General features: G+C 36.7%; 1 protein-coding gene across 7 annotated transcripts; it reads left to right on the top strand.

Annotated features, from left to right (window-relative positions):
- Positions 1 to 23,188: 23,188 nt before the first annotated feature.
- On the top strand, positions 23,189 to 89,049 carry LOC131036590 (protein CHROMATIN REMODELING 4). Of its 7 annotated transcripts, XM_059213834.1 has the most exons (18): positions 23,457 to 23,702; positions 31,719 to 31,795; positions 35,672 to 35,924; positions 36,035 to 36,072; positions 36,159 to 36,227; positions 36,471 to 36,534; positions 47,248 to 47,616; positions 54,483 to 54,584; positions 54,726 to 55,196; positions 59,237 to 59,311; positions 59,475 to 62,459; positions 71,913 to 72,073; positions 72,909 to 73,023; positions 84,889 to 84,959; positions 85,105 to 85,214; positions 85,293 to 85,346; positions 85,419 to 86,008; positions 86,249 to 89,049. In XM_059213834.1, exons 3-18 carry the CDS (start codon positions 35,694 to 35,696, stop codon positions 88,790 to 88,792), a joined length of 8,049 nt encoding a protein of 2,682 aa, XP_059069817.1. In that variant the 5' UTR covers positions 23,457 to 23,702; positions 31,719 to 31,795; positions 35,672 to 35,693; the 3' UTR covers positions 88,793 to 89,049. The 7 variants fall into 7 exon arrangements, with proteins under 7 accessions (XP_059069815.1, XP_057824469.2, XP_059069817.1 ...); XM_059213832.1 differs by adding an exon at positions 23,189 to 23,430 and having other exon boundaries at positions 23,610 to 23,702; positions 85,105 to 86,008; XM_057968486.2 differs by adding an exon at positions 23,189 to 23,418 and having other exon boundaries at positions 23,610 to 23,702; positions 85,105 to 86,008.
- Positions 89,050 to 144,179: the final 55,130 nt, after the last annotated feature.

The following is a 144,179-nucleotide window of genomic DNA, read 5'->3' on the forward strand; positions in this document are numbered from 1 at the left end:
GTTGATTGGTTTGAAATCCTAACTAGGATTGTTTGTAGATTAGATAAATTACATAATATTTTTTGTTTATCCCTATCTATTGAGATTCTTTGGTTTATTTGGAAGGAAAGGAATGGTGAGAATTTAAGTGGGAAATAGAGGGCATTTATTGAGTCATTTAAGAGACCCACTTTCTTCACTATTGTTGTGCAAGTAATCATGTCAAGTAACAGTAACTATGGAGATATCAAATGCCAAACTTCTAAAATTGTTTGGAGGGAACTGTTAGAGTGAATAAAGAAGAAATCAAGTATGCCCATACATGGTCATACGACCAATTTGAAAATCCCACCTTCCACAAAGAGACGATGGATTTTCAAAACAAGTACAATGAGAAACTAGTGGTCAATGAAGACACCAATAGGAGAGTGCATGGGGTAAGGGAACATGCCAATTGTGAAGATATGCCAATAATTGAAGCAATGAGGTCCAATAAAGAAATTTTAGTTGTGTCTGTATGCCAGAAATGTGGTCTTCCACCTACAAGAGGGAAAACACTTCAAACACACCAATGAAGCATTGCATTAGATTTTAGAAATCAAAACACATGAATAGATTAAAAAATCTAAAATTGCCTCATTGTCCTCTATCTCTAAAGATCTCTAAGATTCAAGGTGGCCCTCACTTGGAAGAGAACTTGATCCTCAAGATGACAACCTAGAGAATGAGTTATATGAAAAATGCTACTAGAATTGAAATGGATGCAACTAGGATTCTAGTGAGTGGTAAGAGATGAAGATGAAGATGAAGGATGAAAGCTAGGTAATTAGGAGGAAAAGTATATTCCAAATTGAAAGATAAGTATGTTATGTGAGTTAATTGAACTAAGATGAGAATGAAAAACTTATTAAAGAAGTGAAATTAAGCTAGGATGGAAGATTAAAATGCAACTAAATGAAGCTAAACTATATGCTATGGATGCTTGAGGATGATGTTGATTCTTGGTGATAACAAAGAGAGCTCCTTAACCTGCAATGTGACTATAATTTTGATGCACAAAAGACTTGATGAATTGAAGAAGGAATGGGTTCTATTTATAGGGAAAATAGAGAAATGGATGGTTGAGATTGAGTAATCTCAACAAGGGCTAGGATTGAAAGTTATCAATCCATAGAATAGATTCAATCCCATCCCAGGTTGACAAATGTTACCTTGAGAGGGCTTGAGGGGACGCTAAATAAGCATCAGATGCTAATCAAGCAATCAGGGATAACCTCAAGGAGTGACATCATGGATAATGTCATTAACCAAGGAGGCATGTTATTACCCAAGAGGTAAACTCTTGTGCAACATGGGTAAATGGTCAATGGACAACCATCGTGGCTAAGGGGTGTGGGTTTGTAAGAGGCATTAAATGCCTTATAAGACTTTTGGGGCTAATTTGTAAGGCTCTTACAAATTTGAGAAACTCAACAAGTTAGCTTGTTGAATAAGGTAGAGTCTTCAACACATTTTGAAGACTTTCCCCAAATTTGGAGAAGTGACTCCCCCAATTTTAGGGATGGGACATGATTAGGAGAATAGGGCATGATTGGGATAGGATTAGAAGTCTTATAGAAGAATAATTAAGCGAATGTAGGATTTTACAAGTGGGTAAGGAAAAATAGGTAATTTTGGTAAATTAAAATGTTTTAATTTAGCCACAAAGGGGATGTAATTTGTATTTGTAGGATTTTGCAAGTGGGGGGACTATTCACAAATAAATAATAATTTTTTTATTTGCAAAGGGGATTTTCAATTAAATGTGAATTTAATCAAAAGGGGGAAAAGGGATTTTAATCAAATAAATAAGATTCATTTAATCAAATGGCTAAGGGTACTTAATCAAACCTTAGTTTAATTAATAGGTTAGGCTAGAAGAAGGAGATTTAATCAAATTTTTAATTTGATTGAAAGGTCAATTAGAAGAATAGGGGTATTAATTAAATCTTAATTTAACTAATTGGAAAAATTAGGGATAATTAAATGAATAAGATTCACTTAATTCATTGTGCAACTTTTAGGTGTCTACATTTTGCCCCTCTTTGAGTCAATGTGTGACCGCATGTTGATTCAAAGAAAAATGCTCAATTTGTCCCCAAAATTTTTCGATATGATGTTATCGCCAAAATTGTTGATATGAAGCCCTGGATATGAAGAATTGATTTTGATATGATATTTTAATGTGATTTTGTCGATATGAAGCTGATAAAAGACTGATATGGAGATTTGATATGATAATATTATCGTCAAAATTGTCGATATGATGCCCCAGATATGAATAGTTGATTCAATATGAAAAGACGATATGATTTTGTCAATATGAAGCTGATATGAGACTGATATGGAGATTTGATTTGATAATGCCCCCTTGGGAGATCATTCGTGCACTAAAGGCATGAATGATCTCTCAAAAGAAGAAGAATCTTATTTGAAAGATATAAGAGTGGATAGTTGTTGACATGCATGGGTTTGATAAGATTGATCAAATCGATTGGATTGATAAGATTGATCAGATTGACAAGAATGAGATCAAGTCTGGTTTTAGGAATGACACCTCATGTATAAGACAAAGATGATCAAAATGTCTGGTTTCAAGAACGATATATCCTGTATAAGACATGATCAAAACATCTGGTTTCAGGAAAAATACATCTTATATAAGACATGATAGAATGGATCAGATGAAATGGATTGATAGAATTGATAAGATTGAGATCAAGCCTGGTTTCAGGAATGACACCTCCTATATAAGACAAAGATGACCAAAACGTCTAGTTTCAGAAACGATATATCCTATATAAGACCTGATCAAAACATCTCGTTTCAGGAAAGATACATCCTATATAAGACATGATAGATGAGAGATGGACGAATGATGAAGATATGAAAGTGAAGAAAGATTCGATGATGATGCAATAGATATGCATGTGATGGATGCAATGATGAATGTGACTAGATGATGATGATGATATGCAACTAAATGCCATGATATGATAATGCAACTAAATGCAAATTTTAATATGATAATGATAATGAAATGATACTAATGCAAGATTAAAATGATATGCAACCTAATGCAAGATTAAGATGATAATGACAATGAAATGATACTAATGCAAGATTAAAATGATATGCAACCTAATGCAATATTAAGATGACAATGATAATGAAATGATAGTAATGCAAGATTCAAATGATATGCAACCTAATGCAAGATTAAGATGATAGTGATAATGAAATGATACTAATGCAAGATTAAAATGATATGCAACCTAATGCAAGATTAAGATGATATGGTAATGATAGTGATAATGATAATGATAGTAATACATTCTTGTTCCCATATGTTGCCATTTGTTGTGATCAAAGTGTTAATGCTTCCTTTGTTTTCATCATTAGGCCTTGATTTGTTGAAAGTTGATACAAGCGTCATGGTATAATTGAACTATAACGACCTGAGTATAACTTGCATGGATTTTGATATTGCAAGATGACACAAGCATCGAGGTATAATTGAACCAAGACGACCTGTGTGTTGCTTGCGTAAAACAGACAAGAGTTAACATTTATCCTATACAAATCCAAAATGTCTTCATTGATATGTTACCTGATCATGTTGTAAGATAAATTTGCATAGTAGAAGGCTTCACTCCCAAATAGCAAACAAAGAAAACATCACATTCCTTCCTTGCTTCTCTAGTCGTTGAGACGTCCTCGAGTCACTTAGGAGATATGATAAGAAAAAATTAACAACCAAGAGTAAGCATGCATGTTATCTGAAATATATTATTATCAAGTAAAACATCTTGCAAATAGATCTTTTGTTCAGTTCAAATTAGTTTAATTCCTTGATGTCTAGCCTCTTGTATCGCTATTGTGGTCACTGTTTGTTGTTCTCATACTTGTTGTCTTGCTACATGTTTGGTATGATATCTAAAACCCTCAAGGTGAAATTCCCCCAGCGAGGTCAAGATTTTTCCCCTTGCCATTGATACTACCTCGATATGGATATTTACACTGATCACCAAGCCATGGTGGGATATGAGTCAGATAATCGATTCAGATAATCAATGATAGTGACTACGCTAAGTATGTCCGGGATAATGTTGCATGTATAAGTGTTCTGTGATGGCTATTGACTTAAATCAGATGGAGCCAAAGATATGATGCGAGTACTGATAGATAGAGGAGTTGGTCTCTCACAAATGACACTTGTTGCCAGGTTTTCACCACTTGTTTTTATTGCACTTTTTTATTTGTTTTTCATTTATTTTTCTCGATTTGTTTTTAATTTTCTTTGTGTCAAAGGGCGCCTATTTGCCAGGTTTTCACCCTAGTGATGACTTTTTATACTTTTTTTTTTTTTGCTTTTTTGCTTGATTTGTGCATTGGACGATTCAAGTATAGAACTTCTTCAGACGGATGTTGTTGGTTGTCTCATCAAGCACGTCCCCTTCTAAAGTTGATAACCGATATGCTCCTGATCCATAAGTTGATATGATGACAAAGGGCCCTAACCAATTAGATTCAAATTTCCCCTTATTTTCTCGGTCTTGTTGTTTCTAGGGGTTTTCCTTTAGGACTAGGTCACCAATTTTGAAATCCCTTGGGATGACTTTGTGATTGTAGCTTCAACACACTCTTTTTTGATGTTCCTTGAGATGATAAAAGGCACGTTGGAGACGTTCATCAAGCATCTTTAGCTCTTGCAACCAATTGACTTGATATTCCTCATCTGGAATGAGGCCTTTCAAGGATACCCAGAGTGATGAAATCTCTACCTCAATAGGTAGGATAGCTTATGATCCATACACCAATGAGTATGGTGTAGCTCCTTAGGTGTGTGGATACTCATTCTATAGGCCCAAAGTGCGGGGTTAAGCTACACATGCCAGTCTTTACCAACATCATTCACTGTCTTTTGAGGATTTTCAAGATTATCTTGTTTGAGGCCTCTGCTTGGCCATTCCCTTGTGTATAATAAGGTGTCGAAAATTGATGTTGCATATGGAATTTCTCACAAAGCTCTTGGACATCTTGATTTTTGAAATTTCTTCCGTTATCTGTGATAATGGAGCTAGGGATGTCGTACCGACAGATGAGGTAATTTAGAATCAAGGAAGCTATCTGTTTGTCGGTCATTGTAGTCAATGGAACTGCCTCAATCCATTTGGTAAATTATTCGATGGTCGTGATGATGAACGTGTGTCCATTCGACAATTAAGGTTAATCTTTCCCACTAGGTTGAGTCCCCATTGACAGAAAGGCCAAGATGTAGTGAATGGTTGCAACTTTTGCGCTGGTGCATGTACAAGGTTACCATGAATTTGGCACTTAGGAAATTTCCTAGCAAATTGATAGGACTCTTTCTCCATTTTTGGCCAGTAATATCCCATCCTTAGTAGTTTCTTGGCAAGAGTAGGACCACTTGAATGCGTACCACAAATACCTTCATGAAGCTCATGTAAGGTGAAGTCAAATTCATTGCGATCGAGGCATCGAAGAAGAGTACCATCAAGACCTCGTTGATAAAGTGTATCAGCGGTTAAGGTATAATGGGCTACTTGTCGAATAAAGCTTTGTTTTTTGTTACGAGATAGGTCTATTGGGAGGGTATTGTCTTTGAGATAGGCATAGATCTTCCCGTATAGGGGTGAATCAGAACCGTTTAGGGCATAGATGACTTGGGATTCCAAATTATCATAGGCGGGGGAAAACAATTGCTCCACCAGGAATTCATAGTGATTCTATTTATTTGGAATTTGTAGAAGTGAGGTGATAGTGGTCATTGTGTCCGCAGCTCTGTTGTTTATCCTTGAAATCTGTTTAAATTTTATGTCCACAAAGTATTTGTTAAAATCATCCAGCATGCGCTTGTATGGGATCATCTTGTCATCCTTTGTTTGATAATCATCATTAACTTGATTAATGACTAATTTAGAGTCCCCATAGATTCTCAACTCTGTGATTCTCTAGGCCACGACTACCTTGATTCTTGTCACTAGGGCTTCGTACTCAGCAATGTTGTTGGTGCATGGGAACATCAATTTGTAGGATCTTAGAATTGTATGTCCTTCTGGAGTGACAAACAAGATGCTGACACATGATCCATGTTGTGTATAGGATCCATCAAAGTATAGGGTCAATTGCTTGGGTGTGATAGTGAGCACATTCATATTTGGGAATTCCACTGTAGTGGGTTTTTGTTTGGTAAAGGTGCTTCTGCCAGTTGATCTATAATTTCTTGTCCTTTGATGGCCCATCGTTTTGTGCATTGAATGTCGAACTCACTTAGGATCATAACCCATTTTGCTAACCTCCCTGTAAAAGCAGCTTTGTTGAGTAGATATTTTAGTGGGTCGATTTTTGCTACTAGCTTGATTGTGCGGGCTAGCATGTAGTGGCGAAACTTTTGAGAAGCGAACACTACTGCTAAACAAGCCTTTTCAATGAAAGTGTAATTGAGTTCATAGCTATTGAGCGTCTTGCTAATGTAATAGATGGCTCTTTCCTTTCCTATTGAGTCCTCTTGTGCCAATAATGCCCCCAGTGATACTTTTGTTACTAATATGTAGAGGATGAGTAGTTTTCTTGCTATTGGTGGTACTAAAATAGGTGGATTCATGAGATGTTGCTTCAGTTGATGGAATGATTATGTACACTTGTCCTCCCATATGAAAGGTACATTTTTATGAAGTAGATGGTTGAGTGGGAGATATTTATCCTCTAATTGAGCGATGAACCTTTTGATAGATTGTAGCCTACCTTGAAGAGATCGTAGCTGATTAATGTTCCTGGGAGGTGGCATTTCCATGTTAGCTTGAACCTTTGTTGGATCCACCTCGATGAGCCTTTTTCTGATACAATGTAGCCCAAGAGTTTTCTGGATGTGACCCTAAAAACACACTTTTTAGGATTCAATCTAACATTGAATTGCTCTAGTCATTGAAAGATTTTCTCTAGGATGTCTAGGTGTTCTGCTCTTGTGAATGTTTTAGATATCAATTCATCCATATAATCTTCCATAAAAGTATGCATCATGTCGTGGAAGATAGTTGTCATTGCTCTCTGATAGGTAGGTTGCACCAACATTTTTCAAGCCAAAAGGCATGACATTCCAACATTATGTACTCCACGGACATGTGATTGCAATTTTATCTTGATCATCTTGAGCTATCTTAATTTGGTTGTAGCCAAAAAAACCATCTATAAGGGATAGCATTGTGTGCCCTGTCGTTAGATCAACAATGGTGTCAATGCTTGGTAAAGGAAAGTCATCCTTCAGGCAAGCCTTGTTGAGATCCCTGAATTTTGTATAAATCCTAATGCTTTTATCCGGTTTAGAGACTGGCACAATGTTAGAAATCCATTCCGCATAATCAATGGGTCAGATGAATCCTACATCAAGAAACTTCTTCAGCTATGCTTTGACCAATACGACGACATGTGGGTTCATCTTCCTTAAAAACTGTTTGACAGGTTTAGCTCCAGGAGCAATGGACAAGTGATGCATGATGAAATTTGGATCTATCCCTAGCATGTCTGCATAAGACCAAGCAAAGTTGATTTGCTTCTCCTTAAAGAATTTGACAAAGTCAGGTTTTTCTTTTTCCATTAGTGATTCTGCCAGATGTATGGTTCTTGTTGCCGCTTCAATGCTGATATTTATTGATTGAGTTGGCTCGATCAAAATGGGTGATCTCTCCTGGTAATGTTCAGGAAGAGTGTCAAGTCCCTCATCTTCAGGTGCCTCAAAGAGGTTTTCACCATCATATACATCCTTTGTTTTTACTTTTTTGTGATCTAATACTGCCATTAGATGGTTTTCACCATTAGATCGATTCTTGATTTTGTTCATTTTGTGATTGCGAGACTTGAAACTCCCCTGATTGCAGATATAATTGTGTGGTTTGTTGGTGGAGCATGTTTTAGGGTTGACTGAGAAAAGGTATTGAACAATGGCCTCATTATTTTGGAATATTGGTATATCATTGTGCTCAAGATCTTCCCACTCTATAAGGTTAGGATATATGAGAGGTAGGGAGTCATTTGGCGGGTTAAGATATGTTGTTGTAAGAATCATGATAGAGATATTGTCATAGTTGTCTATAGCATGGGTGAGGTCTATAACAATCTCAAAGTTTTCGATGGTACTCTCATCGATATTGCCTCTTTCGTATTGAAGTTGTTTGTTCTCACTAGCCTCATAGATATGTTGTGGGCCGAATTCAAACGAGCTAGAGCTCGAGCCTTGTCCCTCATAAGGAATGGGTGTGTATGTGTGGATTGTATCCACCTCAATATCCTCAGTAATATTAGAACAAGTGTCCCATTCATACTCATTGGAATCTGTTTCAAAATCGTTGTCCAAGGTTACCCCACTGAACTGGACATGAATGTTGTATGGCGAAAAGAGCTCACTAATAATCGATACCAATTGGGTGGCTTGTTCTGATTCAGGATTTGTACTTTTTTGTTCTCTTTGGATTTTCTCATACACAGTTTCCCTTATTTGAGTAGCAATCTCCTCTGGTTATGGCTCACATTCAGTTTGATCGGGTGCTTGTACATGATGTACTTTTTTATAAGAAGCCTCCTCTCTTTGGATAGCGATTTCTTCTTTTTGCTTCTCATTTTCTTCATGCTCTTGTTCTTTTCTTATATTTTCCGCTAGTTGGTGTAGCACCTCTTGCCATGAGTCGTTGTTATGTGTTATATTTTCTCTCCATTGGGGTTTTTGACGGTGATCTCGCTTTTGCACAGGTTGAACATGTTGGCCATACCCAAGTCTTGTTTTGTCTTTTGCAGGTTGTGAATGGGGTTGTATGGGTTCTAGGATGCCCTCTTGACGTTTGCCAATAGGTCATTTTCCTTTGTATCCCATTCTTTTCATGATTTTGAACTCATTTCCATATTGTTTTGTGGGAACGACTACTTCTAAGGCAACAACTATTATTTCTTCCTCATCCTTGTATAGCCAACTGAGGATGTCCTTGTCATCTGATTCTTCAGCCAGTGTGCCCATTTGGATAAATTTACCATCAAACTTCTTGATGGGTTGTGCTTATTGATGTCTTAATGTGGAAGGTTATCTGTGATATTTTGGTGAAGTTGGCAACTTAGATAGACACAGGGGTTCAAAAGAGTACTCCCCCATACCTTGGTCCTTTATCTCTGTCTTTTGCTCAAAGTTCATGGACAACGACTTGAGTTTTTCTTGATTTTTGGATGATGAGGAAGCTTGGGCCTCCCTGTTGTGTGGAACCATAGCATCTTGTGTTTCCCCCATAGCGTTGCAGTACTGAAAGGGGTTAGTGTTTGTTGATATTGAAATCTCTTGTTCGTTGTAGGGGAATTTGAGACATTTATGGTACGTGGAAGGCACTGCTTGCATTTCATGGATTCAAGGACAACCCAAGAGTATGTTGTAAGTCAAGTCTATGTCCAAGACTTGGAACATTGTGTCTCTTTGCACAGAACCTATCTGAATGGGTGGTACCACTGTTCCTTCAGATGACCTTTCTTCATCATCATATGCTTCTATAGTGATCTTCTTTTTAGGGTCAATAGCTTGCTCGGAGAAGCCCAATGCACAGATAAGCTTCAAGGTACATATATTGAGACTAACTCCTCCATCTATTAGCACTCTTTTCACCCGATGTTTGTAGACTAGGACTTTGATATGGAGCGGGGTGTTGTGTGGATGACTTAAGGAGACGTCATCATGTTTTGAGAAAGATATGTTATGTGGCACCGTCATATGTGCCACCATGGCTTTGAACCGATTGATATCCAGATTGTTTGGAATTGTTGTTTCTACAAGGGCTTGCTCCAAGATATCCTTATGCTTTGGTGAAAGTTTGAGCAACTCAAGTCTTGATATCTAAGCGGGTGTCCTTTGTAGTTGATCGACCAAGTTATATCGAGTCTTGGGGATAGTTGTTGCTTTAGATGTGTTCCCCTTCAAGACATTTACTGATGTATGTTCTTGTTTATCTTTGATCTTTATGACATTTACTTGATTGTCACATGTTAATATGTGATTTATAATATTTTCATATATGTGATTGATGCGGGCTCCTTTGTTGTTGTTTGATGTTGATGCTCCTCCCTTGTCGTAATTAGGAAGAGGATTTTTGAAAGCCTCATGATCACCATTGGTTTTATGACCATCGACCGTTATGTCTCCTTTATCTATCATATCTTGAACTAGGTTTTTCAACCTTATGCAATCGTTTGTTCTATGCCCCTTGTTTCAATGATAATCACAATAATGCGAGTCATTCCACCATGGTGTTTTGACTTGGGGTTCAAAGTTCCTTATGACTGGCAATGTGATAACCTTGTTTGCCAATAGTTCTTGAAATGCAGATTCTAGGGTTTGTCCCAATGGTGTATATGTTCTTCGATATGGGGGAGGTGGAGTGTTAGAGTTACCCCCTTGGTTGTTGTTGTTCCCCTGATTGTTGTTGTTATTCCCTCGATAGTTATTGTTTCATTGGTTGTTGTTGTTATTCCTTTGATAGTTATTGTTTCGTTGGTTGTTGTTGTTGTTGTTGTTGTTGTTGTTTCCTTGGTTGGGAGTGCGTTGATAATTGTTGGTGCCTTGATTGAAACCTTATCATCTGAAATAAGATGTATGTATGCCATAAATGTGGTCTTCCACCCGCAAGAGGGAAAACACTTCAAACACACCAATTAAGGGCACCAATTAATAATGGACCCAATTAAGGGAGCCAATTAATGTATGCCATAAATGTGGTCTTCCACTCGCAAGAGGGAAAGCATTCAAACACACCAATCAAGCATTGCATTAGATGTTAGAAATCAAAACACATTAATAGATTAAAAACTCTAAACTATAAAAACAAATTTTTGGCAACTCTGCTGGGGAGTCGAACATCAAGAATAGTCTCCCAATCACAAGATATATAAGGTTGTCTTGTGATTTATCTTTGTTTTGATCTGCTTTGCAAATATTAAAAAATTGTGAACAGATTGGAGCAAAGAAGATACACTAGGTCTTAGAGGCGTGAGGGGATATCTGACCCAGTCTTCCAAGAACTGCAAAATCTGAACTTTCAAGCTTCCTTTACACCTAGAAGACAAGCCAAAAGTAGACCTCCTTCCCCTTTCGCTCCATCTCCTATATCTCCTATTTGTCAAGACCTAATATTAGATGGTGTTGCTTTACCCAGTGTAATTAACCCCACACCTCTTAATATCATTCTTCCAATGGTCATTAACAATCCTTGGGGACCTGTAGTAGGACAACTAAATCTTGGTCTTAATTTGAATGCTTTACCTAAAGGAGCAAGGGATCATTTGTCCAAGTTTAGTGGTGATGGTAAGGTCTCTGTTGATGAGCATTTAAATGCATTTAATGTTGCATGTGGTGTGATAGTTTTCCAGCATGAAGATGTGGTAGTGAGACTGTTTGTGCAAACATTAACCCAGACATCAGCGGATTAGTTCTACCACTTACCAAATAGTGTAATCACAATTTGGCAAGATTTAAAAACTAGGTTTGAGGCTAGGTTTAAGGTGGTTGAAGATGAACATTCCCTTTTAGCCCAGTTGGCCCAATTAAAGAAATAAATTTTTGAGTCTATGAGAGATTTTGTGGCTAGGTTTGATAAAATTGTCCATAAAATTCTTGCAAAACAAAAGCCTTCAGATGACAATCTGAAATGTTTCTTCATAAATTCCATGCCTTAAGAAATAAGTTTTTTAATTCAAAGAGTAGCAACTCCAACCAATGTCAAAACACTGGTTGTTGAGTTAGAAGATGACTTAATTACTGCTTGAAAATGGAAGAGAGAAGTTCAAGTAGCTGGTACACAACCCTCTACTTCTTCAGACCCCGTAGTACAAATATTAATGAATGATGTCATATCTCTCAAAAGACAATTGCCAAAGGCTAGTACTTTCTATCCACAACATTATCAAGACATTCCAAGAAGAATTACTAATCAAAATAAGGCCTTACAATTGCCTCCAGCTTAGCAGAGATTGGCAATTGAAGCTCCACCACCTAAAGGTTACATGTGTGTTTTCGACCTAACTGATGATCATGATGGTAATTCCTATCCATAAATGGTGTGACATGCACAAATGATGAATACAAGAGGAGTAATAAGTGAGATTGGTCAATAAGAAGAGATCTTCGGGCAACCTGGCGACTCTGAAATACACTTCCTGGAGTACGAGTCAGATTCAAAAAGAGGAGGAGATATATTGGTGACCCTTGAAGATCCTTCTTGTGTAATCCTTACTAGGAATCAACGTCAACCTAAAAACACAGGTAATTCAACATTTCCTAAAACCTTAGCCAAAGGTAAAGAATTCGTGAACCGGAACTTTGAAAGCGGTTCAAGAGTTCAAGAGGTTTAGATACTAAAGCGCCCTAATCCTGAAACTTCTTTTGATATAGTTGAATTTTGTAAGACTTCTAAAATTCAGATATCCCCTATTGAATACCTTAGGAGGAACCCTAAAGAGCTGGATAGATTATTTAAATATGTATAGGGGGAAACATCTCATTTGCAACCTAATCAATCATTGTTGGCCAATCTTGAGTCCTCATAGGTTAGGAAGTGTATTGAACCTGCAGAATCATCTGAAACTATTCCAGAGGTATTAGCTAATGAACTAGATGAACCACCTTTAGCATTGTACCAAAAGACTGAACCTTTCTATATATCTTTATTTATTAATAGTTATAAACTCAACGATTGTATCATTGATCCAAGAGCATCAAATAACATTATGTCTTCCTCAGTTGCCAAAGCATTAGGTATTTCCCTCACTAAAACCTTTAGAAAAAGTTATTAAATGGACTCAAAGCAGATCCCTTTGTTAGGCCAAATCAAAGATGCTCAAGTTGCCCTAGCGGTACATCCTAGTAAAAGAATGAAATTGATTATTCTAGTAGCCGATATTCCTGCAAGTTATGGTATGCTGCTAAGTAGAACTTTTTGTAAAGACTGGGAGGAGAAATCAAGATGGATTGGTCTCAAGCATTAATTCCCATTGGTAAACAAAAAATTGCCCTTCAACCAGAGCGAAAATGCAAACATACATTTTTTCCTTCTGATGACCCAAAATCCCAAATATTGTATCAAGAATGTGATTTTGGCAATTATTTGCTTTTCTCTGACGACATGAAGAAAACACCAAAGTATGTGTTAGAGCCTACTACTGGCCTATGGGTGATGGAATTTGATGGAAGTTCTGCATTGGCTAGATCTAATGTTGGAGTGGTGCTCATTTCTCCAAAAGGTGAAAATATTCCTTTTCAATTTAAGTTGGAATTCAAAAACACTAATAATATTGAAAAATGCGAGGCCCTATTATTGTGACTCGAATAGGCTAAGAAAAGAGGAATCAAGTTGTTGAGCGTCAAAGGTGATGCATAATTAATTGTCAAGCAGGTGCAAAATCTCTTCTCAATAAAGAATGAAAGGCTTAGACATTATAGGAATAGGGTTTGGGATGAGATGGAATATTTTGATGCTTTCTCAATTGAGGCAATTCCCATAAATCAAAATTCCTGTGCAGACTCCTTGGTAGTTTCAGCTTCTTTATTACTCCCACATCTAGACTTTGGTGCCGATGTTTATAGGATTGAAGTGGTATATCGTCCTAATCTTTCAGATAATTTTGATTTCTGGCAGGTGTTCGAGAGTGAAACATATCAATAATTTCCTGCAAAATGCTGAGATGTTTGCCTCATCCTTCTTTGAAGGGACTGAGAATGAATGTAATGAATTTTTCCTGGATTCAGAAGAAGGTTCTAAAAAGGAAGTTATTCAGTTAAAGGGAAATCGAATTCCAAAAGGTCTGGTATCCCTAGAAAGCCTCTTTGATCGCAAAGACAAGCATGTTAAAAAAAATAGTTCTCAAAGTACCAGTAACTCAGGAGAGTATGAAAAGGTAAATATACTGGATGAAACTAACCCAAAGTTGGTTAATTTAGGCAAGTGTTGTACCCTAAAGGAAAGACATTTGTTCATTAAATTGTTACAGAAATTCCTAGTTGTTTTTGAGTGGTCTTATGAGGATTTGAATTTTTTTAAAAGTGTCCAATTTCAACATCATATTCCTCTCAAACCTGGGGCAACTTTCCAAAGGGCAATGAGCCTCTCATTTGGTCATCTCATTGGTAAGACTATAGTTATCTATCTAGATGATTTGACAATATTTTCTAAGAGGAGGAGAAACCACCCAAGAGATTTGGAGACTGTGCTGCAAAAGCGTAGAGATCATGGTATCTCTTTATATACAAAGAAATCAGTTTTCTGTGTTACAAAGGGGAAGCTATTGGGGAATATAGTCTCACAAGATGGAATTAAAATTGATCCTGATTGGGTAAAATCTATTCAGTAGTTGAGTTTTCCATCAAGTAGAAGCGGTGTCAAATCATTCTTTGGACAAGTGAGTTTTCTCAAGAGATTTGTGCCAGATTTTGCCGAAGTCACCAAACACATTGTAGGTATGAAGAGTGAAAAGAAGATTTTAAAATGGAAGGAAGAAGCAAAGAAAGCCTTTGAGGAGGTAAAGGAGGAAATTTCTCAGGCTCCAACTCTAATTAACCCTGATTTCAAAAAGGATTTCATCATGTATTGCTATGCCTCAGAATACACAATGTTTGGCATTCTTTTGCAAAAGATCGAGTTGAATGAAGAAGTCCCTATCGCGTTCATGAGTGTCCCATTCAAAAAGAATGAATTGAATTATTCATTAATTGAGAAGCAGGCCTTTGCGGTCATTAAAGTTGTCAAGCACTTTAGGTATTATATTCTACATTCTCATTCAGTTGTTTTTGTGCCAAATCCTATGGTGAAAAGTATCTTGACCCAGCAGGAGGTGGGGATAAACAATAAACTAGCCTGGGTTTCAAAAGTTCAAAAATTTGACTTGGATATTAAGCCAACCAAATTAGTCCCAGGGCAAGGATTATGTCATTTGATAGTTGAAAATAAAGATAAAAAGAAGAAATGCCATTGACTTTATTTGTCAGTTTGCAAGATGAATGGTTCACGGATGCGGCTCATTTCCTGACATATGGAAAATACCCAGATCATTTAACTCCTAAAGAAAATACAAATCTTAGACTAAAGGCAGCCAAATATGTGATTGTTGATGATATCTTGTATAACAAAGGCCTGGATGGAGCATTCGTCAGGCGTGTTGACAAGGAGTAACATGAAAAACTTCTAAAAGCTTTTCATAGTGAAGTGTGTGGGGGACATTATTCATCAACAGTAACATCTTTTGAGATTCTCAAAAGTTGTTACTACTAGCCAGGAATGTTTAAAGATGCATACAGATGGGTTGCAGGCTGCGAAAAATGTAAGTTGTTCTCAGGGAAGCCCCAACTAGCCACGTTACCGTTAAGGCCGGTGGTCATAGATGAATCGTTTAAGCAATGGGGTTTAGATTTTATTGGCCCATTGAACCCCCCGTCAAGTGCTAGTCACACTCATATTCTCACAACTACAGATTATTTTACCAAGTGGGTGGAAGCAGTTCTAGTTAAGAAGACTACTTCATAAATTGTTTGTAACTTCCTTAAAGAGAATATCCTCACTAGGTTTGGTATTCCCCAGAAAATTGTAATTGTTAATGCCACATTTTTTTCCTCAGAAGAACTGAGCATGTTTTATTATGATCATGGTATTCTTTTGTCCCATTCTTCATATTACTATCCACAGGGAAATGGCTAGGCCAAAACTAGCAATAAGAATTTGATCTCTATAATGCGGAAATTGGTGACACACAATGTGAAGGATTGACATAAAAGGCTATATGAAGCATTATGGGAAGATAAGACCTCGCCAAAAAGGGCCATAGGTATGACGCCATTTGAATTGGTGTACGGGGTTGAAGCTCAGTTGTCTTTGCCTCTGGAATTAACAACAACTAGATTGCAGAAGGTGATTGAAGATGAATTCTTTGAAAGTACTTTGGACAAGCGAATTATTTAACTTTCAAAAATTGAGGAAGAGAGGTAGGAGTTGGTTGACCATATCATTGCACATCAAGCTAGGGTAAATAAAAATTTTGATCGCAGAGGTAGACCATAAAAGTTCATGCTAGGGGATTAGGTCTCGCTATAGGACAGACATAGAGAACCAAAGGGGGCGCACGAGAAGTTTGATTCTCTTTGGAAGGGACCATTCATGATTAATCAAGTATTAGGCCCTAACTCGTTTAAACTTGAATATCCCAATGGAACTGCCTTGCCCCTGTTGTATAATGGGCAGGATTTAAAGATTTATCAGTTGTAAGCAGGCGTCTGCCTGCTTTGTACATAAGTCTTTGGTGTGTTGTCTATTTTGTCATGGTTTGTTGTGGTTGGACTTTTGGTTTTGTTAGCTTGTGTGCATAACCAGAGATTCTAGATTCATTTCCTGCTCCTTTTCAGTCCCGGTCCCCAGTTAGAGCCGATGTTACTTTATTATTTTGTCAATAGTCAAAATCCTATCTTTAGTAAAATAAAGCATAATTAATGTTGCCTCCCCAAATTCGGCACACTTCATTCTTAATTATGAAGCAGTCTTACTTGTCTTGTTTCAGTGAACCTATATGTTGAACCCGCGTCTTAGTTCAGAGTTCAAAGTTCACCTGGCGCCTTTATGTGTCCCATGACTTTGTTTGTTGTTAAGGGGCGAACGTAAGTATGTTAGGTTAGTTTTGAACTTGAACCATTGAACCCTTCTTGTCCGGTTCAAGGTTCGAGGTTCATCTTTGTGTTCGTCTCAAAGTTTTCGCTTGTTCCTAGTTCAGTTTTGTGTTGAGCCGTGAGGTGCACTTCAAGGCCCCTTCATTATTGTTCTCTCATGTTGAACTTGAACCCTTGAAATTTTTGTTAAATGGTTCATGGTTCAAAATTCATTGTAAGTTAGCTCTATAAATATAACAAGGCGAGGCAAGTTAATGAAAGGTGGCGCAGAAAAAGGAATATTCTGAGCATGTCAAGTTTAAAAATTCTAGTTATGGAAAGTAATCATGGAAGTTTGAGACGCTTGTGTGGAAGTGATCTATAATAAAAGCGGTTGTCAGAATCCCATCAAATCAGGAGTTCCTTCACATGATTGTATGAGTTGTTAAGAAGCATGCGTAAGTTTTGTATAGATTTTCTTACCTTTTATATGCAAACCCTTCAATTGTAATTTAGTAGCTGCTTATTGTTGGAGAAGCGAAGTGCGTTGAAGGTAATTATAGCTCCATACTTCTGAGGGTTGCAGAGATTTCATGACAGTAACAGGTGAGTTTTGATTATCCCTTTCCCACTGTGTTACTTGCTCGGAAGCCACTGTAGTGAAATCTTTGTTTTGGGTAGAATTTTGTCCTAGTTTTGAAATTGTTTGATGAATGTAAGAGCAGTTGTCATGAGGCCAACCTTGCCAAAAATTGGTTGTACATCATGTTTAGTGAGTACAGTTCCAGAGTTGGGAGATACTTCTTTGGCTCAGGCTGACTTGGGAGACTTTCTGGAGAGAGTGGGAAACCCAGATGGTAATTCAATGATGGGAAAGATTGTTAAGAGTTGGTTGATTGAAGCTGCTACATTCCCTACTGCTACCCCTTGCCCCGAACTGGTTATGAAATGCATGAGTAGATATGATGCAGACAACAGGTGTATTAGAACTAGTAGTGGTGAGGTGCTGGTCAAAATTGACAAGGAAACAATGATGACCTCCATGGGCATTCCCCATAAGGATCCATATGAGGACTGGTCTATTGGTAATTCATATGCATTATTCTCTAAGAAAAAGGGCACCCACAAGAGCGTCATTGCCAGGAATTGGCTCCTCAAGTTGCAAAAAGGAGGTTCTAGGTTACCCATACCTCTCACAAGAGAGCATTTCATAACAAAGGTGCGAGATATTGTAGTTCTGTTGAATAGACTTAAAGGGAATGCACATGCCTTGTACTAGGAAGATTGGATGTATTTTTGCATTTAAGTCTTGGTGGCTGGTGAAAAATATCTAGACTGGGCACAGGTTATCACCGACAGACTTCGTGAGGGTTTGCATAATTTTGTCGGTATGACCAGTTTCTATATGTCTTCTTATCTATTTTATATTCTTGCTTGTACCAAAGAATGGCAAGGGTTGCATCATGAACCCTAGGTCAATGGCATGAAAGTTTATGAGTATTACCCACACTTGCAACAACAAAAGTATACTGAGAATTTCACGAGATGGAATGATGTCTTTGCAGGAAGGCTTGTCTTTGAGTTGTAGGGAAATGTGAATAAGAGGATGTCAATTGAATCCATGGAATCAGCCAACATATATGGAAGCTACTACATCCAAATCTCCATATCTACCTACATTAGAGTGGGGGGCTTTGAGGGTGAACCATTTAAATTGCCCAAGTATGCCCTAGACAGCTATGTGCTTATTGAATTATGTAGACAACTTGCCCACATAGATAAGAAATTAAAGGAAAAAGGTAAGTCTGGGGTAGTTTTTCCAGTTGAACTTGGCCATTACAGTTGTAATTCTATTTCTAATGCTTTGAACCTAGAACTAGAATTCAAGAAATTGAACTTGCAGCCCTACATTGCCAGACATAAGTTTGACAATAAAGGATATGCAATTGAACATTTGAATGTTGATGCAGATTTTTGACATGAACACCAATTAGAAGACTATTGGGAGAATTGTTTTGATGAATTAGAGGTCAGAAGAAGACTGTGGTCAAGGTTCACCTTGCAAGAAATAGTAACAATGGGTTTGTCAATAAATATTTCGGGAGTACGAGAGGAAGAGAGTGAAATTATGTTGGATCTCGAGTTCAATGAGAGAGTTTAAGGGCAACCAATTCCTGAAATCAATTGGGACAGAAGAGAGGAAGAAAGTATTCAGACTAAATCCTTTAATTTCATTAGGATAACAAAGAAGTGGTTGAGGGACCATAGATTTGCTCCTAAAGTGGAAACAATTGGTCAAATTCATGCTGCTACTCAGTTTCCCACTTCTTCATCCAATGTGATTGTTGATATTGCAGGTGCCACAAGACGAAAGGCAAAAGAAGTTGGGAGTAAAAGGTCAAATAAATCTCCATTGAATCCCTCATTGGTTCGAGTCACACACTCAAAGAGAAAAAAGGAAAGTAGGAAACCTAGGCGGACCAGATTGTTGTTGACCTAGACTCAGACAAAGAGACTCAGGTAACCATGGATGAACAAGTACCGAATGATCCCCTAGTTCAAGATATGGACAAGGAAAAAGAACATGAAGAAGACCAGAACCCGATCGGCACCATGACCATTGTTGTTCCTCCAAGCTATCAGATGCCTTCACCCAAAGTTTCCTCCAGTGCTCCCAGATGGCTAGAGACTTCTATTAGCAAAAAATGCAGTGCGGTTCCCATCACCATTCCTATTGAATACATGGTTAGCAAATGCCTTGGGAAAACATCTAAGTCCAAAAATCTTAAAACAGAGGCTATGATAAATATTGATGATAACACAGGGCACTGGGTAGCAGAAGTGGCTAGGCCCATCTCAGATAAAGATGTAGAAAATGCCACTGAAAAAGATCATGTTGTTGAAAAGGTTGATCTAGGAGTCGCTTCACGGTATGCGGATGCTAAGAATTTGGAGTCCTCTACCAAGAGGATGATATCCAAAACTTGGAAGGATGAAAGGGATAAACAAGAGTTGAAGCAGATTGTCAGACAAATGGCAGAATATAATAATGTCATACATAGCCCGAATCCCCAACCTATGTGACAAATGTCACTATCCTTTGATTCGAAATCACCAGTGAACCTGAGGCTACTAGATCAAGTTCAAAGGAACTACATGATAGCTGAAATTTTTGACAAAATGGCTTGAGTCCATAGCACATCAAGGAGCATATTACATTGATAATCTGATAAAAGTATTTGGGGATGTCATGGCTGTAAGTAAGGACCTGGAATTGGAAGCCTTAGCATGGGAGAAAGAAAAGAACAAATGGGTAGCAGTATTGACACAAATGAATGATGTGCAAAGGTTTGGAGTTATGAAATTTCTTGCCGAGAGGCCTGTGGATGGTTTTAATGATAACGTGTTGTACGTGGCAAAGAAAAATATTGAATAGAGGAACTCAATCATCAAACAGGTCCATGAAGAATCCATCAAATTACTTAAGGAGTTAAAAGAACTCGTTAAAATAATGCAAAAAGATATGAAGTGCATTGATATACAACTTTTGAAGGAAGATGGATAAACTGTCGAAGATGCTGCAGAAATGATCAAAGCCTTCAAGGAAAGAGTGCAGCTTGTCAAAGAGACGAAATCCCTAACTACTGATGATTTCTCTCAAACAACAAGGATTGAGTCCATGTTGACAGTTTGATTTGATCATCTGGAAGCACATAAGATAAAAGTCTTGCAGGTAAGTAAGGACAAAGAGGTCTGGAAACAACGCATTATACATATTGGGCTTCCTTATTATCAGCTTGTCCTCAACTTCTCGACAGCACATTTGGAGTGGCGGAACATATGTGGCACCTCAGCAAAGCAGGATAAACAAGCAGATTCTTCGGTTGTGTCAAAATATTGATCATGTCACCAAAGACTTGTCACCCTATTCACGACTCTTGGCTGGTTATCTTTTTTTTAGTTATGTTAGTTATAGGCAGGACAGTTTCTTTAACTCTGATATAGAGTTAAAACTTAATTCTGGTTACTTTTCAAAAAACTATAAGCCTGGAGGCTATTTATGTAACTAAGGAAGCTATTTCAAAAGCCCGAAAAACTTCGAGTGAAGTTAGCAGACTTTGTTTCTTTTTAGCATGTTGTGGATTTTCAGTGAAGACATTTTTATCTGTGAATGAAATGATACATTTTCGACAACTTTCAAATCTGTGTGTTTGAATATGGAAAACACATCTCTGTTGGGATATATGTGTATGTGCAAAATATATTACTTCTTTGATTATCCACTTTTCATAAGTCTATGAATGAATTTGATAAATAAATCCACTGTTAACTTTTGTTTGGATATTCTGATGCCCCTTTTCCTTTGAGGCATGAGAGAGGCTCGATCAGAGTCCATGATATTTTGATTTCATTAATAAGGGTAGTTCCATGAAATGAAATTGATCTGATTGTAAGTCCGTGGGCTTTGCATATAAAGTATTTATCTTTGCAACATTCATGTGATGTTGACTAATGAATGTGGAATGCCTTTTCTCACTTTCTGGTTAAAAGTGAAGTTAATGTTCGTTTATGTTTAAAAATTCATTGAATATCATACAGGAAGCTGGACCCTTATGCGGAGGGTAAATCAATGATCGGTTCACCCAACTGTTGGTTTTATTTGCCTTTAAAAAAAAAAGGGCATACATTAGTCATTCACCGTGCAATTAAGAAAGGGCAAATCTGTTAACCAATAGGCTAGAAGAAGGAGATTTAATCAAATCTTTAATTTGATTAAAAGGTCAATTAGAAGAATAGGGATACTTAATTTAATTAATTAAAAGAATTAGGGATAATTAAATGAATAAGATTCACTTAATTCATTGTGCAACTTTTAGATGTCTACAATGTCCACCCCCTCCACTAGGATGGTGGTAATGTGAGAAGTATAATGAGAGCCATAACTACCAAATGCTCTACATACATAGTAACAACAAAAATGATACTACATTTTTTATATCTTCTTGTATATTTTCAACAAGACTTTACCACAACACACATATTAGTACATATTTATGGTGATAGGTTTGTACAATGGTGTATAAATCGATAGATTATGCTGCATTCTATATAGCTACGACAACTGATTAGGAATTGTTAATACTTGGATAAAACTTGACTGAAAGGTCTGTGAGCATATACTCCTTTGTATTCTTCAATTGATTTAAGACTCACTCCTTAGTTACTTGCTGTTCTTTCTGGATATGAATTAAAACACATAATCATAGGTAGAAGCAACAACAAGTAACATTATGGATTGTGGAAAACTAATATCTCCACTCCTTGGTTCTCAAACAATCAAATAGAATTCATTTTTTTCTTTCATACATATATAATTTGAGTAAAGTGTGACGATAATAATAATTTTGATAGAAGCAAGCTCACACAATGAAATCCAAAAGCTTTCAAGCTAATTATCATGGATGATGAAATTTTAATGTCTTTAATAATAGTATTTGTTTTGTAGTTTAAAAATTGATATAAAATTAATGATAGTATGACGAGTATGCGTTATGTTTTTGATTGTTTTTTACAAAAAATAATGCAAAACATAATGTGCTCCCACACTTCTAGATCTAGCTTCAAACTTAAAATCAATTAATCAATCAAACGGTTGAAACCATCACAATTCTTAGTTTGACAATCTCAAATTCAACTATGCTTCTAGGGATTTGACTATCAAACTTAAAATCACTTAATCAATTAACTTGAGGTCAACCCAAACAACTATATATCTTCAATGACCTAATAACATTGAAATACATTCAACTTGAAAGAGTCCATTGATCTCAATTTTTTAAAAGTCAAACCCAAACAACTATATATCTTCATTGTTGACCTAATAACATTGAAACACATTCAACTTGAAAGAGTCTTTTTTATCTCAAACTATTATTTGACCTACTTCAAATAATAAATTTTATTGTTACATCATCAAATAATAAATTTTATTGTTACATCATGATTCATCTATTAACCAAACAATTAATACACGACACTTGTTAAATTAATAAAAAAATAGAAAATTTATCAATCCTACAAAAATATATTAATTTTCCCATTTCAATGCATATATTCGTTTACTATTCACACAATTAAATGGAATATGCTATTATCTCATGTATTTGATTTCAAAGCAAATACCATTACATCATTTATACAGAAAATACTTATTTAACCAATTCACATCATTACCAGTCAAGTGAAAAACTTTGACATTTTATTTATTCTTTGAAGTATAAATTTGACGGAAAATCTACCATGATAAGTGTATTTTGAAACATAATAAAAATTTATTATGATCGACCGTCAAATTTAGGCAGTTGGCAACCAGATTATAAACATTTGGCGAGAAAGTAAAAACCCACGCAGTAATTCTAAAAAGCAAAAAGTTCGCAATAAAATAAATAGAAACCGCAAATAAAAAAATCGCTCTTTCTCAACTTGCTGTTACCAGTTCAGACAAAATTCTTCGCACAAACCCCGCCGCCGTCCCGTGTGAAACTGGTTCAGGAAATTTCTTAACCCTTTGTAGCCAGTGTGAACGCAACAATGTTTCCCGCAAAACAAGCACTACGCAAAAGCCCTCAGGCCATGCCCGCCAGGTGTCATGCTCATAATGGTACACTCACCAGGGTCAGGCCAATGGCCTCGCGCCACGTCACCCGCACGTTCTTATTCTGTACCCCTCGGTACGCGAGCGTGTACATAATTTTTTTAACCCTATATTTTCATACATTTCGGAGCCCTTCTCTTTCTTCTTCAATATTTCTTTTTATTATTCTGATCCAGGGTTTTTTTTGCCCTACAATTGACTTGCCTGCTTTCAAATTTTCAAAAAAGCCTGCAAATCACTTGCCGTTTTGTTCGTATTGCAACTCAGATCGTCGCGTTCGTCATATTGAACTCTCGTTCGCCGCATTTGGTGAAGAATCGAAGGATTTCTGCGCACGCCATTGCTGAGGTTCTTAAAACGGTACGCAATATGCAAAAATGTAGTCATTTTATATGTTCTTTTATGTTTTACGTTGTGTATGCACATTTCTGTGCATTTGAGGTTTTTTTTTCGTTCGGCGTCTTTCGCCACGATTTTTTGATAGTGAATTTTCGGGAATTGTGTGAACTGTTCGCATGGATGAACATCGTTTAAATTTACGAGTTTGAGGATTTGAATTCTACTAAGGATGCTCTTCTGAGCTTGCTGAAGATAATTATAACGTAAAGTGAAGTCGTTGCGAAACCCTCATGTTTTCCCACTAGAATGTGTGTTTTTAATATGTGAACATGCTTGATTAGGATTACATACAACGGTGCTTGATTGAAAAATACATACAACGTTGCTTGATTGAAATTTTGGAATTGCATACAACGGTACTTGATTGAAAATATATATAACGTTGCTTGATTGAAATTACGTATAACAATGCTTGATTGAAACTACAATAATGCTGGATTGGAATGGCAATGGCATTTGATTGAAACTCCAACAAAATGTTTGTATAGGGGCAAATATTCCTTGGAGAGGAAAGATTCTCATAGCTCAGTTAAAAACTAACACACATCATGTTCAATGTGAAATGGGTAGATGGAAGAGGCCAAAAGAAGAATGGGAGGAGAGAGTTTGTTTTTTGCACAGTCGGGGCAGTTGAATCTGAAAAATACTTTATTTTTTAAAGTACGAATCTTACAATGACATCCGGTCCAATTATAGCAGCAGCTTCCTTACAGTATTTGTCCAAAGAGAAGGTGGTTGAGAAAACAGGGGAGTTCATTATTAAACTAAATAGCAGAAGATCAGCAATTCAGAAAGCTAAAAAGATAGGATCTGCTGTCCCTTAATCATATTCTATTGTTGGCCTCGTGGACACTAAAAATCTCCTATTCATATCTATTCTACAATGATCTTAATCTGAAATTACTACATTTTTTAGCTAGAAGTACAATTTGATTGAAAGTACAACAATGCTTGAAATTACAAGGACCTCTGTGTTGCCCTAAGAATTCAAGAAGTCCGGAAAGACAATTGTACCTGAGTAGTTTTTTTTGTTAACTGAGATACTGGGCACGGATTGATTTTTTTTAACTTATGTTTTTTTATCTTTGTAGAAGCTAAATTATCAGTTCTGCAATTCTTTGTCTTGCAGCTTGCAAGTTGAGCATGAGCTGATCTTCATGTTAAATTTAAATTTGAGAGCTAGTTCTTGGAATTTAGAGGCTCAAAACAACTTGTTTATTTATAGAATTTGTAAAATTATATATTTACAATATTGAAGTTGAACAAACAGTGGTCATTTGATTGACACTATTATGGCCTTTTATCAACACCAGAATCTCAACTAGTTTGGAAAGGCAAATGTGTTTTTTAATTGAAGTTGCAGTGTGAGTTCAAGAGTTTTTCACTCTTTACGATTCTTTATCATGCTTTCTCATCTTAGAAGAAGCTAAAATTATGATTGTTCAATTTGATGTTTGTGCTGAAAATGATTCTGCATCATGTAACTCGAGTCTGAGCTAACTTTTATGTTTAGGTTAAATTTGGAATTTAGCAGTCAGGATTAAGAGGCCTAAAAACTAATGGTTTATCAGTAGGGTATACTAAATTTCATGTGTAATATGCATTGGCATCTGACTATATTACAAGCGGCTTTGATTGACACTAGGAGGTCCAGAACTTTGGAAAGGCAATTGCACTTGAGTAGTTGTTTTGTCAATTGAAGTAGTGGCAGGATTTGATTTTTTCTACTTTTGATGAGTGTCAATTATGTTTGATTGTTTTCAAAGAAGCTAAAATTTTAAAATTTTCATTCTTCAATTTGATGCCATGTTCTGGCAATAATCCTGGTTCTTGCAACTTGAGTCCTAGCTAATTTTCATGTTAAAGTTAAGTTTGTGACGTCGCTGTTGGGATTCAAATGCTGAAAACTACTGGTTTATTGACATGCATTATATAAAATTCAATGTGTAACACATTGAAGTTGGCTTTAAAATGTGCAGTTTCTAGCTAATCACAGTCATTGTTTGGCATTAGAAGCACTAGTAGCATCGAAAGACAACTAAACTAGAGATGTTTTTTCAATTCAAGTAGTGGGCATGATTTGAAATTTCTACTCTTATTGATTTTCCAATATGATTTCTTAACATTGGAGGAGCTAAAATAATGATTCTTCAATTTTCTGTGGTGTTAGGCCAATTGTTGCAACTTCAGCCAAAGCTGGTTTTTATTTCAAAGCTAACATTGACATGTGACCTCTTTTTGTTGAGAGGCCTAAAACTATTGGTTATTTGGCACAACTTGTAAAGTTCTAGGTTTAACACATGGGAATTGGACTTGAATTTGTCTTTTCTAGCTATACATGCTCTTTGATTGACACTAGGAGCTTGAAATCTGGCAAGCCAATTACACTCGAGTAGTTGTTTTTTTGCCAAATTGAAGCAGTGAGCTGGAGTTGATTTTTTTCCCCATTGGTTTTGTATTATGTTTGCTTGTTTCTGAAGCAGCTAAAAATTCTTCTATTGAGTTCCTGTGATAGTCCCACCTCTTTCAACTTGAGCACAAGTTGAAAAATGTTTGGAATTGAATCTCAGATGTAGCAGTTGCAGTAGATTCAAAATTGCCATTGTATTACTAATACATGTAAAAATATACATGGGATGTACCAAAGTTTGACTAAGGATTCCAGTTTCATGCTGAGGCAAGGCTCATAGATGAAGATCATTTACCAGAAGTTAGAACACATTCCATGTGTATAATCTGAATTCTTGACAGTGCTGGGCAGTTGACACTCACAGTGAATCTCAGGTCATTCGGGATATTTAATCATAACTTTGATATCAAGAACAAAGTGATTCAGTTTAACGTTTTAATATATAAGTGGATGCAAGACCTACTTCCCAGATATAGATTTGAAGAAATGTGACCAGGAATTTGAGGTTTTAACACATTATCATCAATTTTCCTGGTTCTTGCAACAATTCTAGTTTCATGGTAAAGGCTATCAAATATATCTTTCAGGCCATGGGTAAAACTGGATTGATGTTATTTGTTTAATTTTCAAACTACCAATTGAAGATGACATGACAACCTTTCACAACCTATGTAGGCTGAGGAAATGTTAAACAGAAGCCTTAAGAAGAATAAGTACTACACTTTTTTTGAACACATTCAGGCACCCGGGAATGATGCTTTTGGTGGCAGGGCAGCAATTTTTGGCACCAAATAGTCATTTTTGACATTGAAAACAACTAGGAAATCAATTTAAGACTTTTGAATTCTATTTTTTGTCACAAGTCTTAGTGGATGGCCATATAGAGTAATTTTCCAATCACAGAGGACAGACAACTAAAGTTGGAAGTAGGGAAGAGGTTGTCATACAAATGTGTTTGGGATGTAAACTTTGTATAATACAAGTTAATAAGAGGGAGCATGAAGTTGTTCTGCATGGAAGTTTTTGTTTCAGTAACAAGAGCAAAATAACTCTTACTATCAAACATGAAGGCAAGGACATTTGCTTAGTGCTTTGAAATATTGGCTAATAATGTGGTTTTTCATCTCACTTGACAGGGGAAACTGTGTGCGCAGTTTCCATACACTGAAATCATAACCTCATGCAGTGCATAGAAGCTACAATTTGAAGGTTTTATTGAAAATATGGAAGCTGTGATTCAAAGGTTTAATTGAAAAATAGAAACAGACATTTCTAAAAGGAAATGCCTATTGGTATGTCTCCAAAGAGAAAAGCGGAAGAGCTTGAACTATATAAATAAAATGATTAAAATAATATTCTGCTGCCCTCTGTAGGCTCACACAAGAAAGAAAGAAAAAACTAGCAGAAAAATATTCTGATAAAGCTAAACCATGCTTATGGGTGCGTTACTCACTCTGCAGGAATCTGTCTGAACTAGTTTGGACCAGTATGTAACTGTTTTGCCCTGATGATGGGTCTTGCGGAGAGTCTGAAAATGTCGGAAATCAAACATAATACCCATGCAGATCCAGATACTCTTAGCAAAGATCTATTATGAGCTGCTATTATTGTTTTTGGTTTATATTGTGTGTGATTTTTTTGTATCAACGTTTTGGATCACACTCTGTGATCCATCATCAGTATGAAAGAATGCTCAAGAAGTAGAAAGAACCAATAGCAGAGTATGATCCTGATGATGGATCATAGAGTGTGATCTGAAATGTTGATGCAAAAAGTCACACACTATCTAAACCAGAAACAATAACAGCAGCTATCATGGATTGTGGAAAATTAATACGTTATATCTAGTATGAGGTTAACAAGTATAAAATTGAAAACAAATTGGTAACTTTAAAGGGGAGGAAAGGTTTTGGAGCTTGAAATGTGATTAATGTCTGTTCTCTTTAATGACTAAAGAGATCTGGAAGAGCTCAAGCACAAAAACACTCTGAACCTTCTCTCCTTCATGGAGGAAATCAGTATGTTTGTTATGTTTATGTGAAATATTAATTATTTTGAATTTTGATAACCTTGGAAGCTAAAATGAGAATGATTATCAATGAAGAAATGATTGTGGTAAACTAAATCAGGTTGTCATATTGGAAGCAAGTTGTAAGAAAGCAATAGGAAATCTTTTAAGAAATGCGGATGATGAAAATTAAAAAGTTTTAATAACTGGTAAAGGTGAACTTCTGATCTTGAAGCCTAGAGAATTAGTTGCATATTCTGTAAATTGCTAGCGTTCAATCTAGCTCTTGTTGAATATCAGTTGGCTGCTCAATTTCTTATGCAAAGCTTTGCTAATTTGAATTACAATGGGGCATCTAATATGGGATTGTTTGTTTGTCCTGTAAAAAAAAATTGTTTTTCGAGACTTCAGACTGGTATGCCACAAACGGTGGTTTGTGGAGTCTGCAGTGAGTTTGATCTCCTTGTACAGGGCTGTGGGATTGAATTTATCGTCATTATGTATCAGCACCATGGGAGGATGATCCAACTGTAGACTGCACATAAAGTTTAATTTTTCTTTTGTCTTTCTGCTTGTAATTATACCTTTGTAAGGTATCAGCTTTCATTCAGTTTTGTAGGAAGCAGTCTTTGCTGTTCTGGAAGTATTATTGATGTCTCTTTCAAAATCTAGTGCAAGTGAAAATTAAAACAAGATAAACACAACAAATGAGAGTATGGAGATTCACAGGTACTAAAAAGCTGCTTGTATTGAGTTAGACTGCTCTCTTCACATTCTCCACCTGTTTGAGGCCTGCTTGGTGGTGAGCTGCATCTTTACAAGCATGATCAAGTAGATTTTAGATGTCAAAGGGCTTCAACGGTTTTTGACCATTTTAGTCTGAATGAGACACACAATTTATTTATTTTGAGTGGTCTCCCTAACTAAAATGATGCCTTTTCTTGCTTTTCATATGAGGGAGGAGCTGGTTGGATCAACTATGCCTTTGCCAACTATTTAATTATACCTTATATTCACAACCTAAAAATTGCTCAGCAAATTTCTGTTGAGGATGAACCTGAGTATAGATTTTCAGCTCAAAAATTATGCCTTGAGCATGAAAATATCCTCAAGTCTCTCAGCTGGTAGGGCTGGTCAAAAGACATATATGAGAAAGAGTGTTATGATAAAACACCTCATAAGTTTTTGCATGACTAAGTAGAGGATCCTAACCCACCAGAGTATTTTTGGAGTAGAGTTATTCAATAAATGTTTGTATACCCATATGAGGGAGGAGCTGGTTGGATCAACTATGTCTTTGCCAATTATTTAATTATACCTTACATCCACAATCTAAAAATTGCTCAGCCAATTTCTCGAGGATGAACTGGAGTATACATCTTCAACTCATAATCATAGCTTGAGCATGAAAATATCCTTAGATCTCTCAGCTGGTAAGGCTGGCCAAAAGACATATATGAGAAAGAGCTTTATGATACAAAATCTCATAAGTTTTAGTATGACCGAGTAGAGGATCCTAACCCTCCAGAGTATTTTCCAGGAAGAGTTATCCTGTTAGTGTTTGCACTCTATTGGCAAAATTGATGTTTGCTTGTGTCATATGGATTCTAACAATTCATGAACTGAATGATTACTCCTTCCTTATTGCATTAATGATACTCCTTGGGGATTCATATAATGTGATTGAGGTGAAAAAGAAACCACCATTAAACTAAATGTTGTTGTTATTGCTTCGACTCATATTCCAATTTTTTTTTATCCATTTCTAAAAACTCCTCATAGTAAACAAAGATTCATTCATTTATCAATATTAAAAAGTTGCCTGCCTCACATCGAGAAAAAAAATTTCCTTTCCTTTTACATATCAAAGGGCTCTACTTGAAAAAGAGTGGAATTGCTATAATGAATTTGGATTAACCATCAAAGGATTTTTTACATGATATCTAGCAAAAATTGCTAATGAAATATATTGCTAATCAGAACGAACCAAAATACTTTAGCTATAGACAGTTTATAATTGGAGTAGCTCTGTTTGGATGAAATTGGGATCCTTGCAATTTTAATCTGAAACTCAGGAAATTTTCTAATGGAAAGGACAGGAAAAGCTTTTATACAAAATAAACTTATGTATTAAACGAATTCCCCAAAGCTTACTCTAGATTTCCAGGGTTGAAGGGCAAACTATTTGCATCAATGTATTTAGAACCTTCAATTGCTGGAAGCTTGGAACAGCTGCGAAATATTTCACCACGTTCTACTGTATTTTGGGTTGCTTTGTCAGATCAGTAGCTCACGATTGCTAGTTTCTATTGGAATCAAATAAACAGAATTTAACTCTTTTGATTGTTTCATTGCAAATGATTTCATTCTAGCTTCAAGTCTTTTCTAGGGTCTTTTGGAAGAGTTTCCATCATTGACAATGTATCGGGTAATTCTGATTACATCACAATTGCTTCTCAGTTCAAAAGAGGAACGATGCAAAAAGGATTATCTTCTATACTAGATCAAAAATTTAAATTTCAAGAATAAAGAAATTCCTACGAAAAGAAGAGGAAACTACCATAGTTTGTTATTGTAGGACCCGATGTTACAAACTTACAACACCATTGCATGTTTCACCCACCTCCGCTTCTATATTTTCTAAAGTTTATGTTAGATTTTGAGTTCTTGTATTACACGTTTTGTGAAACGTTCTGTTTCGGACTCCTTTTACAGATGAGACTTTGCCATAAAATTATAAATACTTTTTAAAGTAGACGTTGATATATTGACCTATATCATTTGTTTTTGTAGAGATTACCATGCTCTTGCAAGTTTTCCTTGAGCAACTGGTAGGTACTGTTACTCTTAGTCCAGATTGTCAAATCATCTTCCATGGAATTTAAGAGAGCTTCCAGGTGGTATTCCTTGTACCCTACTAGGATTCACAGCAACGGTCGCCTGGTCCAGGCTATTTTCCATAGACATCATATGATCTTTTATTGGCCTTTTCATGGTGATTGATGAAGATGCCAGTCCTCTTTGTACTGCTCATTCTGATAAGTATTATTTCCAACTTTGATCTCCATTGGCCTTATCTTCTTTCATCCCCTTCCTGTTGCGTGGTATTGTATAATATGTAGCTTTCTCCTTTCTCCCTTTTTCATGGTTTACCCGTTTTGGCATCTGAAATGTGCATGGAAAGGTGATATGCATATAATATTAAAACAGGAAGAAATTGCTGACCAAAAAGCAGTTAGTGAGCATGGAAAAGTAAATGCATGTGAAAAGATACATAACAAGAAAATCAAAATAATTAATGAAATAAATCTTTGTTGTGTCTTTTTGTTGGTGGTTAGAATACTTAAAATAATAAAATTTAATTAATTACAAGGAAGAAAGGAATTTCGTTTTTCTCCTATTGGTCATCTTTTTTTTGGTGCTATGAATTTGAGGTTATCAGTTTTTCTGAAGCAGATGGGTAAACTGAAATACTTATTTTATTGATGCATTTAGGTTTTGATGGCTAGTTTTTTCCATTGTCTTTATACTTATGCACTTTCGTTCTAAACAATTGCAGAAAGAATGCCACTAAAGAGAAAGAAGTTTTAAACCTTGGAGATGGTTGCAATTGGAAGACATTGCTTTGCTCTAGAGGTGAGCAGTGGCTGCTTCCTTTATCCACCATGATTTACCTTGTAAATAGTAATACGTGAACAAAGTTGATCCCTACTATAAGTTCTTGGATTATAATGAAGCTAGTGGAAATGTAAAATCTATTGCTCATTTAGAGTCTCTTAATGGTGAAAAAATTGTGTCAAAGATAGATTCATGGTAAAGGGGTGTTTATAGTACATTTGACAAAAGAGAACAAGAATTGCAATCTATTGTTTTGTCTATGCTAGAATTTGTAAATGTGTTCAATATATGATTGGATTATGGTTAGGTTATAGGGTGCGATTCTTCATTTCGTATATTTCATTGAGGTTGCAACTTAGGTTATTTCTCAATTAGATATTAGTAGTTACCTCTTCAAAGTGCAATTAGATTGTGTTAGGTTATGATCTGTGGTTTTTTATTTTTTATCTTTTATTAATTTATTCTATCAGGTAGAAAGTGCTGCACAACTCTCCCTTGGATACTTTTGGTTTGTGTGGGAGGATTACCGCATTCACTGTATAATCTTATCACATAATCTGCCTGTTTCAGTCTAACTCCTTGGATGTGCATGTAATATTTCTGGCTCTATTAGTTTGCTTATCTTGTATTTAATGTTAAAAGTCATGTAGTTGGAAAACGTTATAAAGAAAATACAAAATAAATATTTGCTGAGGGGAGCTAACTGGGACCATAGAATGCATTATTGAAAAAACTTCAAAAATAAAATGATAACCTAATTGCTGAACTAAAAACATTTCTACAAGAGTACTTTATTTGATATAATGACATAAAATTTCAAATTATATGGTACTTATAAGACACCAACGTTCAATTATGATCCATAATATGCCATTAATTTTTTTTGATTGATTAATTGGGGATATATAGGGGTCTCTGCCCGAGATAACAAGAGCTACATATGTTGGAATCGTTTGCCGTTGCGCCAAAACCTCAAAATATCATTGCCCAATACAAACACTAGATTTAACCTGACTCATGGGAGGCAGTTAAGCCATGTCACGAGTCCCTAAGGAGGTGCTGACCACCAAGTCAACAATCTCCCCCTCAGCACTGATTGAGCCTTCAGCTCCCACCGAAGGGAGACTCAAACCCATGACTGAAGGCTTTAATACCAATTGTTGGAATCGTTTGCCGCTGCGCCAAAAGCTCAAACTATCAACACCTGATACAAATGCCAAATTTAACCTGACCCACAGGAGGCGGTTAAGCCATGTCATGAGTCCCCAAGGAGGTGCTGACCACCAAGTCAACAACATATACACTAAATGAGACAAATAAGGATCTAAACATTATACCTTGAACGTATACTATAGAACTCGAAAGACAACACAATACATTAGATCAAACACAAGGAAACAGACCGCACCAAATGAATTGAACTGAAACAGCTCACACCTAGGGGACAAACCTAGGCTGTGGTAGTCACCAATCTCCTGCTTTTGCGGGAGAGGAGGTCCTGCATATTCCACTAGGTGCCATCCCTAATTGCTTCCTAAGCCTCCAATTGAACCTTTTCCACTTTGACTTGAGACCCCAACTTTTCTTGTGTTTCTCATAACTTCAAAATTAGCAAAACCTATGCCACTAATACAATCCAAAGCCTCTTGAGCCAGTTGAAGATCTTGAGCAATACTTCAACCCTAAAGGAAAGATTCAATTATCTCTCTACTTCTAGCTTCATGATTTGGAACACTAGGCAAAGAAGAATCTGGGATCAAATCTTGAACCTCAGATCTCTGAGCAACCACAGGGTCAACCTTAGAAACCACTAGAGGGGTCTTGGAGGAGGTGGAAAAGTACCTGTGATTCCTCTATCAAAATCATCCTCTGGCATATCATTCTTTGGAACCCAATCTTGAAATTTGAACAATCTCTGCCGAGGAGAGGGACAATTCACTTTCTGATGCCCAATCTTGTTACAACAAAAACATTAGAAGGGTAAACCTTTGAAATCCACGTACTGAATCCAAGAGACCAAAGACTACCGGATTTGTATAGCATGAGTGATTGGACAAGTAAAATCAACCAACACGCACACTGTGGCTAGTTTCTCAAGGAATCATCACGGTCAAGGTTAATCTAAGCAAAGTTGGCAATCATTTCCACCAGTAGTTGAACTGCTTTGCTCAATCTACAAATTAAGGAGAGGTGATAGAACCTAATCCGAAAGGGAACTTGTGAAAGAGAAACCTTTGACGGATTAATGAAGGGAAGCCAAGGCCTAAAAAGCAAATGATAGCTTCCAAAGAACCACAGGTTTTTGATTCCAAACAAAATCTCCATCTTTGACTTGTTGGAAGTACAAGAGAGAAGAGGCAACTTGATAACAAGGCAAGAAACCACCATCCATCTGGAAAACTTGTTATTAGAAAGGACCTAACAAGTTTTCCCACTAAGGACTGTGAAGACAGCACAGAGGATGCTTCCACATAGACCTCAGGGAGAGAAAGCACCGACTTTGACAGATAAATAAGGATATCTCCAATGAAAATTTGCAAATCTCCATGGGTCTTATCTGAATGAGGAAGTTAATGACTTTGGAATTTGAGAGTGTTTCAACTCCAAGCTCCTTGCCTGCCCCAAGGGTGTGTGTGAACCCAAACCTGCCATCTCAGTCACAATCTGGAGATCTCTTTGACAGCCATTCCCTGCTGCAGAGAGCACAGAAAGACATTCTTGCGAACATGGGAAGCATTCTCAGCATTCCAGCAGTTTTTGTAGATAAAATGTTCACCTTGTGATTGCTTGGTAGTAACAGGTCATTTTGATTTTTCTCTACCTACAAATGCACCTTCATCTCGCTGAAACGACGATGCAAGCTCCCCTGCTGCAGGCTGCTATGTAGTAAAAGATGATCACGAGTCTGCTACAAACAAAATTTTCGCCCTCTTTTGAAGCTAGAATTGCCTTACCCTCTCAACTGAACATTCAAATCCCTAACCGAAAGGGATATCCAGATTGACATCCCTGTCTAGGTCATCTTGTAATATGCCATTAATTATTAGTTATCATGATTTGTATATATAGGAAGGGTTGTACTCCTTCACATGTTTCTATATAATGCCTTATGTCACCGAGGATTGCTCGTCATCCATCCATCCATTCATTATATTATTTATTCGATATATTTTGCTATTGTACAACTTTGGATATTATTTAATGTTCCTACCTTACAGATATCTGTATGACAAGTGGTATCAGAGCAGATATCTTCTTTGCATGTAACAATTTCTTTCAGTAGTTAATTACTTTTTTCTGTGGCCTGTGGCCTACCATATTCTTGGTCAATTGCTTTGGTCATAAATATTTTACCAAATTTAGTGAGAAGACATTGCAGGGTGGTTGTCTTATTCTCCATAAGAGTAGACAGTTGAAATCTGGCCAGGGAAAAAATTATGTCATTTACAGTAGCCCTTTTTCAAGCGGAAGGGAGCTGATGCTTTGAGTATTCACTTTCATTTACAGAAACAAACCAACAAAGTTGCAATTTAAATACATCCATTGTTTAGTCAGAATCTCATACTGTAATTCTAGCATTTCGTGTGGAGACTCTTTTAGATCTTTTGTGATGGACTTCCTATGTTCACTGGATGCACTTTTGAAACTCTTGACCTAATTTTATTGTTCATGGATATTCATTTATTTGTTTTCTTTCTCTGCTTGCTATTAACTATACTGTAATGCTTGCACAATAACATTGCAAAGTGTATAGATTATAATATTAGATACTGAAACCCTCATTTTTTGATGTGTGTTCTGTCAGCTACTTGTTTTTACAAAAAACTAATTTGGACATTGTTTTCTGCCTTTTAACTTTTATTTTTATTTTTGTGGAATGTGTAAATTAAGCAGGAATGTGGAGCAAATAGGTGGAATGGATATGCATGAGAACAAGGTAACAACTGAGACACCACAGAGAAAGTCTGCATCCTTAGCAAAATTGAAGAAGAATCGTAGTAAGCGGAAAGATGGGGGTGCAAAAGGATGGGCAACGGCAAGCTCTGAAATCTTGCGGCCTGCAGATGAGGAATTATTGACAGAGTCTTTCCCTCCCAGAATTGTTGTTTGGGGAAAGCGTGGAGGGAAGTACTGGTGGCCTGCACAAGTATGCATGTTACTTTTTACTTGGACTTCTTTTTTTTTAAGTGCAATGGATTAATATGGAATTTCATAGGAAGTCTATAATCTTCCAAATGTCATGGTTGTTGATATCAGGTTGTCAAAAGGGAAGAAGTTCCTGAAGGTTTACGTAGGTAGGTACCTTGGTACAAGGGTTGTCATTCTTCTTGTTTATATTAACTTTGACTGCAAAAAGTGAAGTTATAAATGCTGCTTGCAGACAGGCGAAGAATGCATCAGTTTGTGTTAGTTTTTTTGGAGCTACTAAAGAACCTGCAGGTCAAAGCTTGTAAGTTACAACTGATTTTAAAATATAACGACTTAGGCAGTAGTCATCATGTTTCACAAAAGATTGGAGATGGAAATGACTAATATGAACTGCTAATTTTGGATTGTTTTGATAATAACAAATTAGAATTCCTAAATTTTTTGCAAAAAGATTTTATATTTTAAATAACAATGATATTTGTTTTCCTAATGATAAGGTACTAGTTAGTAATTTCCTGCATAACCAATACTTGTGTTGCTGCAGTGCTTGTTTGAAGTCCGGAGAAGTACTGTCTTATGCCAAACATCAACAAGAATTTACGGCGCAGGTCTGCTCAACCCTCCTCTTCAGTATCTTGCTTGACTCTACTGCTTAGATATTGATGTCAATTCATTACCAAATATTAGAAAAGTTGCATGAAATCTTACACTTGAACCATATATAATATAAATTACAACAATCCTTTATTGTAAATCTTTTACATTTGACATTTGAATATGTACTATATTTATTTAATTGTACAAAGATTAGATTGTTCTATGATGTTGAAAGACAGCCCGAGAATGCACTCCTTCTAAGATTATAGTTGTATGTTATAAAGTGTTGAAAATATTTTGAAATATTGTATTATGAACTCCTGAGTTGCCATGCTACTGGTATTCTTGTCAAGTGTGTGCAAGCACAATCTTGTAAAATTATTTTTACTGCCCTTATGCTACCTTCACTTAATGTATTCTTCATAAATCATCATTATTTAGGAAATAATTTTTTAAGAAAGAAATAAATTATGTTAATGTCCATGAATAACCAAACTGGGTCAATGGGACATAGAAAGTACAATCAGTAATAAAAAATTAGTTGGGTAAGGGCCTCAGGCTATGAAATTTAACTAAATATGTTACGAAAGAAATTCAGTGGAATATTATTATATTTGTAGTAGATATTTTTTTCTACATGCTGTTACCCATAATTTTGCAATCACCTATTACTTATTAGCTATTTGTGTCTTTCTCATTTAATTACATGCATACCATATTGAGACAAGCAAGGTATGAATTGTGTGGAAAATTCCATCAGAGTCACATTGTTGTCTATTTGGTGGCTATTACTTGTTAATGAGTTTCTTGGAATCCTCTGCAATGATAATTGATATGCAGTTAAATTGTGAATAGTCAAGAAAGTATAACATAATTAAGTTAATGTCCACGTAGGAACAATACAGGGGAGTTTCTACTTACCTTAGAGCAACATTACAACATTAATATCAGGACATAATACAAATCAATAGTTATTGCACATGGATTGGAACTATAGGAAGCAATTGGACAAATAACGAACAACTATCATTTACAGAAGGAAATAAATTATATTAGGTCCACTTATGACTTGGGTAGGTCAATGGGACTCAAAAGCAGAGCCAGTTATGACAGTGACGAGGAGTCAGAAATGAATTCAGTATATCTAAAAGAAACTTAAGGCTGGAAGCTGTTGTGATGTATTCACACATCGCCCCATTGCAAATGGGGACCCCTACTTTTTGCTTTCTGGGGTTTGTTTTTCTTGGCTTTAGAGTTTTGTCTGTTAGCCTTTGCTTTTCAAGTGTCGCCAGGGTGATCACCTGGATAGCAGGCTCTGCTTGAGCTAGGTCAAGTCGGTGAGTGATGAAGTTTGGAATGTCATCCTGATCTTCAAATGCCCTGAAATTTGGCTAAGTCTGGAATGTCCTGATCTTGAAATTTGACAAGTCTGGAAAACTGAAGAATCCTCCAAAAACTAGATTTTGCAATATAACTCCTGGAGGTCTGAAACCACTCTCAAACATCCTGACAGTATATATGGAATATAACTTAAAGTATAAGAAATGTTATATTCCATAAAATAATCCTGACGAAGAGGGAAAATTCACCAAAGACTCAAGATCTCGCCTAAGTCAAAGAGTGGTTGAGCAAGTTTGCAAGGATATGGAAGGAAATGGATCTAGGATCGAGTCTAGACAAAGTCAAGTCAGTTTGAAGGTGAATTGAGCCTAGAATAGAAATTTCGCTCTTGACCCTTCCAAAGGGTCCAGAGCGAAATTCTTTAAAACACTCATTTTCCCCTTTGCTAAAGTCAAGACCAAGATGGAGATGAAAGGAGAGTAGTCCATGTTTGCCTCCCAAAGAAAATTAGAGTTGAAAAAAGCAAGAATCAGGGTCAAATCATGATTTTCGCTCGTGACCCTTCCAAAGGGTCCAGAGCGAAAATCCTTGTAGCTCTTATTTCCTTCTTTGTTTTGGCTAGGTGTTGGCGTGATGTAGGATTATTTTGGTATGTTCTTGCCTTGGGAGGGAGTTGGACACTTTGAAAGATGAAGATTTTAGCCAAAAAGTGAATTTTGCTCCTGACCCTTCCAAAGGGTCCAGAGCGAAATTCATCATAAACCTTTTTTTCTCCCTTGTTTTGGCTTGAAACCTTGCTCCTTTGATGGAAAACGATCTATATTTGCCTCCAAGAGAAAATTGAAGTTTAAAAAATGAACAATCAAGCCCAAATGGTGAATTTCGCTCCTGACCCTTCCAAAGGGTCCAGAGCGAAAATCCTCCTAAGGCTCATTTCCTCCCTAGTTTGACCAAATTTTGAGTTGCAAGGCATCTTGAAGGGAAGTGTGGACATGTTTGGACTTTGGAAATGTTTGAAAACCTTGAAAAAATGAAGGATTCTAGCCAAGAAGGTGAATTTCGCTCTTGACCCTTCCAAAGGGTCCAGAGCGAAATTCCTTACAAGCCTACCTTTTTGACCTTGCTTGGGCTTAAGACTTTGTTCCTTGCATGAGAATGATGTTTAGTTACCTTCTAGAGAAGATTGGAGGTGAAAAGATGAAGGATCAAGTCAAGAATGAGATTTTCGCTCTTGAACTTTCCAAAGGGTCCAGAGTGAAAATCCTAAATCCACCTATTCCTTTCACATTTGTGCCAAGTCAGGCCTAGACAAGGATGATATAAGCCCTTAAGATTGCCCTTGAATGGATTTTTGTCTCAAAAAATGATGATTTTGGGCTAGAGGAAGAATTTTGCTCCTGACCCTTCCAGAGGGTCCAAGGCGAAATTCATTATAGGTCCTGTCCCTGGCCATGATTTCTAGTGAAATTCTCTTTTCTAGTCACTTTGAGGTCAAGCGAAATGTTGCAAGCATGGGAGAGGGATCCAAGGGTAAGAGTCCAAGTAAACAAAGTGAAAAGAATGGAATTGAATGAGGATAAACAAGCAAATCATGAAATTCGCTCCTGACCCTTCCAAAGGGTCCAAGGCAAAATTGTGCAAAACCTATCTTTTCCCTCAAATTTATGCCAAGTCTAGTGTGGGTCAAGATTAGAGGTGTCCTTAGGCATGTCCTTGAATTGTCAAGAGTCATCAAATATGAAGAAATGAGCTCAACACAAGAAATTCTCTCCTGACCCTTCCAAAGGGTCCAGAGCGAATTTTCTCAAAAACCACCTTTTTCCCCAATTTTGTGCCAAGCCTAGTGCTGACTAAGGTGAGTTTTGATGGAAGAGGTCCTTAGAAATAACTTTGACTTATCAATGATTATCAAATGTGAAGGAATTGAGCCAAATGGTGAATTTCGCTCCTGACCCTTCCAAAGGGTCCAGAGCGAAATTCCTAAAATCACTTATCTTCCTTGCAAATCAAGTCAAGCATTTGGTTTTTATGGCTTAGGGAAGGATGGAGCAAAGTTTCCTTGACCTTGGAGGTGAGTTGAATGGTAGAATTTGTCCTAAAAAGTGATTTTTGCTCCTGACCCTTCCAAAGGGTCCAGAGCGAAAATCCTAAAAACCATCGTTTCTTCCAAAATTTGTGCAAAATCAAACCTGGACAAGGGTGAGAGAAGTCATTTGGATTGCCTTAGAGTGGATTTTGGTCACCAAGAATGCAAATTTTGAAGCCAAAATGAGAATTTCGCTCCTGACCCTTCCAAAGGGTCTAGAGCGAAATTCCTAGGATCACTCTTTTTTCCTTGCAAATCAAGTCAAGTTTTTGGTTTTTATGGCCTAGATAGGAGTGAGGCGATGTGTCCTTGGTCTTGGAGGTGGATTGGAGTTGAAAAGATGAGGAAATAAGCCTAAAATAAGATTTTCGCCCCTGACCCTTCCAAAGGGTCCAGAGCGAAAATCCTAAAAACCATCTTATCCTCCAAATTTTGTGCTAAGTCAGGCCTAGACTAAGGTGAGAGAAGCTATCTTGGAAAGATGTTTGACCTTCAAAAGTGTGAATTTTGAGCTAAAAGGTGAATTTCGCTCCTGACCCTTCCAAAGGGTCCAGAGCGAAATTCTTCATCTACCTATTTCCTCCTTGTGTCAAGTCAAGACTTGGAGTCCTAAGGCGAAGTTGAGGTTAAATTGATGTTACTTTGCCCTACAAGATGAATTGAAGTGAAGAAAATGAAGAGTTGTGACCTAAAAGGTGAATTTCGCTCCTGACCCTTCCAAAGGGTCTAGAGCGAAATTCCCAATTTCACTCAGATTGCTCATGATAAAGATCAAGGTGAAGAGTTGGTTGTGAGGTAATGTTGAAAAGAGGTCTAAATGAGCCAAGAATGCAAATTTCGCTCCTGACCCTTCTAGAGGGTCCAGGGCAAAATTCTTATGAAGCCTGTCCTTGGAAAGAATCTTGAGCAAACTTCATTTTGATGTCTTCTTGTTGATGATTTAAGGTATAAAATGCTATGTCGAAATGAATTTATTATGTGTCCTTAATCATCTTTTGGGTTTGTTTTGCAGAGGAAAGAAGACCATAACAAGGACGACCTTCTCCAGTCCAGCATCATCAAGAACGACCTTCTCCAATCCAGCATCAATAGGGACGACCTTTTCGGTCCAGCATCATCAAGGACGACATCTTCCAATCCAAAGTACATCATCCATCCTGCACATCAAAGACAAAGGAAGATAAAGCAAGGGTTCGTTGAAGAAGCAGATAGTTTCAGAAGAGTTAATTAAAGCTAGCTTCGCAACATCATCAAATTGAACATCAGCCAAGTTTCGAGTGTCAGGGAAGGTGGCGTCCCAGTCATCACTCCTCCATGTTGGGTTGATCCATCTCAGCATGTCCAGGTTCAATGTACCTGACTCATCAAAGATTGACACAAACTTCAATGTACCTACCTCGGCTATCCATTGGTCGAATATTCTAGAGAAGATGTGTCCAAATAATGCAATTATTTCATTGGCCAGAATTGAGTTTGTTGTAACAAACCCTAATTAGGGTTTTCATTGTAAAATCTCGGCCATTGATCTCAAGTTGATCTGAGCCATCGAATTGTATTGAGGGCACTATATAAGCCCTGGCTCCTCATTTGTAAAGGCTAATAGTTAGTCAAGAGTTGGAAGGTGAATAGTTAGAAATAGTGAATAAGTCAGTTAATAGTATAGCAATTAGAGTAGAATAGAAAGAGAAGGCAAAGATTGTTGCCTAGATGTTGTTGTAAAAGGCTTGTAAAACTTCATTGAGGAAATGGTGAAATCTATGGGTCGATTCAACAATTTGCATGGTCTCTATACTTCTCAGATTTGATTTCATGTTATTAGATGAGTGGAAGAAATGTGTTTGATTGATGGTGAAATTTGTATATCCATACTACTAGCAGTTTGTTGATTGCAGACTTGCCTTGTGTAGTCAACTGGAATCATTCAACTTAAGCTTAACTTCAATTGTCGCTTCTTCACTGATATGCATCAGCCTGATGGTGTCTATGCCTGTAGCGATGATCTGAACATCATAAAGCTTTCCTCTGAAGATCGCACTAATCTTGTGGAGATGGTCCTGGGATGTCAAAACAAGACTTAGTTAGAATTTCATCAAAGATCAATCATTGCTCCTACATTCTTAGTGTCAGAATTAGATCCTTCCCTCGCCCTCATCCTTTTTTCCTTTTTTTCAAAAAATCTAGAATAGTGAAATCCTATGTTCCAGTAATATTCAAAGCGAATCAGACGTTTAGGTCTTCGAGTGTAAGTCCCCTTGTGATTCCAGCAAAATCACATCATACCACAAAGAGCTTATCCACGAGTAGAGATCCTACATAACAGAACCTTGGAGTTACTCCGACTGATCCTTCGGCGAGATCTTCAGCAGTCGGGAACTTTGTTCAAGAGAGGATAAGGTACCTTTAGGTATTTTATTCTGTGTTCGTATGTGCATAAAAAACACATCAACAGAAGCTAAAAGCAGAAGAACAAAATTTTGTTAACTTTGGGAGTACCAAAATGAAAAGATCCTAAGCATGTCAGAAAAAGTGAAATCTCTATATCATGAATAACCATGTGAGAGGAGGACCCATTGCAAAAAGGGTGAAGTTAAGACCAATTGAAGTCAAAACTAATCTTGATATTTATCAAAGAAGAAAAAGTATCAGCAGTGTTATCAATCACCATGAAAAGGGCAACATGAGACATGGTGATATCCATAGTACAGTGGTCCGAACTAAGTGGGCTTGCCTGGGAATCCTGGGGAGTGCAAAGAATGATGTCTTTTCAAAGAATAAATGAACTTCATGTCGGACCTTTTAATATTCAAAAAGAGACTATGAAAGGTAATGTATTTATTTTCCCAATGAGAGAATCAAACAATCACATGGGTGGGGAACTGATCAAGTTGTTTGTCAGTTGATGGTTCCAACAGAGGTTTTCAAGGGGTCCATCATGACCTATGTTTCATGGTGTTTTGGGGATGGGGATGGCAGGGGATGTGTTTTGGGGACAACAGTCTGGGGGCCATTGTTTTGAGACAATGGGTGAATGGCAGTACGCACACACAGAGGGACACCAAAATTTCTACAAGTTCAAACATTCATAACATCAAAAGTAAGACAGTGACAGCAGTATAGCAATAAAAATATAAAAATTCTGTTTTCATTGTTCAAACTTTAAACTTCAAACTCAAAGTTTTTGATAGACAATCATTATCAATAGAGCATTCTGTATTTGGGTCACTTTGTGGCTGAAGCTGTGGCGCATCTAATGGAAGCCCAACTAATCCTTGGTGAAACTCGTAAATTTCTCTAGCATCTTTAAGATTGAATTCCTATCGGTGTGACTAGAGTTGGTTGATACTTGGGAGTTTTCCTATCTTGAAGTTTCAAGGCACTATGAATTGCAACTAGCTTCTCTTCTCATCTATAGGTAAGTTTATTCCTCTTAATCAAGTGGATGAAGCCATAGGTGGAACCATTCCTCTTTGTAGTAGAGGAATTAGTAATCCGTGAGAGTAGTCAATGGCATGTTGCCCTAGCTTTGGTGTGTCCTTCCCATGCCATTTCCACTATCTAGTAGGATTTTTTGTGCGATAGTGACCCTATCCATCCTAGCGTCTAGTTGCTGATTGTAGAACTTTGAAGATTGGAAATTGAAGCCACTACTCTTGAAGTATGGATGAATCATCAATGCTATCCATCTTATGAAGGGCCTTCATAAACCTCTCCCTTAATCATCTGTAGCTTGACCAGGTTTAGCTACATAACACTTGTATGCTCCTCGTCGAATTGTAACCTAGGATCCTTTTCATGAATTTCTTGTCTTATTTGATCAAGTATGTCATCAAAGTCTCCTAGATCTCTTCAAGGCTAGGAGAGTATATATTCATATACTTGATTATCCCCACAATAGGTGATTTGATAGAACATATATTTTTGCAGGCAATAGTTAAAAATTAAAAAAACATTAACAATATTTATTTTTTAAATAAAAATAAAAATAAAAACAAAGTACAAACATATTCAATTTTTTTTTACTATATTTTGTGATTGTTTCATTCCACTTCTTCGACTCTCAACAAACTGTCATGGATATTATAGCATCATGCACCTCAAACATTCTCTCTAGCAAAATAAAATAGCTAGCATATCTAGTTTCAACTAGTTTGAGGTTTTCTTTTTTCAAACAAGATTGAAATAATGCAAATTATGTGTGGTAGTTACATACAAATATTTGTACATTTCTAGCTTCAGCCTCAAATATATCTTTCACAATCTATTTTTACAATGTTTTTCAAAGTACTCTCCAAAACATGTACACATGTAGTCCAAAAAATACAGAAGTGTTCTCAACCATCAATCAGCTAGCTTACAAACATGGGTTGTGTTTGTCACAAATTTTACAACATTAGAAGGCCCAACCTTTTTTATGGCCTTCGTCAAAAGTCCAACTATTAATTAGTATTCTTATACTTTTGAGCATTCAACAACTTTAAGAAAGTATGAACTAGTAGGACATGTAACATTAATATTAAAGAGTGGCCAATGTCGAATATCAATCCACCCATCTATGACAAAGGACAACTATTCCTTATTCACATTGCTCATCTTGGAATATTGTTCATCAAGGAGACAATCTGTTTACTCCAAAGGCTACATAAGAGGGCTGAATTGCATTTGTATTTCTCAGTATCTCTTTGAAATAAAGAGACCTTGCAATATCAAAAGGGATGAGGTGACCTTAAACAAATTTGATTGCAAAATCATTGACTTGCTCACTTTTTTGCAAATTTTTGAAACCCCATAATTGTATTATTCCCATTTGCAATAGAAATGGTCTTCCTCGTACCTCTATCATCACCCTCACATATATTGGAATACTCATCAATAGATGACAATGGCATGGATGGATGCATGTCCATTAGCAATAGTTTTTGTCCCACTTTCTCCAACCAACTTTGCAATTTCAACTCGCTGTTCCAATGTTATTTCCCCACAAACTCTAGCCCATGTGCACTCTTACCTAATAAATGGTGGCCAACCCTCATAGTTTCCATAAAAATCAGTTTTGCAAAAATGACATGCCATTAGCAATAGTTTTTGTCTCACTTTCTCCAACCAACTTTGCAATTTCAACTTGCTGTTCCAATGTTATTTCCCCACAAACTCTAACCCCATGTGCACTCTCACCTAATAAATGGTGGCCAACCCTCATAGTTTCCATAAAAATCAGTTTTGCAAAAATGATACAATCAATATTTGTTGTCCTTTGCATTTTTGGCTCGATTATGTTCAAAATGGTGTCAAATTGCATCAAGGGCTTTTAAGAGTTGAAAGGGCCTTTTACAAGCTTTTTAAAATTGGATGAAGGGCCTGCAAAATGGTTTGTTAGTGTTGCAACAGCACTTGTGTTTGCATTTTCAGAAGAAAGGGAACCCTTAACATTCCCTTCAACTTCCCTTGGGTTTATGTTGACTTCAAGCATACGAAGTCCCTATGTTTATGACAAGAAAAAAAGAAAAGAAAACTGACTACTAAATGATATAGAGCCATAGTGAGTATGACTGTAGCAATGTAGAGCCTACCTTCCATTGCTAGAAATGTCTTGCAAATCATAACCCCTTTCTTTTTTATCTCTTATAAACTGTTTTACCTTTTCTTCCTCTGCTAAAAAACTCCCGCTGAAATTGGAAAATGTGAATGTCTTCAAGTTGCCAAGAGCCCAAAATGAGAAAATCTTTTAACCGGTGATAGGCAAATGAATAGAAATGTTTATGTTTTATGTTTTCAGGCATTTAGGGTTGGATAAAGGGCATGGGAGTGTAGGATGCTGACACCCCTTTGAAACAACTTTTTCCCCTATAAATTCAGGTATTTCAAAATTTTATTGTAAACATGCAAAATCATCCCTTTTTTGTTTGTGAAGTCTAGATTTCCACCGGATGATCAAGGGATGTCTTAGACATCCTTGGCTGTTGTTGGGATGGCTAGACATATTGCAGGTGTTTCCTGAGTGGGTATGCTGTTTAGGGACATTTTGAAGATTTGAGAAATATTGGGGATGGCTGAGAGATGTCCTTTGTCAACCATCTTGGAAATGCCATGGGAGACGGGGATGCTGGTTTTAGTGCCAGAGATGTGTCCTCGTGGAACCTTGATCATAAATAAATAACCATGGAAACAAAACTTTTTAAATGCTATCTATTTGCAAATGTCAAATTAGGGTGTGGGTTTTCTAGTTATATTAATGCAAGTATGCTTGTTATTGTGATTGTAACATGCTTTATGGTACAAAGAGTTTATAACAGTTATGCACAGTAACAGAGTTGACCATGACTGTCTCGTCAAATGCATTTTAACTTTGGTTGCTGAGGAGAAGGCATCTTACATACACAATCTATGTTGTCAAGCTCATTCTTACATGTTGACTACAAAGGATGCATCTTTCTTACACAATCAGGTTGAAAATGTTAGAACATACCAAAGATGATAAGAATTGGAGACTTTAAGTGGAAAGTTTGAAACAAAATCTAGATATTTGGAGTCAACTGCCAGCTTAATGTTTCACATACCTGTGTGATTATTTCATCCAAGAAAAACACAATGAATGATATTAATAATAGGCTGCTGATCTATGGAATGCAGACAATCTTTTATAACTTCTTTCAACCTAAAGAATCACAGAAAGTTAGACTTATAGACAAGGTTATAGTTTTCAGATCCACCATTCCTTTGTTGTAAGATCAAAATATTAAATACAAAATTTTATTAGGAGAAGGACAAACTTGAAATAGAAATTCAAATTTCACAAAAATTCTCTACCAACCAAATCAAGTCCATGGAAGTAAGAGACTTGTCAATATGAAGGGGCTACAAGCTAAGAAGTTTAAAATCCTCCCAAGATTGATACATTTAAGCAAAATAAACCTCACTTAAACATGGTAGCCAGAAATAATAGAAAACTCTAAAATATTATTTTAGAATTATATGTATAAGCAGTGTGCATCTAGACTATGTCGGGCCTAGAACTTAATGCATTCTTGAAGGATTATGTTAGATAAAAAGAAATAAAAAAGTTTTATCAATGTCCACAAATGACCAAAAATAGTTCGTTGGGACTTGAAAGGTGCATTTACTTACAATAGAGAAGTACTAAGGTAAAAAGGACCAGAAAACACTGAAGCAATGTTTTCAGACTTATTATTGAATTTTGTGATAATCACCATCAGTTTTGTCTTTAAGGAATGAATGTGGTTGGTCTTGTGGCCTTTACATCATATCATTTTTTTGTATTGATAATAGTTGCTGTTTGCAGAATTTTGCAGATAAATGTGAAACTGGAAATTTTGAGGCAGCTGTGGTTCAAGCCAAGGAAGCCTTGGACAAAGTTTCCATGGAATCAAAAAAGACATATTTTCGCCAAGGTCGTGCTTCTAGGAAAAAGGAAAACTCCATGGAGATGAGAGAAAATAAACCTAACGAGGTTAAGATGCAAGATAACGAGTTAGCTTCAACACCTAAGCGCAAGAGATTTTCTGGTACAGGATCAGGCGAGCCTTGTGAGAGTGAAGCTGCTGACCCAGCTCATGAATCACCTAGTGTTGCATCATCCAAAAAACGTTCTAGGCGGATGAAAGATGCTAAAAGTGATCACTCAGCAAGGAAAACGAAAGGAAAAGATGGAGTAAGCTACTATTTTATCTTACTTATATTTGAATGTGAAACACATTTGGGATCTGTGGCAGAAAGGTTTTTTCTTTATAAAATTAATTCTGGATGACATTTCTAGTTGGGCATTTACCTTATAGACTCCTGTATTTTTGTCACAAAATATTCTTGGGATGGATGCAATTAAATCAAGGTTTGTGTAGACTTGGTTTTGTTTTTGGTATTGAAATTCCTCACTTTTGATGGTTGCTCATGGACGGTTATTTGCAAGTCCTGGGTTTGTTTGATTACTATTGAATTCAATGTAACTAAATATTTTAAATCTTTAGACTGGTCACATTCATAACAAGCTTTGTTTTGCTTTAGGCAAAAGTAACTGAATTTTTCAAATTTAATTGAATCTGATTAAGTTTGAAAATATTCAATGGTTTTGAAGATTGGTTGATGATTTTTATTAATAATCATTCCTGAACAATCAACAATTGTCTTTTACCACAAATTGCTCTGCAATCATGGTCATAGTAACAAGGTTTGGTAGAATCTCATGGAGTTTTGCAAAGCCTTCATTTTTTGAGGGGTTGAATCAATTTAAGTCTGGACTGAAGCTATCAACATTAGGTCAGCACATTGAACATTATGTCAACCCTTATTTTTGTCATAAAAGCTCTGTTTCCCTGTGCATGTGCTTCAAAAACCATGATAAACATGGTGAATATTATGGTTGTAATGCAAGCACATAGGATCAAAATGCTTGCACCAATTGTACCAATGATCATGAATTTTAGATCATGTGCAAGTTTTTCTTTAGAAGATGGTTGAATTGTATTAAAAGAGCCTAGTGACCCTGGGGCTTAGATTATAGATTTGACAGCATTTGCCACTTTGAAATACTCTGAATATTGGGCATTGAATATTTTCTTTGATATTATTATCATATTCTATTTTGGTAATTATGCACAATTTTCTGACTTATATAGCTTCAACTGTTTCTGATTATTTTTGAAAGTCCAAAAGTTGACAATTCTTTCACTTTCTCGATCCCACTAACTTATTTGAATGTTGACTATGATCATGGCAATGAATATCAATTCTCTGTGCAACTTTTTGAGTCTGTCAAAAAAAGTGACACTAGGCATCCATGGCCCATGGGTTAGAGGAGTTTATGCATTATTGAGAATGTTATATTTTCAGTATCAGAGTATAGGGAGAACTTGTAGATTCATGGAATTGTGCATACTCAGTTTCAACCCATATATTTTTTGTTGATTTTGTAACTAGGTCAGGAAACTAAATAGGATTCGGATTGCCTTAAAGGCATCATCCGAATCCTTATAGGGCTGGGCCCTGCTTCATTAAGGAAGCGTGTAACTAGGGCTGGGCCCTATCTCTATGTGCATAGGGCTGGCCCCTTTATCTCCTACACGCCAAACATAAAAGAAACACATGCTTCCATTATAGGGCCGACCCTATATTGGAATGTACGAAGTTAAGCCCTAAGTGTCGGCATTATACACTCCAAACGTTTGGACCTATCCACATCATTGTATATGCAAAAATGGTTTTAGCGCCCAAGGTTAAATGGGCCGACTTAGAGATAAGTAAAAAGATGAACCCCATATATATACCAGCCACTTGCAAGGCTTAAATATACATTCACATTCATGCGAATTAGTCTGATTTGAGAGGTGCGAAATATCTCTGCTCCTTATAGTGTGAATTCTTCCTCCAAAGGTCAGCAAGGAAGGTGCTGCGAAACACTTCTGTTGGTGATGCGAAATACTACAGTCTGCTGCAAAGATAGCAAACAAGCTGAAGCCCTTGAATCACACACAAATCGGCGGTTATGAGATAAGTTTGGTTTCAGCTGATAATTGTGCCCTAGCTGGGTTGTTATTGTACTTACAATTCAATATAACATAATCAGATCTGAGGATCTGTTGTTGCTGGGTTTTTCCTCCTAGAGGGAGGTTTTCCCAGGGTATTTGTGTCTCTGTGTTCATTTTGCTTATCTCTACTTATCAGCAAACAATCTAATTAGGAGCTAATTCTGATTTTTGAGTTCCTATATTAATCTGAAAGGCTAATTCCAACATTTTTTAATTAATTATATTCGTAAAGCAAGGAGAATTGTCATTTTAGTAATGCTGAAACATAATTACATGTATGTTAAAGTTTAATTTTGCACCAGTCACTACTTTGAGGTCACACTACCACAGCATTTGTAAGAAAAATTATTAAATGCAAATGCCCTTCAATCATTGTTCATGCTAAGATCTATTTTCTTATGATGAAATTGAGAATCAAGAGACATACAAGTATTCTAAATATGTACAAGAGCTTGTGTTGACAATAATAAAAGAAAAATATCCTGGATTGTCTCTGATATCCTCTTACTGTCTCAAAAGTTAGATGTCCACTTTACTATTTCCATTGGCCTGGGCTTTTTTATCTATAGATTTGTGTTGAACCTGGACCTCATCAAAGACTATGGTCAATTTTAAGTGCTGAAATGAAGAGCTTATTAAGATATTCCATGTTATTAAACAATATAGTGAGAGCTCTATATAAAGAATTTACAAGAAACGATGTTTCTAAAAGAAACAATTGTAAACTGAAGCTGAAAATAGAAACTAACTAAAGACAACTAAGATGACTAAGAATGACTAAGACGACCATTAAAGAAACATTACAATATTCTAATACCCTCCCTTAATGGTCATTGTTCTAAGTTCTAACTATTCAGAGAAAAACAAAGAAGTGTGCCCCCTTCTTCTCAGAACATTCTGCGACATGAGCCTACCACTGACCCCGTCATTGAGATGAGCCTGCCACTGACCCTCCCAGAATATGGAGAACTTTTGGATAACACAAATTATCACAAATCATCCAACCTTACGTTGGGCAACAAAGTTGTCCCTCCTTGTAGCTAAAGACACCGAGAACAACTGCTTAAACCAAAACCATGATTTTGAGGAAAAAACGACAAACCCTCCAATGCTTTAGAAAAGCAGCCACAAACTTTTGCAAATAAGAACGACGCCCCAAAATAGAACTCAAGAAACCACGATTTTGAGGAAAAAATTGCCAAACCTAGAAACTGAAGATTACAAAGCATTGTTTTTTCGGAAAAAAAGGTAAAAACCCTAAGATAGGAACACCTGTACTAATGATTTTTGAGGATAAAATCAGGCAAAACCCAGAATCCCAAGTTAACATTGCGAATTACAGATGACCAGACATGATTTTTGAGGTGAAAAATCGATTAAAGCCGGACACAATTTTTGAGGTGAAAAATTGATCAAAACCCATAGACAAAAAACCCAAAAATCTGAGGCACAGATCAGAATACAAAACTTCGTTTTTGAGGAAACATGATAAAACCCAACAAAATTTTATAAGTATAAAAATTATTAAAACCCTCTCAGAATTTTTAAAGGGAAAAAATTATTAAATCCCATCAGAAAATTAAGGAAAATTTTTATAAAAGCCCACATTAATTTTTTTAAGGGACAAAATTATAAACCCAACAAATAATTTTTTGTGGACAAATTATAAAACCCATGATCTTGAAAATTTTGGAACCCTCAATTTTGAGGAAAATTGAAAAACCTTAGCCGGCAGAAACGTGAAATCCCCACCTGTAAAAATGATCTCCCATAGCAAAGAAATACAGTCAGAAATAACCCAAACAAAAAAAAACTCATCGCCAAAAGAAAAACACAGAAAAAAGACCCACCATCAAAATCGTGTTGCTGCCACGAATAGGAGCCCGTGAAGAATGGAAGGTCACCTGGCCGTAGAAGATACCATTTTCAACCTCTGAACATTCGACATGCAAAAAAACGCGCATCCAACAACAGACAAATCGCGGGTGCCAAAAAACATGAAAATCGCGTGAAAATGAGACGTATAAATCGCAGGCCATCAGTGCTAAGAATGCCGCGCATAGAAAAACCTCTTCGAGCAGGTGTGAAAAAACCATTTTCTCGAGCACCCAAATTGCAGAAACACGAAAATCGTGCACAGTCGCATCGCCATGAAAAAAGCCCTTTCATCGCAGAGGAAGTATAGATGACGCAAGTTCTTGAAAAAAACTTCCACGTGCTCGGTCAACATAAACGTGCGTAGAACTGACACCTATTGCGTCTACGGGAAAATGTGCCTTAAACCCTCGAACAGAGGCACAAAAAAAACGTCGGGCACAAAAATACTGAGAAACCCTTGATTTTGCCTTGCGAACCAGAAACACCATGAACGCACAAAGATCCTCATGAAAATAATATACCCTCGAAAACTCCAGCAAATTGATTAAAAATAGTTTTGAAAAAAAAATCCAGTTAGTGGCTGGCTCCACGAATTTTTATTAAAAAATTCTCCAAATCTTATGAAACCCCATCGACCTGCTCTGATACCATATTAAGATATTCCATGTTATTAAACAATATAGTGAGAGCCCTATAAAAAGAATTTACAAGAGACAACGTTTTTAAAAGAAACAATCGTAAACTGAAGCTGAAAATAGAAACCAACCAAAGACAACTAAGATGACGAAGAATGACTAAGATGACCATTAAAGAAACATTACGATATTCTAATAAAGCTTGTAGCTTTACATGCAAAATGATGTAGTTGCCTAGGATTTCTGTTGCCAGCTTTGAATTGCCTTAGATGATAGAGAGATTTGTCTTTAAGGCAGTGTGCCATGGGAATGTGTTATGATGTATGGCATGGTGGCCCGGCCTAGATGTCTGAAATTTCTTATGGATGCGTGGACAAGGATGAAATGTCACCTTGCGACTCTTGTGGAAAGAAGGGGATGCCCTCTCTATTTTTTCTGTCGTGACATTCTGCTGTCCCTTGATGATATGTCCCCTGACAGTAAATGCAGCAAGAAAATTCAGAAAGAAAATATAGGCACACACAAACAACTTAAACATAAAGGGGGGCTGGGTGGATAGGGGGGAGTTTTTACAAAGGTCCCCTATCCACCCCACTCAAATTAATCTCTCTTCATTTTTTCAAAAAGAGGAAAGAGATGAAATGAGTGAGAGGGTTGGGGGAGAGATTTTTTGTGCTTTGGAAGGTCCTATCATGGGAGTGGGATCTGATTACTGAGGTTTGAATGCAGTTCAATTTTCAGAGAGAGAGAGAGAGAGAGAGAATGCATGTTCATTCACGTACAGTTTAATTATAATATCAGTATTTGAATTTTCTGAGAGAGAGACAGAGATTTAGTTTCAGAGGTCCTGTTGTAGGAGCCAGATGAGTTGAGCGGTGTCCAATGATGATTCTAATTTCCAAACTTTCAATGAAGCTAAACTTTTTTCATTTTGGTGTTCTGATTTTCAATGTTAAATTTGTAACTTAAGACTTGGATGGTCATTTGGATCATATCAGTAGTTGAATTTCAGTATTGAATTTTCAGCCCTTCGTTGTTATCTACAAGTAATGTGGCAATGTCATAGGATGCTGGATTTTGGATATTACATTAAAAAACTTAAGCTTGATTTATTTTACTTGTGATTTGATTGTTATATATTTAGTAGCTGTTTTCTGGTTGTCTCCAGAATCTGGAAAGTTTTTTCCCTTCACTGAAAATTCATTTATCCATCCCTGGATTCCCTTGTGCCAGAAACGGAGAAACCTGGTAAAACATGGGTTAAAAATTTAAAGTTAGTTTAAATTTTTTTTTAATGGTCTTAAATGCATACACAATTTTGGACTTGCAACACAATCCTTCCAAATAAGATGTTGAGATGGTACATGGTGCGTCTCTGACTCTGCCTTTTAAACCCACATAAACAAATTTGTGCATGTATAGTTTGAATGAGTTTGAAATGGATTATGACAACATGGGCTGCTCCAAATTGAGCTACATGATTGTGAATAATCCACTTGATAGGATCTAGAAGCTATTAAATGCATGACGTAATGGCTGCAGCTTGGTTGAATTGATATTTTCTTAGAAGGATTTTAGATATTGTATTTTTAAACATTTAGCTTTGTTCTGTTGTGACTTGTGGCTTTCTTCATCATACATTCCCCCCCCCCCCTTCAAACAGTACACTGTGTAGCGATAGTTCTTATTTTTATGCTCCCAGTGTTTGCCATTTTCATGAATTTGCATTTTTTGGTTTAATTGCAATCTTCTGTACTAAATAGACGAAGATGGAATTTCATGCTTGTGGATGCAGTAATTTTCTCTTGTTTGTTTCTTGTAATTCTGTTTCTTTTTCATTGGCCCATCCAAGCCTAGGTTAGCCCTTTGGCAGCATTATCAGATTTTGCATTGCAAATCTATTTGTGGTTGATACTTATACAGACATCTAATGCTACAGATATGGCTAGTGGTTCTCTTGTGCTCTGTAGGTGGCTTCTTGTCTCCTGGATTGCATCCTGTTGTTTTCTGTTCCTAGGCTCTATATTTTTGTGTTTATCTTATTTGGTAAATTTCTTACTTATTTTTAATGAAAAATTTACAGCTTACCTTCTTCAGTTTTAGGGGGATGTTTTCTTTTTAGACATCCCCTCTTCTGATAACCTATAAGTTTATACTTCCACTGTCACATGGATTGACCCATGGACGTAATTATTTTTCTCTCTTACCATGTGCAGAACATGTGGTTAGATGATATGCTATTTATCACCGTGGCAATTTCAAAGTAACTTCTTTGAAAAATGAAGCATTCATCAATCTTGGAAGTTTCTTGTATTTTTCAAGCATTTCTGTAATTGTATATCACCTTTTTGATAAAAGAATGCACTATTTTAACATTATATGTACAGTTTGATAGACTTAGAAAAAGATTTTATATACCTATGATAATGGTTAACTGAAAATGTTGAATGCTGAATATTGTCGTTGATTTCTGTATTTTACAGTATTATTTTGAATGTGTTGTCTGCGATGCTGGTGGCAACTTGCTTTGCTGTGATCGCTGCCCTCGAACTTATCATCTACAGTGTCTTGACCCACCCCTTAAGGTATGCCATTGCGTGAGCATTTTTCTTGATCTTAGATTCTGAAGTTTTTCTCTAGGTCACAAAATGTTCTATTGGTTTCTAAAGGCAGTGTACTACCTATATCTAAACTAAAAAAATACTTTTTTCCTTCTTTCATCAAAGCGCACTCCACCTGGAAAGTGGCACTGCCCAGTTTGTCGTGAACAAATTGAAGAACCAAAAATCTTAAATCAGTCATCCACAGAATCAAAGCGATCAAGAGCTAATAAAAGTCACGAGGGATTAAAGACGAAGCCAATGGCTCTTCGTTCTCGTAAAGCTCAACCAAAAGAAGAGAATTCAAATTCTGGGAAGAAGATTGATGCTTCATGCAAGGAGGTTCCTGCCGAAAAGTCACGAAAAAGGAAAGATGAAAAGGATGAAAAGGATGATCGAAAGAAGAAAAAAAATGTAGAGGAAAATAGTGTTCCTGCAACTTGTAGCCAGTGTGGACTTGAGATGACTCTCTTAGATCATAAAGAAAGTAATGAAGGACTTTGTGACAAATGTAAAAAGAAAGATGGGGAGCCCACAGCTGTTCTTACAATGGAGGATCCTAATGTATTTCCACTCCCACTTGTGGAAGAGAACAAGGTATGCTACTCAATTTCAGACAGTTAGTTCAAGAGGCAAATGGGATGTACTGAAATTCTGAATACTTTTATTCCGAGCAATGCCAAATTGGAATTTGTGTATGATGTGTTAATGTTTAAAGTTGTACTTGACCTGCTAGTGTTTTTAAATGTGGTGTGTTACCCTTGGCACAATCAATGATTTTGTCAGTCTACTACATAACAAGAATTTTGTACATATTGTTGTACTGTATTTTACAGTTATTATGTTCTTTGTATGAGCTGCATGGAACAACCTGAAGAGTTAATTACATCTTTCTTTTTCCAATGAGTGAATCTACATTTAGGAGATGGGAGATGTATTCAAATGAGATAGTACAACAAGCCCCTGGGATCAAGGAGGCGCTTGAATTTCCTGAAAGGCATTGTACAAGTCCAAAGGTTCCAAGGAAAGGGTCTGAAGAGCCCATTGGAGGTGTCCAAAACACCCAAGGCAATTGGAACAGGAGAAAAGACATTGTGAATCCTAGTTATCAGTGAAAAATATCAGACTTGTTGTTCTGTGCTAGGCTCTAGTTATTATGATAAGCAATGGGTGAAGTTGCCAATTTTGGAAATTTCAAACAAGTTTTTTATCATCGTTAAAAGATAAGGAAATTAATAATGGAATTGTGTTCAAGGCAATGGAATGGTTCATTGCGACTTGAGGAGAGCATCACAGTTTTAGATGTATGTTGATAGTTCCTAAGGTTTCCCAATCTTGGTGTGTATTCCTTTTTATTTAGATTGTCCTGTGGTCACATTTTTCATATGATATATATTGTGTATTGGTGGAGCAAACAAACAGATGTAAAAATATATTTTCATAGTGATGGTAAATGGTGTAGATTTGCAGTGTCATGAAAGTAGGAGACAAGAATGAAATAACTTATCTTTTTGTATACAATGTAAATATTATTTATAAGGTTTGTGACAATTCCCCACTTCTTGACGTGCTTTACCATCAAACATAAGAATATAGGATTCCAAATCCTTCAAGGGTTGTTTTTCTCAAGCAACTTATTGACTGCCAATTGTTTCCACTTTATAAACATGGTAATCTTCCTGGAATGTAAAACCCTAGTACTGATGTCGATAATGGCTTCATATTCCAATACCAACCTTTCTTCTTCATCTGATATAGATAGCTCAGTTTGTAGTAAGCAAGCGTGCATTCATTTTTACTTCAAACAATATATGTGAAAGACATCATGGATTCATCCTTTGTTTGGCAGGTCCAAGCAGAGTAACTTAACTCATTTTCTTTCAAATTCAAAAAGGACCATAAAGCTTTGGTGATAACCACAGATTTTGACACTTCACATCTGATACAAAACCTTCTCAGCACCTCCAAGCATCTTTGTCATTGGATAATTCTGTAGTCACCCTCAGGACTGATGGCTCTCCTAGTAGCCTGTCCAAGCACGCCTTCTGTACCATCCTAATCTGTCACTGTTTCTTTTCCATTCTCCCAGTCTCCCCCCACAAAAGTAGTCCTTGTTTTATCTTCTGAGATGTCTACTCACAAAAATAAATGCATTTTAAAATGTAAATTGCAGATGTTATGATGACTAGATATTGCAATGTGTTTTGATTGTTACACCATCTTTTCCTAATTTTGTTCCCTTCTCTGATTCTCTTGACGACTTAGGTAACTTTATGCCTGTAATTGCTTTTGCAAGCTTGTCAGATTGTGGTAAATCTGAGTCACAGTTTTCCCCATCTCAAGATGCTCATATTAGAATTATAATTTTACCATGCAGGAGAGGCCAAGGCAATCAAAAGTATTTATACAGTTGAGTTTGGTGTATTGGTCTGTCGTTTATTTTTGAGCTTGCCTCTCAGTTGCATTGTTGGAATGGATATGCCTGATTTTCTGCCCTAGAACACCAATCTTTTAAATAAATTTCCATCATATTTCATTTCTATGATGGCCCATATTGATGCAGGCATCCAGCTCACGGTTTTATTTGTTCAAGGATTTTGGCCCTAGTTTGGGATCATTGACAGAGTCCATATGGGAGTGTTCAGAGTATCAAATTTTGTCCTATGTATTTTTTAAATGGACAGTCTGTAATGTCTTGTCCAAGCTGAGTTTGTCATTCAGTCCACTTCCTCATGAAAGTATCTCCAGGTTTACTTTCTATACGCACAAACTTGGATCCTTAAGTTTACTTGTAGTAGCTAATAATATGAAAGTAGATCAATTGACAAAAGTCACAAAACAATATGAAGTCACAGAGAGAAATAATTTTTTTTGTTAATGTCCATGAATAACCAAAATTAGATCAAAGAAGTGGAATGTACGGAAGGTACATTAGTGAGTACTGGGGCAGAAGAGCCCTAGCCATGAAGCAAAAAGAATGGAAAAGTGAGAATAGCTGGAACACGGGTGAGCCTAAAAAGAGTAATCCCCAAACTAGTACAATTCTAAATAGAAGAGTTGGAGGAGAACCCCACAAAGCATCAGATACAAAAGAAAATCCGTCTGCTTGGGAATCAAAACCCACAGGTGTCAGTGCTCATTTCTCTGTTGAATGAGTCAACCATGTTATCCTCTATTACTGTAGGAGTACAACTGCCAAGTTTGAGAATGCTTCTCAAAAAAAGTCCAGGGCTAAGGGTACTGGGCTGGACAACTCTAGTAGACAAAGGATTCCACTTAGCACCTCCTAACATTCAAAGCAGCAGAACTGGAAGTAAAAGGAAAAAAACTGTGACATGAGCTTTCCCCTGAGATCGTGGAAGAGGGGTTTGAGAGTCTTCCCAATGTTGAGAAGAGATAGAGCCATGATAATTACTAATTAGAGTAAGAACAGAGGTGTGAGTCTTAGATGTAGTAGATCACATTAATGAGCAATGCCTTATTAAATACCTTCAACACTTCTGCTTCTCAAAAAAATCCAGGGCTAAGAGTTCTGGGCTGGACAATTCTAGGAGAGAAATGATTCCACTTAGTACCTCCTAACATTCAAAGCAGCGGAACTGGAAGTAATATAGAAAAAGCTGTGACATGAGGTTCCCCCTGAGATCGTGGAAGAATGGTATGAGAGGGTCCCTAGTGTTAAGAAGAGATAGAGCCACGACCATTAAACTGCAAGCAGAGGTGTCAAGGAGTCTTAGATGTGGTAGATCACATCAATGAGCAATGCCTTATTAATGCCGAGAAGCATTCTGCAATGGCAGCAAGGCGTGGAGTGTAATGTTGTGAGTATGTTAATGTTAACTTCTATCTTTTAGTTAAATTTGACAATCATTCACATGTCAAAATATTAATCTTAATTACAAACATAATATTTCAAAATGAACACTGTATAAAATAAAATATACCCTCATCAAAATCATAAGTTTTAGATAGATATATAAATAAAAAATAAAAAATAGATATTTAAAAAAGAATTCTACCATTTCATATTAAATAACTAATTCAATTAAAATATTTTTTAATAAATTTTATTTTCAATGATTTTTTTAATAATTACAAGAAATTTAAAATTTAAAATGTTGTATTAGGAAAAATATTAATTTTTTTTAAGTAAAGATAATAAAGTAAAATAAAATAATTTTAAGGTAAATACAATAGTTCCAATTGATATCTCTCGGATGTATTTAAGATATCTATACTAGTTAATTACAGTTCCTTTTTCTACTGATTTCTTATATAGTGATTGGACCAAGTGCAATAATTGAACTATTATATTGTGAAATATAATTTTGAAATTTAAAATTTGAGTTTAACATTTAATTGTAATGAAATTTGATTTATCATGAGTCAGTCGTGTATTATTAGCTGGCAGCAATTTTATCGATGCATTTAAAAATTCATTTTTATGGTTTCATATTGTACCTTGTGTACCTCACATTTCAAATGGCTGAGCTTCATTTGAAGGGTTTGGTTATGCTGGCTCCTAGTTATGGTTTTCTATTGATGGTGCTATATTATTTTGTAACCCATGATAGAATATGCACGAGGATAGGTATTGGCAGACTAATAGTGGATATTGTGCTTACTTTTTCATACAGAATCCCCCAATGGAGATTGGGTTCAGTTCTAAATGTGAAGCAGATGAACTGAAGGCTCCAGAAGATATGTTGCAGGTATTTTTCAAATTCCATTGTTTTGTTTTGAATCCACGTATTGAATTTGGTTGTTGTATTTAATAATTTTTGTGCAGACCTCTAAGCTTCAGATGATAATTAATAATTGGTCTTTTGATGCCACTTGGGATAACTGATTAAAGTTATTATTGAATTGCAAAAGGTTGATCGTGTTCTAGGATGCCGTATCCAAGATCAAGTGGTTGTACCTTCAGTTTCGGAAATATCAGTGCAAATGCAATTGCCTCCTTTAATTGTGCACAGCAAAAGCAGTTCTCTAGCTGCAACAGATGGGTTGTCCACACTGACTTCTGACAAATCTTTCCCTGACCACAACACAGCTAGGTCAGGGTCCTGTAATTTAAACATTTCAGGAGTCGTCTCAAAGAATCGTGGCAGAGAGTATTGTGATGTATCAACTAATGATCAAGGAAATGTGTTGCTTAAAAATAAAATTTCTGATACCAAGAGTAAGAAACGTAGAAAAAAGGAAGCATCTGGAGGAAAAATTTTGCAAATAGAGGAGAGCTCTGGCACCAGCTCCGGTGTCAGAGAAAAATCTACTCACTCAAGCTCATATACTAAACCAGTGATCACATCCAGACAGAGTGCATGTGCCATAGATATGACAAACAATGGGACCGCTGAATCTTTACTAGAAACCAATCCAGCTTCAAAAGGTTCTTTGAAAATTGAAGAAAGGCTTGAGAATTTTTTGCTACCTCCAGATATAAAGCTTCAGTCAAGTAAAGATATTGTAAATCACCAGGATTCCAAAAATGACATAGGGCCCATGGAGATGCAGAATGACACCAGAGACTCATTAAGGGCACCCTGTTGTGTAAATAAGTCAGGTGAACATGGAGAAGCTGGTGGTGAAAGGAAGGAAACAGATGCAACTAACCACTATTCAGTATCTCAAACAAATCAATCGGTATGTAGAAAATTGCCTTCCACTGTGCAAGTGGAGAATTTTGAATTGGAATTTTTGGTCAAGTGGGTGGGAAAATCTCATATCCATAATGAATGGATTTGTGAATCAAGACTGAAGACACTTGCAAAGCGAAAGCTTGACAACTATAAAGCAAAATATGGGACTGTACCAATGAATATCTGTCAGGAAAAGTGGTGTCAACCGCAACGAATTGTGGCTCGTTGTGATGTGCAAGGAGGTGTTTCAGAGGCTTTCATTAAGTGGTGTGGCTTGCCTTATGATGAATGCACTTGGGAGCATTTAGATGAGCCTGTGATTGCAAGAGCTGAACATTTGATCTCTTATTTTGAAGAATTTGAGAAGAAGGCATTAGCTGAAGATGAATGTGGAGATGCTTCTGGAGGTATTGACTCTGCTACTAAGAAAACACAGAGACCGAGTGAAATTGAACCACTTACAGAACAGCCCAGTGAACTGAAGGGAGGTTCCTTGTTTCCTCATCAACTGGAAGCATTGAATTGGCTGAGGAAATGCTGGCAGAAGTTAAAAAATGTTATCTTAGCTGATGAAATGGGCCTTGGGAAAACTATTTCTGCATGTGCTTTCATTTCATCAATATATAAGGAATTCAAGGCAAAATCCCCATGCTTGGTTTTGGTTCCATTGTCAACTATGCCAAATTGGCTTGCGGAGTTTTCTTTATGGGCTCCTCATCTAAATGTGGTTGAATATCATGGAAGTGCAAAAGCAAGAGCTGCAATTCGACAATATGAGTGGCATGCTGGTTCTGCTAAAGGGCTAGGTAAACAGCAGAAGGCATACAAGTTCAATGTAATGTTGACGACTTATGAAATGGTAATTGCTGATTCCAGTCATCTTCGGGGAGTACCTTGGGAGGTGTTAATTGTTGATGAAGGGCATCGCCTGAAAAATGCAGGAAGTAAGCTTTTTACATTGCTGAATACATTCTCATTTGGCCACCGTGTACTCTTGACTGGTACCCCCTTGCAAAATAATCTTGGTGAAATGTACAACTTATTGAATTTCTTGCAACCAGATACTTTCCCATCATTATCTGCATTTGAAGAAAAGTTTACTGATCTCACCACTGCTGAAAAAGTTGAAGAGTTGAAGAAACTTGTTGCACCTCATATGCTTAGAAGGCTTAAGAAAGATGCTATGCGAAATATTCCCCCCAAGACTGAGCGTATAGTTCCCATGGAACTCAGTTCTGTACAAGCCGAATATTATCGTGCAATGCTTACAAAGAATTATCAGATTCTGCGTAATATTGGAAGAGGTGGAGTCCAGCAGTCAATGCTTAATATTGTCATGCAATTGCGGAAGGTCTGTAATCATCCATATCTCATACCAGGTACTGAACCAGAGACTGGATCTGCAGAGTTTCTGCAAGAAATGCGCATAAAGGCATCGGGTAAACTGACATTATTACATTCTATGCTTAAAATCTTGAAAAGGCAAGGCCATCGTGTTCTCATATTTTCACAAATGACAAAGCTGCTTGATATTCTGGAGGACTATCTTACTTTTGAGTTTGGGCAGTATTCCTACGAACGGGTAGATGGATCAGTGTCTGTGGGGGAACGCCAAACAGCTATTGCACGTTTTAATCAGGACAAGTCACGTTTTGTTTTTCTCTTATCAACTCGCTCTTGTGGGCTTGGGATCAATCTGGCTACTGCTGATACTGTAATTATTTATGACTCTGATTTCAATCCGCATGCTGATATACAGGCGATGAACCGTGCCCACCGCATTGGGCAGTCAAGCAGGCTTCTGGTTTATAGACTTGTTGTACGTGCAAGTGTAGAAGAGCGAATCTTGCAACTTGCAAAGAAAAAGCTAATGTTGGATCATCTTTTTGTTAATAAGTCAGGTTCTCAAAAGGAAATAGAAGACATCCTGCGGTGGGGCACTGAAGAGCTTTTCCAAGATTCTGGTGATGCTACTAATAAAATTGCACATGATGGCACAAGCCATTTAGAAGGTACCAATGAAGTGGAACAAAGGCAGAAAAGAAAAGTTGGTGGTTTGGGGGATGTCTATGAGGACAAGTGTCATACTGATGGGTATTCAAAAATTGTTTGGGATGATGCCGCAATTGCACGTTTGCTGGATCGTTCAGACCTTAATGGTGGGAGCTCTGAAGCAATAGAGGGAGAGTCTGAAACAGACGTACTAGGATCATTGAAGGTGATTTTTAATTCCTATTTGATTTTATAACAGTTCACATTGTGTTACATGGTCTTTCTATATATTTTGCCCTATGCTGTATTCTTACTAAAAGATTCTTCCCGATAGATTCTATAGCAGAAACGCATATTGAATGATATCCAATTGAAGAGTTTCACTTGGGCATACTTATGTTATGTTTGTGTGCACCTTTGCAACAAAGCCCTTGATAAACTTTGAAACCTATGTGATTTGAGCAAAAAAAAAAAAAAGGTTCCATGGGGCTGACACCAATGAGAGATCCTCTACACAGGTGTGAGGATGTCTAGCATTTCTGTTCTACTTCAAGGTATATAGCTTGATCTATTCTAAAAGAGTTACACTCTGCAAACTAAAAGGAGGGTGGTAATTGTGAAAAGCCGATTCAGATCTTTTCCAGAGGAAAGACATTGCAATGAAACAAAATTTTCTACTTTGTTTTCCATGGTTTTTAATCATGCAAGATTGCTCCTTTACAATGCAAAGGCCCCACAAAAAAACTTGCTATATTATTTGTTGATCCATTGCCAAAGGGCTCTAGATGTGATGCATTTACAAAAGTTATGTAGTGCAATTTCTTTTCTTGGCAAAGCAATTTAAGCTGCATCATTATAAACCCTCATTCATTCTTATAATCTTATTCCGTACCCTTATCTTTTCTGAAGAACATAAATGCAACGCCTTTGGATTTAAAGTAGCTCTAGTCTTCTACTTTTTTTGACAGCCTACATAGCTGTCATTTTGTAGGATCTTGAAACCCACACTTTTTATTCAGTTCAATGGAAATATGAAAGTTGTGCCTGACATTGTGTATATCTTTAGCAATATGGTGGTAGAAGGGTTTCCAATCTCTCTTCAAAATTATGATTGCATTTTCTGAAGAATGCTTCTGCAAAGCTTGTGATAGTGGGCTTGTTTGCAACTTTGGTTTGTTATTTGCTTTACCCATGTTTTCATTATGGCCAACACTCTGTGTCATTTGATTTCATGTTCTTAAATTTGTTGTTTTATAATGTACATGCTTGCTGAACTAGAGATTACTATATGAATATTTTAATTTTATGCTTTAGAAGCCTGCAGACATAACTAGAGTCCCTATTCAATGCCATTTTGTATCCACAAACTGCTATTCTGCGACAGACAGAAAAGCTTGAATACAAATTCTAAGTTATCTTACATTCAGACTGCTAATCTTACCTTCAATTAAAAATAACTAGTAAGATCATGTAACTCTTATATTTTTACTTTTTTGTGATATTTCCTATAGATATTACCTAGACTCTGAGCAAGTTGAAGCTTGAAACTTGAAAATTTATTTACGATTGATATTGTTTTATTTTGTTATTCACCACTTATGATAATTATTTGTGTCACAGTATTCAGACTAGTTATGTTTAATTGAATGGAAACCTGTTTGCACATTCTTGTATGCTCATTATAGGAGCTTGAGTTTCTTTAGAGAGTACATTTGGGCATAGATGAAATACTTGCAGAGTATTCAGTGAGTTTTTTTTAAAAACTTACAAGTTTTTTGCTCTGTGAGTTTTCCAGCTAAAAAATCTCAGAGAAAACTCGTCATGTTTTTGTGAATTTTTGGTGAGTTTTTTTAAAAATTCAGCAAGTCTAGCAAAAACTCGGCTGCATTAAAAAAAAGAGGCCTAGATGCATCTTTTTTTTTTGGGGGGGGGCCATAGCCCCCAAACCCCCACTTCTGGCTCACGGGGGAACAAAAGTTCGTTCCCCTGCACCCCCTCTGTCGTTGGGTTTTTCTCACATCAAACACCTTGTGCAACTTGCCTTTATTGCTAGTGCCACCATCATCTACGTCCAAGATGGAAGTTAAGCGACAACTTGTCATGCTGAGTGACGTGGAGGAGCCATAGCGAACTTCTAGGATTAGACCCTCTAGTTCTACCTCTCTCCTAGTTTTCACTAGAGCTGGAAAGAGGAAGATGTCAAATGTTTTGATGTGGTATTTACTTTTAGCTTTACAAAAACAATGTGCTATTTTCATTTTGTTTTAGACTATCACCCATCAACATTCCACATGAAGATGCCATTTTGTACTCAACTTGCATTTAAATCAATCAAATATAACTAGACTCAGCTTGTTTCTTTTATGTACTCATTTATTGACTCATTGGATGCATCTACTCACTGAATTTTGCAAAAAAAATGTGTTTCTAATGAAATTTAAGCAATTTTTTAGGTTGCTGAGTTTTTACAGAATTTTTGCTGAGTCGCATTCTCAGGCCTTGCTGAGTTTTTGCTGAGTCCGAGATTTTCAACTATGCATTTGGGTACAAACTACCAGCTTATTTAATGGCTGAATTGTCGCTATTGGATATATGCACTAACTAAATGCTTAAGATCACCTCCTGTCTTTGGTTCATTCCCTGCTTGTAGTTCACTAATGCTATGCAACTAGGTGAATAGAAGTTAATCATAGAAGCTGATCTTCCTCCTGGAGTCGTGGTAACTATTCTCAAGTGATGCTTTGCTCTTGTTTCCTAGGAAGTTTTTCTTCAGTTTTTCCCCAGGTAGGATAAGTGGCCAGTTCTTTGGCATCCATCCCTTGTTTTCTTAGTACCAAACATTGCTTACCCATTCTCCCTTTAATCAAACTCTTTCATTTGGATCGGTATGCAGAAATATCTCAAATGGAGTGTCTTTGGAGGTTGGTTCTTTAAGTTAATGGAGTTTGTGGAACCACAAGATGAGGAGTGAGTAGCATGGAGCCTAGAAATCTAAAACCAGGGAAGCTATAAAGTGGGGGAAAGCAAGTTGGTAGGGAAACTTTGAAACTCCGATCAGCAAGGCCAAGTGAGGTTTTAGGAACTTAGGGAAAAGGATGAAGATGTCTCAAGGTAAAAGAAAACCCAAAACCTCGCCCAGGGCCAGAAATATATTTAACAACCTCTATACTAAGAATTTTTTTGAATTGTTTGCAACTTGGGATTATAAAAAAGAACTAAGGGACTCAAAGCATAGCATTTGAGCACAAGTGACCATGGGGGCCCATTGAGAGAATTTGGTTGTATGCTGTGAAGAGAAAAAAACGTGTTGACTAGCCTAAGCGATTTTGTGTTGGAAATGTTATTTTATAGTGGGTATGGTGATGTATGTGCTCTGTGAAGGATGCCTGAGCTTGTGAAGTGAAAATAAGGAGGATATGATTGTGCTGAGTGCAATACAGAGAAGGATTGAGCATAGTTTCCAAGAAATCTAGCAATATTTTTTAGAAAGAGGAGCTTATTTTTGAAGATATTTAATGGAGCTGCATACGTAAATATGATAGTCATCGAATGTAAAATGTGAAGATCTATCTAAAAGTTTCTGTAATTTTTGAGTATGAAAAAGATTGGAGTAGGTGCTCACATTTTTAATTTGGGTTGGTGACCATTTGTTAATGAAAGCTATTACGTGCCATGGTTTTTCTACTTGAAAGGTTTTTCCATGTGAAATTTGGTGTATGCATCTTGATGTTTGCTTTCTCTATATTTTATGTGGTTTCACGTCTTTTAAAGATTTAAAATATTGGTTCACCCTGCCTCCCCTCCCCCACTCTCAGTATTTTCTGTGTGCATTTCAGGATGATATGAAAGGATGCTGCATATCCAATTTTAGCTCAATCCAATGTTGCATGACTGAGTTATAGCCAAAGCACAGTAATCGGATGTGGGCTGTTTTCTCACATGTTTGTGCTGTGAATTGATTTCAATTTGACCTGAAACTTTCTCAGCTTTTTGAGGACTTTAGGAGGATAATTCGTGTCAGGTTTCATCCTAATAGTGATTTCAGATGAAGACTTCAAAACCATATTGTGGAGTGCCATTACTCTGGTCATGTCTTAGATCTGTTCCGGATCATGTTTATTAGAAGGCTTATATATTGCCTTAATATTGCGTAGTTGTTTGATCCAAATCCTTCATTCGACATCCCTAAATTTACAACCTTTAGAACCCCACGAAAGTCCATGGCGCGCATCATTTCTGTGATATTTTATGATGTCAAAACCCTTCTTCTACACTCCAATATTTTCAGTGTCTAGGCTCCAGATGTCATCGAATCATTTTTCAATCCGTCGTCGTTTTTTTTTTTTTTTTTTAGGCACTGTAATGTCCCGCCATACCACCTCCAATCGTGCGGCTACTTGGTCTACCTGTGGCGATCGTTTTGCCCTTACGTGGCTGTGTGGAATTGTGCGAAATCCCGCTCTCCCTAGCGGCGGCTCAATCTGTAAGAACCCTCGACCCCATCCGTCCGCTTCACTCCCTGCGGTAGCTCGTGGGCTGTGTGTATTGATCTGGCCGTGCGGTGCGTCCCTTTCCCTAGCTGCGCGGTAATGTGCCTTCGGCCGTGTTCGGTGTCTTCTTCCTTAGCGTGTGGTGTTTGCTTGTTGTGCGGTGTTCTTTCTTCCTTGCTTCGTGCGGTATCCTTCTGCGCTTTCTTTCTTCCTTACTTCGTGCAGTGCGTTTTATTCCCTCCGTGTGCGGCTTCGTGCGGTGCATTTTATTCCCTCCATGTGCGGCTTTATTTTCACGGCCCTTCGCGGCTTCCTTCTTCTTTCCCTTCGGCTGCTTTTGTTTTCCCTTCGGTGGTTCCCTTACCGCGTGGTGGTGCGGGGTTCGGCGGCTGTATTCCTTCCCTTCGGTATGTGCGGCGTTGTGATAGAAACCTCTTCGGTGGCCAGCGTTTATATTCCCGCGGCCTTCGGCGGCTTCCACCGCACGATGGGTTCCACCTTCGGTGGTGCCACCGCACGGTGGGTTCCACCTTCGGTGGTGCCACCGCACGGTGGTATCCACTACGTGGCCACCGTACGGTGGTCTTTTTTTTCCTTCGTTTTTTTTTTCTTTTTTTCTTTTCTTTTCTTTTTTTTTTTTTTTTTTGGACCGTACGGTCGGTATCGTACGACCGTGCAATTTTTTTTTTTTAAAGTTGTCTAGAGAGTCTTCGGCTCAGGTCCCCTGTCTCTGGGATCGCCCTTCATCCTTCTCGGTTTTTCTCGCCCAAAAGTCTCCTGCTTTTGTCCCGTGCCTCTCGAGTTGCTTGCCCGGCCTCTCGGGTCCCCTTCCATCCTCTCGGGCCCCCCTCCGGACTCTCGAGTGTCTGTCTGGCCTCTCGGGTCCCCTGCGCGCTTCACGTGGTAAGGTTTCAATTTGTACCCGTTGGTGGCCAATCTATTTTCACTGGTCATTGAAAGACCTGGAACCACAAATTCTACAGGGACCACGACCTCCTTCCCGTACATAAGAAGAAGAAGGATAATAAAGATTTTGAAGACTGCGGTCTTCCACACAAGGTTCCAATTGTTGCCAACACTCTTCGGATTATCTACGTCGCCAAGGTTTGGGGCGTCTCCCTTCCAATATTCTTTGTATTCCGGCAGGTACACCTTTGTTGGTTGCTCTGGTTCCTCTACTTCTAGCCTGTAGCTTTGGAACATTTCGTAATCTTCCATCTGCCAGTGGAAGAGCCCGTTAAGTGAGCATCTCTCATCTTCAGAACATCCCTCCAATTCAAGCACCCCTTCACTGTTCGGCTCCATTGCGTTCTTGCCCTTACTTTCATTGGGACCCCCTTCCCCTTTATTAGAGTCCTCTGAGTCCGATTCGGAAGAGGCGAGCTCTTCGCCAACATCTTGGGTGTGTAGGTCAATGGTATATTTCCGCCCTCCCTTCTCCATGGAAAGTGTATTTTTCTTCCAGTTGTGGTTTACCCTTGCGTTGATCAACCACGCTCTCCCCAGGATGGCGTCATAGCCTTTCTTCTTCGAGGGAATAACCACGAAATCTAACAAGAATGGTTGCGTACCAATCGTCACTTGTTGGGCCATCAACAGGCCGAGTGGCTTAATGCCGTGTTGGTCCGCTCCCACCAGGTTGAATGTGGGTGGCCACAGGGTGGGCTTCCCCAGCAGCTTCCATGTTTCTTCTGGGAGTACATTCACCCCAGATCCACCATCCACAATGGTGTCCTTCAGAATGGTCCCACGGATACCCATTTCTACCACAGCTGGGTGTCTACCACTGCTCACGGCTAGTAACATCGGGTCAGTCGAAGGGCTGACGGAAACCTCCACCTGTGGTGTACTCTTCGTAGCGGTGGCGGGAACCCCTACTTGTGGTGCACTCGACGATGCGGTGGCGGGAACCCCTACCTGTGGTGCACTCGACGCTACGGTGCTTTGCACATTGGTGAGGATGGCAGTCCTCAATTGTGGCATAGAGTCTAGAAGGTCTTTTACCTTTATCGGCACCTCCATCTGCAAGATTTGCCCAATGATGTTATTTTCCGCTTCCGTACGGGATGATGTACTCGCCACCTCGTTGTCCCGTCGTTCGGTCGTCATCTCACGTTCAATATTGGCCTTTGCCTCCCGTAATCTCTCCTTCTCCGTACGGGGGTCAGGATAAGTGGCTTTTTTCGTCTGGGCGCGGGTGATCGCCAGTACTTCTTTCTCACGAGTCTTCTTAGCCTTCTCAATGTTGAGGAGATTAACCCCTGCCTGCGGGCAATTTGCGTCCTCATGGTCGCCTGGCCCACACCAACGGCAGAGGTGCTGAGGGGTGGCTTCCTTCGTGCAATCACGGGCGAAGTGCCCCCACTGATTACAGGCCCTACATTGGATAATTGGCCGGCCCTTGGCGTCATACTGGATACGGCTTCCGTTATTGGTATTGTTGCTATTCCTTCCGTCGCCGCGTCTGTTGTCCCGGTATCCTCCAGATGATGCATTATTGTTTGCCTCCGATGTGGATGGCTGCTCCTGCGCAAAGAGCACTCTCTGGTTACGTGCCTTCAGATTGTATGGACATTCCTTCGTAGAATGCCCCATAATCTGGCAGATGTCGCAGAATGCCTTCTTGGGACAGGCACCTTTCGTGTGGCCGCTCTCCTTACACTCCGTGCACCATAGTTCATCGTCCTTACTTGTAGTCCCCTTCATTGTCTTAAATTCTTTTAACATCCTTTCCATATCTTTTTGAAGGGCTGTGACTTTCTTCCTCGGCTTCTCGTCACTACTACTCTCTTCTTCCGATGTGTCATCATCTTCAGATGATGATGAAGATCTATTCTTCTTCTTTTTGGCCGTCTTATTTTCACTTTCCAGGTCCATGGCCCGGTTGTATGCGTCGTCGTAGGATGTTGGAGGCACAATTTTCATCTTCCGTCGTAGCTTAGGGTTCAAACCTCGACAAACCACCTCTTCTTCAAGCCATCGGCCAGTTGGCTTTCCATTTTCCCGACTAACTCTTTTAGTCGGCGCCCGTACGCCCGTACGGTCTCCTTCTTTCCTTGCTTTGTTCCGTAGATTTCGGAAACTATCTCGTTATCATCCCGGAGAAGCCGGAATTCCTTCTCGAATGTTTTCTTCAATTCATCCCACGTAGTTACACTGGTTTTATCCAAGTCTGCATACCAGTCAATAGCCACTCCTCTCAGTGTGGCGGGGAACTGCTTCATCCATTCACCCTGGTCAGTCACCCCGTTGGCTGTCCAGATGGTTTCGCATGTACGGCAATGCCGTGCGGGATCATCTTTGCTATCCCCTTTGAATTTGGGTAACTTCTGTTTGGTCGCCATTGATGGAAATCGTCTACTTGGAGGTGGTTGTGGCTGGGTTTGCCCTCCGGTGCTGCTCCCTCCGATGCCGCTGATGCCTCCTGTGGTGGTGACCAAAGGTACGGTGTTCTGCCTTGTACCTACCGTGCGGTTACTTCCTCCGTCGTGACCCGTGCCAGGCTCCCTTCGGTGATCCTCCCTTTGTGGCGCTTCGTCGTCACCCGTGCCCGGCTCCCTTCGGTGATCCTCCCTTTGTGGCGTGAGAGATAAGTTTTTGAACCGATCTCGAGTCTCTTCAACTAGTTCTCTCCGTAACCTAGTTTCCTCCAGAAACTCTTCAAGGCTTCTCGCTCTACCGTAGTCTGGCGACGCGTAGAAATTCCCCTCGGCTTCTGCACCTTCCGTGACACCTCCTTGGTTCCCTTCGGGCAACCCTTCGGCAGGTCGTCCTTCGGCAAGTTGCCTCAGCCTCCGTCTACGTTCTACACGTTGTTCCAGAATCAAAGCCTTCTGCGCAGCCTCCCACTCGTCGGTTTCTAATTTCTTATTTCTGTCTTTATTCAGTAAATTGGGCATTAATTGTGATACAATTTCATGTTTCTCAACACATAAATCAAAACACAACACGTCTTTATTAATTCATTCTTTTGTATACAATCAACATAATTCTTCTGCTTCTAACAGTGTTCTTTATTTCTCTCCTTTCACAATTTAAGGATTATTTGTCCTTCGTCGGTCTTCCCTACGTCCGTCATCCTGGCGCTCATGAAATTCTCATAAAATTTGCTGTCGTCGGTTCTCCGGGTTTACTTCACCAACGGGTAGGCCCATTGTGTCTGTGCGCCATCCGTGTCTTCCGTTCCTGAGTTCGTCTAGGCAACGGCGCCAAATGTTTACCTCACTGGGTAAACAGGAAGAATACAGAAACTAAACAGCAATGCACAATGCAATTACAAAGGATGTAGCTTTCCATTAATGTCAAAAGATGTTCATATTATAATCTGTCGTCAACATTCCATGTCCTCCAACACCCGGAGGTGGTACAATATATGACAGCCGAAGGGGTGCGACACAACCGTCGCGACTCCAACTACCTACCCGTCGGCTAACTAACTGACCGCTGTAACTCATTATTACCGACGACAACATAAACATAATATACCAACATAACATAATGATTATTCCGGGCAACAACCCTCCTTTAGAACCTGACTGACCATTGACAGTCTGAGGGGATTTGATCTGACTTCAAACTTATTATTCCGTTTTTGTTTTCAAGACTACTGTTGCTTTGATTCTTTACAATACTATTTTCCTTGTTGCTCGATTCATTTTATGTAGTTTTCATCTCACAATCAAACTCATCTTCTATTTGACCTCCTTAAATTAACCCTCCTTTAGAAGCTGACTAACCATTGACAGTTTGAGGGAATTTGATTTGACTTCAAGCTTTTTACTTCTTTTTATTTTATTTTATTTTTATTTTTTGTTTTCAAGACTTCTGTTGCTCTGATCATTTCATGTAGTTTTTGTCTCTCAATCAAATTCATCTTCTATCTTTGATCTCCCATATATTTTAATTTTCAATTAATTGTGTTTTATGTCAAGGCCTAGTGTGGATATTCCTGTACATGTTTTTGTTTCTTCAATCTTCTTTTATGCTTGAATTATGTATTTTTGCTGTCTGGTGCCTTGTTTTTACAGAGTGGAAATTATGGAAATCAGACAAGTAAAATAATAAAATGCGAGTAATGAGGTACTCAAAACTGTTTTATTTGCTTCAAGGTTTAGATACTAAAAGGATAACTTGTATGAGGGCAAGGCATACACATGTTCTGTTAATGATCCTTTCAATTTGTTTATCAGGCCTCGGATTGGAGCGAACAAGAAATAGCAGAGGAACAAGAGGGTGGTAATGTGGGTGCAAATATGTCTGGAGAAACTGCTCTTCAAGGAGAGCAGAAGAAGGCGGAAACTAGTCCCAACAACACAGAAGAAAATGACTGGGACAAGCTTTTGCGTACAAGGTAAAATCTTACTATTAATTAATAGTTATATCCCTTTAAATCATCAATCATAGTTATATGTTCAGAAGAGAGCAGTAGATATAGCTGCTCTAAGATTGATAATTAACAAGTTACACACATGTAATTAATCTCTTTTCTTTGCTATTATATTTCATGTTTTGTGTCATGGGATTGGAATCCTCTTTATTGGACTTTGCGGTTTTATGGTCTTGTGATCTAGATGTTAGTTTGGAGCAAAGTTTTGAGAAAATAGGAAAAAAAGATCAGTGTTGCAGGCAAAACACTTAAGATACCATTATAAGCATCCATTCACTACTTTTGTCTGACTATGTACATGTAATCATAACTATCTACATGTTAGCTTATCATAGAAAGACCACCATGGTCATGCATCAAACTTAGAAATGTTAGATTTTATTGAGACATGGTTCAAGGAGACTTCATGTGTAAAGGTCACATTCATATGTTGTTTTGCATTACTGGAGCAACAGCATAAAAGTAAAAGCTTGCCTGCTGTTTGTAGACCCATAAATACAAACATTAGGGCTATATCATGATCATATGTCACAGATAAATTTTCTTTATGCGATAGTTGGCCCATGAATTCAAGAAAAGACATCCTCTTTCAGCCCTCAAAAAGCAAATAGCATGTCCGTAAGGGATGATCTCATGTATTTGCAGCAACTGGCAGCAACAACTGTTCAATTCCAGTTATTGTACTAACAAAGTGAATATTAGTCTTTTATGGTTATGTTCCCAAATTAAATGGAATTCATATGTCTAAGGATTATGGTAAAATCAATTTTGATGTTGGAAGTTATGCTATATTATACAGATGGGAAAGATATCAAAGTGAAGAAGAAGCAGTTCTTGGGCGTGGAAAGCGATTGCGGAAAGCTGTATCATATAAGGAATCAATTGGACAGCATGCCACAGAAGCTTCTAATGAGGTATCATTTGTTTGGGTTGGTTAATTGAGCCTTGGTGTGGGAATAGCTGTAAATTTGATTATGCACAGTTTTCATTCAAAGATGATTTTGCCAGATATTAAATGAAATAAGAATCGGTGATAATATAGGTTTCTGAATTTTACATGATTTTGTATCAGGTATTATATCCCTTTGTTTTTGTTCATGATAAATTGTTCCCATAGGAGTTGGTAGGATAATTAGATTAGTGTCAACTGCAGATCCACTTACATGTCTGATTAAATTCTGAAATAGTGTGGCCTGCAAGTTGAAGAAATATCTTGTCTACGGAATCATCAAATACTTGTGATAAAGAACTTCAATTTAAATATCAAGAATTGGATTACAGAGAAGAATGTTGCAATAAAAGATTTAGATTTTAAGCCTTTAATGGAAAGGAAATTGGAAGGAGCATGTGCAAGAAAGAAAAATTAGGACAGAAGCAGTGCGTTTTTTAACAAAAAACAATGTGTTATATGGCAGCACACATCACAAACAAATGATCAGATCTACATCATCAGTAATACAGGATGTAAACAGCACAGAACATGGATGACAACATTTGTGTACAGAACAACCATTTAAAAGCTCTCATTTAAGAGAAATGAAGCAAATATAACTATACTGCAATGCATGTGTGTCAGACCCTATTGAGCATGGGACCTCAAATATTATGTGGCTAAAAATTAGCATGTCACTTCCATATAAAGTCTAATTCTTTTTCCATTGATTTGGAAAAACAATTCCCTGAGGCCACTTGTAGTCCGCACCTAAGTTACCCATGTAGCTGATCCATAAGTCATTGTAGACAGGATATTCCAAGATGAAATATTTGTTTTCTAATGCTTCTATGTTAGATATCACATGTTACCTCTCTTCCTCCTAGGTGTTTCCTGTCTACCTTTCTCACACCCAAGTTAATATGAATCAGTCCTTATTAGAGCTGCGAGAATCTCTTCCTATTCCATTTCTGCTTTCATATACTCTGATGTTCATAAGAAGGATAAATATTTGTTTTCTGCCACTTGCAAAAGCTGAGAAATGAAAGGTAGTCCATTCTTGAACCAAAATTTAGAAGAGCTACAATATCGTAACATTATTCCATTTGTGTGGTCTGAAGCTGAGTCCTAGATGAACAATCTTACATTGGCCATAAAGGAGGAACTTAGGAAGAGGAGGGAAATCTTAGATTTGTGACCTTTACAAGTAAAAGTAAACTAGAAGCGTTATAAAGCTTATGGAGTTTTCCTAGAGTTTTAAGTTTGTTCCACATTGTGCAGGTCATGATATATCACAATAGTAGTGGACTCTATATGAACCTTTGCAAACATAGTGATTGCTAAAAATCAAGAACCTTGGCCCCCAAATAAAAGCATAGGAATAAAAGAAGGAAAGACGATGTTGTATGTTATGTTGTCTATGTATGATTTCTTAGGGGCATTATTTGCTTTTAATTATATGTTCAAGAAATTTTTTTACATGCGATCCAATAAGATGAAGTGGTATGGGATTTAATGCCTGCAACTTTACAAATTGCATGGTAAGGTCTGATTCAATTCTATCCATTTGCATGCAATTCATGACATGGTATAATCAGCAAGATTATGGCTCAAAGAGTGCAAAGACTGAATTAACTTTATTCACTATGCATAACAAGCATTCCAACTTTACAAGGATTTTGGGGAAAGCTTTTTTCCTTGTCGGGGTCAATTGGTTGAAAATTTTTCCATGATGAACTTCATCTTTGAACTGGTGATATAAAAGAAATTCCTTTGTTGATAGTGGGATTCTTAGATAACAATCAAAGACCAAGGATCAAAGTACTGCATATTGGTATCTCTCCAACCCCTCCGGACTGATCCTGCAGGGCCAAGCTAGAAAGGTAGGAAAATGATCTTGAGTTGAGGCCTTCAAACATGCACGACCAGAGTCACCAAGCACGTAATGTCCATCACACATTTAACCTGGTTGAGAGACACTCAGGTTATGGAAAATGGAGCACAATTGCCTATTTGAAACTTTTCCCTGAGGAAGGGATTCATAGATAATGATGAGCCATCAACCATTGCACCAACACCAATCAAACAAAGCCACAAATAGAGCCAACAAAAAACCCCATCAAAGAACCTCGCAACTTCAGAGGAACCATGAGAAAAATAAAAGAGAGGACATTGAAAAGCCAAAGTCCCGAAGTGATAAGTAGAAATCCACATTGGCACATGCTAAGGAAATATTGCTTGAGTAATCATAAAAGCATGACACCTCAAACATATAAAGGAGTCCGCTACCTTATTCTACCAATTCCTTCTATTTAATCATCACATGAATATTTGAAAAAAAATAAAAAATGCAAACAATGCATCACAAGCTATGCAACAATAAGGAACGAGGCCTCTAAAAACCCTCAAGGCAATTTATTTTTATTCAATACCCAGCCATGCTTCCAATCTATCAATATAAAGTGCCGAAAATGGTGCTTGATCAATTTCCCCATTAGCAAGACTATTTGCCATGGAGTCCAATTCTCAAAAGAAATACACAAATTGAATACTATCAAAGGACTCACACAAGTCCAATGCTTTCTCAAGACAGTGCCTATTTCTCCAACTTGGGAGAGCTATCTTGTACAACCTTTGGATCACAACTAATGAGCCACCTCCCACTGCAAGCCTCATACAATTCTAATCATAGCTACTTCCCATTTTGCCTCATTATTTGTCCTACTTCCAAGAAAATATAGAAGCACCTTTAACAAAGAGGTCATCCACATCCCTAATTGTTGTCAAAATTGAGCTTAAGAATGCATCTACAAGTTTCTTTCAAGAAGAATTGTTCTCACACATTTCCATTACCTCATTAATGGGGACAAGAATTGATATCATCCAATTTTGTAGAATTAGAAGAATCATGTTTAGAGAACAACCTTGACATTGAGGAAAAAATTGGAGCAACAGAGGCACAGGTAGATGCTGCCACCTTCTTTCAACATTGCTCCTAGAGCATTAACACATCCATAAAAGTACAACCATTATGTTCGCTTAAGATTCCCTATAGGGCACTACTCAAGACAATTTTCCAAGGAGGACCAAGACAAACCAATCCTATAGGCCAGCCGCATAAATGAAAACAAAGTGAGGTTGGAGCCAACCAACTCAATCCCATGAATGAAAGTAATGACTCCACATTACAGCCCAAAAAGGGCAATGAAGCATTAAAAGATCCATGTATTCTTCATCGTTCTTATAGAATACACATTGTAATGGAAAATGAAAAGCCCTCTTAGAAAGATCATTATAGGTGATAATCTTATTCAACACTATTAATTCTGCAAGAGCATATCATCTTGGGGAAGCTTCTTTACCTTATGTATCGGACGGGGTCACCGATGACTTTATTTGGTCTAATAAGTTGACTTTATAAGCTCTTTTTAATCTCATGGGATTGGAAAAGCCACAAAGCACTTGTAATGTTGAAGAAGCTTACCTTCATTCCAAATCACATCCTGACAATCACACACGTTCATCTTACAACAGAACTCCAAACAAGTCCTAGCTTGTTCTAGACTAGGAATGATATTGAGACACAATGTACCCAGCCAAGAATCAGTCCATTGCGTAGCACTAGAACCATTGCCAAGATCCCAAGATAACTTCATACAAGTTACATTGTGAGAAGCAATCATAATGTTACATATTGAGTAATTGTGAGGGGCTTCATCCTTTGAGATGAAACTAAGAGCATCTTGAGCCCCAAAGTAATTTTGCTGCATTAAAGAACTCAAGAAGCATTGGATTGCTCTAAAAAGTTCCAAGCCAACTTCACCTTCAATTTTTTTTAAGAGTGGCTACTCCTTGGATTTTGAACCTGTACACTTTATCCCAACTAAGTAGTAGGAACTTTTTTTCAGCACTAGTACCCTACTAGAGAAACTCTGGGAAAGTTTGAGTATACACTAACTTAAGTAATTCAAAAGTGGCTACAAGATTGATTCAAAACCTCTTAGACTTCCTACAAGATCTTCAGTGGCTGTCTAAACTCCCCAAGAACCAATCAAAACTCTCCCAAATGAGTTACCTGTTCTTTGTGCTTCACAATAGTCATGAACATGGGACTCTTACAAGAAGAAAACCTCGCTAAACAGCTCTTGCAAAAGTTGCATGATTCTTACATACAATCTTCAAATACAAACATGTAATAAATAGATTCTTGCCATTTAGAAGCTCAAATGACCACTCTTGAAGAAGCAGAGAATTTTGTGATTTGGAATATCTTTGGATGCCAAAAACACTCGACAAAAACACCTCTTTCAACAGAGTGATATTTTTTAAAACTCCTCTTTTGATACTTCTCTATCTTCTAGAAGCCAGTTTCAATAATTTTTCAAGAAGAGTCCAAATATGCAAAAATATTCAGGGTTTAATGCCATTAAAAATGTATTTTAGATCTGCAACACAAGTCATCTCTTTGCCAGGCAGTATAAACTGGGTACTTTATAGATTGCACCTCCTCCATACAAACCCTTTTGTTCCTCAAAAGTTTGGAGACTCGTGATGATGGTGGAAGAACCGCTCAATTGATGACATGGGCCACGTTGACATGCATCACAATACAGACATAAGCCAGAACCTGGTGAAGCTTTGTCTCCAACTGTCTTGATGTACAGATGTTTTTCTTGAACATGCAAAAATTTATTCAACACCAGTTCTGTCCAGAGGAAGAATTCCTGTTCTGCCACTCAACTTCCCATGAAGATTTAGGACCTTTGTAGGCTGTTGTTTACCATTATAAGCATACAACATGAAAATTTATCCATCTTTGATGAGAAGGTATTTGTTTGGCTTCTGATAGAACACTGCTTTTCTTTCATACATCTATGGACTGCTAAGATAACATTACACGTGTCTAGAGGAGCAACATCAAACTTTGTTTTATCAACGAAGTTAGTCTCAACTGAAGATCTCATCTTAAATTACTTACTAACTAGCATACTAGCACCATCTTTGATCCAATCCAAACTGCAAGGCTTGTGGTGTTGAATAATTTTAAGGCCAATTCTATCAATTTTTGAGTGCCCTTTTTAGGATGCAATTTCCAACAAGAAGATTCTTCATGATTAATATTCCCACAGGATCAAAATGTCTACCATGTCTTGTTTTCGCCTGCTTTGTCTTGGTGTTTGATTTTAATTCCACTTGTCTCTAAGGATGCTGTAGAACTATTAGCATATGCACTTGCTCTTTCCACTTCCATACTTTTATCCCCTTAATGACCTTGAGGATTAAAATGTTCCCAAACTGTTACTTACCTTTAATTCAAGAAATTGGAGCATGTTTTGCAACAACCATAGAAGTCAAGAGATTTTCAAACCAATGTAAAGTATTTCTGGGTAGTCTCAACCTAGCATAGGCATAGTATGAAAATGCAGACTTGACAACCCAAGAATTTGACTCAATCTCAAGACTTGGCAGAAAAACGGCAAAATGCGGGAAAAAACACACATAATTTAGATAACAGAAAAGTCTATTATGATCATCAATTTGTCATAATTCAAACATGGCATATGTTACATGATCCACAAATGCCCAAAATTCGAAACTTCAAAGTCAATTAATACATTGTATTACAACAAAAATTATAATTGTATAACAGCACTATAACTATTTACATATGTAAAAAACAACCAAATTCTTCTGCATCCTCTTCCCCCTCCCAAAACTTAATTTTTGGGCATTGAATTAGAAGGTAAGTCAGTATCAATATGATGATTGATTGTTTCCTAAAACAAGCCTTAGTTTTCCTCATATGCAGCCATCTCATGTTTTTGTTTGTTGCTTTCTCCAATTCAACAATATTTTCATTTCTAATGAAGATATCATTTTGTTCTTCTTCAACAGTTCAACTAACAAAAGGATTGATATTGTCCAAGTGGATAGCATCTTAAGTACTTCCACCTTTTTGGTTAGAAGGTGGAGGTTGTACCAAGGTCATTGAGGCACTCACAGGTCAACCTGTTTCTCTTCTTCATGTAAATGCTTTCAAATATGTTCCGATCACATTCACAACCAGAAGCACTATAGGGCTGAGACAAAACACAGATAGCTAGCCTTTGAAGATTTGGTATGCCAGCATTGTAATTCTCCCACTACAAATCTACAAATAAAACATTAAAAAATATAAGAATTGAGTAAACAATTTAGAACTTGTTCAAACTTTTAAGTTTCTAGTATTAAGATAAAAGTTAAAGGACTATTTTTTACTCGGCTGTTGTTTTTCTATCCTTTGAATTGCTTGAGCTGAAGAAAAGAGCCTCCCCTTGGCACCTTTGTAAACCTCCAACTAATCAAGAACTATGTTACTAAACTCATTATCGAGAATTTTCTTATTGATGCATGAAACCATAGTTTGCAAACTCTGTGAGTACTTTCCATATTGCCAAATACTCTATTTTTTTTGATGGGCGAGTTATTACAAGTTTAACTCACGAGTTTTTATAGACGAAGGAAGAATGCGGGTAAAAATACCTATTTAGGTAAAACACTGGTTAAAATGTGTATTTCACACGTTTTTGCTATAAAACCATGCATTTCTCTTTCGAGATGTGAATGTTTAATCGCTCCCTTTTATATTAATTGTTGCCTTATCAATTATTACGTTGATTGCTATTTTCAACTTAATCCATACACATGAACAACCTTTAGTCCCTGCCTTTCAAATCTCTTATTTCCTGACATCTTCCCATTATATCGATCACTGCCATGGACTACATTAATTTGTCTCTGCTGTTTATATATAAACATCATGAGTAAAGTCAGCCACCTTTGAATAATATTAAGTTGACATGCCTGAAGCATGCTTCATCTATGTCAGCTTATATTTTATGGTATCTCAGCTGCTGTATGATCCTTGGCATGAGCAGGGTGTGGGCTTCTGTATCTTGTTGGTTCCCCAATAAAACTTTGACGACTCACTTTGGCCTCCCCACTAATGGCTTTGCAGTCACTACCATTGCTTGACTCTTCCACTGTGATTGCACCGCCAGAGCACCACTTCTTTATTGGTGTAGCCACCTCCATGCTGCTGCCTAGATTTGCCACCTTAGCTGATAGTGACAACTTAGCTAACAATGACTCATTTTTCCAAAAAGGACAATTTTCTATTTTTTGTTGTTGCATTGTTCCTGTTTTGAGACCTTTGAAGGGGCCATAACTTGCTTAAATAAACTCTTTTTTGGGTCTTGTTTTTTTGAAAGTGCTTGCATTTTCCTATACTTTACAATTGTCTTATTCATTTTCTTCCATTCTATATTCTGGAATTGTACTTTCAATATCTTGTCCCTTTTTGGACACATTGAAAACCTGAAAATTATAAACAAATTTCATATTTGCATTGAATTTTAGTGTCGTAAACTTCACTTGATAAAGGTGTCTTAATTGAGCTATTTGAGGGGACGTTAATGTGAAGGCATTCAACTTATAGAGTGCCATCACATGTGCTTGTTTTGGTAGGGTTTACACATGGGTATTTTGTAATCATAAACTAAGATAAAGTTCTATTCTAAGGTGGATTGGGGGTGGGGTGTTTGCAAATATGTTTTTTTGGCACTTTATTTCGGTCTTTGGTCATCACCTTAGACAATGGGAACTATTTGTCTTGGAAAACAAAGGATAAAGAATTACTACCTTGAGTAGGATTGATTGCTCTATCTCCATGGATATGTTCTTAAGTCAATTGACCATTAACATAAATGTGTTCGGTTAAACTACAACAACACAGGCTACGGACTAATATGGCTTTTAACAGTTTTTGAGTATGTCCTACATCACATAGAGGACATTGTGTGCCCATTCACAGCTGTGACCATAATTAGGCAGCTATATGAAGATGTTCCCTTAGAAAACATTGCACAATGCGGATGAAACTGAAGCACTATCTACTTTTGTTCATGCTTACACCAGTGATTTGAGATTCAGTAGTCCATGGAATGTGCAGTGTAGTCATTTGACATACACTGAGATTCCACCACCTTTAAGAACTTGGCCACTTGTTCATATTTAGGCATCTAATGTAGATATATTGTGGAATCAGCAGCGTAGTCACATGAAATGCATTGTGATTCTACCTTTGCTGCTGACATTATAGAGTTCAAAGTCGTTTCATTGAGGGTTTCTAATGATTCTTTGCAGTAGGATATTTGTAGGATGAGTAGTGTAGTCACATGACATGCTTTGAGAATTTGAGATTCTACTATAATCTCTTGCTTTTATAGAGTACAAAGGTCCTTCATAGAGGACTTATAGTGATTCCTTGCAGCAGGATATCTCGTGGTATGAGCAATGTAGCTAACTACATGGCATGCACTGAGATTCCACATCCATACAGTAGTTCTTTGACGCTTGTTGTACATCACTTTCCAGCTGGTCTTGAGAAGTCATCTTTTTTAGTTGGGCTCGGGACTCTTGATTTTGTCTTGTCCCCACTCATCACCAACGTGGGGACCATTGTACAGATTAGAGAGAAGCACGTTTTGTGTTTTCTTCCCTCGTTCTCCTTGGATTAGGAAGACCTCCTACATGCACCTATGGGTCTAATACTATGTTAGGGCAGCAGTGTTTTTTGGTGTGCATAGATTTTCATCAGCCTTCAATTTCATCCTTCCATCACTGGTGCAGGAAACAACACACTTCTGGGGCTCTGTCTAATCCTTCAGCTTTATTCTCTTTGGGAGGGAGTTTTGTTCTCTGTTTTGGGGGTTGGGGTTTGTAGATTGGCAATTTTGCCAAAATGGGTAGAATAACTCTATTTCTTTATGCCTTCCTATCAACCAAAGCCTGCACAAGGATGTTCCATTCCATCTTGATAATTCTTTAGCATCATAAAAGTAGTCCACTATACCAAATTGTGCCATAAGTACAAAACCAAATCCATTTCTTGATCAAGGAGAAGAAAGCTCAAAGTCCTAATCTACGTCGAAAGGCACAATTTTTTGTGAAGATCTGTTAGAAGAATATCTTTCGACAAGAGACAGACCTAAGCCATGCCTTGGTTTCTATGTGAAGTTTAAACAGAAGGGGCTTGATCATGTTGGTTAGAGTAAGCATTGAATCCTCATTCTTGGAAAGTCCAGTCTAGGGCTAGGTCTCTAGTATTTTTCTTAAATCTAAATCTTCGAAAACTGCCAGATGCAAATCTCACATAATACACTGTACCATACTCCTACCTTTTTTGTTTTGTGCTGTCTTATGGTAACCTTTCTGCTGAGTGTGGCAATGGCCAATAAAAGTTAAAATTCAACAAGTAACATACAGTTCTACTTTTTTATTGCATTTTTATACATATTTGCTCACTGACCAGGAAAATCCTTTATTGGCATGAGGACCCAGTCCTCATCTTCTCCGTACTCTATCTTCTGGTATATGTGTGTGTGTGTGCATCCATACAACCTGATTTTCAATGGTGTTTCCAATTTTGTACTTGTACCCATACCCCACGTCTTTACGAGATTGGTTCTTCCACTTAGTATTAGCAATTAGTTTAGATTTGTGCTCAAGATGTTTTATTCTTTGTGAGTTGGAATTGCTTTAACATTTATTATTTATATGGATAATTTCACTACACGAAGATTTTTGTATTCAATACCTGGCAGTTTTTTCATCTCATGCTTTTCTGGTTCCCTTTTTCTCATGTCTATTACTATTTTATGACCAGAATGTAGAGTCGGCTGATTAATAATTTAGTTTTATTATTCATCCTATATCTCTGTGATTGCTTTATTTAGTTAAATATATATAAAGATGCATCATTCTATGACCTCAAATTTCCTGCAATATTCATTTGAATGTCTTCTGCATAGTTCTTGGTTGTGGGGGTATCATGTTAACTATTAATGAGGAAGATGGGTCTTTGCTAATGACCAAGGTTGATTGACACATGTAATGCTCTTGTTGGATGAAAACCTAGCAGTGCTGAAACCTTAAAGGTGTTCTTCCAATCGTGCTGGTGGGTGTGCACCCCAACTAGATGGTGGGGTGGCCACGTGTCCACTAAGGGGTTCTCCTCTTGGCACTCCGGTGGGATGAAAAAATTACCCTTAACAATAGTAGGCACTATTCACTAATAGTCTAGGCATTTGGTGTAAGGTCTCAAGGTCAAGCCTTGTGGAGCATGGTGGGCTTGTAATGCTCCTGCTGGATGAAAACCTAGCAGCGTTGAACTTCCACGAGCGTTCCTCCATCGTGATGGCAGGTGCGTGTTAGTAATCCCACAGATACTGAGAGGGGGGGGGGGGTGAATCAGTATCTAACCGGTAATTAGAATTTCTCAATTTAAAACATGCAGAACATATTATAACAGTGTATTGGTATGCAAGAAATAATGCAATAAACAGAATTAAAAGCATCCACATGAAAAGCACACCATAACACAAGGATTTAACGAGGAAACCCGGTGTGGGAAAAACCTCGGTGGGATTTGTGACTCACAATATCCACTTACTGGCCAATAAGAGAATATTACTTACAATAGGGGCTTGCACATTCAGGAAGGCCAACTGCCTAGAGCTCACTGCTCAAATGGGAAGTCTCACTGACTTACAATGTGGATTATACAAATCCAATAACTTGTACTGCTTTACAATAGCATCTTCAATGCCAAATTCAGTACCGGTTTCTGCTCTGTTCTTTACATATACCCCTTAACCTATATTTCGCATAATAGGTCTGCCTAATCTGTTTCTTCTTTCTTTTTCGCTTACATCACTTCCTTACCAAATGTCCTACAATGACTTCTTATATATATAAGTCATTTTACAATGATATCAAGTCGGCTTACAAAGTTTTTCAAATAATAAACAAAATATAATATAACAAAAATCCTGTCGGCCTCTGTGCCGGTATGCTTCCTTTCTTTGTGCCGGTGCTGGTGTTCTGAGTGCCGGTGTAGTGTGTTCTGCCGGTGCACTAACTTGCCGGTGTAATGTCTTGCCGGTGCCATAAGATTGTAAGGTTGCCATCAATGACAAAATCTTCAATCACATACAATGTCTTATTGGAGTGTGCATATGCCAACAGTGCGTACTTGAACTAATTGGTGGGGTGGTCATGCGTCCACGATGGGTTCACCTCTCGGCACTTTGGTGCAATGAAAACCTTACTTTTAACACCTTGGACACCATTTACTGATAGTATGGGCTTTTGGTGTAGTGGTTGCATGGAATCTAATAAATGGTAGGACTAAAATCGAATGTGGTTAACAAGGAATAATTTTGAATTGAAGAATTAGTACAGAAAATACAAATATAATGTCATTGACATGCCATTACTTTATTATTTGTACAAATCAATGAGGAATTATGCCTTGAATTTTTTTGTTGTAGCCCCTTCAAGAGTAATAAGTAATAACATGAGTTTTGCTACAGAGACTTGCTGCTATGTTTGGTTTGATTTCTAGCTACACACAGAGGATCATTAAAGGCATCAAAATAAGAGCCTTATGTACTAGTTAAAACAGATTAAACTTAGTGTATGCATGTTTGACCTTTTTTTTAGAAATGCTGCTTATATATCAGCTATCTTTCATCTAAGAAGATGAAGAATTAATGAGGGCTGTTTCTATGCTGTCAAAATTTTTAAGCACCTGGTTTTTCACACACCTGTTTTAGGGGTATTAACCTACATCTCTGTGGTAAACAAATTTGGTAACACCTTTTCAACTTGCCACTAAGCCACTTAACCGAGGGGCAGTCCATATTAATTATTGATCTGGTCTTGCAAATGTATTTTTTCTGTTGGTGTATGCTTATTTGTTTAAGTAGCTTACCCTGATACTCATTTGTGCTTTATCTGTGAATAGAGTGGAAATGAAGACAATGATGATTGTGAACCTGAATATACTCCAGCTGGCCGAGCGTTGAAAAATAAATTGTAAGTTTTAAGTTCTTAACATTTCAAGACAATTATTTTGTTTTGGAAATCTGTATTTTTTGTACGAATATGTTATATGTTATACTTGAGAATAAATATCACTGTATTGATTGGTTCTGAATATCATTTCCTATGTTATCAACAGAGCAAAGCTTCGAGCTCGGCAGAAAGAACGCATTGCCCAAAGACAGGAGTTAGAAAGTTTCCTATTGAATAATTATGGTTTTAGATCATACCCAGCTGTGGGTTTGCTTGGTAGGTACACTCAACCTGAAGATACACATGCAGGGGACCAACATGCAGAGACTAAAGTTTCTCAAATGGCTTGTACAGCAGAAGGCAGTGGAGAGAGATCTAGAATATTTATAGACAATAGTCATTCCCAAGGTATTGATTTGTATTGTAGTCTTCCATTGAAACAGCTTAGTGACATGAATCTTACCGTGGATAAAAAAACAGATGCAAAGGGTAAAGAGGAAGGAATGTGCAAACAAGAAAGTACAAGCTCTCATCCTCAAGTGGAGCAGTGTGTCACATCATCATCTGGGTTTCAAGGTCCAAACATACTCAACAGCAGTAAAATGGAAAATCATAATCCAGTTTTGCCATTGTCCAGTGTGCAATCATTAGCAGTTGACAAGATCCCATTTCAATCTTATACTTCAGTGGAGTCAGTGCAGATCTCACAAGCAGGTATAGGCTGGAAACAGTTTCTTGAAACAGTTCCTGAAAAGACACAAAGCTATAACTTCTCACTGAAATCAACTGGCAAGAAAGTTTCACATCAAGAGAATGCTGTGAGTGGCAAAGAACAGAAAGTTTCAGAATCTCAAGCAAAAAATGCACAAGTTCTCGTTCCCTTTGTTGCACCAGAGATGACATTGAATTCATTCTCGTCAGGCAGGGAGGGAGATGAAGTAAAAATGCTTTATAAGCATGGAATAGGCGATGTTTCTAATAGTTTGCACAATTCCTCAGCAAAATCTGTTGATGGTCAGCAGCAACAATACAAGAGCCTTGGACAAGAAGGTCGTTCTTCTTTTATTTGGGTAAGTGTTATTCTCTCTGTGGTGTTTTTTCCTTCCAGTTTTAATAAGGAAACCGAGTTTTTCACCTTTTTGAATGGATGATATCATAATTGTATGATGCATTCAAAGATACAACTTGAATATATGATTACAAATAAATAGAATTATATAGCAGAATTATACATAGTACTGGAAACTGGTATTCTGTGAGGCCTTTGCCTTACCATTGCTATTTAAATAATCTTATTTTGTGATATACAGGCACCACCCAATGCTGCTGCTAACCAGGTTGTCTCACCACCAGGTTTCCTTTCTGGGAGGGTTCCATATCTACATTCCATTTCAGATGTTAGCAAGTCTGTTCCTCATGGAAAAGCTCCTGTGCTGCATACTCCTTTAGATGAAAAGCGTCAATCACAATTACCAACGGTTAAAACCACCACACATCATCATGTGTTCCCGAAGTTTTCATCACCATTGAACATTGAAAATATTTATGATCCATTGCAAGATCTGCCAGCTGTCACTTCAGTAACTAATATAAGGTCACACCGAAACGACACATTACATAATCCTCAACCAGCTGTGCCTGCAAGGGGAGTAGTGACATCTGCATATGGGCTAACTTCTGGTTATATTTCATATGCCAGAGATATGGGCTCATCTGCCAGTATTGGTAATAGGTATACAGATACTGTTCGAATGAGCTCAGGAACATCTAGCCAGTGGGATGAGTATGCAATGCATTCCCACAAAAGATGGGAGACCTTGGAACCCTGGAGTGAAGATGAATTGGATGCCTTGTGGACTGGAGTACGAAGGCATGGTAGGGGCAATTGGGATGCTATGTTGCGGGATCCTAAACTTAAGTTCTCGAAAACCCGAACTGTAGAAGATCTTGCTGATCGATGGGAGAGTGAACAAGCAAAAATGTTTGGTGGACCACCACCTCTGAGAACTATGAGGCAGGAAAGTGTTCCAGGCCACATGGATGGGCCATTCAGAAGTCCGTCAGTTGGGAATAAACTCCCTAACTTTAGCATTGACCATGGGGTCTCTTCTAGAGTGCAGAGTCACATCACAGAGAAAGTGCTGGCACATGGCGATTTCTCAGGTACGAGGCCCCCTTGGCTTGATAGCAATGAAGGAAAGAATTGTGCCAAATGGCCACCCTTTAATTTAATGAGTGAGCAAACACCTCCTGTACCACCCTTCAAAGGAGATTTTTCTGCTAGTAAGGCAGGTCTACTTGGGGAGATGGTTGTTGGAGATGGAGGAGGTGTTGGGAGGATCTCATCTAGGGATCAAGGAAAGCAATTGGCAGATGGAGTGGACAGGTTTTCATTGTCTGGGAAGATGCATGCAGAGTCTTCTTTTCCAATGTACCCTGCAGCAGGGAAACCTATTTCAACCTTCCAATCTGGAAAAAGCTTAAAAGAGTATGATTATGAAGCTAGCAGGAAAGATGAACAAAGGTCCAATGTCAAGCAAGGTGGTAATAGAAGCAGTTGGAATGTTGAAAATAATCAAGCAAATTGTGAGAGGGAATCAGCTTGTATGCCAGTGCTACAGAGGGAATTGACTGATCCGATCAAGTATTTGAGATTACCAAGTTATCTGGACAAGTCACTGAATAAGCTGCGTGACTACCAAAACATTAACTTTGCGGCCGTTGCTGCAGAAACTGGAAATCATGCATCTGACCATAGACCACAAGATGGATTTGCATCTAATCTTGATCGCAGACATGATAGCTGGGGCATGGACAAGAAAAAGTCCAGAGACAGTCTTCGTATGTCACAGCCAACAATTTTGAACGATGAAGAAGGTCCACGTGGCTCTTCTGTCACAAACAGTTTACCTCATTGGCTGAGAGAAGCCTTCAAAATACCTTCTCGTCCAGCAGAACCAGCTTTGCCTCCGACAATCACTGCTGTTGCTAATGCAGTAAATTTGCTTTATGGAGATGGCAAACAGATTCTCTCTCCTTTTGTATTTCCTGGACCTCCTCCCTCTCCGCCAAAAGATCTCCGTAGAAGACTGAAGAAAAAGAAAAAACATCGAAAGCATGGTCATGGGCTTTCCCACATTGTTCCCAGTGAACAGGTGGCTAACAACATACTTCCAAACATAGTCATGACTAGCTCCCACAGTCAGCATACCTCTAGGGCTTCGGTGCCTGGATTTTCATGGAAGGAATCTAAAGTTGGTCTCCCTTCTGTGCCAGTTACCATCCAGTCTAGTTCATTTACAAATCCTTGTGTGGCAGCCAAATTTCCATTACCTGATTTTTTTAAACAGTCAAGCTGTTGTATGCCTTTAAGCACTGCATTATTAAGTGCTGATTCAAAACCAGCATTGCAATTAAGTTATGAAAGTGCCCCATCTTCAAATTCTCGTTTACCATTATCAAACCTTCAGAAGGCTACAATAACAGATCCATCCACTTCAGCAGTTGCTGATGTGCCTCGCATAGAAACCTCTTATTGTGCCCCTGTGTTTGCCTCATCTCGAAATCAGATACAGAGGCTTTTTGATTTGACTGGAGTGGGTGAAGTTTCGAGTTTAAGTCAGCATATGAAGGCATCCAGCTTAGAAGGCGTTCGTTGCTCGACATCAAAAACTTCAAAGCACACGGTGGTAAACGATAATGACAGTATAGGTAGAACTGATAGTGGTGATTCTTCAAGTAAAACACATACAGATCCTTGTAGAGTAAATCAAGATGATGATTTGAGCAATCACAATGAAGTTTCATCAGAAGAGACTATATCTGATGATTGCAGCAGCAGACCTGACTTGTAACCTTATAATGAAATTTATTCATTTTACCTTGATCCTTATAGAAAGAAGGGTCTAAATAGAAAGAAGGGTTTAATTCTTGTGCCTTGAGGCTTTCAAAAGCATTGTGTATGGGTTCTCTTGGATGCCTGTCTTTCAAGCAAGCTCCTCTTACATGCCTTTGACAATTTTGTAGTTGTGTTCCTGTACTGTTTGTGGGCGTTTTCATGTTCACACAGCTGCTCGCCATTTTTTAAATTGATGTGCAAATGTTTGGTTCTTGGTTTGGGGTCCCTTTAAATGCATAACATAAAGCCAATTTGTATGCCATGTAGGTTGGAAGATGGTCGAGATTTAGTGGTACCGAAGAATTGTTGACGCTGAATTTTATTTTGTCATTTTACACAATTGTAGCTGCTGTGCCTCGAATCACATTTTTCACACCGTACCACTTTAGAGATGCCAAAGTTAATATTTTATTTTTCTAATTGTAAAATGCAAATATCACTGGTCTGCTGCAAATATAATCCCTTGACGATCACGAGCATATTGTTTGGAAATAATTGAATGCTTGCGATGCAAGATTACATTGTAACTGCTCCGTAATCCTTTATGAGTTGAGGAAATATCTGATCCTCGTTAAGTCCTTTGGTTTAAAATATGGCATGCTGACATTTTTTTACAATTGTTTTATAGACCAAGGCAAAGAACGAAGACCTTCGTAGTGTGTTAAATTTTGAGCTTGCTTGTCGAAGCTACCTCACCAAATTTTGAAATATATTTGACAGTTATGATAAGAACTATGACAGTTATAATAAAAACTACCTCACCAAATTTTGAAATATATTTGACAGTTATAATAAAAACTATGACAGTTATAATAAAAACTATGTCTCAATTATGTGTCAATTTTTAACAAAACACTTAAAACTTGATCAATAAGGTAAGGTCATTCACAAAATCATATTAAAGCCAATCTTGAGAAGTAACTTTACCACATATCAGTTAAGGGGATACCCTATCCCCCCAGTGAATCCTGAAAACAATGGAGCTTCAGGATATATATTCCATACACTATTTTATCAATATTACAGTTAAATTGAAGAAGAGAGAAATTGAAATAAGAACACATAAGGGTATCAAACAAACTACATAGTATGAAGAGAGGGCAATAAGGTCCTTTCATCCGCTATCTTCATAATTGAAACATCTTAGGGGTGACACATCCAAATGATCAAAATTGATAGCTGAACTCTTCCCAACATCGACATGGCTCTTGTAGACATTCCCTATCGTGCAAACCCAACCATGCAACATTACATGAATATATTCAAGAGAGATCTTAATTATTCAACATGGCCACTGACGAGGTCCCATAATGGAAATTCAACATGTCTTATAGACATTCCCTATCGTGCAAACCCAACCATGCAACATTACATGAATATATTCAAGAGAGATCTTAATTATTCAACATGGCCACTGACGAGGTCCCATAATGGAAATTCAATATCCATTGGTTATTGGGCATTCCTTGACCTTTAATGTATTTTGGTTATTCCATGGGCCTTCAATGAACATTGGTTGCCATAACTATCTCTCATGCTCAAAACATGTCTACTCCATTTCGATGCACTTGAAATGGTTAAATGAACTTGCATAACTCGAATTGTCAAAGAAACAATCGAAATGAGGAATCTAGAATTCTAATAGTCACCCTCTTTTGTCCATGACAAATTTACTAATTAGTTTTGGGGATAATTTTGTTTCTTCAACAACAATATAACTTCACCCCTTGTGACAACCAACAATGTTGAAATATAGAAAATTCTTGTTTTCTTTGATGCCTACCTAAGCAAAATTGTGTTATCCTAGGCGCATATAATGTAATGAAATAATTAAGTACAAAAATTAAATAATGCACCAACACCCCTTATAATGGTAGCTTAGGTGGGTATGAGAGATGAATAGATGCGACCTAACAAATGTGTAGTCATATTAAGTACCCATGTACAAAATGATCCCTTCGACTTGAGGTAAAAAAACCCGTGTGAGGAAAAAGTCTCTCAAGAAGAAAGAGGGGAGAGACCATATAGCCGGACCCTTAAGGTGTAGTCCCTTGTGCTTATGGTGGATACTTGGATCTAAATGTTGAAGATGATCCAAGGAAATTGTACACTTTCCCCCCTTGGGAAGATATAAATCCAATGGTAAATACACAAGATCTTCCCAATTCTAAAGGTATATGAGAGGAAAAATTTAGAATGCATGTCTTTGGAATTTGCTCAAATGTCACCATGCTAGTGTTGAAGGGAGTCATAATCAAATTAGGAGCCCCAAGCCTAACTTAAGAAAGTGAGAATCTAGAACATTGTCAAATAGCTATAGAACATGTACCAAAGATGTAAAAGATGCCTTGAAATATTGTTCAAGCCAATTCCAAACTAATACAAATGCTAATAAGATGAATCAAATACCATGAAACACTAAGGTTTGATGATGATGGATGCATAGTGCTTACCATAGGCAAGACAAATAAATTGAAGAGAATTTGATATTGCTACAAAAGGTGTCAACATGAATTGATTAAGTTAGATCCGTAGATTCATGAATATCTATAAAATCTCATTGTGGAAGCATGAATTGGTGGTGAAAGAACATGAAAGTTTGAATGCATACACATGACATTCAAAGGTGGTCATGTAACACCATGTGAGATGTTGAAAAGTTGATGAATGCCTTGAAATGTGTTGTCAATATCTAAAAGGTGGATTCAACAAACAAATGCAAAGTATATGGTAAGAAGATCTCCCAGTGAGGCGGATCAAGAAGATAGATGTGAACTTCTTGCAAAGAATCTTTGGAAGCCCTTCATAAAGCAACATTATACTCTAATAGAGAAACATGTGATGATGGAGGAATATTAGTGCATGCCATTTGAATACATTACTTAACTAGTGATGTGTCCACATGAGATGTTTGAGTGTAAGCACTAATTAGATTTGTTGATACTAGAAAAAAAGAATCATCAACAATTTCCACAAGATCCTCAAGATTACATTTTACAAAAAGACATATGATGTCCTATAAGTAGTCATTTGTGGAGTGGATTGTGAAGACACGTGGGGTCTTGGTTTGTAGAATACAAAATATTTGGTATAGAAGATAAGGTTTATGTTATAAGAGCAATTTAGATCTTAATGCAACCCATGCATTCTTGACATTCTCAAAAAGTGACAATTGTATGGAAAATGAAGTAGGTCCCCAAACTACCATATGCTAGACCAAGTAGTAAATAGATACTTAATGTGCTTGATGTGATGCCTTAAATACATATGAATAGTATGAAAGATTAATCTATAGACTATCATTTGTGTTGACTGGGAAATTAGGAATGAGCAAAGCATGAGGTTTCTATGTTAACCATGAAACTAAACAAAATGCAAATGAATCCTAATCTAACCATCTTGCTATCAAAACAAAGCATAATCAAAATAGACACCATTAAATCATAATGAAAACTTATTACACTCCTTTGATGGCGCTTCACTGCTTCTTCTTTCTTCTCTAATATGGATATGTTGCTCTCAAGTACAAGGTGCACAAATACGGATGAAAGCAAGGACAATGATATCAAGAATGCTATAAATTAATTTAGTAGAATAACGATGAGAAAATTAAGTTATTTGTTCGATAGAGTAGTGCTAAAATTCAAAAATTAACTGTCTTGAATGAAGAATGAGGCCTCTTTTTATAGAAATCTGGATTTCAATGAATGACTAAGATCAAATTGATTTTTGAGAAATTGAATGAACGGGATCGAGTGCAACTCGAAGATGCCATTTAGGAGATGGGCTAAAATGAAAAAAGCCGAAGAGATCAAGGCTATCAAAAAAGGAGGATAATATGGAGAATTAGTTGTTTCTGCGTCTGAATGTCATGTGTTATTAAGCTAATTAGCAAGTAAGAATGAATCACCAATTCCTAACTAATTAACAAACAAACAAACATAATCAATAAAAATCAATACAAAATAAGGAATGAATTCAAATAAGAACTCCCTCATTCAACATCTTTGCTTCCATTGTGCTTCTCCAATTTGAGTGGTTGGTGGATCTCAGGTATTGCACCAATTTCCTGCATACAAATACTTTGAAGACTGCGATTCTTAAAAAGCTAGATACTAAAATGCTGAATGCTAGTTCGAATTGATGAAAATGATGCTTAATTTATAGATTTTCAACACAAAGGGGTTGAGAAATAGAACTCAAGTTTTGATTGATAGATAACCGAAATTGATTGATCAGTGAACTAGTCATGATTGATTTGTTAACTCAATAGATTGATCCGTTAACATGATTGATTGGAGAGTGAACTCAATAGATTGGCTAGTAAACTCATTTTATTGATCAGTAGACTGAATAGACTAGGGAGATGATTGAATTGATGGATTAGAAGACTGAATTGATGGATTAGTCATAAAAAGCTGATTTTGAGTTAAAAAGGATGATTGATGAGTTAATTGACTAGACAACTGATTTGATTAGTCAGTTCTGATTTTAGCATTTGTTGAAGGAATTTGAAATTGAATTTGATTTTCATTTTCAATTTGAAATTGAATTTGGTCATTCGAATGCTGAAATGCACATGAAATTAACTGATATTCAGATTTGGTGAAATGTGAATTTGGAGATGTGAAATTAGATGAAATGAAGTGATTCGAATTTGGGGAAATATGAAATGAAATTGGATGGTATTAATTGAAATTATAATTTGGGGAATTGGAGGAATTTAATTAATTAATTTAAATAATTTAAATGAAATTATTTAAACTTAGGAGATTGCATTAATTAAATAATAAAGACTATTTAACTAAAGAATTGTAATTAATTAAATAATTGATATTTAATTAATAATTGAGATATGGTTAACTGATTAAAATGATTTGAGAATAGAAATAGAATAATTAGAAGTGTTGAAGGGCGATGATTAGAAGAAATAGTTAGTTTAATCAAATAATTAAAAAATTACTTAATTAATTAGAGGAATAATTAGTATACGATTAAAGAGACATTTTTAGGTGTCTACATTAATAAATAAAATTTATTAATTATCTCCACTTGAGGATAAAATTAGCAAGTAGAAAATATTTATGACAAACTAAAAAATATAATTTATTAATTTGCTCATCATATTTATCAATTAAACAATTAAATTAAATATATTTATTTAATTGTGGAAGTGATAAATAAATAAATATATTTATTTATTTATCTTAGAAGAAGATGATCTATAATAACTTTATAAACATTATTTATTAATTTATTCTTCAACTAAATTAAATAAATTTATTTAATTGATTGATAAAAGGGATAGTATTTATTTATCTTAAAAGAAGGGTTAGTATTAAAAAGGCTTAATTAATTAAGTAATTAATTAATCCTAGAAGAGAATTAAGTCAAACTAATGTTTAGAGAATAAGATTTGGTTAGATTGAGTCAAATTGAATCAAATTGGGTGAAATTGGGAGAATTGGGTAAAATTAGGTCAAAATGGGTAAATCAAGTCAAAATGAGTCAAAGGACATGAAATGGGGACGAAATGAAGTCATAGGATATGAAATGGGACCAAATTGATGCCAATGGATATGAAATTGAGAGGAAATGATATCATGAGATCGAAATGGGGAAAAATGACATAATTGTGAGAAAATAATATCATATGATCGACATGGAGGCAAAATGATATCAATGGGACATGTTTTGAGACAAATTGATATCATAAGATTGAAATGGGGACAAATTGATATTAATGGGATAGGATTTGGGATAAAATGATATCACAGGGTTGAAATGGGGACAAAATGATATCAACGGGACATGTAGGCGTTGACCATTTTTTAGTGTCTACAATTAGCATAACACCATTTAGACCTTTGTCTAAAAGCTCTTGGCTCACAAATGATGTGATGGAGAGTAGATACCTTTTTGTATCAATGGTTCTTGATCCATTTGTGCTAGAGGAATAGTTTCATGAATTCAATTTCACAATTGAAGAGTAAAACTGGATAGTGAGAACCTTGATGAAACTACCACAAATCCATCAAACAAAAAATTATCAAGAAACCAATTACAAGAGCACACCTCAAATTACTCCATCATGAAAAGACTTGGCACAATATGATTTTGACACTTTACATTTAGTGAAATTATAATTATTGCTTGGCTATAATGCTTTTAATAGGTAAATTGGGATAGGTCCCAAACCTTTTGTACATATAAGCCTACATGGCAATAGAGAGGGATTTCACGAGGAGTGAAACAATGAAAAAACAAGAAATTTTGAACCAAAGCTAAGAACTCATGGGAAACAAGGGTATCGACCGAGAAGAAGAAATACTCTTTTAAAATAGGAGGGGGATAAGATGTACTAAGACCTTTCCTCCATCAGCTGACAAAAATCCAAGCAATACTATACTTTGAGCTCCCATAAGGAGGGGGAAGAAGAGGAGGTCCCCCCTTAGGATGACAAACAAACATTGAAGGGAGAACAATAGAAGGAGATGATGAGAGGCGGCTAGCTACCATTGAAGGAACATAAGCCGATGGAACTAGAGAAAGAGAGTACTCTAAGGAAGGAACTACAAAAGGAACCTTAGAAGGGACAATGGGAACCTCAACTAAGCACTCCTAAAATCCTAGGAAAATGCATCCACAAAAGAGGCTAGATCCACAACCATCAAGTGATTATTAGAAGCATTATTTCATCAAGTAGCATACCCCTTCCAATGATCCAAAGAGCAAGCTGAAGCCAAATGTCTAGTAGCAAAGAAATGGTGACAACGAAAAGGGATGCCCTCATATTCCAAAGGTTAAGACCAAGGCCGATCCCCAACCATCAAAACCACCTATCCATGAAGAGGCAAAGAGAGATCAACATCCACAAAGAAGCGAGCATAGGTAGAGTACGCCATGAAATAATTTGACTCTTCGACCTTCAAGAATCGACCAATTGAATTTCCAATGGCTTTATAGAAAGAAATCTCCCATAATTGGACAAAAATATTAGGAAGAGAACCCATCCAAACATGTTGAAGAAAATGTGGTTTTTTCCCATTTACACAGGCTTAAGTTTACTTAGGATTTAGATTAGTTAGCCTATGTGACATTCTAGAAGTTAGTTATAATGGGGCCATGTCTCATTATTTACTTTTGGCCACATAGCTACTATTTGCTTCATGTATTTAATGCTTGTATCATGGATAGTTGTCACCCTACCTCATCGCATTATCTTTATAGGAAAGGATTCACGTGTACGTTTTGTTTGCTCAGTTATCATTTCAATCAATCTTGCATTGTTGAAGGAATCTTTCTTGCCATTCTCTCTTGTGGAATTTGTTTTGTTCTTTGAGTGAACTTGGGGTTGTTGCAGAGTCACCTAATTACTCCAACATGGTATTGGAGCTTCAATTTTGAACACTCCTTCTCAAGGGAGTTGTGTTTTGGCTTTTGTTGTTCCTAATTTGTTACACCGAAATGGTACCATTTATTGTTAATCCCTATTTTTTTATTTGAGAAGTATATCATTGATGCAATAATGGGTTATGCAACACATCCTTTTGCTATCAATTTGACTAAGGAAAATTATTAGTCATGGACAAATGACATCATAACACATTTTACTAGTTTAATCTCTTGCCTCATCTTTATGGACTCATTCCTGAGCCAAAGACCAAATGAAAGCAATCTATTTGGGATAATAAGAATGATCATATCATAGGGTTGATTGGTTGTATTATTATTAAAAGCTTCTTCCATGACACTAACCCCAAGTTTAGAGGTATTTGGGAGAATTTTGGGGATCCGCATTCTCCTCCCTTCCTAAATGATCCTGCTTCAAATTGCCTTCTTCCACTTGATGACATTGAAAATATTCCCTTTGATGATGGTACCTTAGAGGAGTTTGAGTATGAAACAACAACTTAAGCGGATTGATGACCCCAAGGCTTATCCTATAGCTTCTAGACTTCTCCACTTGAGGTCACACATTCATCTCTTGTTGGTGATTCATTGAGTACTACTAGTGATTCATTGCAACATGCATCTATTTGTCTTCTTGATTGGGATTCCTATTTGCTAGACATTGATTCACCTATTGTGGAGTCTTACATATTAGATTTGGAAGACCAATTTGAGGATTTATCTTTCCTATTTGATGACAATTATAGAAATTTTTTTGTCACTTTATCTTTGTCTTTGAAGCTTGTTCAAACTCAATTTCCTTTGGTTCCTTGTTTGTCATCTTCTATTGTGATTGGGCATGCACCTAATTGGTTTGTAGCATCTTCATCATTCAAGGACTTGGAGACATGGAATTTTTTTAGAGATCATATTCATACATTTGGACCTCTTTTCCTACCAATTCCTATCTAGAATGGGAATCATTCCTACATTTGTTCTTGGTTTATCTTCTTCACCAGGGGATAAATGTTGTTTGTAAGTATTGGACTATATTTTGTCTTCAAGCACTCACCATTATGGGCGGGGGGAGGGGGGAGGGGGCTATGTAGTCTTCTTTTTTCCTTCGTATTGCGGGATACTTGATTATGTGTACATGACATATGTAGTTATTGAGGAGTATCATTGAATTCTTTGTTCGCTCCACCAATAGGAATGGTAACTATAGTTAAAGTCTCAACCCGAAGTTTGAACATTCACTCTGTGAAGTTACTATCTCCATAACTGAAGTTCATTTGATTGTCAACCCAGGGACGTATTACTTGAAATGGGTTTGCATTATATATGCACTAAGTTCCTATGATAGCTATCTTGCATTATTGCAGCAACTAAAATCTATTTAAGAAAAGCAAGCAAGAATTAAAACAACTGAAAGGCTACAAGAAAACTCTTCATTAACATAAAACTCACTTAAAGAAATGTTAACTAAGTCCAGAGCTGTCAAACAAGAATAACTCTGTTTGCTTTGGCTGTAGGAATAGTCAATGGATCTGTTTCCAGTGGCTGCAAGAATAGTCAACGCTAGGACATCTACTACGGTAGAAAAGAAAAACTAAATTTAACAAAGACACAGGATCACTCACCAAGTGGGCCCCCTTAGATGAGTGTATCCAGGATTCCAAAATAACTCTAAGTGCTCAGAATAACATAACTTTATTCATTGTTTTTCAAAAGTCGATACATCATTCGGAATGAAAGAAAACTAAAACACTCTGCAACTTTATTTCTAAATCTTCTGCTCTTTTTCCCTCTCCTTTCTAACCGTAGAGAAGAGACATAGACAAATATTTAAAGAAAATCACAACAACTTCCTACAATTAAGATCACGTTGATGAGAAGAAGTGGATAACATTCATGAAGGAGAACAATTAGAGTTAAGCCACTAAAAACGTGGATCTACACCAAACCACAACCAAGAATATAGCATGGCGGTATTACAAGATTGATGCTCACTAAAGTCAGACATAAATGAATCTTGCGCGCCCTGCTACTCCTTTGCTGTTACTCACGCCCATTATCCTCCTCGCTGATTTGAACTCTTATTCACTCCTTGAATAAATCAAGCCGCTTTCTCGATGTGACAGAATAACCTTCTCCGCAACATCTCATTTATTCCTGCAATCGAAAAGAGAGAACATACAAGCATATACATATCTATTTTAATTAATCATAACACTTATTCAATTCACACATGATCTCGCCTATGACAATCTGTATGGCAACATGAACAAATCACATGGCTGCAACAATAACTAGCATGTCAACAGGATTAGTTGGCAAAGATAAAACATGATTTAATGGGTTCAGCTAACATCTGAAATGCATATAGTCAAAATTAATACATCATTACCATCCCATTATACAAGTTAAAACATGACAAAAACTTATGAGTTCTAGGAATAAAAGGAGCTAATATCTCAGCTCATCATGCCCCCCAACTTATTGTCTTGCTGATCTTCCAGCAAGAGGAAAGCTTATGATTCGGGCACTAATTCGCATGTCACCAATAGTTCCTCAACCTGTCCCTCTTGAAGCCAAATTCCAATAAAATCCCTTCATCTTTTCTAGTCTGGCCCATTTGGCTTCTTCTATAGCTGCCTCATAGGGTTTATCTGTAATCCTGCATCCTAAGAATCGCCACATGAGGATAGGGGGCTGAAAGATCAAAGGTAGCCAGTAATTGTTTTTCACCCTACTCAAATGGATGTATTTAGGAGCTCTCTGTATAGATGCATGAAAATTCGGCAGTGAATGAGGTTCACCTTGTTTTAAGTCCTCTAGAAGATCATTCCAACGCTGAGTCAGACAGTCAATTGCAGTTGCACTTTCATTTTCAATCATGTGTTCATATGCCTGGAATATTTCCTCCCTCATTAATAACACTTGACTCCTTACATCAGGCCTTTCTAATAATTTCTGCCAATCATAATAAAGAAGTCGTGGGTCCTTGGCTTTAGTCCCGAGTGGCAATGGACAATGAAATTCAAGATTTCTATATGCTTTGGCCTGAGTCCCCATGCTAATTTCATTTTGCACCCATGACATTAATGCTTTTATGTGGATGTCACCAATGTATAACAAGGGATTCCACCCACTATCAGAAGGCACAACATAGTTATGCAAATAGAATTCACACAATAAATTTTTAACAGTTGTTGGAGAGGTCTGATAAGCAGCATAAAATTCTTCTGGGATGTCTAAAGAAGGACTAAGGTCTCTAATAATGCGATTTAGCTTAAAACTTAAATATTGCTCTTTTAGATGCAAGGCATAAACCCTTGGTGGAGCCCTACATTGTATCAATGCAGGGATCATACCTGGTAATTGTATCAACTTTAGCTTCCAATTCTGCAATCTGATAATCCCTCTTTTCAATTTCCCTTTGTTGCTTATCAATAATTCCATGTAACCTAGCCCTCTCTATCTCCCACTGCTTATAAATTGTTAATCCAATAGACAAACTAGTGAGAGATGATGGAGGTCTATTAGTTGTTACCTTAGGGTGTGGAATTTCTTCAATAGGTTCTTCAAATTGTTCAGCCACAAAAGCCAGACTTGAAAGTCTGTTGGCGCCATGTTCTTCTTGAAATTTAACCTCTGTTGGACTCCCATGTTCCTCTTCTGATGTTTCTACTGAAATGACCTCCACTGCATCCCCTGTTGGTCGGAATTTCTATGTACTCCCCCGAGTCCTTCTTGCATATACTTTTGGAGTAGCTGTAGGAACAATTTCTACTAGAGGTGTTGCTGCAGGGGAATTTTCCTTCGGCTTACGCCTTTTGGATGAAAGAGAAACTTGCGTTGCTTGAGGCTGCACCATTGTTTCTCCTTCTGCATCAATTGTCTCTACTTCCTTCCCTTTTCTTTTAGAAGACGCCGCTCCTCTTTGGAAATGAGTGGAGGGCTACTCAATGTCTGTTTCAACCACCACATCTTCCGCCACAGTCAAAGCTTCTTTGGCAACAAGAGGTTCATTTCCTGCAGAAATTCTAGGAGAGGAGGGTTCTCCTATATCCTCCCGTGGGGCTACTAATTCCTTTGCAACAGGAGCATCTTCAACCCTAAATTGCAGTATATCTTCAAATACCCCCCATGCCATTTGTTAGAATATTTAATCTTTACTTGGCTTAGGTTTATTTATATTTAGTTTAGGATATTCCTTTGGAATTCCTACATGTAATTTGTCCTCTAGTACATGTGTGAGGACAAGTCATTTCTTTTATTTTCCTTTATTAAGAAATATTAGATTTCCTCCATAAGAGGATGTGGACACATGACACACACATTTTATGAATGGTGGCATTCATAGATTTGGGAGTTACTTTGTAACTCCTCTCCTCATCTCTATTTAAGAGATGTCTCTTCTCTCATTAATGATATTATTGTAAAGAGCCTCTCTCTCTCTCTCTCATTTTAGGCATTGCCTCATTCATAATATCACAAGGGGTTCTTCTTTGCTTTTCCCCTTTCAAAAGTTCTTGTGCCTCCTTCTTCACATTTGAGTGATTTCTCCAAGGTTTCTGCATTTCTCTTGGTAACATTTATTTCATCAATAAACTTACTTGGATTTTGTTTTTCTTTCCTTGCTCTTGTATTTCCTTTCATGGTATCATAGTAGGTTTTAATCATTGTTTCAAGTTGAGATTGATGAAGGTTACCATTGTATGGAGTTCACCTTCTTGGAGGAATTCTTGAGAGGAGAAGAAGTTCTTTTTCTAATTTTTTCTACTGTGCAAGTTTTTTTATTTCAGATTTTAATTTTTTTTTTTCAAACTTGTTAACAAGTTTGCTTGCAGGTTTTAAAAAAAGCTTTGGAAGGCTTGCTGCCAAAGTTTCTTCTTTCTGGTATTTTTTTTTATTGTGACTAGTTTGGAAAGTTTACCGCCAAACTCAACCTTCTTAATCTTTTTGGTTGGCTTGCCGCCAAGACATTCTCTGTTTTATTTTCAGGCTCATCTTAAAAATCTCAATAAGTTCTTTGTATTTGTTAGTTCTAATTCATTGTTTGTCTCAATCCAATCTATGTTGCGCTGTGTATTTTAACGTATTTTGGTTAATCTAATTCATTCTAACATTTAATTATTTAGTGCAGCTATAACATAGCTAATTATTGTAATTTTTGAGGTAGAAGGTTGTTACGTCTCTCACACTCCTTTGCTCTAGTTCAAGTTTTTTGTCTGTGCTTTGTTTTCTCTGCACAAAGACAAATCTTAGCTCCTTTGTTCTATCGCTGCTCACTTTTTTTTTTCCTATCTTTATCATTATTTCCTCTGTTATTTTCATCTTTTCATTTCTGCTCATTCTATTTCTGCTTATAACGTTAAGCCAACTTGTGAGATGACAGTCTCTCTTAGCTCGATCTAAATCTAACTCCAATTGTTAACGCTCTTCTCTATTTTGTACTGCTTGTTTCTGCAGCTATAATAATTCTTAGTAACACCTCTGGTATTTCCATCATCTCCTACATTGCATAGCTTATATCGCCTCTGCTATTTGACTAGTTTTTTACGTTTTGGTTTATTCATTTCTTGCAACGTATGAAAGTTTACATTCATTATCAAAGTTTCTACCTTATTCCTTGCTCTCTCGTGTAACGTATATGCTTTTCCTTTATTAAAAAGTTTAAGTTTTGTTTTATTCCATTCTTAATCCTTTCATGTGATAAAGTTAACTTTCTAAAAAATTATAAAGTTTAAAGAAAAGTTTATAAAGATTTTAATATATATAAAAAAATAGTTTAAAAAGTTTGTATTAAAGTTTTTAAAAAAAGTTTATAAAGTTTTCTCACATGTAAAAAGTTCAAAAATTTAAAAGTTAAAAAAAAAAGTTTATGAATTTTTATATAAAGTTTTTAATAAAATTTGTTTTATTATTAATAAAAGGTTTAAAGTTTTTTCTAATAAAAAGTTTGTTTAATTAAAATTTGAGTTTTTTAAATTTAAATTTGTTATTTTAAAATAACATTTATTTTGATAAATATTTTTGTAATTTTTTTTTTTTTAAAAGTTATTATATTTGATTCAATTTTATTCAAAGGAGGTTCATTTTTTTTAATCAAAGGGGATAATTTTTTTTTACTACTCATTATTTATTCACAATTATTTTGTTATCATGTCTACTTTAATTCTGGAAATTAAATCAAATAGCACTAATTATCATTCATGAAAAACACATATTTTCTTTATTTTTCGTTTTAAGCACCTTTTGGATGTTGCTATTGATAAAACCTTTGAGTCTGCTTCAACTGCTCCTCAAGCCGACCAAGACAGATGGGAGGCTCAAAATGAGGAAACACTTGGTTTAATTGGTATTTCAATGGTTCCTAATTTGTATGTTCTAATTGAAAATTGTACAAAAGCGTATGAAGCTTGGGAAATTTTAAAAACAACTTATGATAGCTCAAATGAATCCCAAAAAATTCAGCTTCAAGATCAACTCGAAGATCTCAGGTATACGGATTTTAAAACTATGGATGAATTCTTATTAACGTTTGATTCTATTAATAGTCAATTAACTGGTTTAGGAGTTACGCTAGCTGATTTATGTTTAATTCATCTTATTCTTAAAAAATGTCTTCCTCGTCAATTTCAACAATTTATTATGAATATTCATGCTCAACTTGCTATTCCTAGCTTAGCTACTCAATTAACTTATGATATTTTTTTCATAATTTATTACGTCAAGAGGAAGCTAAATTAATTCAATTTGGTACTCTTAAAAGTAGTGAACATGCTTTTATGTCTAAAAACCAAAATCATAATAATAATTTTAGATCCAATAATAATAATCATAATCATAATAATAATCACAAATATTCTAATTATCAATCTCATTCTAAATCCTATCATAACAATTCTCATTATAATAATCATAATAATACGTACAATAATCAAAGGAATAATTCTCAAACAAGACCCCATTGCACATATTGTGGGAAAGATGGACATATTACTAATAATTGTTTCAAGAAGCAAAATGGTAAAAAGCCCATGAACCAAAATAATCAACAACATAAACCTCATTATAAGAAAGGTAATAATAATGGTAATTCATCTCGTCATGCATTTACATGTACTTATAATGTTTCTCAACCACTTGAGTGGATTATTGATTATGGTGCATCTCAGCATGTTACTTCTTATAAAGAATGTTTTGAATCTTTGCATCCTGACACTTCTAATATTCCTGTTCAGTTAGCTAATAATCATAGTTGCAAAGTTGAAGCTATTGGTGATGTGAATGTTCCTAATGGGAAATTACATGATGTTCTTTATGTTCCTGAATTAAAATCAAATTTGATTTCAGTTCCTAAACTTTGTCAAGATTATAAGATTAACTTTTATAGGGGCATGCGTTATATTATTGATCCAAAAACTAATCATGTTATTGCTACCTCTAAAATGGATACTGATAACTTATTCAAGTTCTATGAATTTGCTCCTACAAAGTATTCTTTGCTTACTACTATTGATTTTACTATATGGCATGAAAGACTTGTCCATCTCAATTCTGATTATATTTCATTGATGCAAAAAAGCAAATATGGTTGATGGATTGCTTACTATTCTTCCTTCTCAAATTGTTTGCGGTTGCATGAGTGATAAGATGCATAGGGAACCCTTTCCTCATGGTCAATCTTGGAGGGCATATACTAAATTGCATCTAGTTCATAGTGATCTCTTGGGTCCCATGGATAATCCCTCCATCCAAGGTTCAAGGTATGCTCTTACCTTTGTTGATGATTTTTTAAGGAGAACATGGATATATTTCCTTCATAGTAATGATCAAGTGCCTGATGTGTTTACTGAATTTCATATGTTTGTAGAAAGGCAATCTGGTTCTAAAATTATGATTCTTCGTACTGACAATGGAAGATAATATTTCAATAATGCATTTAATACTTATTTGAAATCTTTTGGAATTAAACATGAGCTTACCATTCCTTATACACCACAACAAAATGGTGTGGAATAACGGAAGCATAGGACCATTATGGAAATGGCAAGATGTTGATTGCATGTAAAAAATATAGATTGTAAGTTTTGGGCTGAAGCTATGACTTGTGCAACTTATTTAATTAATAGAACACCTACCGAAGCCTTAAAGGATAAAACTCCTGAAGGAGCTTGGTCTGGTAGAAAGCCCAATTTGCAGAATTTAAGAATTTTCGGTTCCATAGCTTATGTTCACAAACCTAAGGAGAAAAGAAAAAAATTAGATGCTAAATATTCTCCTTTTATTTTTGTTGGTTATGATGAAAATATTAAAGGTTATAGAGTTTACAATCCTATTACTAACAAGGTAAAAGTTGCAAGAGATGTTGGTATTGCAGAAAAAGGCATTCATGATTGTTCTAAAGTGGAGGATGATGAACTTGCTCAAAGCAAAGTTGTGCTTGTGGAGGACCAACCCCCTTCTCTTAACCCTACTCCTAATGCATCTCTTTCTATTCCTTCTAGTGATAGCGATGATGATAATAATAACTCTACTCCTCATGACTCTTCTTCTAGTGATGAATCCATTACTTCTAAAAGAAGACCTAAATGGTTTAAATCTTTAATTCAAGATAGTGATGAATACTTAGCTAGAATGGATAGACTTCAAGCTAGAAGAGTTAATTATTGTAATTATGCTTTAATGACTACTATTATGAATTCTAATGACCCTAAAACATTTGATTAAGCTAAAAATCAACCACATTGGCAAAAATCAATGAAGGAAGAATATGATACTTTAATTTCTAACCAAACTTGGGATTTATTTCCCTTGCCTCATGGTAAAAATCTTGTTTCTTGCAAGTGGCTTTATAAAACTAAATTGAATGCTAATAATCAAGTTAGTAAATTTAAAGCTAGATTAGTTGCTAGAGGTTTTTCTCAAATTGGAGGCTTAGATTATATTGAAAATTTTGCTCTTGTTGCTAAAATACCTACAATTAAACTTGTGCTTGCTTTAGCTTCTAGAATGAATTGGCCTATTCACCAAATGGATGTTAAAAGTGCTTTTCTTAATGGTGATTTACATGAGGAAATTTATATGTCTCAACCTCCTAGTTTTATTAAAGAAGGTAATGCACACTTAGTTTGTAAATTAAAGAAATCAATTTATGGATTAAAGCAATCTCCTAGGGAGTGGTATTCAAAGATTAATGCATTCTTTCTTTCTCAAGGCTTTATTAGAATTAAAAATGATCCTAACTTGTTTATTAAACATAGTGAAGATGATATTATCATTATTATCTTGTATGTAGATGATTTGATTCTTACTTCAAGTTCCAATACTTTGATTTCTGATATTAAGTTTCAACTTAATCAAAAATTTCAAATGACTGATTTAGGTCTTTTATTTTATTTCTGAGGAATGCAACTTTGGCAAACCTCTAAAGGAATTTTCTTATCTCAAAGTAAATATGCTCAAGATCTCATAGATAAGTTTAAAATGAATGATGCTCACCATGTTTCAATTCCTATTGAATTAGGCACTAAGTTAATGCTTGATATGCAAACTCCTCTTGTTGATCCTACTTTGTATAGACAATTAGTTGGAAGTTTGATTTATTTAACTCTTACTAGGCCAGATATTGCTTATAGTGCTGGGTTGGTTTCAAGATTCATGTCTAAACCTCAACAAACACACTTTAAAGTTGCTAAAAGAATTTTAAGATATATTAAAGGAACTATTAATGTAGGTTTGTTTTATGATACAAATTCTGATTTTACTTTAAACAGTTTTACTGATTCCGATCTAGGTGGAGGTCCCAATGATGGGAAATATACTTGTGGTTATTGTTTTTTGTTGGTTCAGGAGCAATTTCTTGGAATAGTAAAAAGAAACAATCTACCTCTCTTGGATCCACTGAAGCTGAGTACAAAGGATGCACTAATTCTTCCAAAGAAGCCTTGTGGCTTAGAAGACTACTTGAAGATTCAGGTCTACCTCAACATGAACCAACTCAATTGTATTGTGACAACCAAAGTGCCATTGCCTTGGCTAAAAATCCAGTTTTCCATGCAAGGACAAAACACATTTCTCTCCAACACCACTTTATTAGAGAACAAATTGAAGAGAAGCAAGTTTCACTCCTCTATTGCAAGGGGGAAGACCAAGTTGCAGATATTTTGACCAAGCCACTTTGTAAAGAAAAGTTCCAATTTCATTGTAAAAATCTTCGATTGCAACCCATTGAAGGGTTTGATGTAAAATCCCCAAGTAAAGCTTAAGGGGGGGGGGGGGGTGTGTGTTAGAATATTTAATCTTTACTTGACTTAGGTTTATTTGTATTTAGTTTAGGATATTCCTTTGGAATTCCTACATGTAATTTGTCCTCTAGTACATGTGCGAGGACAAGTCATTTCTTTTATTTTCCTTTATTAAGGAATATTAGATTTCCTCTATAAGAGGATGTGGACACATGGCACACACATTTTATGAATGGTAGCATTCATAGATTTGGGAGTTACTTTGTAACTCCTCTCCTCATCTCTATTTAAGAGATGTCTCCTCTCTAATTTTTTCTGAATGATATTATTGTAAAGAGATTCTCTCTCTCTCTCTCTCTCTCTCTCTATCTCTATCTCTCACTCACTCATTTTAGGCATTGCCTCATTCATAATATCACAAGGGGTTTTTCTTTTCTTTTCCCCTTTCAAAAGTTCTTGTGCCTCCTTCTTCACATTTGGGTGATTGCTCCAAGGTTTCTGCATTTCTTTTGGTAACATTTACTTCATCAATAAACTTACTTGGATTTTGTTTTTCTTTCCTTGCTCTTGTATTTCCTTTCACCATTTGAGAAATATCCCCAAGAGAACATTCTACTAACAATTTTATCAAACCACGATGAATGACATAACGATTTCCACCCTTTCGTGTTTCTTTGGCACTTATGGAAATGAGGTGGTATAGAAAATTTGGAACATTTACCCTTCAGCCATGCCATAAATGACTAAGCAATTTGAAATGGATCGAATGTAAATTTGAATATCTTCCATCGTAGGTTAATGTATTTCATTATATACAATTCCACCTGGGGCCATTTTGCTGGAAAAGATATCCATTTGTCTCCCTGTTTGTCCACCGTCAGAGGTCCATCTGTGGGGTATGTAAATTCTGCCCTGGCGCTTCTTGCATCCTTAGATTCAGGAAATAACTCTCCTTCCTGCAGCAACCCAGTAACTTCAGCTATTCGCTGTTCTCTAGCAATAACTCTCAATCCCTTGACAAAAGCCTCTCCTTCATTGAATGAACACATAAATTCAGAAGCAATTTCTTTATTGTAATATGTTATTTTCAGAAAATAATCAATCCACCCATGCAGCCGGAAATAATGCTCACACAAGGCATCCTGCAACAACACGTCATGGATTATAGGTTCATGGTGGATAGGATCTCCACCCATGACTATTTCAGCTCACAAAATAATTTCCAGAGCTGAGAATGAGGGCTTGAAGAAATTTGTAGAACTGAAAGTATTTGCTTGAAAATACCCTTACTTACTTCCAGTTTCAGCGGCAGAATGCATTGCTTACTCATACCCAAGAATGTCTCACTCAAGAGAATGATGCTAGGCAAATCAAATCAAGTTACTGACAAGGACAAATAATTACTTAACTTGGAAACTGGACCATAAAACACCCCCAACTTATTATGACACGTGTCCACACATGCGGAAAGGACAAAGGGAAGTGTACGCGAATTTGAAATAGACAATAATCATAGTAAAACAATAAATGCATAATTAATAAAAAATAAGCTATGTACATACCTGTAGTCGTGCCAATAAATGCAACATGAAACGATTATCTAAAAAGAAGGGTGAAATGAAATGATGTGATGTGAATGAAATGATAGACAAAGAAATGAAGTGGGATGACATGGATGGAAAAATTATTAATGGAGAATAATATTTACATAAGACATGGAAATATCTTTATGAAATGATGCTTGAAGAATTTATTGAGTCTTAGGAAGGTTCCCTGCAGAAGCTGCAGGAACTGTGCCCTTAATGCTTCCTTCAGTTGTTGTAGGAACTTCTTCGGTTACTGAAGGAACTTCTCCATTTGCTGCAAGAACTTCACCAGTTGCTGTAGGAACTGATAGTTGATCTTGACTGGTGAATTGTTGCAGGATCTGTTCTTTGGTTGCAGGCTTATGATACAGGCACAGTCGATGACCATTTACTAAAAGCTTGAATCGAACTAGATCAATAGTGGTCAAGCGAACTGCTCCATTTTTGAAAACTTCTTCTATCTCATACGGGCCTAGCCGTCTTGTTTGTAGATTTCCCATAGTATCCTTATATCTAGAATCATACAACAACGCCCAATCACCTGGTTGAAATTTCTTCTCCTTTATGTACTTATCATGCCACTTAGCTCTCTGATTTTGAATAAGTTCTGTTTGTTGGACAACCATCTTTCTCAGCTCATCCAAAGCATTCAATTGGTAAATGCGGTCTCTTTGTGCTTCAGAAAGTGTCATATTAAATTGTAGAACTTCTCTCAAAGTTTTGTGTTCAAACTCAATAGGCATCACTGCTATTTTTCCATACACCATTTCAAAAGGTGTAAAACCAATTGGTGTCTTCCATGTTGTTCTGTATGCCCAAATGGCTCCAGGAAGTCTATGAGACCAATCTTTTTTATGAATAACTACTGTTTTAGTAAGAATTACTTCCTGATCCGTATTTGTGACTTCTACTTGACCATTTGCTTGTAGATGGTAGAGAGTAGACTTTATGTGCCTGATATTGTATTCATTAACCAATGCTGCAATCAAAGTGGATGTAAATTGTGGTCCCTGGTCTAAAACAATCTCCCTTTGAACTCCATACCTGGTAAATATTTCTTCATAGAGAAACTCAGCCACTTTATTATCTCTTGTATGTGTCATAGCTCGTGCTTCCACCCATTTAGTGACATAATCAATACACACCAGAATATGAGATTTTCCATTGGAAGGAGGATCAATTGGTCCAACAAAATATAGTCCCCATTTATCAAATGGTGACACGAATATCTGTGGATATAATGGCATTTCATTAGATCTGGTAGGCCTTCCCATGCACTGGCATCTACATTTCCTAGTGTATTGTGCTGCATCCTTATATAATGTTGGCCAATAATATCCTGTACCCAATATTTTAAGTGCCGTTCTTTTAGCAGCAAAATGTCCTCCACATGGCTCATCATGACATGCATGAAGGATATCATATGTTTCATCCTCTCTAATACATCTTCTCATGACTTGGTCAGGTCTAGTATAAAATAAACAATCAACAATCCATGAGAAGTTAAAGCTTTTCTCAACCAACAATCTTCTTTCTTTAGGAGAGAAATGAATTGGCATTTTATTAGCAGCTAAATAATTGGCAATATCAACATACTAGGGAGTGTGTTCTTTTATAAGGAATAAATGTTCATCTGGAAAAGCATCATCTATGGCTGCAAGATTATCTTGCAATTGAAGCCTAGAAAGATAATCTGCAACCACATTGGACTTTCCTATTTTATAAACAACTGTAATATCAAATTCCTTAATTAACAGTAACCAGCGAGCCAATATTCCTGTAATTGAAGGTTTATTCATGAGATATCTGATTGCGGTATGATCACTATGCACAAATATCAGATATCCTGTTATATAATGCTTGAATTTGTTGAGTGCATATATAACTGCTAACATTTCTTTTTCAGTGTCTGTGTAATTAAGCTTAAGCCCCTGCATGTTCTTGCTGATATAATAAATTGCACTTTCTAAATTGTCAATCTTCTGACCCAAAACTGCTTTTATGGCATAATCTGATGCATCTATATGAATATGGAATGGTATGGACCGGTTTGGACCCTTAAGCACTGGTGCTTGGGTCAATGCTTGTTTGAGCTTCAAGAAATCTTCATTGCATGAGGAAGTCCAATTAAATTTCATATCCATGGTCAAAAGAGAATATAAGGGACCTGCAATTTTGATGAAATCTTTGATAAACCTTCTATAATATCCAGCATGACCAAGAAAACTCCTGACATCTTTTTGCTTTACCGGTGCAGGGATATTTTGAATGACTTCTATTTTTGCTGGGTCAACTTGTATTCCATTTATAGAGATATGATGACCGAGAACTATACCTTCCTGCATCATCATGAAGCACTTTTCACTTTTCAATGATAAATTATAGTCTTCACACCGCTGCAAAACTTTCTTCAGCTTCTTCAATGCTTCTTCAAATTCTGAACCATAGGTTGTAAAATCATCCATATAGATTTCCATGCTGTCCTGGGAAATATTTGAAAATATGCTTATTAATGCTCTTTGAAATGTAGCTAGAGCATTACATAATCCAAAAGGAAGAACATAATATGCATATGTTCCCCAAGGACAAGTAAATGTAGTCTTTTCCTAATCCTCTAGGGCAATTTGAATTTGTTTGTAGCCACTAAATCCATCAAGAAATGAGAAGTACCTCTTCCCCGCTAAGGAGTCTAATACCTGATCCACAAATGGTAATGGAAAATGATCCTTTCTAGTTCTCAAGTTCAAAGCTCTGTAATCCACACATACTCACCATTTTCCTCCCTTCTTGGGAACTATCACTAAAGGAGACACCCATTGACTATCCGAAATAGGATAGATAAATCCAACATTTAGTAATTTCTGCAATTCTTCTTTAAATATTTCTCTTAATGCAAGATTGATTCTTCGTTGTGGTTGCCTAAGTGGTTTACAGTCTTCTTTTATGTAGATATGGTGGGTACAAACTGTAGGATCAATTCTATGCATGTCCTTGTAATCCCATGCAAAAGCATGTTTATGACATTTGACAAAGTCCACAAGTACTACTCTTTGGGTTTCTATGAGTTTACTATTGATATTCAAATATTTGTTTGAATCAACTTCCACTTTGATAGTAAGATCAATCTGAGATACTTCAAAAGTTAAGAAGTGTAGACTTCCCGCGGCAACAGAGTATGCAGTATATCAGTGGCTGTAGGAAAGTCGGATTCTGACATCTTTGATACTAACTCCTGCGATTGCTACTCTTGTCTTAACTCATTTGTCAGAATTTTATAGAGAATTGAGTCATCATCATGAAGTTGGATGAATGGTCCTCTATTAATCATCATAAGATGATTGACAGAGTTGATTCCTTCTTGAAATTCTTCTCCCAAGTTAGGCCAAACGACTTGTTGGTGATCAAATTGGGGCTGAGTAGGAGAATACATAGATAAAGTTTTGGTACTATTTTCATCTGAGATAGTCATATCACCTGACCGACATCCAATATATACATTAGCAGTAGCAAGCCAAGGTCTTCCCAAAATCACTGGATATCCTCCCAATGTGGCCTTAGGAGACAGGATCATAAAGTCTGCAGGGTATTCCCAAGAATCTAAAGCAATAATTATATCTTCAATCATACCATTAGGTCGAACTGTGGAACTATCAGCAAGCTGTAGGACTGTAGGTGTAGGTCTGATACTAGTTATTTCAAGCCACTGCATAATATCCCTTGTCATGACATTAATGGCTACTCCCAAATCTATCAAAGCATTCTTTATCTGAGTGCCATTGATGACTATATTCACAACATGGCTACCAAGATCAACATACTTAAGAATTGAAACTTTTCCTAACATGATATCAGCCAATTGACCCATTACATCCACTGTTTGTGGATCTTTTTTCTTTCTACTAGGCTTTGTTAGACATGCTTTCTTAAGTGCCTTACTATACACAGGGACATCCTTAATAGCTTGTAACAATGGAATTTTAATACATACGTGTTTCAGCTGATCTATAATATCAAAAATTTGTTCTTGTTTTGGAAGAATCTCTTTTGCTTGCAACCTTTGAGGAAATGGAGGTATTTGATGATTTTGAGGTATTGTGGTTGTTGGACTAGAGATTTCTTGTTCTTGTGGTATCTCAGTTATTACTAGTGGGGATGGGTTAGGCAAAGTTGTCCCAGATTTGAGATGAATATCGCTTATAGATAGAGAATAGGTTGGGTATTGATTCGGATCAGCTGAATAAACCTGTTGTTGTTGCTGAGATTTTCTATTAGGATTCAACATTGGTTGAGTGGGCAATTGTGTGGGTTTAGGTGGGACAGTAGTGGCTGCAAGAGGAGGCATTATTATAGGTGGTTGTGGCTACTGCATAGGTTGCTGATATCCAGATGATTGATTTGTCCATGGCTGAAACCCCCTTCATTAAGGAGCAGGTTGCCAGTTTCCTTGAAATCGTTGCCATGGTCCCTAAGGTAGAGACCAATTTCCTTGTGGCTGCTGCCACTGTGGAGTTTGATTAGAAAAATGCTGCCCTTGACCTTGTGGACCATACCAATTTGGATAACTACCAAAATTTTGAGAATATGGAGATTGCCATTGATTATTTGGTACATAAGAATTTCCACTATAACCAGAAAAAGAAAGTGGATCGGGAGGCATACCTTATCTTGGAAAATTTGGCCTTCTTTGAGAAACATAGGAAACTTGTTCATCATCACCTTGTATTGTCTTGAAATCAGGAACTTCAAGATTTGCAACCATTTTACATCTGCAGTCTCTTTTCCTCTGTCTGCAATGGGGATAAAATTCTGCAAGAACTGTATCAGCTTCCTCGTGCTTCTTCTTAGCTGAAAGTGTGTCCAATTGATTAGCCATATTGTTTATGATATCCTCCTTAAAATCCTTGAACAAATGGCTAAGTTCCATTCTAGAAACTCCATTACCAGATGTTGATGAAGAAACTCCTGGCTTGGAACACCTATTCTTCTTAGAAGCAGATCTGGAATACTTCTGACAAATTTTTCCAATGTCATTCCATGTTGATTGTGTTATGTCACCTCCTCCCATAAGATCCAAAGCATATGTGCATTCATCACTGATTCCTCTCAAAAATATCAGCTTGAGAGATTTCATTTAGAGTGCTATGCTTGGAATTTTTGACACTGAATAGAAACCTCTCCAGATAATCTTTAAGACTCTCATCTTCTTTCTGTGTCATTCTAAAAATATCATCCCCATGGCGGTCAGTGCCTCTACAATAACCCTTGTATTTCGTAAGAAACAATCATTTCATCCCATCCCATGTAGTGATTGTGCTACTCCCTAGACTTATAAACCATCTCAAAGCCAATTCTTTCAATGTGGCAGGGAATGTTTTGAGTCTATGGGCATCTATAGTATAATCAAAACTCCTACGGAGAACATCAAGCTCAAACAAGAATGTGTCTGGGTCTTCTATCACTATTCCATAGAATTTAGGGAGGGAAGAAGCTGGAATGTTCTTGAGATTAGCATTATCATGCTAATAAAAAATAGGGAACTCAAAAGTTGGTGTCACAGGTGGAGGTGGGTTATTCCCACTAGGGGGTGGATTTCCTTGCATTGGGATTTGGGGAGAATTCATTAAATGAAGTTCCTCTTTAGGAGGTCCAAAGAGAAAATGGAGGCTGTTCTCAGGAAGTTCAAATTTAGGAGGATTCAAAGTTTCTTGGATTTGATATAGTGTAGTAAAAGGATTTACATCTGGGGGATTATGTGCATTGAGTTGTGCATGATCAGGGTGATTAGGAAGGAATCTACCTTGAGCATCTCTTCTTCGCCTATGCATGCAGATTAAGAATTACTTTAAACAAACTGGGCTATAAAAAACAACTAAACTGAAAACTAAAAAGATAATAACCATAACAGGTTCTTAGTTTTACACCATCCCCAACAACGACGCCAAAAATGTTCGCTCCACCAATAGGAATAATAACTATAGTTAAAGTCTCAACTCGAAGTTTGGACATTCACTCTATGAAGTTACTATCTCCATAACTGAAGTTCATTTGATTGTCAACCCGGGGACGTATTACTTGAAATGGGTCTGCATTATATATGCACTAAGTTCCTGTGATAGCTATCCTACATTACTGTAGCAACTAAAATCTATTTGGGAAAAGCAAGCAAGAATTAAAACAACTGAATGGCTACAAGAAAAATCTTGATTACATAAAACTCACTTAAAGAAATGTTAACTAAGTCCAGAGCTGTCAAACAGGAATTACTTTGTTTGCTTTGGTTGCAGGAATAGTCAATGGATTTGTTTCCAGTGGCTGCAGGAACAGTCAACACTAGGATGTCTACTGTGACATAAAAGGAAAACTAAATTTAACAGAGACATAGGATCACTCACCAAGTGGACCCCCTTGGATGAGTGTATCCAGGCTTCCAAAATAACTCTAAGTGTGCTCAAAATAACATAACTTTATTCATTGCTTTTTCAAAAGTCGATACATCATTCAGAATGAAAGAAAACTAAAACACTCTGCAAATTTATTTCTAAATCTTCTGCTCATTTTCCCTCTTCTTCTTTCTAACCTCAGAGAAGAGACAAAGACAATTATTTGAAGAAAATTACTACAACTTCCTACAATTAAGATCACGCCAATGAGAAGAGGCAGATAGCATTCATGAAGGAGAACAGTCGGAGTTAAGCTACTAAAAATGTGGATCTACACCAAACCACAACCAAGAATATAGTGTGGCGGTATTACAAGATTTATGCTCACTAAAGTTAGACATAAATGAATCTTGCGCACCCTGCTACTCCTTTGCCGTTCCTCACGCCCATTATCACCTTCACTGATTTGAACTCTTAGTCGCTCGTTGAATAACTCAAGATGCCTTCTTAACGTGACAGGACAACCTTCTCCACAACATCTCATTTATTCCTGCAATCGAAAAGAGAGAACATACAAGAATATACATATATATTTTAATTAATCATAATACTTATTCATTTCATACATGATATCGCCTATGACAATCCGTATGGCAACAAGAACAAATCACATGAATGCAAGAATGACTGGCATGACAATAAGATTAATTGGAAAAGACAAAACATGATTTAATGGGTTCAACTAACATCTGAAATGCATATAGTCAAACTTTAATACATCATTACCATCCCACTATACAAGTTAAAACATGACAAAAACTTATGAGTTCTAGGAATAAAAGGAGCTAATATCTCAGCTCATCATTCTCCATGCATAATCTTGTTTGTTTCTTTTGTCTCTTTTGGAGAGTATTTTTGTCCCATTGGGTTATCTCTTTTTCTTTGCTTATAAGAGTTTTCTTTCCATTGCATTTGCATTTGTACATGGGTACCTAACATGGCCTAGTTGTCAAGATCTATATTGCATCTTCCATTTCATATTGCATAATAAACTTCTCTCTAAGTTGCATTTAAGGGAGGTGTTAAAGAAAATGTGGTTTTATCCCATTTACATAGGCTTAAGTTTACTCAGGAGTTAAGTTAGTTAGCCTAGGTACAATTCTAGAAGTTAGTTATAATGTGGCCATGTTGCATTATTTACTTTTTAACACAAAAAATTTAATATTTGCATCATACATTTAATATTTGTACCAATGGTAGTTATCAACTTACCTCATCACCTTGTCTTTATAAGAAAGGCTTCTCATTTACATTTTGTATGCCAAATTATCATTTCAATCAATCTTGCATTGTTTAAGAAATCTTTCTTTCCATTCTCTTTTGTGGATGTTGTTTTGGTGTTTCAGTGATCTTGGGGGTGTTGTGAGTCATTTAATTACTCCAATAAAACACATTTTAAGTGGTTTGGAAAGGGTGTTGAAAGTAATAGACTAAGGCTTAAGAGATAGAGGATGCTCTCACCAAACCCAAACTTTGTCTAAAACCAAGTTCCTTTCCACCAAGGAAGCAAAGGAAGCAATGGAGAAGCCCTTAACTATTGGCATTTGATCATTTGTACTTAATTGGTAATGTGTATTTTTCCTTGATGCAACCGGTATATGCTTATTGTGCATAGAGATTAGATTTATGTATGATGACTATTTTGTATGTTGTCATTGATGGCAACTATGTTTCTTTAAGTCATCTAAGTCCTTCAGTTCAACCAGCTAGACTTAACCGGTAAAGCAGAGACAATTTCATCAGAACCAATAATTAAGACTTCAACCAGTAAAATGATTGAGAGTCTCACATCGACAATCGGTACATGAAATTCATGAAGGATGAAGGAATGCAGTTTTGCAACAATGTTGATGATTAGTAGATGAAGATAACTTCATGACCACATGAGCAGATTTGATCAGATGAATGAGATTTGATCAATAAGGAAGAGACCAAGAAACACAGTTAACCAGTAGTGATGAAAATCACTCTAATCGGTAAAACAACATAGAATTGGATTTGTTATGTCAGTGGCCAACATAACTAAAGCGTACAATACAAGATTGTCTAGATGCATTGAACCTAGGGAATTGTAATAAGGTTATAACGGACCTTATGATAATTTTAATTGTGATATGAGGTATGAAAGAATATATATACATGAGCTTGTTAATGTGACATGTGAGGAGCAAATTTTGTATTTCTGATAGTGCGAAGATCAGAGGAGTTGAGAGATGAAGTATTTGTGATGTTGTAATGTTCTGAAGCAGATCTTATCAGAAACAACCGGTGTTATACTGAGATCATTTGTACTTGTTGTCTTCCTAATAGTTGCAGCAAGAAAATCCTTTTACAAGGTCACTCCTAACAGGGTGCAGTCAGATCCTAACAGTTCTAATCATTAAATCCTCTAACCAGGTGACACATTAGCTTGTGTTTTCAAATCCCAATAACTTGGGTAGCTCCTAACAGGGCTGGTTCTCATAGGCCTTTTTGTAAAGCTCTTGACTAGGCTTAGACACTTCTAACAGGGTGTGCCCCTAATTGGGTGTTGTAGACCTTAACCAGTCAGATCTCTATACTGCAGATAGTGGATCTTATGGGTACTAACTCCCACCACAGTTTTTCCCATTTGGGTTTTCCATGTATAAACTCTTGTGTCATGTGGTTTATGCTCTATGTGGTCATTTCATACTTGGTGTTATTTCTTGCATGTCTATTGAGTTTTAAGTTGGTGAAATTGATATTTAGTTTTGTATTGTTTTTACTATCACTTATTCACCCTCCCTCTCAGTGCCTTATAAGTTCATCAATTGGCATCAAAGCCTAACTTCCTTAAGGATTGATTGCTTGGAAGGGATCTCTAATCCTAAGGAAAATATGGATGAAGGAATGAGCTATAGAGAGATGGCTAGAGAACTCACTGAAACCAAGGATGAGCTAGAAACCTTAAGAGGCAAATATAAAGCTTCACTAGCTAAAAGGAAATAACTAATTGAGCAATTATTGGAGATCTTAGACAACAACTCTTCAGATGAGGCGAACATTGATGCACTGGTTGAAGAAGTGGAGAATCTAAATGGTGAGAAGACTAACCTGAGAAGAGAGATAGAAGCACTTACAATCCAGATGAGTGAGGAACTTGAAGCTAGAAGAAAGGCTGAGGATCAGATATGAGATAAAGAGCATGAAATCTTTAATATAAAGAAGGAGAATGCAACTTTGTATGAACATTGGCATGTAGAGAAAGAAGAAAAGAAACTTTATAGTCAGATCTTGAAATGACAATGTCTCTTACAAAGACCCTCATGAAAAAAAATGAAGATCTTACAAAGGAACTTGCTGAGGTCAATGAGAAGCTTGATAAATTCAACAAGATCTCCTCTATGTTGGATGAACAGATCCAATATTAGAGGATGAAAGGTGATACATCTGGGTTAGGATATAATACATCTAAGAAAGGTGAACCTTTCAGTACCAAGAGCGACATGCATGAAGGTAAAACTACTCCTAAGGCTCAGAAGAATACCGATAAGAAAGCTTACAAACCTGTTTGCTTTAACTGTCATAAACTAGGACATACTGTTAATGTTTGTAGAAGCAGATTTGATGCTAATATTGGTTATAGACCCAATACTAGATATGTAACTAGGAGATTTGAAGGATATTGTTATACATGCAACATGTATGGGCATATTTGAATGCAGGTATGGAGATAATCATCCAACACCTCACATGAATCTAAGACCTATTGGTGACTGGAGAAGGAGTTTCACTGACCGGAGGAACACAAATTGGCAAAGACCCTATGTTAACCGGTCTAATCCTTATGAGATGGAAAAGAGAGTCAATGTAACTTGCTCAATTTGCAACAACTATGGACATGTAGCTATGGACTGCAGAAGAAGAACATGGAGAGGCAATGCAGGACCTTGGAGAGCATCTGGAATGGTATGCTATTATTGCAACAAACCGAGATGCATTGCCAAGTTTTGTAGAACACAGAGGAACCAATCGGTGAATCATCCTACAAACCAGAAAGGAAAGCAGAAGGTTGATATTGAAGAAACCAGAGTTGAGATGAATAAGAACTGGAAGAAGAAGAGTGATGAAAAGCCATATGAGGAATCAGATTCTTCATTTAATGTGGAGAATCCATCTTCGACAAACTAAGTTTTTTTTACAACTTGGGGTGAGCTTATTGTCAAATCTTGAGTTGAACCCCTGAATGATGTACTATAAGTTAAATCTGCATATTCTGATGCATTTTGATGTTTTGATGTGTTTGTGGATCATAACCGTTAAATATCATTGAGTTTTTGCTACTAGTAATATGCTTTAGAGTTTGCTAAGGCGTTTTAGGGTTTTGTCGATAAATGCATTTATTACAGTAGTTTGAATGCAAATAAATACAACCTTTTGAATTTCATTTTTCACTTTGCATCTTGAGAACTCTTGGCGAAGCAAGCAAAGCAGAGATAAGTTAGTGCAAGTAGCATTCAGACTATTTAACAACAAATTGAGGCGATCGAAGTGAAGTTTGATTCGGTGATCAAGTATTGAAAGTTTTTGACGGTTGGAAACCCTAGCACCAAAGAAAAAGAGGTATTTATCAGTGAATCTTACTCTTTGCTTGGTGATTTGCATATCTGAAATGGATTCACCTCATCTTGTTGATGTGACAGAGAGGGAAAGACCTGAATACAAAAGACATCCATATAAGTCGGAAGAAACTGACCCTGTCGGTGCCCTATCCGGTGTATCAAATGGTGTTTTACATGTAGAGGATGTAAGATCCTTTTATCATTTCAAACTTCAAAACTTGGGATTTGCAATTATTTATGAGCAATACAAATCTCTGTGTAATGAACAAGGAAGATTGAAAGAACAGTTCAAAAGCGTATCCGATAAAGGTTTTCATAATGCTATCAATTTCATTGATGATTTTGATGACAGGTTGGTAAGATTCATTTTGAGCCATATTCATGATCAGTTTATGTGGTTGGACAAACCTCACAAAATCACTAAGGAAGCAATCTATGTTGTAACCATTTTCTGCTCAACTGGTGAAGTGCCCTTGCTTAGGTCTATACCTAAGAATGATGTTGAGAAGTTAACTGGATCTAGATGGGATAAAAGAGCCATGATTGTGAATGAAATTAATGATCCTGCTGTTAAATTTGCATCTATGGTGATTGGCTATAGAATTTTCTATTCAACTGGAATGAACAACATATCGACAATAACTATTCATACTGCCTACCAGATGATTAAGGTGGATGTTTATTATGATCTCCGTGAAGAAATGAGAAGCCAATTAATAACAAATTTGGAAGCTGTCAGGAAGGATAAGAAATTGAGATTTAAATTTGTTCAACTGATTATGGGCTTATTCTTTTATTTTCAGAACTTTTTCCCTGGTATAGGTGATATTCAATGGATATCCGGTACTCCAACACTGTTGCAAATAAAGAACAATATCTAGATGATCAAAGACAAGTTTGATGATATCATTTAGGGATATTTCAAGAAATTTTAGAAGGAAATGCATGCTAGGGAATGCATACCAGCAGAGGTAGTCAATTGGTATGAGGATTTCATCTATTTTATGGTTGACACAGATACATGCTTGATGGAAGCTATTATTCCTAGAACCACATGGGTAATGCCCATGGGATATGAAGTAGATAAATATCTACTCATTGCCTATGCTGACCATTTGTTAGCTCAACCGGTCAATGCTACTGCTGAAAGGTTTGGAACCTACAAGGAGAAAATACTGAAAGTGCATTCTGAATTACAAAAACTGGTGATAGCAAAGAAAATAAGAAAAGAGGTACAAGCCTTTGCTGAGCAGGCCAGATTCACTAAGGAAAAGATAGCTGCAACAAGAGCCAAATATGAGGCTCAACAAGGTGGAACTTATAGTGTACCAACCGGTACCTCCATCGGTAAGACCAAATGAGCCAAAGCAGCTGAGAAGAAGAAAGAAAAAGAAACTAAGGTGAAGCCCGCTGAATCTCAAAGAGGGAAACCCTCTAAAATATAATTCCAAAGGAAAGGTAAAACTGTTGAACCTCTTGTTGTGCCTACCCAAACCAGAAAAAGAAAGAAGGATAAAGCTCACAAACCGGTGACAATTATAGAGGAAACAAAATTAGAAGAAGCTAAGAGAGCACTAAGGGCAAGTGATAAGAAGCAGAAGCCTACTCGAAAAGGTAAAGCAACTTCAAAGATATTGACTCTTGAAGAATCTTTCACTAGAATGATTAGAATTATTAAGGAGTATGGTATTTACAAAGGTTTAAACATACTATTTACTCATTTGTTTGAAAGTCAACGAAGGGAGATCGAAGATGCAGTATGAAAAAGTTTAGTAGAGCCCTCATTGAATTACAAGGGCAAATTCTAGACACTTTGTATAATATTATTGATGCAAGATGGCAAGCTGCCATTAGACAGGATAAAGAATTTATTGATTACACTCTTAAGCACCTGCAGTCAGAAGCCAGTGAGGAAGCAATAGAAGATGTACGAGTAAATGCAAAATCTCTTCTTAGATCCAAGAAAAGACTGACTAGAATGTTGATAGATGATACTGAATCAATCCAAAAGGAGACTGAAATTTTGATAAAGAAATATTTAGGTCTCATCCTTGAAGAAGAAAAAGATGAAGAAGATAAGGGGGTGAACTCACAATACTGGTTCCCACTTTTTGACCAACTTTGACACTTAGATGAACATTTTGCAAAAAACCTTCACTTTCCGACACCTATAACTTTTAAATCGTTAAGAATTTGAAGATGATGTAAACTAGTGATTTTTAACATCTTTTTTGTAGATTCTAAATATAATTTTTTCACATTTTTTTGAATAAATTTTTATTGATTTTTCCATCTCCCTCAGAGGTAGTTTTTTACAGCAAACAACACTTTTTAAGAGTGATGTGCATCCCGAAACGTATAGATTTTTTTCTATAAATGATAAAAACTTATCTCTTTTAAATTTTGGTTTGTAACATCAATACCCAGGGCATGTAGTTGGTTTGATAGTGACATGTTGAGTATTTTTTATTTTATTAAGTTTTGAAGTCCGACTAATTATAATTTAGATATAGGTGTGCATTTGAACACATAACTTGTTCTATATATATCAAAATTCAGTTTTATTTTTTTTGTTAGAAAGAAGACATCAATACCTAGTGCAAAGATATTTTTCAGAATTTTTTTGAATTAGTTTACTATTTTTCCCAATGCATTGAACAAAGAAGTTCATGTTTGGTGAAAAACCTACATTCATAAAAAATAAAATAAAAATGTATTAATGAAATTAAATATATTAAAAATTATACTATTTGGAAAGCTTATAATAATGACTAAATCCTTAAGAAAACAAAACTTCTAAATGAATTCGTTTGACCCGTCAAAAGCTAATGTAAAATTGGTTTTTTATCAGTATTTGATAGATGCAAAGGAGACTCCATTGTAAGTATGATTTAGAAGTAGAGAGGTTCTATCCAAGAAATTTTGATCTAAGAGCCTTTGATCTAACTCTCTTCAATTAATTACTTCAATGGGACCTCTTAAAGCTTAAATCATTATATTTTCTAAAAAATGTATGATTTCAGCAAAAATCAGGATGTACCAAAAAGTGGGAACCAGCTTTGTGAGTTCACCCAAGGATGATACACCTGTTAAGTTAAAGGGAGAATATTTCCTGGGTATGAACCTTTCAGACTCAGACCAGAGCTCAAAAATAGTTAACAGTGATTCAAATGCTTCCAAAACCCCTAACCAGGGTAACTAAGAAGAAATCTCCAAAATCCTCAGCAACCCGGAAGCGGCTCCTGAGATAGATGCTAAGTGGAAAATACCAAAACATAGGAATAAGAAATGAACTACTCCCTCGACTTCTCTCCTAAGGAAATCTAGCAGAATAGCTCTAGTTGATGTTGGGCATATCTCCTCTTCCCCAGGTCGACTCTCTAACCATAAAGTCAGAGACAAGGAGGCCAGTAAGAACATTGCAGATGGGACCCATAAGACTCTTAAGGAGCTAGGAATTGGTAAGTAACTATGAAGATTATCTCTTGGAATATAAGTGGACTCAATAATCCCCATAAACATGACATCATTAGGAATATGATAAGGGACAATAAACCTAATATTTTTCTAATTCAAGAAACCAAAATGAGTAGAGAAAAAGTTGAATCTTTGAAGTTTTTAAAAAATGGTAATGTTAGTGGCAACAGTTCAGAAGGTGGTTCTGGAGGTATAGCTACCATTTGGAACCTTAATACTGTCAAAGGACATGTTATTATTCAGGAAAATAATTTCTCTTGTATCAAATTTTAGCATTTAAAAGATGGTACTTCATGAGTTCTCACTGACATTTATGCTCCCAATACTTTGAAGGCTAGAAATTCCTTCTGGAAAAAACTTATACAAGCCAGGGACAACTTCAAAAATCTTAGCTGGCTAGTTATGGGAGACTTCAATACTCCTTTGAGAGAGGAGGAAAAATTTGGAGGAAGCCCCCCTCAGCTGGAAAGTAGGTTGGCCCTTATGGATTTCATTAGTTCTCAAGCTCTCAATGATTTGGAAATACAGGGATGCAATTACACTTGGACTAACAGGAGAACTGGTAATGATCTTATCCAAGTTCGCCTTGATAGGACTCTCATCTCTGATGATTGGTACAGTCATTATTTCTGTTCTCTGTCGGTCCACATTCGGGTTGGATCTGATCACTTTCCTATCACCTTCATTGCTTACTCAATTAATAGAACGAGACTCTTCCCCTTCAGATTTGAAAAAATGTGGACTCTTCACCCAGATATCAAAAGTAACATTCATAAATGGTGGAGCATACAAGTTGAGGGAATTGCTGTGCATAGAGTTGTTAAGAAGCTCAAAAGTGTAAAGGATAACATAAGACTCTAGAATAAATCCAGCTTTGGGAATATTTTTGAGGCCAAAGGTAAAGTCCAGGAAGTTCTTAAAAAAATACAGGCTCAAATCTAGAAGGATGGTTTCAGCACTGTGTCCTTGGCTAATGAAATTGAGACTCTAAAAAAATACCATGATATCTTTGCTAAAGAGGAAACCTTCTGGAAGAAGAGATCTAGATGCATTTGGCTTAAGAAAGGAGATAGGAACACAAGATTCTTTCATATGTCGATGATCAAGCATAAAGCTATTAATAGGGTAACTAAACTAATGGTGGATAATGGGGAGATGGTCAAGGAGGATGAAATAAGGAACAAAGCTAAAAGGTATTTCTTGAAACTGCTCGAGAGGGATCACAAATTGGATGCTGAAGCTCAACCTTCTTTTCTTCATAACATCCCTGGTCTCATTGATGATCAAATGAATGTCTCCCTCTCTTCCATTCCTTTGAAATTGGAAATTAAAAATGCTATTTTTTCCTTTGATGGTAACAAAGCGCTTGGCCTAGATGGCTTCCCAATTTTCTTTTTCAAGATTTTTAGGATATTGTTGGGAAAGATGTCTCCAATGGGGTCAAGGAATTTTTCGGGGCTAGAAATTTTTTGAAAGAAATCAATGGTACTTTTATTTCTCTCATCCCCAAAATCCAAGGTGCTGACTCAATGGACAAATTTAGACCTATCAGTCTTTGCAATTCTTTTTATAAGATTATCTCCAAGGTTCTTATTTCTAGAATTTTGTCTGTCCTTCCTGATTTAATTAATCACCAGCAAAATGGTTTTGTCCCTGGAAGACAAATTCTTGACTCTATTATAACTGTCCATGATAACATTCATTCTCTTGTTAGAGCAAAGAAGCAGGGCCTCATCCTCAAGCTTGATCTCTCCAAAGCCTATGACAGGGTTGATTGGCCTTTTCTTGAGAAGGTTCTTATGTCTTTTGGTTTCTCCTCTAAAGTTATTGGCCTCCTCAGCCAACTTATCACCTCTACCTCTTTTTTTGTTCTTGTCAATGGTTCACCTTCACCCTTCTTCCAAGCTTCTAGAGGTTTAAGACAAGGGGATCCTATTTCCCCCATCCTCTTCATAATTATGGCAAAATGTTTTGGAAGGACTATGAAAAATATGGTTTTGCAAGGCTCCTTTAAGGGTCTCCAACCTTCTTCTGCTGAACTTATCTGTTCCCACCAATAGTTTGTCGATGATACTATTATCATGGGGGAATCTAGTATATCTGAAGCTAAAATCTTGAAGAGTACTCTTTGTAAGTTTGCCTCTGCTTCTGGGCAGCTTATTAACTAGGTCAAAAGCAAAGTTTTTTTCATCAATACTCTTGAGAGAAGACAATAGAGAATCAACAAAATCCCGGATTGTAGGATTGTTGATCTTCCTGCGACGTATCTTGGTCTCCCCATGGGCACTACACCTCCTGATCCCTTTTGGAGTTCTTTATTGGATAATTTTCATAAAAAAACTAGCTGGTTGGAAAGGAGCCCTTTTAAGTCAGGCTAGAAAGCTCCAATTACTTAAAGCTTCTCTTCAAAGTATTCCGATTATGCTCTAAGTTTTTTCAAAATTCCAGTTAAGTATGCTGATGCAATCGAGAAAATTCAAAGAAGATTCCTATGGTCTGGGGTTGAGGACAAGAAAAGAATGTCTCTGGTTGCTTGAGGAGAATTCAAACCTAAAATGAAGCTCTCCTGTCAAAATAGGTCTGGAGAATGTTTCATTCAGACACTGAATGGTCTAAAATCTAGCAAAGTAAATTCTCTCTTCTGTCCTCCTCTCTTTCTTCTTTTATCAATTCGGATCTCAGTATTAATGGATCCCACATATGGAATCATGCCTCTAAATGCAAAGAAAGCATAGCCAAAGGAGTGATCTGGAAAGTAGGAAATGGTAGGAAAGTTAAATTCTGGGAGGATCCCTACTTTTTGATAAACCCTTGACTAAAATCATTGAATGGGCCCTCCATGCTCCCTCCTGTATTAGAAATTTTGGCTCCTTAGTTGCTAAGTACTAGTTTGGTAACAAATGGCAGAACATTGAAAGCATTCACCCTAGCCTTTCTAAGCTCAAGATCCATCTATCTTTGGTCTGGTTGAATAAAGAGGAAGACTCCCTGATTTGGAAACATGAACCTAAAGGTACTTTAACTATTTCCTCTATGTATTGTATCCTTTCCCCCACCCCTTATGGTAATCCTTACTGGTCTAAAGCCTGGATTAAGGGTCTTACCCCCAAGATTAATTTTTTCTTCTGGACCATCCTCCAAAATAAGATCTTGACTCTAGACAACCTAAAGGGCAGAGGATTTGCCTTCCCTAATAGATGCACTCTGTGCCTTCAGGAGGAAGAGTCTGTGGACCACCTTGCCATCCACTATTCCTACTCAGCCTCAGTCTGGGAAATATTTCTTAAAAGTTTTTGCATTGATTGGGTGTTTCCTAACACTATTAGTGATCTGTTTTCTTCCTGGAACTTATATTGGACCAATTCTTTTTTTTGTGGCAGCTATCTCTTCCTCACATCCTATGGGGACTATGGAAAGAAAGAAATAATCACATCTTCAAGGATGTCTCCCTCAATCAGGATATTGTGTTCCAGAAAATTCACTGGGCGATTGTGGAAAATATTGGGATCATTAAGGGTCCTTGTTTCTCGAACAACCCTCTAGAATCAAATATCTTAAGTGCATGGAATTTGAAGATTGTCGACAGTTATGACCCCAATCACAATAAAAGACTTGAAGCTAGATGGCAAACCCTCCCTTATGGTTGGTTCAAAGTTAATTTTGACGGTGCTACAAAAGGTAACCCGGGTCTTTCAGGTTGTGGAGCTATTCTTAGAGATGACAAAGGAATTTGCAAGGAAATGGCTGCTGTCCCTATTGGAACCCAAACAAACCATAAAGATGAAGCAATGGCAACTCTCCAAGGTATTCTTCTTGCTAAAAAATGGAATTGCCCCTACTTATGGATTGAAGGGGACTCAAAAAATATCATAAAATGTCTTAAGGGGATCTCAAAGCCGTCATGGTCGATCAACAACATCATCAATACTGCTATAGACCTTATTAGCACTTTTAAAAAAGGTTACATATCCCACATTTACCGGGAGGCCGATGGCTCTGCTGATTGGGCTGCCAACGCGACGGTTAACAAAGAGGAAATGTTTACATGGACGAGAGAACAAGGACTACCCAAAAATGTCAGGCAAATCATTTTTAATGATCGATATAGAAGCACTCCATAGATTTTTGATGGACAGGATGATAATGAAAATGACTGATTGGAGTACTTTGAGTCATTATAAAAATGAGAGCCTCATTTATTATAATACCTATTTCATTAGTTCCCACATTTTCTGGGTAACTTTGATAGCTTCGACAAGCTTTCTGGTTCATTTGCTCTGCAAGTTTGAAAATTTGGCTCTGAACAACAAGAACATGGGTGCTAACAGGTAGCGATACGAACCAAGCAGCTGCAAAGAATGGAAACAAAAGGAGGAGGTCTGGAGCATCCTGCAAAAGGGTGGTTTTTTGAAATTCATGGAGAGACTCCACGAACGGGATGACACGGTTACCAGTTTTTTCTGCAAAAACTGGAGAAAGGGTATGCTAAAAATGGGAGACCAGACTATTGAAATTGATGAAGATCTTATTGCCCAAGCCACGGGACTCAGAAGAGAAGGTTGCAACTTCTACAGAGATAGGAAAGTCAACAAGGAGGCTATTGAGAGATATCCAAAAACTGAGAAGGAGAAAAAACGACTGGTAAAGTTGAGAAAAACCTACTACCCTCCTAGGGCTTTTGTCAAACCTTGGTGAGAGGTCCTCTTTGTTTTAATGCGCTACATTATATTAGATGGTAGGTTTACAAAAGTTTATGGTTACCATTTCGTCTTGCTGAATCATTTTAGGCACGATGAAAAGGTTAATTTTCCTTATTTTCTGCCCTGCTCGATGAATGCCACTATTAAGGCCTACAAAGATAACCCAATCGGGGATACTGCCATGCATCAAGGACTAATGGTCCTTATTTATGACAATCAAATAGCTCATATGTAGCCCTCTGTAGAGTCTGAGGAGGGGTCTGACTCTGCCTTGCCACTGGAGGAGGAGTCTGACAATGACCCCTTGAGTGATTCTGAGGAGAGCATGGATGTTTCGGATTATGAAACTGGAAAAAAGATGAAACACATCAAAATAAGACCTTCTTCCTCTAAGGGTAAAAAGCCTAAAGGCAGAATCCCCCAGATTAGCCTTTCCTCAGAGGAGGAGGTCTCGGAAGACTCAGAGGAGGAGAACCCTCAAGGGTTGCTGAAAAAGAAGACAAAAGTCCACACCCAAACCAGAAATAAGCACAAATGAAAGGAGGAGAATGTTAAGGAGCTGGAGGTCTATAAGCAAGAAAGGACCTTGGCAGCCGAACAAAATTTGAAGAAGGTGACCATGGACGAGGCTCTTAGGGTTGAAGACACAACTACTTTTTGGGACACCCCAAAAAAGGAACTGGATATCCTTGATAAGGTTGATCCCCCCCTAACCCTCCTCCAGAGGGTATGCAAGGTTTCATGGATACTATGGAGTGGCTTATAACTGGTTACAAGAAAACTGTGGACGACAACAAAAAACTCTGCAACAAAATTCTGATTTTGGAAACCATCAACACTGGGGAAGGGAAGACCATGGCTAATTACATAGAGGACCTGAAAAATACCATTGCTAAAGCCAAAAACATAAGAGATGCCTTCAAACCCAGGTTTGAGAAAATAGAGAAAGATTTGCTGGAAAGGAAAAATCTTGCTGACTCTAATGACCAAACTATCTCGGATACTGTCAGTAAATTTGACAAAATTGAGGAGTGTTTGAAGAGAATTGATGAATAGAGTTTAAGTATCCTGAAGATTTCTACTAGCAACACTAACACTCTCATCAGCAAACTGGATGAAGAAAAGGAAATCCTGGATATTGACCCGGACACTGAAGGAACAAGGGAAGTTCAAGGTCCTCGAACCCGTACCAGAGGCAAAAAGAAAGAAAAGAAACCTAACAAGGACCTGGAAGATCTCAAAGCTGTTGGGGCCACCTATGACCAGCTGGTGAAAAAGGCGGAGGACCTGTTGAAGACTATAGTTGTGTAGCGCCTTCCTTGTTTCTTTGCTGTCTTTTTGGTTTGCTGCCTTTTTTGCCAATCATTTTGTATGCGGTTCTTAAGCACTGGACTTTTTGGTGTCTTATTTTAACCTCCTTTGTTAAAGGTTTAGGGTCCTGAAAACCTATTTTTCTAATTAATCAAAACAATTGTTTTCAGAAATTGACAAAGGTAAGGTTGCTTTAACAGTGAACAAAGATCTTTTGAAAATTGGAATAGAAACCAGAGGTAAAATTTTGACCATTGTATCTAAAGTATCATTATTTTGTTCTGACTTAAAGAAGAAGAGAGAAGATATAGAGAAGAAACTAGAAAGGATAAGTGATGCATACATACCGGTGCATGACTCCACAATAACCTTTTGTAAATCAGTTGATGCCTTACAACACATATTAGAAATTTATGATTTTAAATAGGTGAAGCGGATAAGATCCTTGAAGGAGCTGAAGAATAAATTAATTCCAAAGATTGAAATCTTACAAAGAGCATACAAGGAGTTTGAAGCAATTTTGGCTACCCTAGAGATGAGCATTGTTGATGCTATGGAAGAATTTTCTACACAGATTTTGACACATGTTGAAATCACTGAGACACTGTTAGAAACATGGGACAGTGACCTTAAACAATTGAAGTTTCATTTTAGTGATCTTTTCTTAAGAATTGCATTGCAAAGACTTCAAAACTCTTATATCTATCTATATATGCAATTTTTGATGACAAATTTTGATGTAATGTATGCATTTTACTTTTGTGTTTGGCATTGTTGTCAAAGGGGGAGTGTAGCGTCGTAAATTGTACGCACTTGCTAGGGTGGTACAATTTCACACCTAGTTTATCACCCACCTTGGCGCATTTTGCATTTTGCATTGCATTTCCCCTTTAGCACTTAATTAATTAAATTAATTAGGCCTAAGATTCTATTTTATCATCTCCCATATCATAAAGTTGGGCCCTTTTCATTAAAGTGTGCCCCTTTCATTTTATTCTTCCAATACATCATTTAATCTAAAACCCTAATTAGGTCCTATTTTGAACTTTTAGGCCTGATTTCGGGGGTCAAAACATCTTGAAATCAGCTGTAACTTCGAGATTCTCTCTAAAATTATCATATCCGACGACCCTGAAAATTTGGTGAAAAGTTGTCGGGACCATGGCGTCCGAAGAGGACCATGGCGCCCAGAGTGCACACGGTCCCCGACATTTTTCCCGAAATTTTAGGAGCGCAATCCAATCATAAAATAAAGCTTAACCCCAAGAAATTTGTGGGAGATTCAATCTCTAAGTCGGCCTAAAGTGAAATTAAGACCTAGGGTTTCCTATATAAAGACTCTCTTTTCTCAATTGAAGGCATATATAAGAGACATATAAGGAAGAATCATGAATGGAGACAACAACAACAAGCAACAAGAAGGAAGGCATTGTAGCAAAAGAGAAAGTCTTGTGGGATCTTCAACAACACTCAACATCCATTAATCAAGCATTCAATTTCATTCATCAACTTAGGGCTTTGAAGACATAGAAGAACAATAAGAGATCACCGACTGAAGATTGGCTTGTACCCCTCCCTTGGGGTTGGGTATGGTTTCATGTTGTTTTCATATCTTTGCACAAGCTTCATTACATCCTTTGCACTCATGCTTTAGATCACTTTGCATCTTGATTTAGAGCATTTTACTTTGTCAATTACAAGCAATTAGGGTTTACTTTGTAGGTTGCTCTAGTTTGCTTACTTTCATTTTAGGATCTTGCACACACACAAGGTCTGCACACACAACTTTTACTATACAACTTGGCTATTCGTGGAGGTGGAAATCACCAAAGCGGGGGTTTGACTAAGGCAAAACCCTATATAGCCACCTACAACCCTTTTCAGATATAAGTGCAGATTTTTGAATTCGAAGGACGCCGCAAGTTGCAGATCCGACAGAAGCGGACCGAGACAGAACTTCACACCAAATTCCAACCTAGAAAGCTAGGATAGGGGCGTGGGGCGCCCTGGTCCTGCCAGGACAGGGGTGTTGGGCGCCCTGGTCCCTGTCCATTTCAATGAATTTTGGCAGTTTCAGAGGTAGCAGCTTCAGTATTTCAGGCTTCCGACTTCAATGATAGATCTTGCAGAATCAAATCCATTCAAGGTACACATTTACATTTCTCCTCTTATCCTTACAATTGTTCATCATTAAGTCTCAATTCTACAATCTTGTGCTCAAAGTTACTAGTTCATACTTACACTTTAGGGTTAATAGTTGAACTTGCATCATTCTATCTATCATTTGCAACAAAGGAATAGAAATCCTAATAGGTAGCTTGTGGCTCTCTCTTCCACAAAAAGAAGTAGCCAATTGTGTGATACCTCTAGGCTCTTTCGTATTCCACAAGTGTGTGATTGAAAGTGAGATTAGGGCATGTTTGCTTAGTGTCACTTTTTCCCCCACACATTTTTGGTGAACCTGACGTGAATTCCAATCTTCTCTAATTCTGAATTATGTTTTCAAATTTGAGTGTTTATGCTATTTCAAATTCAAATTTGTATTTACAGGTTTTAATTTCTTGCAAGATTCAAAAATTTAGAGGAAATTTTTGCTAAAACCCTAATTTTTCAATTCAAAGTTGAACTTGTGGATAGCTTAATTGGGATCAATAATTTCAAATCTGATTTAGGAACTCATTTGAATCATAAATTTCATTTTCTAAATCTACATTCTAAGTGCTTGCATTGGTTAAAATTAAACATTTCCTTCTATTTTGCATGTGTTATCATTTGAAAGAGGAAAATTGTTGTCATGATGCATTCATTTCATAGATGTGATAATGGGTTAGCTTCCCTTGTTTCAATTTTTCCTTCTCCTAAAGAACCTCCCCCCATCTATAACAACATTTTAGTGCTTAAAAGAGTTGCTACCAATCCCTTTGAGACTCTCCCATGCTCTAAGGATGAAGACTTCAAGAGTGATCTTGACAATTCTCCTAAAATGTGCCCTTCCTATTTAGCTATCCTAGAGGAAGATAATGATATCATAAACACCTTTCTTAATGTTAGTTCACCTTCCCTACATGATGCCTCTCTAAGTGAAAAGGTATTGATGGACATTGCCTTATTTTTTCCTAAAGTTGGTCCTTCCAATGGGGGCATGTTAGTGCAACAAGAGGTTATGAACACTTCTTTCAAAGATCTCCTTCCTAAGCATGAATCTTTGGAGAAATATGTTCATGTTCCTCCTAAAAAACACTCCCTTCATGAGGATCCTTTTGTGCAAGAAGATGACATTATCCCTACATTTCCTAGTGATGGCATTTCCTTTTTCAACAAAATTCCCACTAGAGATGATGAATTAATGATAAATGCTTACCCTTCTCCTAAAGTTTGTCTTACCCATAAGCATCCCTTAGAGAAAGAAGATGAAATAATAAGCAATTTCCTTAATTCTCTCTCCCCTAAAGATCATATTAAACATATTTTGAGGAAAGAGGATGAGTTTAACACATCTATTGATGCTCTCTCTCCTAAGGATGAGGAATTAATAAACAATGTTATCTCCTCTCCCGAAATTGAGAATACTTCAAACATTCCTTTCAACCACTTCACTATTTGGGATGAACCATTAGAAGAAGGTGTAGATTATTCTCTACCCCATGAGAGAACCCTAGCCAAAGGGGATGAAATCAAGATTGAAAACTCCCTTGATAGTTTCCCACCTTCCTTGAATCTCAATTATTCTCCCTCTAAAAATAAAGCATCTCCCTCTCCTCAACTTGGTTCTACTCATAAGGATACCCTAGTTCAAAGAAAGATGGTTAACATCTCTTTCAAAGATCTCCCTCTCAAAAGTGAGACTTTAGAGAGTAATGTTGATCCTTCTCCTAGAGAGTTTATTCCCCATGTAGATCCTTTGATGATAGAGGATGATATGACCTTTCCTAGTATTACTCTTCCTACTAGAACATCAATGCCTACCCCTTGTCTCTCTCCTAAAATTGATTTAATCCGTGATAAGATTTTAGTGCAAGAGAAGACTATCAATAATTCTTCCAACACTTTTGTTCATTCCTCTAAACCATCCTCAATCAATTTGATACATGTGAATGAAACACCTAACAAACCTCTCTTCACTGTCCAAGGTGCTTGTCCTTCTCAAAATTCTCAACCTTTAAATAAGCCTATCTTAGTGGTTCAAGGTGGTTATGCTAATGATTCTTTTTGCACTCCTAAGAAACCTATTATTACTGTGCAAGGAGGTTATTCTACTAAGGGCCCTTATGAGTATGCTAAGCAACTGACTAGAGAGAGTTATAATGCGGTTGCTCATACCTATAACACAAGAAACAATAGGCAACCTAATCCTCCTCTAGTTATCCCAACTTCACTTCCTCCTTCCCAACCTATTCTTCCTCAAGCTCCTCGTATTTCACAAATGCTTAGTAAGGACTATGATCTTATTGAACAACTTAAAACTACTTCGGCAAAGATTTCTATTTGGGATTTAGTTCAAACTTCACCTGCCTATCATGGGATGTTACAAGATGCTTTAAAAAATTTAGATGTCCCACCTATAGTGACACCTAGTAATAATAATAATAACATGGCTTCCCTGATTGATTCTACAAGCAAACCCAAAGCTCAAATTGTGTTCACACAAGATGAGTTACCTTCTCATGAAATTCAAAATCAATATGATCCTCTTATGATTTTAGTTATTATCAATGAAAGTGCTATAAGACGAACCCTTGTGGACAATGGATCTGGCCTTAATGTTTGTAGTATTGATTTATTGGACAAGCTTAATGTGGATCATTCTCTCATTAAACGTTCTTCTATTTCTATTTGAGGCTTTGATAATGTTGGTAAAGAATGTTTGGGTATCATAACCTTACCTATTATAGTAGATCCTGTTACTTTACCTACACCTATTCATGTCATCTCTGGTAATTTGACTTACAATCTTCTATTAGGGAGACCTTGGCTTCATAGTATGCAAGCTGTCCCCTCAACTTTGCATGGGTGAGTCAAATTCATTTATGACAATATAACATACACCTTGCTAGCTGATACTAATCTTCAAGAACCATTACGAACTGGATCTTCTTGTTCAACTACTTCCAATCCTTCTACCACTTCAAATGCATCTACTTCCTTTAAGGATTTTGTCCCCTCTAGTACTCTTGATCCTTCGACTCAATCAGAATCTTCTCCCAAAGATATATTTTCTCTCGAAAAGGCTCTCTTAGATGATGATTGGGGATCTTTATACTTTAACCCTACTTTTGTAGGAGAATATAGAGTGCCTAAGATTGAGAAGGGAAAATCTAAGGAAGAAACTAAAGAGAAGCCCACTTTGTCTAAGCAATTCAGTAACAACTTTGTGGCTACCTCCGATTCAAATAATTCTTCAACATATTCCTCTAATAAAAATAGCACTGAGACCTAAGGGGCATCACCATCTCTCTCTGATTTAGCATCCCTTTATGGTTGTGGTTTTCACATTGTGGCTAAGAGTGGCTATAGTGGAAATGGTTGTGGCACAAATGAACAAGGAATTAAAGTTCCTTTAGAAAATAACATGCATGAATATTCATTTGGACTTGGATATAATCTTTCTAAGCCCACCAAAGCATCTAAAAGACCATCTCTCAATGTGAATGCTATATTTAGTAGTGATGATGATCTCACTTCAACTAAATCATCTTCTACTTCTATCAACTCGCATTCCCCTCATAAGGAAATCTTGGCGATGAACAAATCTCTTTATGAATCCCCTCAAATTTCTAAATCCACTTATGAATCTTTATCTCCTATTCATCATAAAGTCCCTTCCTCCAGGGATAAGGCTCTAATAAATTACACTCATCCCTCTTCTAAGATTTCTTGTGACTTTTCTTCTTCAATTTTTATCATTTTATACATGTTTTTGATCTCACTTATAGTTGAGCATTTAGCATGTCATATTCAAATACCTCATTCAATCTATCATGTCTTTAAATAACATTAATGGCTATTATGTTGCTCATCATTATGTGACATTGGTAGCTCATTTACTGGGGGCTCATTGTCATTCATGATGGTACAATTTCAAGTGCAATCATATTTTTGAAGCAACATAATAGCCTAATTTTCTATGTTATCTCTTGTTCCTATGGGGACAAGAGTGATTTCATACATCTCTTCTTTTTATGGTTAAAATTTCCCTTTGGGGTAATAGTGTGGAAATATTGATCATCTTTTCTTTAGAATCCTCTTTTCCTAGATATGGGAGAAGATGTGTATTCTCTTTCTTATCCTACCCACTTCTTGTGAGGAGCATTTTACATACACTAATGTCTTGCTTGCATGAATTCATGTGAGTATGTAGTACATTTTGCTTATGTCTAAATCTCTCCCTAGAAGATTGTGTAAGTCCTTCTCATTGTCCTTATCCTTGGGAGGCAATGATCTTTCCTTATTTTTATCTAAGGATCCACTTTTTCCTATTTCGTGGATGGTGTGAACTTTATTACTTGATGTTATTCCTTGTATGCATTTGTTGTTGTTTGTTCAAGGATTCTCTCTTACAAGAGGTGTAAGTCCTTGATTACAACCTCTTTTGCACTTGGTAAAATACATCCATAATGAATTCACTCTCCCAATTGGGTTAAAAAGAGCATCATCCTTCATTAAGAATCACTTTCACCTCGCAAAAGAAGGAAGTATTGCATTCTTATTCTCTTCTTTGTCTTATTCTAGAAGATTTTATATTTGTCTAAGACAATTCCTCTCGGGGATAGGTGTCTTTTGTACAAATATCTCTTCTCCTCTAAGGATCTCCTTTACACATACTACAAGATATCCCTTTTCAACTATCTTATCCTTGCTTAAAGAGTGCAAAAACTCCCTTGCTTGGATCTATGACATTGTTGCATTTTTGGGGTATCTTATTTTGTGATGAAGGTAGGTATCCTTGTACTACTTTGCTTATGACATAAACATTAGACTTTTTGAGCAATGGGTCATTCTCGGAACCAGAGCACAGACTCTTAGAGAGAGATGTCTCCATTTTTCTTTTATGCAAGGTGATTATTCTCAGAACCAGAGCACAGACTCTTAGAGAGAGATGTCACGGTTTTGTACTATACATATACAGGTTGTAGCATACTTGGGCATAGACTCCTATGAGGTTCTTCTAACCTCACTTACACACACATGCACGAGGTTGAGTGGAACTAGCGGCATAAGGCTAGACTTTCTCACTCTCCTCCCTTACATGGATCACCTAGACAGACTCTTTGGGCTAGTTTTCCATGTCCTTTTTCCCATGGATCACCTAGACAAGATCTAGGGGCGAGAAGTCCATGTTTTCTCTCTCACTATTCTTCTCATGGATCACCAATGTGTGTATTCATGCTTTTTTCCTTTCTTTTCTTCTCTTTGCATTTTGTTTCCATTTACATCCTTCATCTTGTGTTAGAGAACTCTCAAATCCTCACACTCTTTGTTGTGTTGGAATTGAGATTTAGTCCTCTTTCTTACCAAATGATTCTCCATTAGTTTCTGATCTCATATCAAATCTTCTTGTGAGCATTTGTCATCAATATTCTTTAACAATTCGAAGTGGTAAACATGATACCCTGTTTCAACTCACTAAAATTAGTAAGCTGAAACAGGGGGGACATATAGCTACCCTCGAATTTTCATCACCTTCCTTAGTAAGCATTAGGTGATTTTGTGATCTAACATGTGGTTTTGTAGGTTGTGGTTCCTAACTGAGTACTGCAGATGCCGCTGGGGGCTTCATCCGACAACTTATGGATATATCCTTTTTCAAATAATGTTTACTTTTCTGTACTTTAGCTTGCATATGCACGTAGTGTTCATATGATCGCTAAAGTGGGGGCTAAATGTAGCGTCGTAAATTGTACGCACTTGCTAAGGTGGTACAATTTCACACCTAGTTTAGCACCCGCCTTAGTGCATTTTACATTTTGCATTGCATTTCCCCTTAGCGCTTAATTAATTAAATTAATTAGGTCTAGGGTTCTATTTTATCATCTCCCATATCATAAAGTTGGGCCCTTTCATTAAAGTGTGCCCCTTTCATTTTATTCTTCCAATACACCACTTAATCAAAAACCCTGATTAGGTCCTATTTTGAACTTGGGGGCTTGATTTCGGGGGTCAAAACATCTTGAAATCAGCTGTAACTTCGGGATTCTCTCTAAAATCATCATATCCGACGGCCCTGAAAATTTGGTGAAAAGTTGTCAGGACCATGGCGCCCGGAGAGGACCATGGCGCCCGAAGTGCACACGGTCCCGGACATTTTTCCTGAAATTTTAGGAGCGCGATCCAATCATAAAATAAAGCTTAAACACAAGAAATTGGCGGAAGATTCAATCTCTAAGTCGGCCTAAAGTGAAATTAAGACCTAGGGTTTCCTATATAAAGACTCTCTTTTCTCAATTGAAGGCATATATAAGAGACATATAAGGAAGAATCATGAATGGAGATAACAACAACAAGCAACAAGAAGGAAGGCATTGTAGAAAAAGAGAAAGTCTTGTGGGATCTTTAACAACACTCAACATCCATTAATCAAGCATTCAATTTCATTCATCAACTTAGGGATTTGAAGACATAGAAGAACAATAAGAGATCACCGACTGAAGATTGGCTTGTACCCCTCCCTTGGGGTTGGGTATGGTTTCATGTTGTTTTCATATCTTTGCAAAAGCTTCATTACATCCTTTGCACTCATGCTTTAGATCACTTTGCATCTTGATTTAGAGCATTTTACTTTGTCAATTACAAGCAATTAGGGTTTACTTTGTAGGTTGCTCTAGTTTGCTTACTTTCATTTTAGGATCTTGCACACACACAAGGTCTGCACACACAACTTTTACTATACAACTTGGCTATTCATGGAGGTGGAAATCACCAAAGCGGGGGTTTGACTAAGGCAAAATCCTATATAGCCACCTACAACCCTTTTCAGATATAAGTGCAGATTTTCGAATTCGAAGGACGCTGCAAGTTGCAGATCCGACGGAAGTGGACCGAGACAGAACTTCACACCAAATTCCAACCCAGAAAGCTAGGATAGGGGCGTGGGGCGCCCTGGTCCTGCTAGGATAGGGGTGCTAGGCGCCCTGGTCCCTGTCCATTTCAACGAATTTTGGCAGTTTCAGAGGTAGCAGCTTCAGTATTTCAGGCTTCCGACTTCAGCGGCAGATCTTGCAGAATCAAATCCATTCAAGGTACACATTTACATTTCTCCTCTTATCCTTACAATTGTTCATCATTAAATCTCAATTCTACAATCTTGTGCTCAAAGTTACTAGTTCATACTTACACTTTAGGGTTAATAGTTGAACTTGCATCATTCTATCTATCATTTGCAACAAAGGAATAGAAATCCTAATAGGTAGCCCGTGGCTCTCTCTTCCACAAAAAGAAGTAGCCAATTGTGTGATACCTCTAGGCTCTTTCGTATTCCACAAGCGTGTGATTGAAAGTGAGATTAGGGCATGTTTGCTTAGTGTCACTTTTTCCCCCACACAGGGAGTAATGATTTCATTTTTGTAATGGCATGCAATTGCTAAGGGGGAGTGTATGTCATGAAGTCAATGTTTGTCTTGCACACTTGGTTGAATTTTTTTTTTTAAGTGTTACCATCAATGACAAAGGGGAAGATTGTTGGCATTTGATCATTTGTACTTAACCGGTAATGTGTATTTTTGCTTGATGCAACTGATATATGTGTTGTGCATAGAGATTAGATTTATGTATGATGACTATTTTGTATGTTGTCATTGATGGAAAACATGTTTCTTTAAGTCATCTAAGTCCTTCAGTTCAACTGGCTAGACTTAACTGGTAAAGCAAAGATAGTTTCATCAAAACCGACAATTAGGACTTCAACCGGTAAAATGACTGACAAAGTCTCACACCGACAACCGGTACATGAAATTCATGAAGGATGAAGGAATGCAGTTTTGTAGCAATGTTGATGACTAGTAGATAAATATAACTTCATGGCCGCAGGAGTAGATTTGATCAAATAAATGAGATTTGATCAACAAGGCAAAGACCAAGAAACACAGTTAACCGATAGTGATGAAAATCACTCTGATTGGTAAAATGACACAAAATTGGATTTGTTATGTTGGTGGCCGACATAACTAAAGCGTGCAATGCAAGATTGTCTAAATGCATTGAACCTAGGGAATTGTAATAAGGTTCTCGCCGACCTTATGATAATTTTAATTGCGTGATGAGGTATGAAAGGATATATATATACATGAGCTTGTTAATGTGACATGTGAGGAGCAAATTTTGTATTTCTAATAGTGCGAAGATTAGAGGAGTTGAGAGATAAAGTATTTGTGATATTGTAATGTTCTGAAGCAGATCTTATCAGACATAGAAGGTGTTATACTGAGATCATTTGTACTTGTTGTCTTCCTAACAGTTGCAGCAAAATCCTCTTACAAGGTCACTCCTAATAGCGTGCAGTCAGATCCTAACAATTCTGATCATTAAATCCTCTAACTAGGTGACCCATTAGCTTATGTTTTCAAATCCCAGTAACCTGGGTAGCTCCTAATAGGGCTGGTCCTCACAGGCCTTTTTGTAAAGCTCTTAACTAGGCTTAGACACTTCTAAAAGGGTGTACCCCTAACTGGGTGTTGTAGACCTTAACCAGTAAGATCTCTATACTGCAGATAGTGGATCTTGCGGGTAATAACTCCCACTTTGGTTTTTCCCATTTGGGTTTTCCACGTATAAACTCTTGTGTCATGTGGTTTATGTTCTATGTGGCGATTGCATACTTGGTGTTATTTCTTGCATGTCTATTGAGTTTTAAGTTGGTGAAATTGATATTCAATTTTGTATTGTTTTTACTATCACTGATTCACCCCCTGTCAATGTCTTATAAGTTCATCATTAACACAGGGATAAAGCTCAATCTTATCCACCCCAAGGTGTCACCAAGAATCCACAACCCAAGATGAAGATCTCATAGGGAAGACCAAAGATGAAAAAATATGCAAATGAGGACACCACTTATATAGAACACTTCATTTTCCATTACATTATGTCCATAGACCATCATAGGACATGGTCTTAGCACAAGGAAGACAAATATTTCTAAAAAGGGATGAGGAATATACAAGATCTAACAATTTGGGGAAAAATCCTAGTACCCCTACCAGAAGCCAATGAGCTTAAAGCCTCAACCCCAACTCCAAAGGGACCAATAGGCACAAAAGGGTCCATTGACAAAGGCCCTGTCATCAAAGATAACATTCGAGGTAGAACCACGAGAGAGTCCCTCAACAAAGACCACAACACTTGCAATAACCAACCTTGCACCAAAAAGAGGATCCACGACAAAAATTGTAGAATCCAATCCCACTAGAAGATGGAGGAGCTAGGGTAGAAAATGTAGCACCCAAAACCATGCCAGATGGAGTAACCGAAGTGTAGACACCTAAAAAATGTCTCATTGATGAATTAATTAGTTAAATAATTCTTTAATTCTTTAATTAAGTTAATTAATCACATTCTTCTAATTTCATATTTCCTCATCATCTTAGTAATTAATTCATTTCCAATTCTGTCATCATTTAATCATTTAAATCATTTTTCTAATATTAATTAAATATTTATTATTTAATTAATTCTGATTAATTCTCCAATTTAAATAATCTTTATTATTTAAATAAATTATTTTTTAATTTCTATCTCTAAATCATCTAATCATCAACCCTTTTCTAAATATTTATTATTTAATTAATTGTGATTTAATCCTTTAATTTAAATAATCTTTATTATTTAATTAAATTCTATTTCTAAATAATTAAATAATTTCTTTAAATTATTTAATTAACTAATTAATTCTAATTTCAAATTCGTCCAATTTCTTCTAATTTCAATTACATGTGCATGATTTCAAAAATGAAATTGGAAATCAAAGTCAAGTTCTAAATATATTCAAATACTAAATTGAATTTAAAATAAATTCAATTATTTGAAAAAATCTCATGCAAAGATTAAATTGAAAATCTAAGTTAAAGTTCAAGCACATGCTAAATTAATTAATTCGATCAATTAATTAATTAAATCATTATCTCTCCAATCTCTATTTCCATCTTCTAGTTAGCTTTTTCTAAATAAAGCTCTCTTTGTCATCTTCTTTATTTCCTCCAATCATTCTTTTTCTTCCCTTAGTTTTTTCTCAATCAGTTGACTCAATTAATCTATTCAATCTATTCTATTTCACCTCTAAATCAAAAGTTCGACTATCAATTTTCATATGAGCTCACCTGAGTTCCACCTCTTGATCAATCTATTCCACCTTTCAATCAATCTTCTCCAATAATCTATAAACTGAGCATTCAATCCTCACAGTTCCTCTGAATCACGAACTTTGAATCTTTGTGTCACTTGTAGGTTGCTAGCGCAATATCTGAGAGCCACCATACCACAGAGAGGAGAAGAGCAATGGAAGCCATATGCGATCATGGAACAGGGAGTTTTGATTAATACATTTTACATTCCTATTTCTTAATTGCATTATTTCATTGTCAGTTTATTTGAATTCTTTGATTAGATAGGGATTTGTGATTTCCCTTTGAATTCTAATTAATATTATAAAAGATGAATTTTACATGCTTACACGAAGCATAAACCTTAGAAACAACATCCCAAGGAATGAATTGATCACAATAAGAAGAAACAAAAACTATAGGAAAACTGTTGTAAACAAGAGTGGACAAACCAAGGGCAGTGGCAAGGGAGGCTCGAGCGGAGAAAACGATAGGGTCATTTCAAAAAACTATATGCTATAATGTTGAAAATATAATTTTAAATCAAAATAATTACAATCTAATGACATCATACAAAGTATTAAAAAATAAAGCACTTCAAAAAATAACATCTCAAAAGGAATTCATATAAGCATAAATGAAGCCTCGTAGGGTCCCAAAATGGGAATTGTGCAACAACACTTGTGAGAAATTATAAATTCTGAAATTTAATGCATCAAAAATCAAATTCACCTACAACACTACAAGGTAAATGAGAAAAATAGTTCAAATAAAAAATACACCAAAAGCTAAGATCGTGTGGCTTTGAATGGAGCATTTGAATTTTATGAGTGAAATAGAAAACTATAACTATGAAGATTTTTAATATGTAGAGATCACTTGTTGATAGTAACATGTCATCACAATTAAATTAAGGAAAAATAATGCTATAATTGGTTGTTTTTCAATCATATAAAATAATAGCTAAATTGGAATTGCAACCAAATTTAAAGAACAATCATAAGAGTGTAGATGTTTGCTAAACTTGGAGCCATCACCAAATTGGTAGACATCACTAGAAAAGTTTATAAAATTAGTTAATTGCTATGAATGATAGTCCATTGGATAAATTTGGAATACTATATAAGGGTCATAGCCACATGAGTTGTACAAAAGTGGTATGCTTTGATTGGTATATGCTGGGAAAATAGGTGTTGTACACCTTACATAATAATGTTTGTAATTGTAATATTTATTTATTATGTGAGTTTCCCATGGACATGTAATGTAATATTTATTTGATGTTGCACATGGACGTGTAACATGTATAGATTCCTTAGGAATATTCTCGAGTCCTTTTGATGAGTTGTATTGTAACATTGGGATATATTATATTGTATTTTTTTAATATTGGGGAAATTAATTTAATAAAGTACCCAATATTAAATGTGGGGTCAATGGGGTAGTTAGCCCAAGGTATTTGCACATGGTTTCGATGTAATACAACTTGGGGGTTTTATGGGATCTTGTGTTTATAAAAGCAACCACAGGGGTAGTTGTTTGGGTTAGCCAAAGATCCAAGTAGCCAGGTTAGCATTTGTGGAGGTTGGAAGCATGGCATGGGATGCGTGGTTATATGTTTGTTCACATGGAGTGCTTATTGATGGCTGAGATTTCAGAAGCTTTCATAGTTGTATTGTAATGTTGCATTGTTGAATAATACATGGTGATGGATGCTTTTGGAGGTTGGGTTTTTTCCTCATGAGGGTTTTCCTAGGGTATTTCTTGTGTCATCTTTCATGGGTATGTTGTCTGTTCTTTGCATGGGGATTATATGAGTTTAATTTGTTGAAATCTAAATCGGGTTATGTGGAAATTGTCATAAAGTTGGCTACAAGTTTCCTTACAAGTGGTATCAGAGCTATGGTTTTATGGTGTTATAATCCAAGGTTTAATCCATGAATGCATGAAAGAATGTTAGACAAGACAAGATATGAGGGTTTGTTGTAAATTTGTGGGCATTTGTTGTAGATCCGATTTTATAGAATCTGTCTCAAATCAAGTTTTCTATGGATTTTCATTTTGGGGGTGAAGTTTGAGATTTGACCTCGTGGGACAAGGTTGTGATTTGGGAGGTGGGGAGACGAATTTTGATATAAAATATGCCTATGTTTGATGATGTTGGCCTGACTTTGAATTTTTTTTAGATGGTATGGCCGTATGCCTACGCAGTGGCGATGTTAGAAAAATGATTAAAATATTCCTCCATAAAATCTTAATGCCTTTTTGAAAAATTAATTAAAAAATTAAAAAAAATTTAACAATTTTTTTTTTAAAAAAAAAATTATGTGGGTGGGGGTCCACAGATCCCTGACCCACCGCAAAGGTACCTATGGGTACTGAAAATCTTGTAGGCCCTTGCTAGTAGAGGGGTATCGATGGTACCACCCACCAGCGGTGGTACCCATAAGGGCCCACTGATTGGTGGGGGTGGGACCATGGTCCCCCCACTTCAATGGGTTTAAATAAAAACAAACAATAAAATAAAATCCGCCATGGTTTAAATTATAAAAACATTGAAATATTTAAATTGCCACCAATGCTTTTTATTATATATGCCATTCTTATTATTATATGCTAGTCTATACAGTGGGTGGGATTGACTAGTGGGCCCTACTCGGTAAAAATGGAATTTTTTTTTTCTTGGTGTGCACCTACTTTGTTGGGAGCCTGCAAGACAACAAGCAAACATCAAATGCACCCATGAAACATTATATGGAGAAATATAAATGAAGAAAACATGTTCATCAAATCAAATTGCTCAAAATCATCTCATGATCCTCTATCTCCAAGGATCTTCAAGATTCAAGGTGGCCATCACTTAGAAGAGCACTTGATCTTTAAGATGACAACCTAAAGAACGAGATTGAAGGATATGATCTAGGATCAAAATGGATGCAACTAAGATCCTAGTGATGAGATGAAAAGCTATTGATATGATATGCAAAATGGAGGTGTATGATTAAGTGATCTAATTAAGCTAAGATGGAGATGAGATATGAGAATGTTCTGAAATTGATATGAAATTAAGCTAAATGATAATCTAAAGCATGATATAATCTAAACTATAATGCAATTAAGATGGCCTAGATGCTTGAAGATGAACAATTGGAGCTCTTTGACAACGTGCACAACAAAATAACTATAATATGGATGCAAAAGAAGATGGATCCATAGATTGAAGAAATGGGTTCTATTTATAGAGAAAATAGAGAAATGGATAGTTGAGATTGAGTAATCTCAACAAG

Source organism: Cryptomeria japonica, chromosome 11 (genome assembly GCF_030272615.1).
Source record: "Cryptomeria japonica chromosome 11, Sugi_1.0, whole genome shotgun sequence".
NCBI lineage: Eukaryota > Viridiplantae > Streptophyta > Pinopsida > Cupressales > Cupressaceae > Cryptomeria > Cryptomeria japonica.

What these genes read in the sequence shown, in the direction of transcription:
- LOC131036590 (XM_059213832.1), top strand. Translation starts at nt 35,694, where the DNA reads ATGGATATGCATGAGAACAAGGTAACAACTGAGACACCACAGAGAAAG. An exon ending in GTCTTGACCCACCCCTTAAG is followed by an intron (nt 54,585 to 54,725) that starts GTATGCCATTGC and finishes CTTTCATCAAAG; the next exon opens with CGCACTCCACCTGGAAAGTG. An exon ending in ACGTACTAGGATCATTGAAG is followed by an intron (nt 62,460 to 71,912) that starts GTGATTTTTAAT and finishes TTTGTTTATCAG; the next exon opens with GCCTCGGATTGGAGCGAACA.